Raw genomic sequence first — 136,727 nt, 5'->3', positions numbered from 1 at the left:
CTCATATGTATATACATATATATATATATATATATTGTGTGTGTGTGTGTGTGTGTAAATATATATTTTATCAATAAATAATTTATAATTATGTTTTAAATATGTGATGTGTATTTTTATATTTAATTTATGTTTTTTAATTCAGTTTAAATTTTTTATTTATAAAAATATTAAAAATTGAAATTTAAGGCAAAAAAAGGGGTTTTTGTGAAAATAACGGGACAAGGTGCCTACGGCTCCTTGGGACACATAGGTCTCGAGAAATTACCCACAATAAAAAATTAAAAAAAAAATATCACTCCAATCGAACATCGAAGTGCAAAGTTATGACCTCTGAAAATTTACATGCATTGAATGTGCAACTCGCAACCCAATAACCTAGTTCCTTCAAAAATCTAATACTAGTAAAGTCAGCTAGCGCCAATGTTATCTTCTGATCCTCACCTAGTGGCAAGAGTCCTACCCTTAAAATGTCCCTTTTTTTCCTGCTTACTTTTTTGTTATGCAGAATCCTTCAGAATTTGTTCTTGTCCCACCACCTCATGTATTTTTCTTTTCCCACCATTTCATTAGATTTTCCAACCCAGCCAACCTCTGTAATCTATGGTTACTGTATCATACTGCAATGCAGCAATTAATTTGTTTTGATATTTTGTTTTCAAATATTCAATTCTGAAAATGAGAGTAGTGGAAACACAAATGTCGAGATGGATAAATGAGAAAATTAGAAAGAATAGGACAAAAAATGAAAACACAGGAGTGGCTCTAACAAGTGATACAACGAGGAAAGTAGATTAAAATGGTTTGGGCACATGCAGAAAAGACTATCTATAAAACCACTAAAAGGTGATTTATTACAAGAGAGTTAGAAGAGGTGATTTATAAAACCACTAAAGGACATGGGTTGAAGTAATGAAAAAAGATTTAAGGGTCACCGATTTATCAATGGATATAGTACTGAACAAGGAGGGAATGGCAGAACAGAATTTATGTAGCCAACCTCGTATAGTTGGCACAAGGCTTAGATAACGATGATCTAAATACAACCTCTTAAGTCCAAGCACATAAAGTTCAAGCAAGCTAGCTGCCTCCATAGTCCATACTATGTAATGTAGCATGTAAAATATTATTGTCCCTTTGTACTTGTGATCAAATCTTTGACAGGCTCAGACAAGATAAATTCCTACTGAAGAAGTTACCAAAAATGCACTTGTTAGCCTTTCAAGGAAAACGTTTTAAGTATTGCATGGATGGATCATTTTTTGTTGTGGTCCCACTTGGTAACATGACAGGGCGCTTGAAAAAATAGTAATTCCAAACTTTAGTTATGTAAGTTAATAGAAGACAAACTTGTAATGCACTTCACTTGGTAACATGAGAGGGCACTTGAAACAATAATAATTCCAAAACTGTAGTTACATAAGTTAATGGAAGACAATACACAGACAGTAAAGGTCAAAATGTTCATCGAACATCCTTTTTCTGTTGTTTTAAATACTGTATTGCAATTAAAAATTCATATAACACAAAATTGTAATGTATTTCTCATTGTTAAAAGATATACAAAAGGAAGTATTAAAAAACACTCCATCGTTTTACACTGCAGAAACAAGTTAGGTGTCAGAGGCACCATCCCTTTTTACTCCAGCAGTAGGAACATAAATATGAGAAATATTAACCAATCACTGTGTGTGAGTTTGTTGAGGTAAGAATGTTCATTTCTATCAGAACAAATGCATGTAGAATCACGATCATGGCAATCTGGGAGCATTAACAACACATAGTGGAGAAATTTCAGAAAGCAATGTAAGGTAACAGACCACGTGACTATTTGCTAAAACGTTGGCAAGAAAGATGAACTTCAATTGAAGCATGTAAACCTCCATCCAGAAAAGACGTTCCTGTAATTGGAGCCATAAGACTTGCTTTAACAGGAGAATATTAAAAATTAAAATAAAAGAAAGAGAAGAAAATGCTACAAAATGACATATATCAAGTACCTTTTAGGTAGCTTATCTATAATACACATATATAACCAGATATATGCATAGGTCTACATATGCATGCATACGTAGATTTATATGTGTGAATGTAAGATACAGTAAGACAACATCAGAATATAAACTTTGGTTTAATGGACGAATTAAGGGTTAATGATTAGTAAAAATCAACTTGGGCAATTCAGATATTTTCCTCAATTATTTTTACACTTAAATAAATGAAAACTATGTAAGAATTACAACAAAATGAGAACAATGAGTGATGGAGCCCCATCCCAAGGCCCACATCACCGTAGGGGCGGCAGCTCATAGGATAAGGATAAGGGCTAGAGATAATTCAAGAATTCAAGAATTCAAGAATTCAGGATAATCAAGACTCCCAAGATTCATGGATTAGATCCAAGAAGATCTGACGGTGAAAATCAAGCCAAGAAGAGTTCGATCCTATCAGATTAGTTATCTAGATCTATCCTAGTTGTTCTTTCCTAGTTCTTTTACAATTTCCATATGTATTATAAATATTGATAGTTTTCAGTTAATTCATACTTCATATTTTCAGATTTTCTTAAGTTATCTTCTCTTTGGGTTTTGCCACATTTTCTCTCTCCTAGAGAAATCGGTGTTATTCGCCCGGTGCTAGCGACGCCCGGTGCTTGCATAGCTAGATCTGACTTCCATTACTTCCACGCTGCATCAGGTGGTATCAGAGCAGGGAGTTCGCCCAGTCAAATGGCCAACCAAGACAGTAGTAGTCGCAACCCACCCTATGACGGAGATCAGGGGTTTCCAGCTGTTTGGATGGCAATTGAAGAACAGCGTACAGCCACACGTAACATCGAGCAGCAGTTGGCAGAGATGGCTGAACAACTGCAAACCTTGTTACGGAAGGCTGCTCCAAGGAACCGGGATAACCCGTACCCAACCGGAGGAGACAACCACGGTAGACCACTCATCGCTCCTATACCTTGGAATCATGTTCTTGATGATGATAGCGACAACGAAGTAGAACTCGGTGTTGCTCCATTTATTCCCGGTAACAGTCTGTACCACGCTCCTCTTGATAGTGCAACATCGATTTCTGGGTTCAAGTTGTGGTTACGTCAGGCATCCACTGCAAGGATTCTACCTTCTATTCCTGGCAATTCGTCGGCTTCGACCCGGTTGGCCTTTGAGCCTATTTCCGATCGAACAGAGCATCATTCTATTCGGCCCTCAAATGGGAAACAACCCTCGAAGAAAGCTCATCCTTCATCGGCTTTTTCAGAAGATGCACGGGGAAAAGAGAATCAGTCCTGCACTAATTCGTCAAAAAACAACAAGCAATCCCCAAAAGATAGAGACACAAAAATCATAACCCCAGTGAAGAGTCCCCCCATTGAGAATGGATCAGTAGAGAAGTGCTTGGATCCTCTGAAATTACAGCTAGAATGTGGAGCCATAGAACAAGACACAGAAGAACAAAGTGCATCAGTTGTTCCTGAAGAAACAACACCAGAAGGAGAGAGTAACAGTCCTAACAAAATCTCAGAAGAAATTTTGAAGTGCCTGTCAAGCATTTTCCTGAGGATGAGCAGGATGAAGAACAGGGGAACGGAACCTGATATGTTGTCTTCCTAAACATCTAATGAAACATATGAAGAACCAGAGTTCAGAGATCCTTATGGTATTTGTTCAGAATTTGGAAAGAGGGATATTGGTCCATACAAACACCTATTTGTAATCGAAGCTAGTTCAATTGATCCAAATCGAAGAACAAACTCTTTGTTTCTGATCCGGAGACTGAAGCCGCTTCTTGGGAAGCTTGCATCTGTCAACCTAGATGGTCTTACTCATCAGTAGAAGCTTGCATTCTGGATCAACATCTATAATTCACGCATGATGAATGCATTCCTAGAGGATGGGATACCGGAGAGCCCCCATATGATCGTTTCAATGATGCGGAAGGCAACAATAAATGTAGGTGGCCACTTGTTGAATGCAATGACAATTGAGCATTTCATCCTAAAGCTACCTTATCACTCAAAATATACCTATGCAAAAGGTCCAAAAAATGATGAGATTCACCAGTGTATTCAGCAACAGAATAAGACCGCTGCTACCTACTCTTACGCTGAGTCGGAACCGATCGGTCCGACTCAAGTGAAGATTGGGGAAGAGTATGAGATTATCGTCACCAACTTTGCAGGTCTATACCGATATAGGCTAGGGGACGTGATTGAAGTGATGGGATTCCATAACTCCACCCCGGAGCTTCCATTTGTATGCCGGAGGAATTTGCTACTAGGCATCAACATGGACAAGAACACAGAGAAAGATTTGCAGCTAGCAGTTGAAGCAGGTGGGAAGCTGTTAATGAAGAAGACAAAGGTTGAGGTGATCGACTTCACCAGCCATGTGGATGTGTCCACGGACCCTGGACACTACGTCATCTTCTGGGAGCTGAGCAGTGAGGCCAGCGATGAAGTGCTGAATGAGTGTTGCGATTGTTTGGATCGATCTTTCGTTGATGCAGGATATGTTAGTTCCCGAAAGGTGAATGCGATTGGAGCGCTTGAGCTCCGTGTGGTAAGGAGGGGAACCTTCTTGAAAATTTTGGATCATTACTTGGGCCGACGTCAAAAACACCCATGTGTGGTCTAAGGCCGTATAAAAAACAAGCCCTTTATTGGATGACAGAACCGGGGAAGGGAATTCAGGTTGAGCAAGTGGCCAATACACTTCATCCATGTTGGTCTGCCTACCGTATATGTGATAAGAGAACGTCTGCAATCTATGTTAACAATTTCTCAGGGGAAGCTATTAAACAATTTCTCAGTGCTTTAGTACTTGCTGACCTCCATCGCTATCTACCAGAGACAACCCTTGAATATCCTAGCCACGACTCGGGGTCGAGTCTTTCCCAAGTGGGGGAGAATGATGGAGGCCCATCCCAAGGCCCACATCACCGTAGGGGCGGCAGCTCATAGGATAAGAATAAGGGCTAGAGATAATTCAAGAATTCAAGAATTCAAGATAATCAAGAATTCAAGAATTCAATAGCCATCAAGAATTCAAGAATTCAAGATAATCAAGACTTCCAAGACTCCCAAGATTCATGGATTAGATCCAAGAAGATCCGACGGTGAAGATCAAGCCAAGAAGAGTTCGATCCTATCAGATTAGTTGTCTGGTTCTGTCCTAGTTGTTCTTTCCTAGTTCTTTTACAATTTCCAGATGTATTATAAATATTGATAGTTTTCAGTTAATTCATACTTCATATTTTCAGATTTTCTTAAGTTCTCTTCTCTTTGGGTTTCGCCACCTTTTTCTCTCTCCTAGAGAAATCAGTGTTATTCGCTAGGTGCTAGCGATGCCCGGTGCTTGCATAGCTAGCTCCGGCTTCCATTGCTTCCACGCTGCATCAAGGAGACACATTTCTTGGGAGATTATTTTGCTCAAATAACAACTGATGAATCCCCACCAAAAGACAAAGTACAAAATTTATTAGATGAAGGTAGTGAGTGAACAAAAAAGTTCTTTGCCAGGTAGGGGATTCTATCTTCTGTTGTTAACTACCAAATCAAGGTTGAAATAGAGTTTATTATCTCTCTTATTCAACATTTACTTATCCATTTTGGTTTTACAATCCAGAAAGGAGAGTTGCCTAACTGTTGCTAACACAATGTTGCCAATATGAACATAAATTTTTTTTTAACCTTATGTTCCTCTTGGTTCTTCTTCCAAGACTAAAACTAATCCCACAAGTCAGGCTTATGTCGCATAGGATATGCTGCATAAACTGTGGATGTGGATAGATGTCTTGTAGATCAAGCCTAGGGCCTATTTTCCACATCTTATTTGCAATAAACAATTTGCTGCACAAGGTGGAAGCAATGTGATGATTAAACAAACAATTTTCAAAAGCACTATTTTCCCATTAACTTTTACAGGAAACTACTTCAAATGGTGTACTAGTGTGCTCAACTGAATGGTAGGAACATTGAGCTTAATAACAGGATAAAGGCATTAATTATGTGTATCACTCATTCATACAAGAAAGCCTTTTGCGATAATAGCATTTATCACAAACATGCCTAATTTTCAGTTAGAGACTTTCCAATTTAATCTGATTCCTATAGGGGTTTCAGGGATGCATTGCACGACAGCAAGAAGAGCATACCAGTTGGATTCACAAGGGTGGTTTGGGAATGTTTTAATATGTTGAATGGAGTGGTGACATAGGTCATAGTGTAGCCTGTTTCTCTTGTATCCAGTGGGAGAGGTGCCAAGAAGGGGATTAGATCACCTTGAGCCATGAATAGAAACATAACCACGCTTTCCCTTTGATCCAGGGTTGATTGGAGAGAGAGAGAGAGATCTCTCCTCTTGACTACAATTCCAGGCCTATAAAGATGTTCCCATTATCTCTGTAAGGGAAAAATGTTTTATAAAAGTGAAAAACAGAAGTAGGGGAAGGTCTGTTGGATCTTCCTTTGATAACCGCATGACACCAGCCAGAGTCCAACATTGCACCTGGTTAACAGCTTGAATTTTCTCAGGATATATACTCTGAGGTATCTACTGATGTATGTTATAGGTCAGTAAAGTAATATGTTTGAATCATATTTGGAACTTGTAAATCCTTACTAAGAACAACTAAAAGTGACTTCATGACCGTTCAGCCTTCTAGTTAAACATATTATGCTTGAGGCAACTTTAAATGCACATGAGATATTCTATAGAGATTGCATGAAATATGTGAAACATTACCTCTAAAAAAGCAAACTTTCTAGAGGTTTTAAGAAAATCAATATACTTACAAAAGTGAACATCCTTGTTGTAGTTTTCTTTTCTTCTCCTTCTGTTTTTGCGGTGGCTTAATAACTACCTTGATTGCAGCATCAAAAACTGCTTTTACATTCTGCACATCAGAATATTGTATAGAAATATCAGCCTACAGATGCAGATAGAATATCTCTCTGCAACTTTATCCATTGAAGAAACTTAAAACGCATTTCTGATGAAACTACACACACACACACACACACACACACACACACACACACACACACACATATATATATATATATATATATATATCAAAATGCCAACAAAATGCCCACCTATTAAACAAAAAAAACTACCAAATTGGACATTCTTAACCATCCTAAATAACTATTCTTTTTTACTTACATGAGAAGTATGGTAAACATTCCAAGGAGAAAAAGTCCAAATAATGGGGGCATCATCTCAAACTCAAGAGCCCTTTTCAAGATTATTCATAAGAATCAAAATTGGACATCTTAGGAAAAAGCCTATGGGTATTGAGCCTTAACTCTGATGGATCTACTTGTAATCATGATCTGCAACCAAAGTAGTCAATTTTGGTTTGGACATAGGTTTTGGCCTCCTTGAAAATGATTTTTTTAAGAAAAAGAAACTGTAGGAATTTCAAAATTTCAGACAAGATGCAAGGAAAAAAAATCTGTTATATAAGAAAAGATTTTATATTCTTTCCTATTTTATCTATTTTTGTCCACATTTTTTCTCTCAATCAATTACTTCCTATTTCTTCCTTTCTAATCTAAATTTCTAAAACTTTTCCCATTTCTCTTAGATCTCTGTATATATTGAGTTGTATATCTCATTTCAATGGCGATCAAAACCAGAATGAAATGTCAAAAGTTTGAAAGATTTCTATGAAACTGAAAACCTCTTTGTGCAACCAAAAAATGAAAGTATGCCCCCTTTTATATCTCATCTTCTGAAAAGCTCCAATTTAGCTTCTGGAACTTAGGAGGATAAAAAAGATCCAAGGATTTTCTAGACCACAGTGTGGAGTGTAATATCATTGAATTTGACTTGTGATGCATAACTAAAGTTTTTTGAGCTCTCAGATTCCCTGTACTGAGACACCAAAAATCTCCAGGAAAACTACAAAGAAAAAGAAATGGGGATTCTCATTTCAGGGATCTTAGATAACAAAAAGCTGTTATATACTTTGGAATACCTTAGCCTTCCATTATGCTACAAATAATAAATATTTACCTTCATGTTTTGATTCATTTCTTAATGCACTACTTTTCCAGTAAATTCCATCTCGTCCAGACAAAAGAATAATGTTAAAGATTAGACAGTTACAAATATCTGATGTGGCTACATAGGGGTTCTGTCATGCTAGATCTGTCTGTTGGTCCCCCCCATGGGAATTAATACTATGTTGCAATTCCATGATGTAGCTTGTCTTTATAATAACAGCAATATAAAATTAAGGAACAGATTAGCCTGCAAAAGTAAGAACTTGTTTTATCAGTACCTGCTGAGTTTTTGAGCTGCACTCAATGTAATAAGCAGCACCTATCTGTTTCCGGAGTTCCTCTCCCTGAGAATAACAACAATAAACTACAATTACCAAGAAAACATATTTCAATCTTCCAGAGCAAAGGACTAATATATAACAAGATGGCCATACTCTACATGGAAAGAAATTATACCTGTGCAGTGGTTATAGGCACCAATCCAGGATGATCAGCCAAATAGTGCCTGTCTTCACGAAGATCTGAGAATCCATTGTATACTGTAAGTCCATAGAAGACATAGGACAACAACATAAGTTTATCCTACACAGCACAGTGAGAAACAAGGGAAACATATCCAACACAGTACTTAACATATAAACATCATATAAGCTTCAGGATCTTATGTTCTACTACTATTATTTTCCAGCATGATATACCATAGCTTCACCACTAGTGGTTTCTTATACCATCCACCCAAAGATGCTATACACTGGATCTATCAGTTGCCTTGTTCAGTTACACAAAAGAACGGCATACTGCATACATTGGACAACCTCTATATTGCTCCTGCAGATATAGCCTAAAAGGAATTTACAATGCCAAAACTGTTTTTTGATGTTGACTGGTGTTGCAAATTTGTTCAGATCAGGCTAAATGAGTCTGAGAGTCAATTTTCAGACAACAACGATCTAGAGGATTTTAATTTGTATCAAATTCCAAACTGTGGGTATGATGATTATTGGAAGTTCTTATATTCTTGATCAAGGACTTACACAAGCATGTATGTATAGCAACAGAGATACAAAGGTGCATTATCGTTTTATTGGATGCAACCTTTATTACTCTTTAGTATCATCATCTAATCCTTGTCCTAACTGGGAGAGCAAGTCAGGCGGGCTGAGCCGGATTTGAGCTCAACCCAAGCCCAACCCTAAGAATTGGACGTAAGGCCCAAGACCGAGCTCACACCAAAACTGTCCAACCCAAGCCCAGCCTGTACTAAAATTTCATGCACTCAGGTTGGGCTCGGGCCTGGGTTGGGATTGGGTTGATCAATCAGCCCACACTAAAAATTAACATAAATCTATGTGTATATGCATGCATGTATGCATATATGTTTGGTTTACCAAAAAAAGCATGTAAATACGCATGCATGAAGTCAGGTCAAGCCGGGCTCAGGAGGGGTTTGGGTTGCCTAAAGGTTAGGCCCGAACCTAGCACAAAAAATATAAGAGCCTGAACTTTTGGGGCCAGGCCCAGCCCAAGGACCGAAAATCCAAGCCCAACCCATGTAAAATTATGGGTTGGGTCGGTCCTGTCCAAATTGCACACCCCTAGTCCTAACTATATGGGGTTGGCTACATGAATTCTATTTCACCAATTCATTCGTCTTGGCGGCATGGATGTATTATTGTTTTATTGGATGCAACCTTTGTTGCTCTTTATATAGTTGCAAATGGTCATCATAAATATGTTAGACAAGATGCAACCTAGTAGATAGTATCATGGCATATATAAATGTAATTTCAGAAACAGTTATAGAAAACCAAGGGAGATAATGCACCCAATGTCATCCTATGCATAAAGGAAATTGAAGATGCCTGAGTGGCCCATCCTGCCCCCTTTGTGGTGGGCATAGGTAAGTCGTTAGCTTTTGGGATGATTCTAATCCTCCACCTTACCGAAGGCTATGCTAGTTAATATGAGGTAGACTTTTGATAACATGGCAACCCAGCTGTAAGCAATAGGATGGCAGTGAAAAGGGTATACTGCCATTAGCTTCAGATGTATGGCTGCAATGATTAGTAGATCTTGAGTCTAATACAGATGGTTGTAGAATACAAAAATCTGAAAAAAAAAATATGGGTAAGTATTCTCTTCAATAGTGATTCTTTCCATTAATCCCTAGATCAAAGAAAAGAGGTTTGATCCAACAAAACCTCTAGAACCTGGGTAATTTTTTCAAGAGACTGAACTAAAATTGGAACAATTATATCTATTAGAAAGGAAAAGGGAAAAAAGAACTGATGCGTCACTAAATTGCTCTAATGATCAATGTACCAAAAATACTTCTATACTAAGGTTCCCTGATTATAAACATTCTGGCATGGAATCATTTTTTCTTTGAATCCTAATATTGATCATATTTGAATTCCTACAAAGCTGGAATGTTCTAATATGTATAAAAATGAAAAGAAGAATAATGCCCATTTCTATGTCCTAGCCATTCTGATTCCTAATGGAAAATTTCTATTCAACCTCATTTTTGCAAAGTTTATTAGGTGGTCATTGCATTTATTTAACAGTAAAGAATGATATGGATCATGGTGTTAATAATAATGAATAATAATAGCTGACATCTAGCCAATTTGTGAAGATTTCAAATGACAACTCAACAATGTTAAGTTCCAGTTCATTGTAGCAAACTCAATCCTTGCCAATGCTGATCAAGAAATAACAAGAAACTGCAGAAGGCACAAAGAGCAATCAAGTATAGCAGATAACCATGAAGTTAATCAGAAACCAGAGATGAAAAATATATAGACTTATATAAGAGCGTGGTAAGAAACATTTGTAGTCCGCATATTTAAGTCCTATCTTACCCAATTTAGTGCCGGCAAGAACAACTGGAACTCCAGGAGCAAAATGTTGCAGTTCTGGGATCCACTGGCCAAGGAATCATCTCTCAGAAGAAGCTATATATATGAGAAAAGCTCATCTAATGATCTAAGTATCAAGGGATAGAAACATAGTTCTCGGGAATGTGCACCTTTTTGAGTACATTCTCATAGCTTGCACGGCTAACCAGAGAGAATGCTAAGACAAACACATCCGCTCCTCTGTAGCTCAAGGGCCTTAATCTATTATAATCCTCTTGCCCTGGCAACAGAAGTGATATTTTCTTCATGAGCGCAAACCAAAAGCATTAAAATACATATGCATAACAATATAGAGATTAGATATACCCAATTAAGCAAGGCTTCAGGAAGTAAATCAAATTTGAAGCTTAAGAATAAATTGAAAATAAAAAACTTTGAAGCCAAAATTGTTCAAAATGTTGCCAGAATTTACCAGCAGTATCCCAGAGGCCCAAATTGACAGTAGTTCCTTCGATGACCACATTGGCGCTGAAATTATCGAAAACCGTTGGTATATAGTCCTATAGAAACCATCATTGTCAGAGAAATAGAACAAAACTGAGAAAAACACCTAGAAGAATTAATCACTTGGGAGAAAAGGAAAAAAAAAATGTACAAGCATGATATACACAGCATAAAACAACAAAATACATAAATAATTGCAGTATGTGTCAGCCTAAATTAGTTAAAAGAATACATAACGGATCCAGAAAAACAAAAGCCTGTATAACCCAGATGGATTCTTGAGATAAAGAAGAGACTTACGGTAGGGAATTTGTTACTTGTGTAGCAGATAAGCATGCAGGTTTTCCCGACAGCCCCATCTCCAACTGTAACACATTTGATGAATCTTGATGCGCTTGATGCCATTGAAGAAAGGGAATTGCATGAAGAAAAGGAAAATATAGACAACAAAAGCAAACGGTGGGTGGGTTAGTTGGTTTCTTGCTTTTCAAGAAGGGAGGAAACAGACGTAGATCACGTCACATGACTCACACCCTCAATCTATGTCTGTAGTAGTACAATACATCTTCTTTTCTTTACAGTATGGGACATACATATTTAAGGTTTTACTTGTTTGAATTGAAGGGTGGACCTGCATTTAATAAAACCTGCTGAGAGTATCAGAGAGAGTGATGGGAGTTTTCTTTGGAGCAGTGGATATCAAAGCCCAATTGAGACTTGGAGAGTAGATAAATCAAATATAATTTTTTCTTTTTTCTTTTGGGTATTAGAGAGGGGGGAGAGAGAGAGAGAGCAGATAAAATGTATCTAGACAACTATAATTGACCAGAACACTACTACAAATTTAAAAATTACAATCCATTCGACGACTTTTTTATCTGCGAGTAAACGTTGCTGGCGATTACCAAAAAAAAAAACGTTGCTGGTTACCCAATATGGACATGACACCTGTACCTAGTTCGTGTAACAATATTCACACGTGTAAGAGAAGACCGACTGGGAAGTTAGGAATAGGATTCTGTCCCATGTTGCGGCTTACCCATTTCTTTGTGCGTTGTGCATCATCATCCTCCTTCATTGTAGCTCTGCAACTTCACCACCGAAGGGTTCCCTCCTTTGGAATGGCGATACCGTGGCCTAATATAAATAGAGAAATACAGGAAGGTTGGAGAAGAGGGATTCATCTTGCACCGCAACATGTCTTTTGTTAAGGCTCCTGGATGAAACCTGATCGATCTGTAAGAGAAAATGACCAAAATCAATACCAAATTTCAAGCAATCCACTGAATGAAATGCACAAACTTATTGAAGATCAAACGAATTAAATGGAGAAAATGTCAAGAACCAAATGCTGTTCAAGCAAAACACCCTGAGATTTATTATAGTTTCTCCGAAAAACAGTTTAATTCCACACGAATCTACTGTCTACAGCAAAGAAGAATCCTCCTCCCAGCCAGTGTCCAAATCCACTGAAAAGCAAATACTGTGAATCTTGAAGACTCGCATCGTTCCTAACGTATTCACCGGAAGATAATGAAAGAGAGGCAGACAAAGAAAGACGGTTTTTTCTTGCAAGAAAGGAAGAAGGGATGAGAGGGCAGTTGTGTCCTGAGACGAAAAGGGAATACATGAATTCGGTACAGATGGCATGTCCGTATTGGGTATACAGCAATGGACACACGCACACCCTAAGTCCCTAATGCCATTAGCAGATCCAGACTTGTGAAAAATAAAATAATAAAACAATACAAATCATATCATAGTTGAACCCAAATCAATAATCCATTGAAACAATCAAATGGTTCAAACAGTTCAATCATGTGGGAGACAGGTTGTTGATAAGAGGCCGTTTAGAAAGTCTTTTTGGGATGATGTTATGTTAGCTCTGACAGTTAAAAGATTCATTGAATAGTCTGAACCTAGTCGGGCTATCGCTCATCTTTCCATTCATCTTTATGTACCTTTTCGCGAGAATAAACATGGAGTTTGGAAGCGTGGATGTTTTTTTGAGGTCGATTTTCAATAAAAAATGTTTATGCTTTCAAAATTCATTTTTCAAAAAAAAAAGAATACTTCTACTATATAGGCAGTGAAGAATACATTCTATTTGGTAAGGAGATTTTCAGCACTGTTTTTTATGTCTATATTGACATGTAAGCATCAGATAGGATATATATCAGTTAACCGTTCACCCATGCATTGGTAGACTCTCGATTTTTAAGACATGTCCAATTTTTCAATAATAGACTGAAACAAACAATGAAATACATTAAAACGTCTATATAAATCTAGCATGACACTGTTTTTTTTTTTTTTTTTTTTCTATAAAAACAACCACAGTTCCAAAAATCCCCAAAGTGAGAAAGACGTGAAAATTGTTAATTGGAGCCATCGAAATCAGTCTAAAATGGGTATGTAGCATTTTTTTCGGTGCACCAACTTTTGACAACTAGTATTAAAAGACCACAGATTAGTTTACCGACTTGTAAATAATTAAATGAATACCACGATACCATGTACCTGGAACATTCTGCGTGGGAGGGATTTATTTTAGGTGCACAGAACCCCGTTTTTTAACCCATTTTGAATGATACGTTGATTTTAGATGTTTGGTGTATGATGTATTTATACGACACGATATAAAAACGATATTATTATAGTAGTAGTAGTATTCACATGCACATACCTCACGAGTCACGAGTAGTAATCATGAGTACAATCTGTGTGAAATTATTAGATGGCTTCAGTGGGCCAACTGTTACGGAAAGTAATATAATGAGAGAGAGAGAGAAAGAACGACAGGCATTAAGGATATGTTTGGTTTGAAGAAAAAGGTAGGGAAAATGATGGAAAAGTGGAGAAACTTATACAAGATTTAAAGGTTTTCCTATTTTTCCCTTCTTTTCCTTATTTTTTCCTTCAAACCAAACACAGTAATAGATATTTCTAAGGATGATCATATAACCAATTAATTATGGTATCCTCAGCCTATCAAGTTATTCATTTAAAATTGAATATTTTTTGTTATTCTTTTCTTTATTTTCTTGTTTTTTTATGTTGGTAGAAACACATTTGAATTGTTTGGTGAAATTCATAACTTGCATCTAATTTTTGGTTTTTATGTGTTCGGTATTATTGCCATTTGTTCATGTCAGTGTCATACAGGCGTTTTATCCTTTAATCTATTTTTTATTTGATTTAATGTTTTTTAAGTATTTCCATACCATTTCAAGCAACACTCATACTTTGAGTTATGTAAAGGGTATATGGTTATAAACCGATCAAATCAAATTAGATATAAGTAGATCAAAATTTGATTTATTTATATTTAAATTCAAATAGAATCACAAAATAGTATAAATAAATTAGACTAAAATGACCAAAAGAACTCCAGGAGAAAATGTTTTGCAATGGACAAAATGTTTCCACTTTCCACCTTTTCGCTCATGTGGCGCCTAATGAAATTTAACTAAATAATATTAAAAAAGTATGCATAGAATCCAAAGTACTTTATTGAATTCTGAGGTGCGGCAAACAAGACCTTTGTTGTAGCACAAAAGGCCCACGCATTTCCGTGTGATGAGTAATAAGCTATATATATATCGAATTACTGAATGGATTGGAGGCACTAACACTCTAACAGGGATATGGCAGTAGTAGACCTCAACGCTCAATAGTTTCATTGCCCCTGAGTATCCAATGTCTTTGGGCAATTAAAACATGCATTAATTCGGGGTCGAGACTCGAGATTAATAATGGGAGAATAATTCCCTATAGACCGATGAGACTAATCTGTAATCTTTATTCTATGATCACCCTCTAACCAACCTACTTTTAGATAATTAAGACGACCCATAAGGATAGATGAATGAAGTAGGAGGAGGAGTTATGTTTGTGTTGATCCAAGTGTAAACTGGTTAGGATTAAGGGCTCTGCTCTTACATGCAAAAATACAGTCCTTGTTCATATATAAGAATGATGATGATGATTGGAAATGACAATAAGATGATAAATCCATAATCCCCCAAACCTAGGTGCAGGAAAATTTGATTCTAAGTCTCGACTTACCAACCAACTGCTAATTTTAATTATATGGGATCGGCTAAAAACTATGCATGGATGGTCAAATTAGAACCGGTTAAGGATGGATTGACCCAAACTGAGTTGATAGCTAGTAAATAATTGGGAGCCACCTGAATGTTGTGAGTCACTGTGTCGACCACTTCGTTTAGTTCAACTTGCTTGGGGAAGAGGAGAAAACATAGTTAATTGTACACCCACCAAGCATTGTATTAGATGCTGCAGCTTGTTATAAACTAAATGAAATGATGCTCATGCTTTTAAGGGAAAGAGTTTTCATAAAGGCTAGGTTGGCTCCTCACTTTATGTTGTAGAACTTGAGCAAAAGGTAGCTATAAAGCAAGCAGTGGTGAGGAAAGTGAAATGATTGGAGACTGTGAGATGGTCCAAAGGCACAAGTAAAGACCAAGCAACATGAGAGCAACGTTACAGTTTCAGGCGAAAAAATAGCGAGGTCTGTGTGCTGGATTTCTAGAAAAAACTTGGAGAATTTCCGTTTTATGCTACAGATTCAACAAATTAAACTTAGTTTTCATATTTTTAGAGATCGGAAAGGGCTCACTTGGCTAGATTCTTTAGGCAACGTCTGGTTTGATATAAAATAGATAAATAGAAAATTGAGAGAGAAAGTCCTTTAACAATTTTTCTGAATTTCCTTTAACTTCTTATATCTATTTTATTCTCTATCAAACCAAACCCAACTTTCTTTTTCATTTTGTGTGTTCTTTTTTAATTTTCCAATGTTACTTGGTTCATAATGAATATAGCACTAAACAAAATGAAATGGTAAAGAATTTATGTAACTGATCCCATATAATTGAGACGAAGCTTGGATGATCGATGATATATATAATTTTGGATTGCTGTAACAATGGCAAAATAACTGCAGTAGTTAGTGCTATGGTAGTAGCTATTGGGACTGGGGCCGTGGGGCGGGGCTAAACTTGGATTGGACCTGGATTGTGGGTCTTGGATTAGGTTGGACTAGACCCATTGGGCGGAATGTGCAAGTGAAGTCCAAATATATCCTCCCAAATCCCTATTAATTTCTAGGGGGTTAGTTACTTAAAGTACCCCTCAATTATTTGACAATTAATTAGAGTACCCCTAAACTTTGAAACCCTACTTAAATACCCATTAACATCTGAAAATCCATTACGTGCCATATTAAATTAGGCAAAATACTATTTTGTCTCTTCAAAATTTCAAAATATCACTTACCACCCAACGGAAGCTCCTCCCAAGCCAAAACCATGAACTCTCAATTTTGAGGTGGTGGGTACAAGCTTTAGGAGAAAAGACAAAAAGATGGTGGTTTTAGAGGAATCCACCTCATTGCCCAATGAGATACCAGTAGGTTCATATGCTTTCGTAGATAGAAGTTGTTTTCGTTTTTTATACCGGGCGGTTACTTCATGGAAAAATTTCAGAGTTCAGACCAAGAAATCTCATTTTCCTGCAACAAATTCATCATCCTATTTATCTGATATTTGCATGGAACCATTTCATTGTGACTTTTGAAATGGGTCTCTTGGGAAATTTTAGGGATAAACCTCTGGTATGGGTAAAATCTGTGGTAAGGGCCAAATTGGGTTTTCAAACAAATTAAAAATGTCATGTAATATAACATGTAAATGGAATGTGACGGACAATTAACAGAATATTGGTAAAAGTAGAATATGCCATATTTTGAAAAGTGTAAGGGTAATTTAAATAGGATTTCAAATTTTAGAGATATCTTAAGGGAAAATCTATGATGCATAAAGGATAGGGTATGGAAAGAGTTTTGATCAATCAAAACCCATCCATGAATTTTGATAAATAACACCTCATTTGTTATCACATTTATGATTCCAGTTGATTGGTTAAATGTTTTTGGATATCATTTCAGCAAAGTCTCCCTTCAAGTTTGTGACCATTGTTGAAATCCCCCTAATGTTTAGTAATTGTAATCACCTCCCTGAACTTTTTAATATAGTTGCAAGTAGACCTCATGTGATAGAGTATTCAAAAAGAACAGGCAAGAAAATGTCTAAAATACCCATACATTTACTATTGAGACTAGTATCTATTAAAAAAAAATATATAAACCTTATGAACAATAGAAAACAAGTTGCAGCTTTACCTTTGAGTGATTGATATGAAAGGCAACTTTGAAAAATAAATCAATAAAAGAGGGTGGAAGGGTTGAGGTAGTGATTCATATGAAGAGAAAAATTGGAAAATGAACATTCTTTGTCAAAAGTAATTGCATGGGTATTTTGGACATTTTATGTTTTTTAAAAAAATTATACCATAAGGGGTCTACTTGAAACTATGATAGAAAGTTCAGGAGAAGTGATTTCAGTTTAACTCAATGTTTTTAAAACCAACCTGGAATCGAATTGAATCCGTTTTAGCCACCGGTTTTCAAATTAGCAGTTCAATCGTTCAGTTCGAACGGATGGTCTATTTGAGCAGACAATTCAACGTTTTTGGCTAGGGACCTGATTTGGGGTAAAACAAAATCGGTTGCGTGGACAATTCCCAAGATAAAACGGTCCAACCATTTGAGTAAATGGCAGTTCGAAAACATTAATTTAACTTCATAGGAAGTTTCAACAACTAAATACTGGAGAGAATTCAACAATTTACCCTTAAGGCTTAGTTTGAAAGGAGTACAAATACAAATATGTAGAGTGCAAAATTATGTATTTTGTATATATTTGTTTAATTGCCAAACAATTTAACAATACAAATAAAATAAAAGAGATAATGATGGTTCAGTCTAGGGCCAGAAATTTTAGACCCAAAGTACAGTTGGGGTAAGTGCTAGCTTGGAATTGATATCAATTCACACGGGCATTAATGTACAGAGTAGGGGTTTTTGACATTTTAAATGTTTATAGGTTTACAATGGAATTCAATAACATAGGCTATTGAGACAGTTTCTAGGCTGGGCACCTTCTGGGTAGTTCACCTATTCACACCTATGTTTTGGTTTTTAGTCAAAATAAATTAAGATGTAATTACTAATTTACCCATTCTCATGGTAATGTGGAAATTCCAGAAATTCTCTCAACAGCATAGGCTATTGGCCCCCAACAACTATAGTTTTTCAAAAGATAGATCTTCCGATCTTGCCCCCAAAGGAATACTATCGTATGGTTCTCCCTTCTAGATCTAATTATTAGCGGCTTCTATTAATCCAATTGCCATGGTAGTGTAATTTGACAACCGTGGATGGAAGATCATCGAATTTTATGATGTTACGAGTTATAACAAGTCTCCTTTGAATCTATTATATGGCAAAGAAAAAAAGAAACATGTGGTTAGCATAATTTGGCTGTTGGCCATAGGAAGTTTTGAGAGCGTTTTAATGGTGGATAAGTTAATTGATTCATGCGTATGTTTATGTTTATGGTTAAAAAGAAATAGGGAGTAATTACTATTTTAGCCTACTATATGGTAAGGTGACATTTGCAAAAATGTTCTCAATAATAGAGACGGTTGGCCTCCAACGTCAAAGATTTTCTATGGTAATGTGATATTTCCAAAAATGTTCTCAATAATAGAGATTGTTCGTTTTTGCCTATGTTCATTCTCACTGTTATTTTGTCGCCTTTTTCATTTTGATCATTCCTTTGTTATTTTTTCGCCTTTCACTATTCTTTATCATCATTCCTTTGTTTTCTCATTGTTCTTTTTCTTTTTCTCTGTTTTCATTGTTCTCTCTTCTCCCTGTTCTTTTTTGCCTCTTTTTTGTGTTTTGTTTTTTTCTTTCTACAGGTGTTTTGACATGGGGTTACTTTTCTTAGATCTTTTATTGAATAATCGCCCCTGGTGGATGTTGCCATTCATGATTGAGTCAGTTCACGATTCTTTGGCAGATCCAGTTCGTGGCCAGTTCTATTTGCAGTTCTCTGGCGAAGGCATTTATAGTCTTGGGTAGCGGTTGTAATGTGTGGGGCTTTGTTGTCTTTTGCGGATTTGAGACCTCACTTGTCAGTTACAATCTCTTTTGGAAACCTTTTTTATTAGTTTTACTCACCATTTGTGGTGTATTGGAGATGTGCTTGTCTACTTCTGTTGGTGATTTTAATTCACGTTTGTTTGGTCATAGAAATTCTTTTAGTTCACCTTTATCCATTTTTATATTTTGTTCTTCATGAGAAATTGAATATGGATTTTTTGATTGGCTTTGTTGGGAATTCTACGTATCAATTTCTTGAATGAATGAAATATGCTTGAAGCATTCAAAAAATGTTTTTCTACAGTATAGGCTGTCAAGAGCGTTTTTAGGCTAAGCACGGTTAACCAAACCGAACCGAACCGAGAAAACCAAACTGCAAAATGCGATTAACCAAATTTGTAATTTTTGAAAAACCGAAGGATTGGTTCGGCTTTCGGTTAACCTACAAAAAAACCAGCAATTAACCAAAGCAGTCGGTATATATATTTATATGTATATTTTATATATATTTTTAATATATATCACATATTTTCTATATATTATAATAACTATATATTCATTATATATAAATATATACATATATTAAATTTATAATAATCTATTTATAAATATATTATATATTATTTATAATATAATATTATACATATATTTATAATAGCAGTTTGGTTTCAGTTTGGAAAAATAGAAAAACTGATACCACAAAAACACGTCTACGTTCACCTATTGAGGGATTCACATCTACCCCCACAGAATGCGCCCCAAAAACACCCCCATACACATCTCAATTTATTTGTTTTGGGAGAGAATGGAGATTATCAAGCTTTCTTCTTTTTAATGTCGATGATACATTTTGTCGTAATGATTGAACCAGTTGAAACTCCAAAATGACACATATCGTCTTAAGAAGGTGTTCCCAATTCAAGATTGAAATGTGCTGTGGGAGTGGAACGTTTTTGGGGCGCATTCTATTCTGGTTGGATGTGATGTGTACTCCGACGCACACCATTGGCTATCACCATTTTGGTTTCCGTCCTCACTCCCCAGTCGTTGTTCCATCAAATTCAAGATTCCCCATGGCAACTTGGAATTCACATATGCGCCTCACACAGCGCGCCCCACATCCACATCTCTCATATTTGTCGGTAAATGCTCCCATTGCACGGTATGGATGTATGTGGGTCGCGCTCAGTGAGGCGCAGATGCGAATTCAGAACTTGACAACTGAATACGGATGATGTGACGAAAAGGTGCACCATTCGCGGCGTTGCCGCTGGATTAAATGGACACGTGGCAAATCAAGTGAGTCCCCAACCTTGAATCCTCACCGAGTGGCGGAGGTCCTGATCGATCTTAGGCTATACGATTTTTCCACGTGGCAAATCGAGTGGGTCCCCTGCCTTTTGCACCAACGCACGGGACATCAAACAGACATATATATTCGATCTGTGTCGACATGAGGGCGGGGCGTCGTGACCCCTTCCCTTCCCCCCTTGCTCTGTCTATTCTCTCCCTACTTTCTATTGTCTCGTCAAAACCACAGAAAAGAATCGAGAGAAAATTGTAAGCTTCGTATGTTCGAGCGATCTTTTTAATAAATGAACTCGACTCGCTTTTAAATTGTAAGTATGTTGATCAGACATGACTTCCCATTTAGAGTTGGTTTTATGATCATTTCTTATTTAATTTCTTCTATTTGCCGGCTTCATTTTTCAATAATCTAACGCATCTCAATACATCTCCCCCAATCTCTCTCTCTACAAAACGTCCTCTCTGGCTTTCTTCATTTGAATTTCACTTTTTCTGTTATAGAAAAAAACGTCGAAAGGGAAAAAGAGAAGAGAGACTCTGAGAGTTCTCTGTTGCAGAAGAACAAAAGAAAAAGCCCTAATGTCAGATAGGAGACCAGAAGAGGAGACGGGGTCGAAAACCCAAGAACCCAGTGGCCGATACTATGGATTTCCAAATGAACAATACCGAGACCACTTCCTCGCCCGCCATTGACGACGTTTTCTCCGTCAGCAATGTTGAAATTGCTGAGGACGATTCCCCCGTTGCCTCTACGGGGCGTGGTCGACCTTGCAAGGTTGCAAAGCATGCCGATAAAGCCGATACCAGTGCCGTCGCTTCTCCGGTGCGAAACATTTCTCGGGTAGTCGAAAGCAATGGAGAGTGTGTGCTTGCTGTATCCGTCGCCGGCGATATTGCGAGGCATAGTTCGGTTGTTGAGCCACCTCCAAGGTGGGAAAATGTAGTGAAGGTTGTGCCTTCCATGGATGCGGTTGTTAAGGTGTTTTGTGTTCACACGGAGCCCAATTTCTCATTGCCGTGGCAGCGGAAGAGACAGTATAGTTCGAGTAGTAGTGGGTTCATAATTGGTGGACGGAGGGTATTGACAAATGCACACTCTGTAGAGCATCATACCCAGGTGAAGCTTAAGAAACGTGGTTCTGATACCAAGTATTTGGCGACAGTGCTTGCTATCGGGACTGAGTGTGATATCGGTAATCATCATCGCTCATTCACGGTTTTACATGTTTTCCCTACTTAGGTTTTTTACAACTTCGTAAACATTATTTCTGGATTGAAGTCGAATAAAAATGAAAATATTCTGGGAACAGTGGTTTTTTTGATCAATGACAGAGAAATTTTATTAAATAAGAAACCGTTACGAGTTCGTTTCAGATTTAGGAAGGTAATTCCTAACTACTCTTTTAGTTACAGATTTATGCCAATTACAATTCAGCCCAAAACGTTTGTTGCCTATGATCCCCTTGCTTAGCCAAATAATCTGCCATCCCATTTGTAGTCTTCTTAATCCATTTAAAGGTAGCTTCCAATTGCTTATTTAAATAATCAATTCCCCTTAGAGCTCGCCCATATGCCCATATCAATTGAATTCTTACTTTTTGTCCAGGAAATGACTAACTTTGACACTCCCCCTCCCCCTCCACCTGTTGTAACCCTCGCTGCTTAGATATCCTTAGACCTTGTAGCAGTGCTCGTATTTCATCTTTGAAAGAAACTCCAACACCAATTGGGCCTGAATACATTGCCACGGCCTTACCATCTGCATTCCTGAGGACATCCTCAATTCCTGCCGGGCCTCAATTACGTAGAGAGTTCCCAACAAATTTCAGCTTCACGCTATTGTTAACTGGAGGCTTCCACTCCATCATTATACTTTCCACTATTTCCCATACTCTTAAGAACAGTATTTTTCATATCATATAATTACTAAATGTCCAAGCTCTTATCATGTCATCCACCAAAAACACTTGAAAGGCTTCTATTGTTTTTACCCAATGTGCAATTTCAACTCCCATGCTTTCCACTATTTCCTACACTCTAAGAACAATATTATTATCATATAATTACTAATTGTCCAGTTGGCATTACTGATGCAAAGAGGGATGCCTTTTGATTTGATTTGATTTGATTTTTTTTTTTTATGATGAACTTCCTTAAGCTTGTTACAGCTATCAAAAAATAAGAAATGTTCTGTAGAACTTTTTGAGTAACCGATTTTACTTCTTTTGAATAAAGTGTTTTAATTAAGTGTTTGCTTTTCCATGAAGACCTCCTTCATTACTTTATTGTTCTGCAATGCTGCAGCGATGCTAACTGTTAATGATGATGAGTTCTGGGAGGGAGTTTCACCGGTAGAATTTGGTTCCTTGCCTGCACTCCAAGATGCTGTAACTGTTGTGGGCTACCCAATTGGCGGAGACACAATTTCTGTGACAAGTGGCGTGGTGTCACGCATGGAAATCCTGTCATATGTCCATGGGTCCACTGAGCTTCTGGGTTTACAGGTTATGAGTTGACCTTCTTCCTTTTCATTGTTAAAACCTAATTCCGCCTATTGGTACTTGGCTAGATGTCCTGATGCATCTCATCTCTGACTTTTGCAGATAGATGCAGCTATTAACTCGGGAAATTCTGGTGGTCCTGCTTTTAATGATAAAGGGAATTGTGTAGGAATTGCATTTCAGTCCCTTAAGCATGAAGATGTGGAGAATATAGGTTATGTCATACCTACACCTGTCATTATGCATTTCATTATAGACTATGAGAGGAACAAAGAATACACAGGTATTTTTTTTTCAACATCCATATTATTTATCTTTGTCTGATTTATGTAAAGATTTTTATATACCTCAAGATTATCTTGTTCTATTTCTACCCATTTGTTACAATCTTAAGGTGACAATGGACAAACACATTCTTTTGTTCCCTCTTCTTCTTAAAACATTAGATTGTGTTCTACTTTCCAGGGTTCCCTACTCTTGGTGTTGAGTGGCAAAAGATGGAAAATCCAGATTTGCGCATGGCGATGGGCATGACATCTGATCAGAAGGGTGTTCGCATTAGAAGAGTTGAGCCCACTGCTCCAGAATCTCAAGTTCTGAAGCCATCTGACATTCTTCTCAGCTTTGATGGAATTGATATTGCTAATGATGGAACAGGTGGCTATTCCTATGACTGTGTAAGGTTCATTTGTATTATTTATTGATAAAAAGGTTCATTTGTATTATTTATCTTCCAGTTTATTATCATTTTGCCATATACTGTTTCTTGTGTGTTGATTTGTGGTTTCATTACAGGTCCTCCCCCCACCCCACCCCACCCACATTTCTCTTTCTTGCATAATGTGTACCAGCTTAGGTCATTATAATATTATCTATTTAATGTTTTAGTTGTCAATAGTAGAAGTTTAGAACTAAGCTTTTTTTGATAGCCATATGCCTTAGTTATATAGTTGTTCCTTTTTGTCAATTGAATGCCATAAATCTGATTCTGGAAAGTGTGCCTTGAAAATTATAGGGTCTTGTGAACATATTGAAGTTCTGTCATGCTTCTTTGTTGAGCTATATTTCCTTATGCATTATGCAGTGTTACCTTGGTACTTGGGAGTATATAGTTGTTCCTTTTTGTCAATTGAATGGCATAAATCTGATTCTGGAAAGTGTACCTTGAAAATTATAGGGTCTTGTGAACATATTGAAGTTCTGTCATGCTTCTTTGTGGAGCTATATTTTCTTGTGCATTATGCAGTGTTACCTTGGTACTTGGGAGTTGGAATCGGTGTGAAGTGTTCAGGTTTTCACAGGTTTCTAGCATGTCAACATCCAAAAATATGGCATGCAGACATGGTGGTAAACAATCATAAAAGTAAATAAATAATTAAAAACATAACAAAAATAAGAAAATCGTAGTGTGGAGTGAATGAATAATTTAAAAGCAAAGTAAAAATAAGAAAAATCATAGTATGGAGTCCTTGTTTCTTGTTCTCTTTCTCATGGCATCTGGTTTTGAGTACTAAGTGCCATGGATTTTTGCTGACTGCAGCTTGGAGTGTTATTGGGATGCTCCAAGATCTAGAAACTGGGAATTACAAGATTTTAGTTGATCTTTATTGTTTTTAATCAGATTTCATAGTCTTGCATTGGTTGAAAATTGCACTCCATATAGAGTTGCACAAAAATTCAGTTCTAACTTTATTGCTCGTGTAGAATTTCTTTTCTTAATTTTTGTGCATAAAATTTGTGAAATCCACCCTCTATCTTAAGGACTATTAGTTGGATTTATTGGCTTTGAGTTGAAAAGGACAATTCCTTTGGCTTTCTTTCATAACATTCTTGAAGGGTGACATGTCTTGAGGATTCAAGGTTTTTCTGTACCATCTATTGGGAGATACGAAATACATATGATATGAAGGAACTCAGTTAATGTGCTGTGTTGAAAGCTTATTGGCCATTGTGGACATTGACTCATTGCAAGGGATGTTGTTGAGATTTGTTTGCATTGAAGGGAGAGATGAAGCATTTATCATAAAAAGGAGGGTTGAAGCTTTCAAAGAGGACAATTTGTATCAGATTAAGAGGAACAACCAGTGGGAAGGCATGGATGATTCAGAGGAAAGGAGAGTTGAAGACAGGAAGTGACAAATCAAAATTAGATTATGGTTCAGCGAGTATAATCATCAAGAATGGAATGGATAGCACTCAATCTTCTGCCCCTTTCACCCCATCTCCCGTTTCATTTTTATGCACCTTTTCTTTTTTGCATTTCTAAAGACTCTAAAGTCAAAAGAACCATCCTGAGTGACATATTGACATACTAGGTTGCAATAGCCTGGTTTTCTCACTTTCGCAAAGTATGAAGCTTAGTTCCCCCAAGAAGAGGAAAAGATGTAATTAACGTTTACTTAGTTTTCTCTTCGCGAGCATTGACTCCCCATTTTCATTTTATACACATTTTATGAATTTCTTTTTCCCCCCAGAGAACTATGGTTTATAAATGTAGTTTTCCTTTTATTGTTGCACTTAAACAAAAACAGATGGCACCCATGAGATTGCTTTTAGTAAACAACTGACTTTCTTTCATGGTGATTTTCAGTTCCATTCAGGCATGGAGAGCGTATTGGATTTAGTTACCTGGTTTCTCAAAAATATACCGGAGAGAATACTGTAGTTAAAGTACTCCGCAATTCGGAGATTTTTGAATTCAACATAAAGCTAGCAACTTACAAACGGCTCATTCCGGCACATATCAAGGGCAGACCTCCATCATATTACATAATTGCTGGATTTGTCTTTACAACTGTATCTGTTCCATATCTTCGCTCTGAGGTGTGATTCTAGACTTTTTTTAATTGTGTTATTTTGAGTTCTATATTGCAATAATAGGTTGCTTCAGTACATGAAATGAGCTTTTCCCCATTTTATAAGCTGTTATATTTTATATCCCAAAACTTTCTGCTGGGGTTGAACTACTAAAATCAGCAGAAGTATGATATAGTGCCTTTTATTAGCAGAACTTATTTTTTTATCCAATTTTGTCTTTTTTTGTTTTTGTAAAAGTGTCTCAATCTGACAGGTGTAACAATGTGGGTTAAAGTCTGAGTGGTCACTTTGTGCAATGTAGAAAAGAGAGAAAAGTTTGTTTTTGTACTGTTTGTGGGATGTTTATTCTTTTCCCTCATTGTTTATTATTTAGCTATGGGATTTCCTTTAATTGCCTTAATGGGCTGGCCTGTTTTTTATTTGTTTTTTCGTTATTATAACTACTGCCGCTTTATGAGGGGCAAATATAATATTGTCTTTATATCTTAATGTATAAAAGAAGTTACTGAATCTATTAAGTGCTACGATCTGTTCTTCCAATTCTTTTCTCTTCTCCCTTCTTTCTACTCTTTCCTCTTTTTTTATTCTGAAATGTCTCTCTTTATTCAAAATGATTAAAAACACCTAGTTTGAACATTCCTGTGATTTTTAACTTGCAAAAAGGAGGCCAAAGGTTAGGTCTTTTCCAGTCCACCCCTCTCAAGGCCCTAGATAGTTGGAACCAACATTGGGTAATGGCCCTTGTTGTCCCTTGTCCTTTTTTGTAAAAGTAATAGAGGAGGCCGAGGTGGGACCCTCGAGGGGTTTTCTGATGAGGAAGAATCATTTTTTCAAGATCTTGAAGATCTTTGACCCTTTTCAATAGAAGACATAAAAATTGGCAATGGGTGATTTCTTCCTCATTAGAAAACTCAAAAGATTCATAAACACTAGGGGTGGATTCGAGTCGAGCTGAGCCGAATAGCATTGGGCTTGAGCTCGGCTCGAGTCAAATACTCATAAGCTCAAGCTCGATTTCAGAAAAAAATGTTTTATAAAAATAAAAAAATTATACCTAAAGATTATTTTTTATTTGATATTTAAAAAAATTAAGAATTACAATATTATATATATATATATATTCGAGCTCGAGCAACTCATGACTAGCTCGGCTCGTGGCCACCCCTAATAGACACTTAGATATGTGATTTAAAAGGCACGCCCTAGGCATACAGGCAAGGCGCATTGCCCAGGTCCTAGGCGAAGAACTTTCAGAAGGTGCATGCTTAATGCGCCTAGGCATGCGCTTGATGCACCTTGCACCTTGCGTCTTGGCCCGAGCATGCACCTTTTGAAAATTGTATGCTTTTTTGCTTTTTTTGAACCTAGCAATTAGGCTAGGTCAAGAACCCTCTGTTTGCTAATGTTGTTTATTCATTCATCTTAATAAAATATCTTCTTAAAAGGCAATTAAACTTTTAAAATCATTATTTTTTGTGTGAGTTGAGAATTTAAGACCCTAACATGGACTTGTTTGGGATTGCCTCGAGGGGCGTGGCACAAAGGTGATTCATAGAATCAGGAATGTAATATGTTTTACATCGCATTGGCTACTTGAAGTAATGTAATTGAGGAAAAAAAGAGATTGTGGGCTTTACATGCTTGAAAATGTTTTATATGTTTGGTTTTATTTTTAAATTTTCATTTAAATATGCTTTACATGTTATGTTTATGTATTTTAATTTTAGATTATAGGTTTTTAAACCATTAATTTAAAATTTTAAGTTTATATTTCTTATTAATAATATGTTTAGTATTTTTAATATTTTTACTTTTTCTTTTGAATTTTTTGTCTTTTTATTGAATTTTCTGACATCTCTTAGCTTTTTTTTTTTGGTATTTTGTATTTTGCGCCTTGCTTCAGAAAGGCGCGCACCTCGCCTTGTGCCTTGTGCATCGGGTGTAAATTGGCCCTTGCGCCTTTTTTGTGCATTGCTCTTTTAAAACACTGACTTAGTCAGAGGAAGCTCCATAAGGGCAGAACTGATGGCAGTAGTTCAGGGATTGTGTTTGGCAAGGACTCTTAGTTTAAGGGGATTCAGGAATTATAGTGGGTTGGCTCAAAGAGAATGACGGGTTGGTGGCTTTAGTTGAACACATTTAAGGAGATAAGGGCTCTAAGGGGATGAGAATTGAATATACTTGGACATACAGATCAGCAAACTCGATGGGTGCACTATCCAAATAAAGAGTAAATAGGGGTGAGTGATTTTGGGAAGGGATTGGGGTTTGGACTTTGGTTTTTGGTTTGGTGGTGGTAACTACCCACTTATGGGACTGCTTGGAAGCTTGTAAATAATTCATTATTTTTCACAATCAATAAAGTTACTGGTTAATTATTAAAAAATAAAAAGTTAAAGCTCTTTTAGGATATGACATATAGGAAACCCTTGACTTGCTTAGGATATGACATATAGGAAACCCTTGACTTGCTTAGGATATGGCATGACTGCCCCCTTTAGAGCTTTGGGAAATATTATGGCAGCCTCATGGCCCTCTACTTGTTGCTATTTTATGGGAATCTTGGGAGGAAAGAAATGGTTAGATATTCCTAATAAAAGTCACTACGAAGACTACTAGAGCTGATTAGTGTTAGGCATAATGCTAGATGCAATGGTTAGATGGTGGATTTTCATGATAAGATCTGCCTATTTTGGAGTTGAGATGGATAAGAAGTGAATATTTTCCACTCTTATTACCGCGATACTTAATTTGATGAGTGTTCAATGGGGAAACCTTGTTCCCATTAGGAACTGGGCTGCATTTAGAAATGGTGATGGATGGTTATCCTTATGTATTTTAGACCTGTAAGGTTGAAGGATTCATTGAGACTCATTGGTGAGGGACTCCAACTGTCAGTAAGTCCTCTTACAAAAAAAAATGTCAATAAGTCCAGGATTTGACGTGCTCATTGGTGAGGGAGATTTCGATTGCCATCGATAGAATGGGGGCAAGATTCAAAGGACCCTGGAGATTTGGCTATCAGGTTAGACATCTGTCAAGATTTCTTAGTTGAATAGACAGTCACTGACAGCCTAGGGTCGAATGATTAGAAATGTGTTTTTTTTTAGGCCTAAAATGCCCAGCTTCTCTGTCTGTCTTCTTAGATGATTTACAGGGCTGCCCTCTGGTACATGTTTGATACTTTGAGGGCTTGTTCCAAGTGTCTTTTTACCTGTAAATTTTTGTTGTCATAAAAAAATAAAGAAATAAAGAAAAGAAATAGACATGATTTGATGACAGATCTCCTTTTGACAACCATGGGGCCCACCACAAACTTTCAAACTTGTCCTTGATATGGTTGCTTGAAATCTAGTCATTTTTTATTAATTTTCTGGTATAAATCTAGTCATTGGTTATAAAGGGCTAATATGGTGCCAATTCTGTAGGCTGCAAAAATGGGCTGGGCAAACCTATTACTGGCTGTGTTTGATGGGATTAAGCCACCTGAAGAGCAGCTGGTTGAAGGCCATTCACTCTACTTTTTTTATCCTTGCACAGTTACCAAGGATTAAAATATTGATATAATACTCCCAGTATCAGGCGTTATCATATCCATTTCGGTGCATCCAGATATGCATAGATACACTGGTACATGCACATTTTAAAAGGTTTAAAACTTTGGGATGATAGATCCCATCCCCATAAATCTTATAAAATGAAAAAGTAAAAAAAAAAAAAAAACAAAAAGAAAAAAATGCAGTATCAGTCATATTGATACACACCAATACCCCCACCTTTGCTTATCAGGCATATTGATATTTTAATACTTGATAGTATATTTGAGTTGCAACTGGGATATTGTAGTTTATTTGAGTTGTAATTCTGTACCTAGGCCCCTGATCTGGGTCTGTTGCTCCTGAAAAAGGCACTTTGTAATCTGTTTCTTAATAAAATTACATTACCTTTTTCAAAACAAAAAATATTTTAGTACTTGATAGTTACTTCATGCCTCATAACATTTTCTTAACGGTTAAACAGCAATCATTTTTTTAACGTGTACGCATGATGAATTACTGAAGATTATTTTGTATCCTGGCTCATATTTCATATGGGAAAATGTTGCTGCACTATTATTGGTTTTTCCTGAATGTATTTAAAGTCCCAACTCTTTTTTTTTTTTTTTTTTCTTTGAATACTCCTATCACCAGTATGGAAAGGATTATGAATATGATGCACCAGTCAAACTATTGGACAAGCATTTGCATGCAATGGCACAATCAGAAGATGAACAGCTTGTGGTGGTTTCTCAGGTTTGTCTGTTTTTGTGTATTATTTATTGATTTATTTATTTATCTGTTTTTTTGCAGTTGTTAATTGTTTTTTGTCCGTGACATGTAGTTGTGGAAGTAATTTGCTGATCCTGGACCACATGAAATGATTTTCCTTGACAAATATGTCGCAGGTGCTTGTAGCTGATATCAATATTGGTTACGAGGACATTGTCAATACTCAGGTCAGAATAGACATGTAGAAAATAGAGGTAATTTTGTGTAGCTTGTTACGTTTAATCCATCAGTTACCGAAGTCCCTGTTTTTTCTGCTCTCTAGGTTCTTGCTTTTAATGGCAAACCTGTCAAGAATCTGAAGAGCTTAGCAAGCATGGTTGAAAACTGTGATGATGAGTTTTTGAAGTTTGAACTGGAGTACCAACAGGTTGCTTCCTAGCCCCTACACATGTTTTTCATAATTAAGAGTTGTTGATGTCTGAATGTAGTTTACTTAAAATCTGTCGTGTCTGGCTGTAGCTAGTGGTTCTACAGACAAAGATTGCCAAGGCAGCAACACTAGATATTGTGACGACCCACTGCATACCTTCAGCAATGTCTGAAGATCTTAAGTGAGGAGGCAGAAATAAGGTGGAGATACATGGAGTTACCATCTTGCTTACGGAGTATTGACAATCGAAGTACCTATTATCCTTTTTGGTCAGAATCCCCAATGAGTGTAATTGTCTGCAGGTTTTTGTTGGTTAAATTGATCCCAAAAACAAACAAAAGGCAAGAGCCGCATATGGTATTTCTTTGTAGCTGTTATAGCAAGAAACCAATCTATACAGAGGGTGCTGTGGTATAGAATTTGTCTCCGCATCTGTTGGATGCAGGAGCGGAGTAAAGCATGAGGGGTGTGAAAGTGAAATTGGTAGTGATGCATGACATAGATGATAGATATATGCTTTTTGAGAAGTTAAAATTCTGCCGCATTGATGCTTCTGATATAAAGAAGATTGAAATGAAAAAGAGTTGGGGTTTTTCTTTTGTATTTTCTGTTCGCTTACTATTCGGATGTATATTTAATGCTAGAAGGAAAAGAAAATGATCTGAAATTGTTCGTGGATGGTCGATGGTGAGAAATCATGGGAAGAGGAGAAAGGCCGTAATATGAGGTTGGGTCGTCAGGTGGCAGGAAGGAGGAAGCTCTGCCTCTGTTGTATTTCTCTCCAGGTATTTTCCTGTTTTTAAAATGAAGTCCAGTCCAGGCTCCAGGGTTACTCTATTGCCGCCATTTTTCCTGAATACTTGACTTTTTGGTCGGTACTCGGTAGTAGCATTCGTCTATCAATTCAATTTTGTTTAAAAGCCGTAGAACGGGCCCTTGTTAGTTAGTTGTTACGGGGTTTACTCCATTTCGACACAGGCTCTCAACTCTCTCCACATACAGCCATGCCTTTCAGGCTTCAGCACTATAATGATTGATGAAGTTTATATGGACTAACGTGGACAGCGCAGGACAAAGTAGAATAATAAATTGAATGTAGTCACAAAGTACAAAAAAGTTAGTGGTTGGAGTTGGAGACAATCATCTCTGGGTTGTGACTTGTGAATTGCGTAGGGCGTAGGGTGGGGGAGAATTTGATGATGGTTGGTTGTTACCCGTTCCCTTTGGTTTGTGCCTACTGCCTAGTGGTGGACTGGTGGGTGGGGGATGAGTTGAGAGGTGAATGTCATGGAAATGTATTATCTATTATGTGATCCTTTTCCAAAATTCCAATTCATACATGAGATGGGATGAGCTGTACTTGACGAGTCGCCGCTGTTTCTCCGCCACAGGCTCAATCAAGAACCAACTTCGTGGTGACTCTGTGTCACCGCCTACCGCCTTAACCAACTGCCTCTATTCGTTTGTTCATCCAGTGTAGGTGGTTATGTATTTCTGAACATTTTTATTTAGCATCCATTTTTTATTATTTAATTTAAGAGATTTAATTAAGTTTTATTTCTATAGAGATGAATAACAATTATTTATTTAACTATTCACACTTTTGAAATAGTGGTTTGACACGTGGTTAAGCTTCAAGACTTCTAATCGAAAGTAGAGTTAAATCATTTTCAACATTTTTAGAGTGATTTGAATTGTATTTAAAAATGAGAACAAATCACTTTTGAAATACTCTTTCCTAAAAAATTAAACAGGAAGCCACTTGTCACCTTTTTACTCATGAATGCTGATCATTTTTGTTTAACACCATTTTTATTATTTAATTTAAGAGATTAAATTGAGTTTTATTGTTATAGAAATGAGAAACAGTTACTTAGTTGTTTTTTATTTAACTACCCTCACTTTTGAAAGAGTGGTTTGACACGAGTCCACGTTGTGTGCATTGGACGAGTGCACCCACCAATCACGTTTGACCATGTCGATTGCCAGTTCAATCGGACACAAAAAGACAATTTTTCATTTTCATTTCACACGAATTTGAACTCCCCCTCTCTATACTCATATCGAACCCTAGCACCCTCAGCTCACTGGTGCCTTCACTGCATACTGGTGCCCCCATGAACGACGAAACCACCGGTGGCGAGAGACAAATCGTCCGACCTCTAGTTTGTACGTCTTCTTCTTCTGCCCACAAACCAATGTTCTTTTTTTCCTTTCTATTTTTAATAGGTCAGAGCAGCTCACAGCGGCAGTCAAAGGTAACTCTTGAAAACTTGTGTTAGATGGAAGATTTGAACACACCCTTAAAATCCAAAAGAAGAGAAAGACACAATCAAAGCTCTGAACTTGAACTTGTTTCTTCTCTTCCTCTTTCTTTCAACGCAATTATATTTTCTTTCTCCAGAAGCTTTCATCACCTTCCATGGCTTCTCAGAAACATTTCTCTCTTCTCCTTCTAGTAAGCCTGTTCTTTGTTTCTCATCTACCCATCCTTTCTCCATCTCTTTCTACTATATCAATCTCTGAAAACTGTAACTTCATCTTAATTTGTGTATTAGTGCCATGACAAAACAAAACAGCATTACCATTCCTTAATTGTACTAGTTTTCCTAGTGGAATTCTGATTACCCCAGCAAATCCCAGTTTTCCGATTTCTGATACCGCCACCGGAATTGTCTCTCGCTGCCAATGGCTTCATCGTTCACAGGGGTGCCGGTGAGCTACTACTGTTGGAGGTGTTAGGGTTCAAAATGAATACAGGGAGGGGGAGTTTAAACTCTTGTGAAATGAAAATAAAAAATTTTGTCATTTTGGCTCAATTTGAAAAGAATACCAATACAAATACATAAAAAATAATACAAAATACAAGATTTTATATTCTACATATTTGCATTTGTATTCCTTCCAAACTGAGCCTTTATCGTTTTGGGCCGCCCATCGGGCTACCCGGCCATGAATAGGTCTAAACATACCTAATACAAAGATGAATACATGATATAATAAAAGCTTGGTTGTGTGTAACAAACAGCCTGCGCTGTTTTTGAAGCTTCTCTTACATGACACGTTAGCCCAATTAGTTTATTATTAATCTTTTTTAGTTAAAAAAATATTGATTATAATTTACACAATTACCCCACACCCATACTAACGTGTCATGCAGATAAAGCTTCAAAACAGCCCACTCCAAATAGTTAAGCCTTTCCCTACGTGATATTATTACTTAAATAAAACAAAAAACAACCATCCAACCAAAATAACAACAAATGAGAAGAAAAAGAAGAAAGGAGGTGATACAAAGATGGGTGTTGTGGGATGATCTGCTTATAATATTAATGTATGATTGAATTGAGATCCGAATCAACCAATATTACTATACACCATAAAGTCTGTTTATAATAACATATGCTTATTATCGAAAGTTCGGTTTAACTACTGAATTTGTACAATAAGTTTGAAGCTTTGAATATATATGATAAAATTATTTTATTAATAAAGTATAATATTCAGGAATTTTAATTTAATTTATTAGTGGCGAATGGCGATTAATGGGATCAAACTCGGATGGGATGCCACTATGCTGTAAAATGGTTTAGTAGGCCCCCTCTCACAAGGCACGGAGAAACTCTTATTCCACGTGGAAAGTTTATTATTATTATTATTAGAGGTTTAGATACAAAAATGAAGGCACGGACGCTGAGTCAATTAATCTTTTATAGTTTTATATAGTAGGACAAGACAAGCGACCGAAAGATGTTTCTTCGATACGACAATTCACTCCTCGTCATCTCCCATGCGGCGAGGTTTCCTCTCAGTGCCCCCCACTTGCCACATGACAAAAACTCAAACCAAGATTCTGTGGATCCCTCGTCCTTTCCAGTCTAGCATTAGCATAGTAGGAGTCAGGAGAGGAATTGGAAAATGACTCAAAACCCGAAATTGCAGCCAAGCAGATCAGATGGACTCGTGAGTCATGCTGTGCCGTGCAATACAAGAGTCAAGAGCGCCCTGCCGCGGTTGTTCCTGACCGGGCCCAACCAGCAACCAGGGTATGGCCTAAGGGTCCAGCGGTCTAGTCAACCCAGTCCCATTCGGGCCCCATCTGGCGTGGAAGGTGGAACTGTAACCTTATCATTGGTTCCACTTCCACACCCCCGCTGAACGAACAGTAAAGCATTCAGCTAAACCTTGCTCTTGTGATTGTGTTTCGCCTTCGGCCTGCCGTCGACATCAGCAACAGCAAGCATTTCTCACTCACTCATTTTCTCCCTTCCGTCAAGTTTCTGACCCTTTTTTTTCCACCCGCTGACGTTAGAAAAGGTATTTGGAGGGAGGTGCGATCGGCGTAGAAAATTGTGGAGGTTTTGTCCATTTCCGAGTTCCAGGAAGCACCCTCCCCTGGTTCAATTGAAGCAGTAGTTTCCCCAGTAAAAAAAAAATTGTCTTTTTTCTTTTTCCTTTTTTCTCTGGTTATATATATATATATACATTTGCTGGTTCTTATGGACCAGACGGAGAGATGCGAGAGGAAACAGGGTCGAACACCATTAATACCATGGACTCCCAAGCTACCGAACCTGCAACAACCTTCTCGGCCACCGTGAACGACTTTTCCAATATCAAGATGATCAACGCCGATTTGCTTGCTGAAGAAGCATGCGTCGGGACGCACCCCGATAAGGCCGATAAGGCTGTTGTCGCCTCTCCGGTGGGAAAGACTTCTCGGACGGTCCAAAACAACGGAGAGTATGCTGTTGTCGCGTCTCTCGCCGTTGATGCTGCTGCCAGGAATACTTTGGCAGCTGAGTCAACGCCTAGAGGCAGAGGAGAGGTGGATGGGGTCAAGGCCGTTTTGTCGATGGATGCCGTTGTAAGGGTGTTTTGCGTTCATACGAAACCCAATTTCTCTCTCCCTTGGCAGAGGAAGCGACAATTTAGTTCCAGTAGCTCTGGGTTCGTTATTGCCGGGCGGAGAATATTGACAAATGCCCATTCCGTGGATTACCATACCCAGGTTAAGCTCAAGAAGCGTGGTTCTGATACCAAGTACTTGGCCACTGTCTTAGCGATTGGCACGGAATGCGATATCGGTATGTCGGATATCTTTTTATTTAGTTTTTTATTAGAATTGCATTGTACTAGTGAAAAGCCTTATCAACAGTTGATTTTTTACTAAAATTCTGCTCATGAACTTCTTTTGTTGTTCTCTTATCGCCACGGTAGCGATGCTAACAGTTAAAGATGACGAGTTCTGGGAAGGCATTTCGCCAGTGGAGTTTGGGTCCTTGCCTGCACTCCAGGACGCAGTCACGGTAGTAGGATACCCAATTGGGGGAGACACAATATCAGTGACAAGTGGTATCGTCTCTCGCATAGAGATGTTGTCATATGTTCATGGGGCATCTGAGCTTCTCGGTTTGCAGGTTATGAAATTGGGTTCTCACTATTCTCCAATATTTCATCTTACCTGCCAATTTTAATGGCATATTACCTGACAGGTTTCATTTTTAAACTGAATTTACAGACGGATGCAGCTATTAACTCGGGAAATTCTGGTGGACCTGCTTTCAACGATAAGGGACATTGCGTGGGTATTGCATTTCAATCTCTTAAACATGAAATTGCGGACAATATAGGTTATGTTATACCAACTCCGGTTGTTATGCACTTCATTCAAGATTATGAGAGGAATGGAGAATATACAGGTATGATGCTCGAATATGGCTCCAGATGCTATTTTTCTTAATTCAGTATCTGTACTTAAGTTCAGTTTGGAAAGAGTACAAATACAAATATAGACAATACAAATAGATACAAAATACAAGGTTTTGCACTCTACATATTTGTATTTGTATTCCTTCCAAACTGAGCCTTAGTAGTCTCTTCTGGTTCTGATATTAGATCTCCTTCAATCTCAATGGTACATATATTAGGAGTTAAAGTAACTATTGTTTTTGGTTGAATGCTTGAAACTGGCGTTTCCTTTTTCTATCTGAAGTATTGGGACCATTCTCTACATGCCAGGGTTTCCAACTCTTGGAGTTGATTTACAGAAGATGGAAAATCCTGATTTGCGCATGGCAATGGGTATGGCATCAGACCAGAAGGGTGTTCGTGTTAGAAGGATTGAGCCTACATCTCCATTATCTCAGGTTCTGAAGCCATCTGATGTTATACTCAGCTTTGATGAAATTGATGTTGCTAATGATGAGACAGGTAGGGTATCTGTGCGGTTTATTTCCTTCATTAACTTCCTGCGCTTTACTTGATGTTAAATTGTGGTTCATGCTGGTCTTCTTTTGTTTCTTGTATTATGCTCATTCTTGGGTAGCTCTGCTATCCAATTAAACATTGAACCACCTACAGTATTGGTTTAGTGAGCATAGGACCATCAATTCCCAGATTGCTATATCATGGCCCTACTTTGTTGAACTACACTTTTCAATTCATTTTATTGTGAAAAACTATAAATTTAATCCTGTTACTTGTGAACTTCCATAAGAAATCCAATTAGCTGTAAATTATGTTACCTTGTAAGAAGAGAAAAGCATGCTACTTCTTTTAGTGTTTCTTTTATTTAGAAGCACTGGATAAGCTATGCAAGACTTCTGGGGGAAGTTTGTGGGATTTTAGATTTAGTTTAGATTTAGGTTTGGAATGCAGGTAAAATAGGATGTACAATTACAATTAGGCAGTTGTTTGCATCTGAGAATTATGGGTTTCATGACTGAGTGAAGTATTGCAAGTCTTACCCTTCTGTTAACTTGAGTATTTCAAATGCTGATTTTGTGTTGTTAAAGCAGGAAACTGACTTTCTTCATTGGTGATTTTCTAGTTCCATTCAGGCATGGAGAACGTATTGGGTTTAGTTACCTGGTGTCTCAAAAATATACCGGAGAGAATGCTGTGGTTAAAGTTCTTCGCGATTCAGAGATTCTTGAATTCAACATAAAACTTGCAACTTACAAACGGCTTATTCCAGCACATATCAAGGGCAGACCTCCATCATACTACATTATTGCTGGATTTGTCTTTACAATGGTATCTGTTCCATATCTCCGCTCTGAGGTGTGTAATAACTTCATAGCTTAAATACATTTTATTGTAAATAAATCTCATTTCCCGTGGTTTTTTGAATTCTATGTTACAATAATAAGGTATGTGAATACAGTGTTGTTAGCTGCTCTGCATTTTAAAACCATTTGTTTCTTAGTTCCAAAAAGCTTCAGCTTTATGGCTTTATGGAATTGGACTACTTATATAATCAAGAGTTTAATTTGACAATTATTTGGTATTTTTTCTATCACATTGTTAAAGTCATTTTTTTTATTCAAATAATTTGTAATAAGTGGGCTATCTAGTCTACTAGCCAAATCATTAAAATTATAAAAAAGTATCCCGTATGGGAGTTCCCCCTCTTAAGTTCTCTCTCTTTAAGTGGGGGATTTCCTCTCTTTAAGTGGGAGGGACAGGTGTCCTTCACCTAGGAGGAGGGGGTAGTTACATAATCACCCCACTCCCTATTTAAGCTCCTTAAGGGGAAGCTAGAGACACAAAGAGAGACTCTTCGGAGAAAATTTTCACAAGAGATTCTTATGAAAAGCAAAGATAAGGAGAGAAGAAAAGAGAAGTGCTCAAGGGAAGGCAAAGAAGGAAAAGTATTACTAATACAGTTAGAGAAAAGGAAAGTCCTCTCTGTGAATACTTCCTATTTATGTCTTCTGCTATGTATCCTTCTTTCTCTCCCTTTTGTTATCACTTTTGATAAAGGAAAAAGAGGGAAATAAACCATCTACAACTAGGTGCCTTTACTTGGTTGATTATGGTCCCTCTTTCAAGACAAAGTTAGGGATTAAACCATCTACAGTCTAATTCTCTTAGACTAATTATGGTTCCCTTCAAATGAAAATGAAGAGTAAGGGGGAATAAACCATCTACAACCAGGTGCCTTTACTTGGTTGATTATGGTCCCTCTTTCAAGACAAAGTTAGGGATTAAACCATCTACAATCTATCTCTAAGGCTGATTATGGTTCCCTTAAAATGAAAATGAAGAGTAGGGGGGAATAAACCATCTACAACCAGGTGCCTCTACTTGGTTGATTATGGTCCCTCTTTCAAGACAAAGTTAGGGAGTAAACTGTCTACAGTCTAAATCTCAAAGGCTGATTATGGCTCCCTTCAAATGAAAATGAAGAGCAAAGGGATGAAAATCGTCTACAATCAAATATTCAATTTGATTGACTACGGTTCCCTTTTTGTGTGCAAAATTCCAAGGATTAAGGCTATCTACAATCAGAATTTCATCTGATTGACTACAACTTATTATGAAGAAAGGAGTGAGAAGGAAATTTTCTTTTGTATTAAAGAAAGGAGAAATGTATTGGTGTATAGTTTCTCAATTGTATTTTCTTTTTCTTTCCTCTCATTCTTGTACACCTGATGTAAAAAAAAAAAGCAAATGAAAAGTTCTTTTTAAGTATCCTATTGCTCTTTTCTTTTGTTCTATGCATTCATTTCTCCAAGTCAGAATCAAAAGGTGTTCTCTACTTTCTTGTGGGGATGTAATTAAGGGGAACAATCCGTATGATTTCCTGAATGGGCCTTGGCCTTACCCAAAATAATAAAAACTCAATCACTTGATTGAGTGAATTATGTTGCATGAGAGTTTATTAAAATTTTCACACCAACACACGTGGGAATTAATTTCCCTTTTTTTCCATTCTTTTTGTTTTTATTTATTTTTCTCATGAAAGTAATTGTGTCTAAACACGGATTGATATAAACTTCCATTATTTACGATTATTAAAACATTTTTCATTGTATATCAGGGAAATTGATTCTTCAAATAGCACTGTTATTAACAACTTTTCATATGAATGGGGATAGAAAACTAGCAGTTGCTTCGTTATTAAATGTGATGTTAGTTTGTTGCAATTTTTGTTGACCTAATGTCGAGATTTATACTCATGAAAAATATTTATATTTATGTTGATATTTTATTTTCTTCTTGCTCTAAAATTCAATTAATAGTTTTCTTTGTGAATTGATAAATAGTCGGCAAATAATCAACATAAAATTATGATTAATGATCATTTTAATACTACTCCTAACATAAATGAATTAGACAGATTTTTTTTTTCAGTTTATTTTTTAAAAGATGAATGTTGAAAAATGGTAAAGGAAAGAAAAAGAATACATGCACAGAGTCCATGTAGGAATTACCTAGTTTGATGCTAAGATCCACAAATTTGTTCGTAGAAAAATTCTAACGTTATCCTATATTATCCTTGAGTCAAATTCTGTTTTGTGCACTTTCTTGATTTGTGCGTGTCATCCTTGCGCAGGGGCCATGCTAATCTTCTCTGTATTGTTCCAATTTTATCAGATGTCTCTGAAGAGACATTCTGTTTTGTGCACTTTCAAATTAGTAAACATGCTACATTTTGAGTTTTTCTGAACTAGTGTCCAGCATCTTTTGTAAACTTCTTGATGCATCCATTTGTATTGCAGTATCATATTAAATACAGGAAAAGTTAGTATACTCCAATCCAATTCAGGGTCTGTTTGGCTTGCAGGAATAGGGATCCAGAATTAGAATCGGAATTGTCCATTATGATTCCAACTGTTTGGTTGGGCGAAATTGGAATCCTATTCCCATTCCTGGTGGATTGGCATTCCTTCATTTGAGGGAAGGGCCATTCCCTCCCCCTCCCTGGGAATGAGAATCCATTCCATCCAATTCTGATTTCAATTCTGTTTCCAGCCTGAACCAAACAGGTGAGGGGAATAGACCATTTTGATTCTTATTCCAAAGGATTCCAATTCCGACTGTGAACCAAATGGACCTTCAGTCTTCTCAACCCTTTGTCTAGCCAAATTACCTTCTCTATTTTCAGATGAAAAAGGGATTGAAGGATGTAGCACCATATGTAGATACAGGAATGACTGCCTCCTTCAACATTGCTATTTCTACTTGACTTTGCAAAATGAGACTTGTAATCTGTAGTAGAATTCACTTTGTTCGTGGTCCCAAGTCAAAGTAACATCTGCAATTATAACTCTAAACAAGGGAAACAATGGTGTCTTAATGATACAATCAGTAGATGTTCAAGACTGCCATCAGTCTTGAACCCTAATAGGTTTCAGGTTCGAAAAAGGAGAAAAAGGTATAGAGGGGAGAGGAGAAAGAGTAGAGAGAGAGCAGCAGAACACAAGAATTGAAAGGAAGGACAGAATCAGAATGTTCTGTCGCCGCCACTTCTATTTATTATTTATAGGTTATGCTAGTTACATGAAAGGACAAATCTGCCCTTGGTATTTACATAACACATAGAACAATATAAAACTGAAATATAAATAGCAACTGGAATAATAGATATGACTAGGGCACATTCTACCCTACGGACAGAGTGGGACCACAGCTGTGGGGCCCACATCAGTGTTCTCTACACTCCCCCCTCAAGTTGGGAATAAATGTTTATCATTTCCAACTTGGATAGATCCGCCTCTAGCTTCTTCCTTGATACGGCTTTAGTGAGGATATCTGCTAGTTGCATACTGGATGTGATGTAAGGGAGACATACTTCTTGAGATGAGATCCTCTCTCGTACAAAATGTCGGTCAACTTCAATGTGTTTGGTTTTGTCATGCTGCACTGGATTATGTGCTATATTAATAGCTGCTTGATTATCACAATACAGCATCAAGGGCTTCTCATACTCAATACCCAACTCCTCAAGTAGAGATCTCAGCCATAGGAGCACAATATCCTGAGGTAGACCTTCTGTCATCAACACTCCCAGCCCAATCAGCATCCGTATAGACCTCCACCTTCATGTGGTTATTGTTCTTGAACAGTATACCTCTACCCGGGCATCTCTTCAAGTATGCTAATATCCTTTCTGCCACAAGAAGATGTGTAATTCTAGGAGAATGCATGTACTGGCTGACAACACTAACAACATAAGTAATATATGGCCGAGTGAGGTAGAGATATAGGAGCTTTCCTACCAATCGTTAGAATATAACATTGTCTTCAAGAGGCTCCCCACTCTCTGCACTAATCCTGTGGTTCTGTTTAATGGGTGTATCCGCAGGCTTGACACCTAACTTTCCAGTTTCTGCGAGCAGATCTAGGACATATTTCCTCTGAGAGATAAAGATCCCCGGTTTGGATCTAGCAACCTCAATACCCAAAAAATACCGAAGTACACCGAGGTCTTTCACCTCAAATTCTTGATGAAGGAGTTGTTTAAGGGACTCAACCTCATGGCTATCATTCCCTGTCACCACAATATCATCAACATATACTGCAAGTAGTGTCAAGGAGGACTCTACCCTCTTGATGAATAGAGTATGATCTGATTGGGCCTGTACATAACTGAACTTCACAAGGGTTAGTCTGAACCTATCGAACCAAGCCCTAGGTGATTGCTTCAAACCATACAAAGCCTTGTTGAGCCGGCAGACCTTCTTACCTGTTTCTGCATCATAGTATCCAGGAGACAAACGCATGTAAACCTCTTCCTGCAGGTCTTCATTCAGAAATGCATTTTTCACGTCCATTTGGTATAAAATGTGACTTGCTGCAAGGGATAATAGGACTCGAATGGTGGTCATCTTGGCTACCGGGGCGAAGGTCTCCAAGTAATCTATACCATAAGTCTGGGTGAACCCTTTTGCAACTAACCGAGCTTTATACCTCTCAATGGATCCATCTGCATTGTGCTTCACGGTAAATACCCATCTGCAACCAACTGGTTTCTTTCCTTTGGGCAGATCAACTAGCTCCTATGTGTTATTTTTCAACAGGGCATCCATCTCAACCTGCATTGCATCTTTCCATTCCGGGATGGATAGGGCTTCTTGCATTGTTCTTGGATTAGGGACATTGGCAACGGAACTAAGGTAGGACCTGTAGGTAGGAGATAGGCGATCATAGGATAAAAACTGGGAAATACAGTGGGCTGTAGATGTGGTACAATGTCGTTTCCCTTTACGGATGGCAATCGGAAGGTCAAGGTCATCTGCAGGAGGTGAAATGACAACAATAGAGGAAGTCTCTGTGGGCCCTGGGACTGTAATACCTGGATTTGGAGCTGCAGATGAGATTAGAGCTAGCCTGGACTACTGATGACCGGGATCAACCTGCCTGTATCGCCTGTGGTAGACCCTCAACTCCTGATCCCTCTGACCACCCTCACCATTGCAACTCTCATCGCCCAATGGAATAGGTAAAGGAACTGCCCCACTCTCACTGCTCTCCCCCTGAAGAAAAGGACTCAAACCCCCCCTCTCACTTCTCTCCCCCTGAGGAGAAACCCGAGGATAATAGGGTGTCTCCTCAAAGAAAGTGACATCCATGGAGACAAACTTCCTCCCTGAGACTGGATCATAGCAGCAATAACCCTTTTGAGTTTGTGCATAACCGAGGAAAATGCATTTGGAGGCCTTGGGTTCGAACTTGGAATGATGGGGTCCGAGAAGATGAACAAAGTAGGTACAACCGAATGTTTTAAGGGGAATAGAAAACAACTCCTCACTCGAGTATAGAAGGGAAAAAGGAGATCTCACATCAAGGACCCGGGAAGGAACCTGATTGGTAAGATATACCGCCGTGAGGATAGCATCACCCCAGAAGCGAATAGGGACATTGGAGGTAAACATAAGACTTCTAGCCACCTCCAAGATGTGCCTATTCTTCCTTTCTGCAACTCCATTCTGTTGAGGTGTATGAGGGCAAGAGCTCTGATGTATAACCCCATGATTAAGAAGGTAAGATGCCAATGGTTTAGCAAAGTATTCCTTTGCGTTATCGGATCTAAGAACTTTGATCTTGGCATCAAATTGGGTTAGGATCATTTGGTGAAAGTTTTGGGTCAGGGCAGGAACCTCATCTTGTGAATGCATGAGATAAACCCAAGAAAAACATGTATGGTCATCAACAAATAACAAGAAATATCTGTATCAACAAATAACAAGAAATATCTGTACCCACCCATGGAAGGGATGTGATAGGGCCCCCAAACATCAGTATGCACAATATCAAAAGAATTATTACTCATTTTATTACTCAATAAATAAGACTTTCTACAATGTTTAGCAAACTCACAACTTTCACACTGCAATTGAGACAACTCAATAGACTCAAATAAAGCAGGAAACAAACTCTTTAGAGACCGAAAGGACAAATGACCCAATCGGTTATGCCAAAGCATAACTGAACTCACACTCGGAGAAACAAAAGACATCTTCTCTACTGGCTCTTCTTGACGAGACCTCTCCTCGAGCAGATAGATCCCATTCGTCTCACGGCCAGTTCCAATCACCTTCTTCGTCTCCAAGTCCTGAAAAACACATCGGTCAGGGAAGAAGGTTACTGAGCAGTTCATATGCTTGCTAATACTACTCTGATTGAAAGAAGATTAGTATCAAGCTTAGGAACGTGCAAAACAGATGATAGGGAGATATTATTTGATAACTTAATGTCACCCTTCCCAGAAATAGGGACCAGGGAGCCATCAACAATAGATACTTTATCCCTACCCGAAGACAAATGGTAAGTAGTAAACAGTGAAGGCAAGCTAGCCATGTGGTCGGATGCACCTGAATCTATTATCCAACAAGGTTCAGTAGTACCTGAGTTGAGGCATGGTAGGCTGAGGCTTGAGTACTTGAATGTGCGAAGGTAGATGTGGCAGGAGCTGATGGTGACTGCGGTGGCTGAGTTGAACTTTCAACTTCCTTTTCTATCTGTATTAGGGCAGCTCGAACTGGAACTAAGGTCTCTAAAGGTGTTCCTCTTGTGCCAGATGAGGATGCTGAATCAGTGTTCACGGCCACATGAGCATTGCCCTTCTTGCTTCTCAACTTTGCCGGAACCAAGTGAGGATGCAGTTTCCAACATGTTTCTTTTGTATGTTTGGGTTTCTTACAATGTTCACATACCACATCATTTTTGTCTTCCTTCCTCCTGTCCTTCTCTGAATCACCCCCTGATTTGGGTTTGGCAGTTACAAAGGCTGGTGTGAGAGGCTGAGGTTGCATCATAACTTTCCTTCTGGTCTCTTCACTATGTACTAAGGAGTATGCCTGAGAGAGAGTCACACTGTGTCTAGTCAAAATCTGTTGCCGCACAATATCATACTCTGAATTTAGGCCCGCCAGAAACTCAAACACCCGGTTTGTCTCGACCTGCTTTCTATATATCTATGCATCTTTGGGACTCTCCCACTCAAGTGTCTCTAAGTGATCAATCTCACGCCACAGAGACTGCAAGGTAGAGAAGTATACTGAAATCGGTTTCTCTCCTTGTTTAAGGTTTTTCACTTCACATTTCAATTCATATGCTCTGGCAACATTAAGGGGTTGGGAATAAGTTTCTTTCATAACATCGCATATCTCCTTAGCTGTCTTTGCTCACAAGTAATTTCGGATAATATGAGGCTGCATAGAATTACACAGCCATGTCATAACCAAGTAGTTTTCTTGGATCCACTTGGTATACATAGGGTCTCCCTTGGGGGGTTCTTTCACATCTCCCAAGAGGTACCCTAATTTACCTCTTCCCCCAATAGCCATCACGGCTGATTGGGCCCATTACAAATAGTTTGATCCATCAAACTTTACGGTTGTAATCTGACCACCTATCTCAGAAACACTACCATAACTGTTGTTCCCAAAACTGTCTTCTGCCTTATTTTTAAACTCCATCTCAGTCAAGTCTCAAAAACAGCATTTGGACTACCAATCACAATTAAAACAGTGTAGGACCAATCTGTATTCACAGTGTATGTGCACAAAACAGGTAGAAATCTGATCTGAAACCAACTAGCAAACACAACAGCAGTAGTCCGTACAGTTCTCACCCCTTAAGAGAGTTCAAGAACCCCAAAAGGATCTGAAAAATCAGCTTAGAAGCAGGTCTGATATGCTTGGAAGAATTAGGGTTTTAATCAGTCCTTAAAGAAAACATTTCAGTTGCACATTCCAATCAGAACCGTATAGATAGACTTGCAGTAGGGTTAATATGAAACCCCAAAAGCTGATCAATGCTAACAAAACTTGAGGACAGCTCTAGATAAATCTCAGGGTTCAGTCTAACATTAGGGCTTGCCGCAAGCTTATTAGGGATTGCCGCAAGATCACTTTCAAACCCTAGAGTAGGAGAAAAGAACCCTAAGGCAGTTCGGCCCAACAATAGGGTTTACTGTAAAACCCTAGAGAATAGAAGGGAGAAAACCCTAGAATGGTTTGGCCGCCCTTTCCAGATAGGTCCAACCTATCCTCTCTGGTAGTACTTCTCTTAGAAAATAGATAATCTTACAAGAAAAAACTGTTTGCTGCCTTCCAATGTTACCTGAACCCTAGTCTTCTCTGGTTCTTCCTGATCACCAACACTCTGCAACCGTGACACGTCTTCAACAGCTGCTAAACCCTTTGGCGATCTCCAAGAATCAGTCCACGAACTCCACTGTCTCAGCCTCCAGCCCTAGGGGATTCTCATGTGGTCGGCTGGACTAGACTCACATGAGAAACCCTAACCTTGCTCTGATACCAAGTAGATGTTCAAGACTGCTATTTTCAGGTTCGAAAAAGGAGAAAAAGGTATAGAGGGGAGAGGAGAAAGAGTAGAGAGAGAGCAGCAGAACACAAGAATTGAAAGGAAGGACAGAATCAGAATGTTCTGTCGCCGCCACTTCTATTTATTATTTATAGGTTATGCTAGTTACATGAAAGGACAAATCTGCCCTTGGTATTTACATAACACATAGAACAATATAAAACTGAAATATAAATAGCAACTGGAATAATAGATATGACTAGGGCACATTCTACCCTACGGACAGAGTGGGACCACAGCTGTGGGGCCCACATCAGTGTTCTCTATACAATTAATCCATAGAGATGAGAAAGGGAGGGATCACTGACAGAGTCTGCCAAGCAGTGGACTGATTACTTTTTAGTGGTTTATTTCAAAGAATTTTAAGGTATAAGAACATCAAATGTATTTTCTCAGAAGTGATGGTCCTCATTTTCATTTGACCTTGAAGGAGTTTCTCTGAATAAAGAAAAGCTTTTTTATGGTTGAATTTGCATAGGTTGCTTGGTATTATTTTATGCTAACTCTTATATTTTTTCCTGTTTACTAGTATGGAAAGGATTATGAATGTGATGCACCAGTCAAACTGCTGGACAAACACTTACATGCAATGGCACAATCAGACGATGAGGAACTTGTGGTTGTTTCTCAGGTCTCTCTCTCTCTCTCTAGCTGAAACCACCCACACATATCTACCTATATTTTTGTATGTCTCAGCGCCTCTATTTATTTTTGCTGTTCTTGTCATCAACTCCTGAGGTATAATTGGAAGTAACTCTATGATTCTGGATTCCATGACAAGAGCTGTGGAAACTGTGGCAGGTTCTTGTGGCTGATATCAATATTGGGTATGAGAACATTGTCAATACTCAGGTCAGAACAAGCTCTTACAAATCAGATATGATTTTAATGGCTTACTCTTTAGTCTGTCATTTTCAACGATGTTCTCTTGTACATATTTTCTTCTAGGTTCTTGCCTTCAATGGGAAGCCTGTCAAGAATTTGAAGAGCTTGTGCAACATGGTTGAGAACTGTGATGATGAATTTTTGAAGTTTGAACTGGAGTATCAACAGGTCCTGCCCCATTCTCCCTTTCTTTCTCTCTCATTTACATCTTTCCTACAAAACCTACTCTATTTTAGCCATGTGAGAAATTATGTGGCCAATCCAGACCGTTCATCAGTTAGAGGAAACTCTGGCTTGAGTATTTGTTGAATCCTGCTGTCCAAATCAGTGCTATTCCAACCTTGGGTTGGAGCTTATTTGATTAATAACAGCCCTCTAATATTTTGATTTTAAAAAGTTGTCCACAAAGAGAGTTTATTTAGAATGTGGCAAGGTATTTTTCCAAAATTTTCCATGATTCTAGGATGTGGAGAGGCATTCAGGTAGTGAGCTTCCTTACATCATCATCGTCACCATCCAAGCCTTGTCCAAACTATATGGGGTTGGCTACATGAATCCTATTTTGCCATTATGTTTTATTTAACACCATATCCATTGTCATATTATTGGCACATAAATCATTTCTTACTACTACCCATGTTTTTATTGGTCTGCCGCTAGCTCTTCTAGCCCCTTCAATTTGCAAGAAACCACTTTTTAACGAGATCTTGCGAGCTTCCTTACATAAACCAATCTATTTCTACCATGTGGAAGGATCTCGTGGCCAGCCCAGACTGTCCATCAGATATGGTACCTACTGGATTGGCCACATGTTCAATCCCATACTCCATATCATCCACATGCCCCACATTGTATTAGTGTTTTTTTTACAACTAATGCTAGTCGTTAAATAAATCAAAAGCTTTAACATTTTGGTATGAAACCTACCTATAAAGAATGACTTATTTTGAACATGTGCCAAACTGTTTGAATCTATTTTTTTCTCGTAAAGAGAGGGTGGGGAGAGGAATTTGGAGACTCCTTTTGAGCTCCAAACTATTCTGCCACATGAAAGATTCCCAGGTTGTTTAGGAAGTTCACTCAACGCCTGACTAGCAAACCAGCTCCTATATATACATGCTTACAATTTATTTTCTCTCCAAATGCAGTTGGTGGTCCTTCAAACAAAGACTGCAAAGGCAGCAACTCCAGATATTCTCACAACGCACTGCATACCTTCGGCAATGTCTGGTGATCTCAAGACATGAGGTAAAATGGAGGTATATGGAAATTTTCTCATCCTCGCAATCACTTACAGAAGCTTCTCTACTTGCAGAACTCCCATCAACTGTGTGCAGATTTGGCAGTTCTAGTTGGTTGAATATACAAATCATTTAGAAAAGGAGAAAAAGGGGAGATGGAGTAGGATATGGTGCCACCCAACCTGTGTATGATTTATTCAGTTGGGCTTTCTCCATTCAAAATAAAAAAGTTTTGTACGATAGTTGGAAGCATCTCAACGGGATTGGGATGGGATTTTTATCAAGGAGCCGTAGGCTTGGGGGATGTAAAAATTGGTTCTATATTACTTTTTAGGGAAGTGTGTTTGCTTTTGGTTCTATAATTGAAAAAGCAAAAGTTGTGAGAAAATCCACACCCTGTTACTCATGCTATTTTATTTTTCAGGTAAGCAAGATAATGACCATTTTAGCCATATTAATCCATATTAAAAGGGGCCATTTTATCCCATTAAATTGTTGACAACTTTTCCCCCAGGTGGAAAGTTACTTGTCCACCTAGGAGATGGGCTCAGGGAAAAAAATTTGTGGATCCCACATAAATCTGAAAAAAGAACATGAGTTTCTTGATCAATTCTAATTCCAACCCTTGAGGATTTTTCTCCAACTTCCATTTTTTTTTTTTATGGTTGTATCTTCCTAATAAGCATTTGGTGGATTAATATCAACATTCAAAATTACCAAGGGTCTGCTTGGTCTATTCTAGTTTTGGTTGGGTGGAGTTAGAATTGGATTACCATTTCTAGTGTAGCATTTATCCATTTGAAGGAATGACTATTCTCTCCCCCTCCCTTGGGAATGAGTATTCATTGTAGCTTATTTCAAATTTTCAATTCTGATTCCAATTACAATTCTGACAACAAACCAAATGGGCCCTAATTTTTTGTTCTCTTTGGAAAATTCACAAGGTCAGATATCTCTTCAATGTAAACAGTACTGAGGAATTTCAATGACCTCTAGGCTAAAATATTTTCTTAAGATTTTTAACGAGCCAAGTCTTGAAGGAAATAGACTCTTCTAGTTTCATGGAGAGGAATCCCACAACTAAGGTCCTTATGCTTCAGTACGGAAATAGGCCCACCCAGGAAATGTGGAGCCCTTATTAAGGCTGTCAAATTTTCAACCGTTACTCATAACATTAAGGGCCTGTTCATTTCCTCTTAACTCTTACATTTGAGGAATCCTACAATTTTAAGAGGAAAATGATTGTTTCCTCTTATCTCTTTTCTTTTAAAGGGGAGTCTTATTGTTTTATGATACCCCCACAAAACACTTCTCCTTCCACATAATGCAAGGGCCTTATAAGCAATAATAATAATTATTAATTATAATTAAAAGTTAATTAATAACTAATTAATACCTATTATAATAATTAATTATTATTAATTATTAATTTATTATTCTTATAATAATAATAATCATAATTATTACTAATTGAATAATAATTACTAATTATTATAATCATTATTATTAAATAGTAATCATTATAACAAATTTTAATATTATTTCTTTATTCAATTACATAAAGGTAATAATTAATAATTAATAATTACTATTAATTAATTAGAATGAATTATTAATTAATAATAATTATTGGTTCATAATTATTAATTATTATACTAATTAGCATTAGTTATAAATTAAATGTTAAATATTGGTCATTAATTAATTATTAACTATCAATTAGTAATGAGCAATAATTAAAAATAATTATATCATTATTATTAAATATTAATTAATTAATAATCATTATAACAATTTTTAATATTATTTTTTATTGAACTAGGAAAAATTAATAATTATTAGTAAAAATTACTAATTACTAATTACTAATTATGATTAATTAATTATATTTAATTATTAATAATTAATAATAACTGTTATAAAGTCATAATTGTTAATATTTTATTATTAATAAATTATGATAATAATTAGTGTTATAATAATTAATTCTTAATTACTATTAATTAATTGTGATGAATTATTAATGAATAAGAGTTATTGCAATTAATTATTAACTATTATATTAATTAGTATTAATTAATAATTAATGATTATGAAATAATAATTATTATCAATTATTAAATAATAATTGTTAATTAATTATTAATCATTATAATAATTTCTACTATTTTTATTGAATTACATAGACAAACAGAAATTCTCATATATGGGCTTAAGATGGACATTTGACAATTTTTAGAATTCAGAATTCTTGGTTCAAAACAAAATTCTCTTATTAGAGTTTAGAGGAAAGAAAAATTTATCAATACCTATATATCTCTTAATGTAATTATTGCACTTTTAGATGTTAAATGTCAAAGCAAATTGATGGACCGTAAGCTTCAGTTCCTTTTTTGATTGTTCCCAAAGAATATAGACTTGCAGAGTTGGATAAATATACAAATGTAGTGAGGGGAGTTGTGAAAATAGCACAAGTCAAAAGTCAGAATGTTGGTCATTGCAAAAGTAAATAAGAAAAGATGGAACAAATATTAATGTGTTGGTGCTGCTCCTTCTCAGAAGAGTTAAAGCTTAAAATTGGGTCTTGGGTGTCTAATTGCCTAACAACTCTAAAACTAATCCACCAAAGCACATGCTACATATGACATACCATCATCATCATCATGCTCATTTTTGGTTATCGTGTATACCATCTTTGTTTGGAGTCCATCCAATGATGGAATCTGATGCCACATCGCATTGTCAGTTATGATATGACTTATGAGGGCTCATTTGTCATTTCCGGATTTCAGGGTATCTGTTTTGCAGATGCATAGGAAACGGTGAAATATTATATGATCATATGAAATAGGTAGACGGCCTGTTAGCTCAGTTGGTTAGAGCGTCGTGCTAATAACGCAAAGGTCGCAAGTTCGAGACCTGCATGGGCCAAATTGTTGACGATTTTACATTTTAATGCTTGTATCTGCAATACCTAGTTGAGAAAACCATTCATTTTTGTTGGTAAAGCATCCACAACTAAATCTGACCATCGAAAGCAAATGTTGGAGGTGAAGGTCGAGATGCAGAAGAACAATACGAGGAGTATGAGGTAGAACTCGAGCAGCCATATGGGTTGAAGTTTGCAAAAGGCCAGGACGGTGGAATTGGGATGTTCCACTGTCTGTCGGGGACAAAATACTTGCTACCAGGTTTTATTTGCTTGTGAATTGCATTTCCGACCAAAATCATGACGATTTTTCTTTTTTTATTCTTTACAAAATTTGGATAGATTCCACAATTAGCTTGTTACTTTTACGCTGTGTTTGGTTTAAAAAAAAAAAAGTAGAGAAAGGAAAGGAATGACAAAAAAGCCTCTATTATCGATGGAAATTTGCAAACACCCGATAATTTACATCGATTTAGCGATGGAAAACTACATCGGTTTTTTTGAAATAAAAAATCACGCCCTATTTCATCGAGGGAAATAGAAGAGGAATTTATGCTCTTCCAGTGGCACGGCACTCTGAGACCAGAGCAACGACTATTATTCTCAGATTTGAGATATGAGGAGTTCGAAACATCCACCAACAGCCTTGAGAGTCCGAGCGTCAGCATTTAAGTCTGCATTGAGATCTGAACAGCGTTTGAGATCTGAACAATGAATCTCTTCTCTGTTGAAGTTTGCATTGAGGTCTGCGTTTAAGCAGGTGAGAGAACAACGATCCTTTTCATTTCTCCATCCGATTTACTGAACACATATTGATCTAGTGTTATTTTGTTCTTTTATTTAGTTTTTCTCTTGTTCAAGGCTCCCGACCAACATCGTTTTTAGATCCCCTAGTTAGATTTCTCGTGTACCTGATTTTCATTTTCAAATACTGCTGCAAGATTTCTCCTGTACCTGATTTCTTTCAAACACTAATTGCATACCCTACTGACATATTACTGGCTCATGTCTCCTAGACCCAATTTTCTTAATTTCTGGTCTTTCTTTTTCCCTTTGGTTTTCAGTAATCAAATTATTTCTGCACATTACTCATTGCAATGAAGATAATATCAGTTATAATCTCACCAGCAAAAGGCAAAAGAACAAAATCACTGATGAATACTACTGGGGGCAACTCGAGTATTTGATGTATATTATAATAGTGAAATATTACTTATTTGGTAATTCTTTTTTTTTTGATAGGTATTATTTATTTGTTCGGTAGCTCTCAGCAAAATTAAATAGGATTGTTACATATAATCTGATATCATAAACCAATTTCTATCTATCCATATGGCGATTTTTAGATATTCAAAGACTAATAGTATCCCTAGTTCGGTTCAAAATCTTCCCTACAGAATATATATGCATAAGTTACAGTTAAATAAGGAAATGCATGCATTGATATGGGCCTTTTGAACTATAGACTCCTTAAAAATGAAAGGAAAAAAGCCATACCAGTTGTGCACTACCCGTCTTTGGGTTCAATTGCTTGCCAAAGTTGTTGAAGGTTTCCTCCCTGTTCATTTTACAAATGCACAAATGAGATGGTACATATAGATAGGTAGATAGATGGTACTGATTTAGAAAACCTTGAGCTCAAGTCCTTTACCAATTATCCATTTCATATCCATGGGATAGTACTATATGTTGTGCTCTCAAGACAAAGTATTTATATGCATCAAATTCATTCATCCCATGCTTGATTAACCTGCACATAAAATACTTGTTTAAAGCTTGTTTGATGAAAATTATTGATCAATAAACATCCAGGTAACCTGAAATAGAAGAAGAGAACTCGACCCTTTCAAAAGCCCAGCATAAAATGATGAAACATCCTAAACACAGCATATACATAACTGTTTAAATGGTGTATCACTACTATACCAACTTATATCAACTTCCCAGGGATAGTTTGGTGTCTTTACTTGTCATTGTGATATGAGAACAGTTTAAGCTCTGTCCCACTTCATTAAGGAAAGAATAGACCTTTTATATGTACTCTAAAACATATAAAGAAGGAAGTTGTCAACTGGTGGGAGATTATTTTATTTTCTCCCACTTGTTTCTTATCTATACAGCATTTACATGGTACCAGAGCTAGGTTCATCTCTTATAGAAGCACGCAAGTGACCTCTGACCACTCTTAGAAATTCACTAGTGACCTGCAGTTGATGCTAGAAAGTTTTGTGGACTATCACAGCAACCCATGGTCTCTTCTGGGTGTTTAGTGTAACCTGCAATCACTTTTACGTAGGTTTTAAGGTCTGTGATCCATACTAGAAGTGGCATTAAGATTGCAGAACCCTTTCTATTTGAGTTTCTTTTAGGAGATCAGTTTCTCCACTCAATGCCATCCTTAAGTGGGTCAAGTCTATTTTCATTTTTCTACTCAGTTACAGTCACCACATGTGACTGTGGAATGATGCATATGGTTCTTTAGACTCTGTAATTGATTTTACTAAAGTGGTGTGGACATGTGCAATGAGATATGATGCTATTCTTGGAGTCCAATGACTCCGAACCATTGGGCTAATGACATAGAATCTTGCTGATATGACTCTGCAATACAGTGATGACAGTGGTAGTCACATTCTAGAGGGTGCTTAGTTTTTAGAATTAATCTATACATTGAAAGCAAATAGAGTCAGTGTGGGACTTTACTAGCTTTGGCCAGAGTGCCAGATTGATGCGAGGACTCAGTCAGTAGTGGATTAATTTAATGATGTATTTCAGGAGCCAATTGAAATACCATCCCCATGTCCCCTCCCTGAACCATGCTATCACACTGATTGAAGGAGCAAAACCAATCTAAGTCCATATAGATACCCACCAACTTATATAAACCACTGCATATTAATAAAGCTTGTTGTCTTTTGCCTAAAATTTCTTTTACTTCTCTGCTTTCCCCTATAGTGGTCCTTGGCACTATAGCTTGGGGAAGGGTAGCCTCACTTTCCCAGTAATAGGTTGAGTCTCATAACAGATTTCATGTATTAGAACATCTCCATGGTCTTATATTTGGTGATCCAAGTATGGGGGTTTGGGCCCAATAGCTTTATGATTAGTAGAAAAGACATGAACTTGAAATCTCCTCCATAAATCTTCTCATACATGGTGACAACATTGTCATCCTGGAATGCCAAGAAAATGAGTGTGGCTACCACAAGATATATTGAAAAGGGATTTTGTGGGGTTGAGTCATGAATATCTTACTCCACATCTTCTTGGTTGGGAATTCAGAGGTGATAGAAGGTTGCACGAAGGCATTCCAACTCTATTTGTTTTGTTTTCATTGCCATGGTAGTTGGTTCTGTATTTTTTCTATTTTCATGCCCAATGCTATTGTATAGAAAAGCTTTATAATTTTCAATGATCATCTTCATTCCTAAAATTGGGATCTGCATCATTTTTTTTGGCATGGATTAGGTATTATTATTGACAAATTCCTTGGCCTCCATTTGGTTTCATCTGTTGTGAGAAGATTGTCTAGGAATTAAAGCATAGAAAGATAAACGGTAAACAAAAATTAGCTCGATGGATGCTTGGGATCCTGTTGGAGACCCATTCAACAAGTTTAGTGATTGGATTAGATATGGCTTGATTGCTCTGTTAATTATGGAAGTTAGTAGATGCATTTGGACAGTCAATGCATTTATAGCATAATTAGGTTTCCTTTTAAAATACTAAAACATTTGGACAGTCAATTCAGCAGTTACCAGACGACTATTTTGACAAATTCTAACACAATGTCACTTTTTTCACAATATGGCAGTGTTAGGATCCTCGTGTCTGAGTTACAAAGAAATACCCTGGCATCCTTGTAACATAGCCCAGAACCAGGAAAACACAGGCAGGTTTGCAAGGTTGTTAACTGTACCAAATCAATAATGTCCTAAACAAACACTATACCAATGAATACTTTGTAAATCTTCCCACATCTTGAGGGAGGGGAACAATGTTTGAAGTAACTACTTTCTATACAAAATATTTACTGAATCAAGTGCTTTACATTTTGGATTGTTAAGTATTTCAGAGATTTTCAATGGTGCAGTTGATATCTGTATGCTTAAACTACTGCTTTTTCTTTTCCTCCTTTTCTTTTAGTTTGCACCTTGAAAACATCCTCTGGCAGTACCTTCATGCAAAGCCAATCAGCATGGAGTTCAAATCATAGGATGGCTGCATTTAGTACACACTACTCCAATGTGAAATCTTCAAGCCATATCGGCACCTCATTTCTCTACGAAGCAAAGCATCCACAAAAAAGTCAATAACAATTTCAGGAGATAAGATGAAATGAAAGGACATAAAGCAAACCATTGCAAACATCCAACCTCGAATGACTATTCTACATAAACTATTAGTTGTGCAAAATATAAGAAAAAAATGGTAAGTTGCAGGTCAATTGCTGATTAGGAAACTGTAAAGAGAACTGGATCATGGAAATATATTGTGAGGAAGACAGGTAAAAACATAATTACAAGTCCAAATTTCAATCTCTTTATTTATTTCTTTTCTTTTGCATGGGGTGGTGTAACATTGTAATTCTACCAATGAATTCATAGAGATCATTTGCAACACTTCTAGAACAGAATACTCATTATTGGAACAGTGGAAGAAAATACCAAAATATCATACCATTATGAAACTCCATGTCTGCCCTAGATCATTGTATCTAGCAAGCAAACAACCCTCTTTTGGTTTGAAACCGTCACTAAGAAGTATAGAGCGCAATGCTTCCTCCTGAAGAACAATGTCTTCAGTTGGTTTTCCACTGAATTTCAATACTGCAACAATGCCCCCTTCCACTTTTCTCAAGATAAGTGCTTCTTTGTTTGGATCTGGCAAACTGAAAGAGAAGCATACTTATTAAATTATTTCACACATCAAACTAAAGAGGCATGAGAAAACTATTTCTCAAAGAGAGAATTTACTCCTTTAACAACTTCGGCAATTTTCTATAACATAACAACTTAAATATTTGAACCCAAATTTTTTTAGTGCTTTATTTTTGGTATTTGAATAGTTGGGTTAGTGGGTCAGAGGTTAGTAGAGACACAGGGTGGGGAAGGGATTGGGTGCACTTGAGACCTAGTGGCCATACCACAAAGAGCCTGCAGACATGTTTGTTTGATCTTGTGCCTCCACTATGGGAGGAATGGCTTGCCACCAACTCAACTGAGGGCTGGCTCCTTGGTGTGTTAGCTGGTTTTTTCCAGCATTGATGCGGAATCGAATCCTGCAACCAGCACTTTGGGGAAAAAAGGGGTCAAGGGAGAAGTTATTAATGGTGCATAGCACCGAATACCAAAAATAAAAAACTATGGAACATTTGGTTGTTGTGTTTTACTGCTTCCAGTTTTTATGTTTCTTTAATGATCCATTTACTGACTAGCCTTTATTTTTATGATATATTTATAATCTTTTTAAATTTTAGTTATGAACCAAAGCAAATAATAAAAGCATTACCTGCTCAGATCTTTCTCTAATGGCAGAACTATTTGAATAAATACTTTAGACAAATCAACATCAAATGCCTGAGTGAACACAAGAGTAGTCATTGGGATCTTCTCCATAGAGGAATTCTTTCCAAATATATACCTAGAGAAATACCAATTACTCTCATAAATTATTCCAGAGGATACCTTCTCTGCAAAACTTCAAAACAGCAAAGTAGAAACCAGGCTCGTCTTCAAATTTAGCTATCTCAAATGAATGATTGGCTGCAACCTTCTTCAAATTTAGTCTATCGGGCAAGTCAGAAATCACCACATCAGTATACTGTTGCCTATGCAAACATCATCAGCCGGTTTTTAGCTAATCAACAGGATTGCTTCATTTATTTATGGTGGTAACTCGTGTGTCAGATTCAGATTGCCATCGAAATATAGTTATCCAAACCTGTGACCAGGCTATGTATTTAAACATGCTTCATTAAAGATGGAAAGAACCCAATACAGACCAATGCAGAGTTTTCCTGTAAACATAATACATACTTCTTATGTAGATGTGGACCATGTGGTCAAATTATGGTTTATCAGATAAACTTTGTTCTTCAGAAGCTAGCAGGGGAAGCTGGGATCGTAATTCCAGTTGAGATCAAAATGAAGTTTTTGACAAGAGTCCATCTATGGATGGAGGGAGTCATTCAGAAACTGTTTTAAATCTTGCCTTTTTGTGTGTCTGCTTTCTTGTTTTCCCGTTTGTTTACTAATTGTGCAGTAAGAGGACTGGACTACAAGGATAAGCATTCAGAGACACTGCAACTAAGAAGATGTATGTTCATAATATTAAATTTAATTTACTGTTTTGGAGATCGTCTGAGTGCCATTATGAGATTTTGGAGATCATTTCAACTTGTTTCCTTGTATTTTGAATGCATAAATTCATCACGAGAACAATAAAATGCACCCATCGAGTTGGGTTCTTGAAATTCTGGGATAGTGGCTATTTGGCTTCTTGTAATCAAACATTAATTTGCATCCTTATAAAATATCCAAACAGTCACAAATTAACACTCGTTTTGCATCAGTGGTTGCCAAACAAGAAGAGTGTAAATTGAAGGTAAAATCTGGTGCACAATTGCATGCACCTGAACCGGAGGTATAATATTTTGCAGTGCGTAAATTTGCATTTATACTCTTTCCAAACGCAGCCTTACAAACATTGTATGGGTTTTCCCTTTAGTGAATTGGCCGGGTTGGTTGGTACAAAGGAATTCATTCAAATATATTAACGGATTTGTTGGCTTTGCGAGTGTAGAATAGATAAGCTAGTAGGGCGATTTATAAGCAGGTTTTCATTAACTTTGTAGTTTGTACCGAATAATGGGCCTAAACAATCTAGAATGCTTAATGATGGAGATCTGCTACTTGTTATTTGTGCATTTGCAGTTTTTTGTTTTGAAGTCATTTGCAGTTCTTCAACTCAGAATTCATGGATATGATCTTTATACACACCTTAGTACCACCAGGCCACATGCAACAGACTGGCTATTTGGAGAAAAGGTAGCTTAATAGCATGAATTTTCTAGATTGTTAGAGCATTCCACACAATTAACCTCCCATCTTGTGATGCAATGACAATTCGATTCTTTTCGGGAGTCTAACCCAATGAATAAACCTGACAGATTTCTTAGAAAAATTATTAATTTGATTTCAGACCAATTAGTAGATTAATGTTACTACAAATATCTAAGAGAGCATTTTTGGCTGTGATCAATAGTTTCCGATGCCCAGACAAAGAAAGCAAAGCAAAAGGTGTAATTGCAGCCTCTCCACCCTTGTTCACTATCGGCTGAAAACCAGCAGCGGTGAGTGAGGTGGCGATGATGCCCAATTGAAACGGGCCCTGAAGCGCAACGGTTTTTGGCTTTTCAAGGTGAGTTCTATATGGACAGGCTCTTGGTTATGGTGAAAAATCTAGAGAGCCAAAATCAAATAGGCGGTCAACCATTTTCTGGTCTATCTACAAGCCATCTGCTTCAACGGAAAGCCATCTTTTTGGCTTTCGAGTTGTCATTTTGGGCTCTCAGGGTCTCCTGTAATTTGGGGGAGATGGTGCCTCTTGTGATGTATATTTTGTGGTCTAGGTTAGTTTACCTAGAAATTAGTCTTATGAACAGTTCAAAGTATATAAAAAGTTAAATGATTTTATAAATTAAAGAAAATGTAATTTGGGTATTTCAAAACTTAAAACAGTCGGATAAATGCATTTACCTAATGGGTATTTCAAAGTTGGTTAACGGAATGCTCTTTATCTAATGGGTAAAGTTCAAGGGAGTTTTTATTGTCACTGACCCCATAGTACACGAATAAATGCATTTACCTACTTATCCGCTTAAGTGTATTTACTTAAATAAATAAATAATTTTCTAAAAAACGAACGAAATTAGAAGCAGTGGTATTAGGGTCTAACTCAAATTTCCTCGTCCTCATTATTAGCCACTAGTAATTAACGAGTACAGCGGAAATGAGTGTGTCGCTCAGGTCACTACTGTGGAATAGCTTGTATAAAACATGTCATAAGCTTTTATACATACCAAAAAAAATACATGTCACATACATGCTTCTATTATAGACCATTGCAAATCCCGTTGCTCTGCCCTGATACTAATATATCACACTGTTGATGAAAGCTTGAAAAAAATGAGTCCAGCTTCAGTCAGGGGTAAAGCCCGTTCCAACAGTCTTTAGAGTTTTGTGTTAAAAATATCTTTGTAGTTATGTGATTTATTTTATAGAAGATATTTCCAATGTAAAATTGTAAGGGGTTCGAAGGGTGTGAACAGATTTTCTTTGATAGAAGTCAAATTTGAAAAAAAATAATAATAAAAAATCGTGATCATTCACGCATGAACATACCAGTAATAAAAAGAAGAAGAGGAGCATTTTCTCTTTCTCTTAGGCATTAACATATAGGGTAGAGTCAAGACAAGAGTCAGTAGATGCATGATTTTACACTGATCAGAGAGATTGCACCCTAATTAAGACAAGTAAAAGAAAGATAACTTCTACAACTAACTAATTAAATAAGAAAAGCCACCAATCGCATTCTGATTTTTTGCTTTGACTTCTAATATTATATTATACCACCAGCTCTCTGTACGTCGACAAGAAAGGGGTTTGGTCTACTGAGTCTCCAAAGCCATCGACTTCCTTATCTTCACATTTTGTCTCTTCTTTAGATTGTCCCCATATCACATAACCACAATATAGAAATAATGAAATATCATCCCACATTAAGGATTTTGTTTGAATCTTAATAATCATAGCAACAATTAATAAACATTTTCCCAAATAATAGCCTTCTTTTTCGTGAGAAGTGAAAATAAAAGGAAAAAAAAACAAGAAAACAATAACAAATTCACGTTTCTTATCCACATATTTCTTTGAAACAATTAAAACCCACAGGCCACATGGCTAACTAACCCAACAAATTAAAGCTAGTCCCACTCACTTATTTCTTCCCCAATCCAAGTACAAGTTTGTTATTTGAGCAAGTTTGACATTACTTGTCATTATTTTAAGGAAATGCAATGCTACTCCAACCACCAATTAATCCAAATTGAAAGTAGCTTTCGCTTTACATGCATTATAAAGATATTCAATTTGTTAATTAACGTGTGTATCATTTTTAAAATTTTAGATAAAATGGGTCATAAATTACAAATTAAACTTTATCTAACCTCTTGATGAATTAAAAAGCTAGGAAATCAAACTCAGATTTATTCATGAATAGTGGATTCCAAACAAAATAGTGGGTGTGATTGCCACATATCATTAACTAGAAATTTCAGCATATAAAAACCCCTTGCCACATGGCCAAGGCCAAAATAAGCGTAGGGTTATGACTTTGAAACTCATCAGAACGACTCAGAAAAAGCTTTAGGTCCTTAAAAACAAAGGACGGAACTGTGGACAACAAGGTGGCATGGCTCGATTACTTAATTACAACTACTTCGAAACTGAAATTAGAAGCTAGGGAAATCAATCAAGATATCTACCTTCCGAGATGGAGCGTATCACTATCACCAAGGAATATGACACCCATTAATGCTGCAATAGCGATTCCTAAGGGCGAGAATTGAACATGGCTGCAAATACTGGCCCTTTCTTTTCTAAGCACCAGGTGATAACCAAAGGAGTTATTACACTTCCAAAAAGCAGCCTAAACACAGAACAACAACCAAGTTAGAAAAAGAAAATAATTTCTCCACTGCTTTTCTATATATTTTCTCTTTCTTTTTGACTTTCTTCTAATAATAGGGGCAGCAGGATTCGATCAAAAGAGTTATACAGTAGTTTTGGTGTTTGCTTATCGAGTAGACAACTGAGATGAGTTTTACACCTGGCTCTAGACTCCAACCCACTGGGATCTCTTTCTGCAATCAAACAAAGTACTGCAGTTTGGATGGTCCCAAAAAATGTATAGAAGGAGTCTATGGTCATCTCGTCTGGGTACGCTCTAACAATCACTGTCTGTAAGATACAAGAGGGACAGTTATTAGGGTATGAGTCCGAACCAAGATTTTTATTTATTTATTATTTTCATTTTTTTTCTTGTACCTGAAAAGTGTTCCAAATAGAAAATGATAAAGAAGCAACTGCGAAGAATAGTCCACCAAGGATCCAATTATTTTCAGTCAAGGATAGAGGAAGTGGTGGTGATGAAGATGGGGTGGTTCTTCCGAATCTGATGGATGGACCCTTGTACAGGGTAACTATCAGTATCAAAGCCCCTGAGATGGACACTAAAGTCCCCACGATTTTGACTTGGTCGCTTAAGCTTCTCAGATCTAGTTTTTCCAAGCTTCAGAAAAAAAAAAAAAAAAAAAAAGAAGGAAACAAGAATTTAATTATAAAGCTTATTATATGAATTTCAAACTTATTCAACAACCAAAAGGAAATTATTCATTGGTGAAAATTTTTGTCTATTCATCCAAATCTAAGGCTGTGAACAAGTAGAACTATGCTTTGCACAGTTGCAGGGGTGGAGCCTCGACCTTCCTTGGGAATGAAATGCCATTCTAACTTATTCCTATTTTCATTTTGATTCTTGTATGAATCAAACAGATTTTTGGTTTTCAACGATTCCAACTACGAACCAAAGAGAGATCTTAAAATAAAACACAATATATAAATTACAAATAAATATAAAAATATATTTGTCATATATGATAATATTAAAAGATAAAATATATTAAATATGAATTTATCTAATAATAAAATCATAATTTATTAATAAAAACTGGTATAAAAAATAATGGAAATGATCCAACGTTTTAATATACTAAATATAATATTACTTTGACATATTAAAAAGTATGGAACTTATGAAACTCGCTAATATTTATGAAAAATGAAGGAGAAATCCTTATTTAAAAAATAATAATTTATAGAAAATAAAATCAAAAGAAACAAAAATTAACTGTATGCAACATTGAACCATGCAATCATTCGAGTCCGCGTTCTGTGCACCGGATGCGTGAACCTGCGAATGAAAAAACAACACGTCGAACAGGCCAATGTTAATGTCCGTCTGAGCGTTAACGTGGTCTGGTCGGTTCAATCGGACGGTTTATGCGGACATTAACCAATTCGTGCGGACACGAATCGGTGTGGAACACGGACCGAAGGGCCTCACTTCTTCGATTTTGTTTCCCTCGGAGAGCTCCTTCCACCGAACCCTACCCTTTCTCCATCGGCGGCAACAGAGTTCCGACAGTTGATCGACGGCGACAATGAGACCTCCAGCGGTAATGTGTTCTTCTCTCTTCTTCTTCTCCTCTTCTTTTCTTCTTCTTCTCCTCTTCTTTTCATCGTCTTCTCCGATGGTAGGCGGCAATGCCCAGCCTTTTAACTCTTCTCTTCTTCTTCTTCTTCTTATCCTTAGTTTTGTTGTTCTGATGCAAGCTTATTGATAAAACTCTGTAGTAAGATCCTTTTCGTTTTTGTTGTTTGCTGTTCATATCTGTAGGAAATCTCAATTTGGAAAGATAAGAGTATAGAACATTTGGATGGATGGATGCAACCAATCATTTCAAAAAATTCAACAAATTCGACAAATCCCTAATCTCTGAATGCTCTGTTTTCTGATGCTGTTAAACCCTAAAATTTCCTACGGATAAGCAATTGCTGCATCTACCATATGCCATATGATGCTTAGATACTCAGTCTGAAAACTCTGATTCTTCTTTTCTTTTTTTTTTTTGTTGATATATAATCAGGTTTAGGACCGTATACTAGCACTGGATGTAATTCGCTCTTTCTGTTTCTGGAGTGGAATCTTCACTCACGCTCATCTATTACCGTGTTTCAGTACCAGTCCTATCTGTACCTGTTCGTCCTTCAGATCGGACCTATCACCAGAGAAGACAAAGAAGAAGAGGAGAAGAAGAAAAATGATCGCCGGCCCTACCACCGGAGTACTTGTCGAAGAAGAAGAATGGAGAGTGGAAGAAGAAGGGAGGAGGAGAAGAAGAATACGTCGCCGCCGGAGGTTTTTTTGTCGCCGTCGATGAACCGCTGGAGCTCTATTGCCGCTGATGGAGGAAGGGTTTGGTGTATGGGTAGGGTTCGGTGGAAGAAGCTCTCAGAAAACAGAATCGAAGAAATGAGGCCCTTTTGTCCCGGACCGATTCGTATCCGCGTGAAACCATCCAATTGAGTCAACCAGACCACGTTAACGCTCAAACGGACGTTAATGTTGGCCTGATCGACGTGTGATTCTCCCAAGAGATAACACTCCAACGAACGCCACTGTTATTTTTGGGGAGACTAACGATAACGAAAAGAAAACGTTTTGTTTGGTAATTGGTAGATTGTACAGTGAAAAATTTTGGCTGCTGCCGACAGTGGACAGGAATTTTGGCTGTCCACTGTTGGTGTGGACCCTGTACAGCCGTGCGCTTATGTGCGTGAAGAAGGGGAAAAGGCAACACCTGAAAAGGCAGGGACCAAGTTGCCGATGACCAAGTGTTATCCTGCATTACAATTGATTCAACTACAATTTACAGACCCGATAAGTGCGAGGAGGAAGAACTTACAGAGGAGAGACAAGGTTATAGGAAGTCTCTTCTTCCTGCAATTAAGGGAAAATAAAGATAGAGAGAGAGATATATGGTGTTAGACCGAGTATTTGATAGATTTTACATTGGTTGATGAATAATAATTAGTCAGGAGAGGAAAGATGAAGAGAAGAAAAGGAGGAAAGAGAGACCATAGACCTGCGAAAGATGAAGGAAGAAGGAAGGAGGATGAGCGTGGCCAAGGCATTGAGTAGAGGACGAAGACAAAATGACTCATCCCCTTAGACAGGGCTGCTTTGCTCAGTGTTGTCATCCCTATATTCAAGCATTGCACCGCTATCATGACTGCAAATGGAACCAATTTCGCCCCCATCTCTTTCCCTCTTCGTCTCTGAGGAGCGTTGGGGGGAAGAGTGTTTCTAATTTACATTTAGATGCAGCGTAAAATACGAAGCTATACTCATCTGAAATGAAATGGCTATTCCATTGTACGAAAGAATTAAATTCGTGGGCGCCAATCGGACTGGACTACAAGGCAACAGCAAGCATACTCTCATCACAAATGGGCGCTTCACATGCATATTCACCACCGTGCAAATGAATAATAATTAATAAGTACAAGAGATGTTCCTAATGCATGATAGTTATAAGGAGCAGATCTGGTCTCGCAAGCAACAGTGTTGTCTTCCTAATTACCTAGAACAGGGACGGATCCCCCCCAGTCCCTTCGCATCTACTACCAACAACATAAAATTGAAAAATCCCTTTCAAATGGAGTTTGGATTTTCTGCATTTGGTTACATATCTGCTGGGGGTGCACTCCCGGTCAAATTGGGACACCTAAGAATTTGCATGGCATCTCATCTCAGGTTACATTGTAAGTTATTTAACCAGATTCAGTGGACCCTTAGATTCATGGGACGCGTGAACCCTTCCAGAGGAGGCATGCAGTCGACTCCTTTCAAATCTGGCGCATTAACACAGATATTTTCTATATTTTGTCTTTTAGCGTTCGGTTCAACCGGATGGATAAAAGTTAACGCTAAAAACTAAAAATGCAAGAAAAAAATAAACAAGAAATTTGAAAACTAAAAAAACTATTTTTCCTCTAATTCACTATTCAAGGGTAATTTGGTCATGATAATTGTTATTTATGTTAATATGAACACCTCTACTAAAAAGCATTAATAGTGTATAGCAGAAGGTGAGTTTTGGAAAATAAAAACTTAGTGATATGGTGAGTTTTAAACATTTTGAAAAGTTGTGATGATTTCAATAAAAATGTTGAAAATGAGTTTTAGATAATTTCTCTTTCTTCAATATCTATTTCTTTTTTTTAATTAAAAAATAAAAAAAAAGAATAAAATAGATACTTTGACCGCCGTTAAATTCGAGAGATAGTAAAGGCTAAAGAGAAAAAATACAAAACACTGTTACAAACCAAACCCTTCCGTAGGGTGGATGCCATTAACAACGATTACAGGGAAAAATTTCTGGTGTTGAAATGTTTATACTAAATTGATAGCATAGCTCCTCCATATTAAACTTGCTTTCTCTAAGTCAAGGTTCTGTGTCTTTTATGCCGCAAATGAGAATAAAAGCAACAATATGCTATATCCAATTGATTGAGGTGAAGATTCAGAACTCATGAAGTTGAGATAAGTTCAAGAGAAAAATTTATAAACGTTAATTACTCTATAAAAAGGAAGCCATTACCGAATCCAATTCAAAATGAGCTGAAGTGTTTTGAAAAAAGCAGAGTACTCAAATGAAGAAGAAATGATGGGCACCTGAAACAATTACTTGCAAATGACTTCCACCCTTATTTGGCCTGCACTCTTTTGTTAATGCATCAGGTTAGAGGTGGCTTGGTTTGCAACAATTTTCTTTGTACTCATCAGTCAAGATTTCATATGCTTCACAAATTTCTTGAGAGTTTTCTATAACAATGTCTTCACCTGTGGAAATTGGCATTTATGAAGGTGTGAACTCCCCTCCCACCGGCATAGAAAAAAGGGAGTACATACACATGTCAACATCTCGTATGCTTGTAAATTAAAAGGTTGGTCTACCCAATTTACGATTATTCCTTGTTTGCTTAAAAAAATCATGGTGTGTTAGCCGGTTTGTTCCAGCAATGACGCTGAATCAAATTCCACAACCAACATTAAAAAAAAAAAAAATGGAAACGACAAACAATTTGCTTTTTGTGAGGTTTAAACCAAATATCATCAAACAAGTTCGGACCTCCTGCCCACGTTTATCACAGTCATACATGGAGAACATCTCATCCTCTGCATAGTATTGTGTAGGGGGAAATGTTCCCAATTCACAGGGGGTAGTGTGTTGCAAGTAGAAGTGGGCAAAATTCTCGTGGGCAAGAGATCTGGAGTCCCATCAAACAAGAGGCTCTTATTGTGCCTCACGTGCAACCCTGTTTTTATCACAACCCTAATCCCTGTTGATTTTTATTAGTAACTTAATATTTATTGATGAGGGCAAATTTGGCCCTCCAGTGAAATTGTGACATGTGGCACCTCGTGACAACTAGGAAAACACCCAGCCAACAAACTTAAGAAGTTGGTGACCCACCCGAGCACCAATCTGGCCGGCCTGGCGCGACTTGCGCGCGGCCTGACGCGTTCCTGCACGAACTGCGCAACCTAGCCGACATGGACCAACCTAGCGCATGATCCGGCCAAGGCGCCCACCGACGAACCTGGCCTAGACACTGACCCGCCGACTGACACAGGCGCCGACTTGACGACTTGGCCTAGACACTGACCTGCCGACTGACGCAGGCACCCCTCTGACAACCCGGCCCAGGCGCTGACCTGGCCGCCTGACACAAGTGCCAGCCTGATGACCTCGAGAAGTTCACCACCGTACCCCGGTTCTGACAGGATGCGACGAGTCTTACCGTTTGGAGGCTTTTCACCCACCTAACCCGCAAGGACTCCGGTATATAAAGACCTCACCCCCCAAAGGGGAGGGGGATGAAAAAAGGGAAGTAACCCCTGCTCTCTAGCTCTTTCATATTATCTTCAAAGCTCTCTACAATAAGAGTGCTAACTTAAGCATCGGAGAGCCCCCCACCGGGAAAATACCCCCGGGACCTCTAATTCAGTTCTCGCAGGTCTCTCAGTTCCCGCCACCTACAAAGAGGAGGAAAAGATGAAGTTCTCGCAGGTCCCTCATCTCCCGCAGCCTATAAAAGAAAGAAGACCACCTCATGCTGAGGGCAGTCGGATTGCGTCGCACCAGGGAGCTCCAGCATTCTCTAAGGCATCGGCCACTTAGTAGGCAGCTCGCCACCAGGCAGTTCGCCGTCAGGCAGTTCGCCACCAGGCAGTTCGCCCCCAGGTAGTTTGCCACCAGGTAGCCCGCCCCTAGGTAGTTCGCCACCAGGGAGTTCGCCACCAGGCAATTCACCCCCAGGCAGTTCGCCACCAAGCAGTTCGCCACCTGGCAGTTCGCCCCCAGGCAGTTCGCCACCAGGGAGCACCACCAGGGAGTTCGCCACCAGGTAGTCTGCCACCAGGCAGTTCGCCACCCGACAGTTTGTCACCAAGTAGCTCTCCACCAGGGGGCTCGCCACCGGGCAGTTCGCCACCAAGCAGTTCGTCACCAAGCAGTTCTCCCCCAGGGAGTTCGCCACCAAGTAGCTCATCACCAAGGCACGCCACCACCGGGTCAAATAACGAGGTACTTAGCCAAAAAATTTTACATCACAAAACATTGGTACGTGGCCGAAAATGGTTACATCATTTATTGTTTTTATTAATAAATATTATTTTAATAATTTTATTATTTTTATTAAAATTTCCTAATTTTTAATTGTATTAATATTACTATTACGTTAATCGAATCGATTTTTTATTGGCAAAAGATTCCCTATAATTTTTTGATAGTTATTAACTTTGCTTAATAATTTTCACAAAAAAAAAGAGTTGTTAATAAAGTTCTTAATAGCTTAATTATATTTTCAAAACATTGTCTAGCCAATACATCGACCTCATAAAGTTGCACTCTGTTCATTATTCCATAAAGCTATTAACAATACCGAAAAGTTAAGTTATTAGTTAATAAATTTTAATTTAGGTAATTAACTTTTTAGGATTAATTAAGCAATTAATTTATTTCTTTAACTAATAATTAATAACTTAATGAGTAAATAATAATAATATTTAAGTTGTCAGATGGGTCGGGTTGACCCTAATGTTGGTCAATAACAAGGAAGACCCCACAAAATTCATCTTCTTTGCCCATTAATGAAAAAAGGAAAAGAATAGCAGATTTTATTTTTTATTTTTGAATAAAAGAAATAAATAATGAGATTGAAATTGTAAAGATTTTCTGTGGCCCCTGTGCTGTAACCACCAACCAATCATTTGTCTGTGTGTGGGAAACCGGCAAATATCATCAAGAAAACGATAAATACCTTAAGGTTATGTTTGGTTTAAAGGAAAAGGTAAAGAAATGGAGAAAAAGATAGGAAAACCAATACAAAAATTGTAAAGATTTTCTTACTTTTCCCTTCTTTATCTATATTTTCCTTCAAACCAAACATAGCCTAAAAGTTAAGTCGTTAGATACACTTTATGAAGACGCGACGGCCAACTGCAGATTGTTTTACTGTTACGGCTAGAATAACAGGAAATTAAATTACATTTGAACATAAAAGGGAAAAATAGCAAGAGCTATGTTTTTACCTCACTGTTTGTGTTCAAACTTCAAACTCCAAGTTGTTTCAATATTGAAAAAATGCCAAAAGTGACCACTGTTTCATACTATTTGCAACAGGAATACATATCAAAAGTGAGAAAATGTAAAAATGTTGAAAATGATCTGCTAGAAGCAAAAAGGACTGGTAGGTGAAGACCAAATGGAAATTCCTAATTTATTGATCAAGATCAAAAAGGGTAAATTATAAATAGGTACTATGTACTTTGGGGATAGTGACAGATAATTATCTTGAACTTTCAATTATAACTTTTGAGTATCCTGAATTCTTAAAAATAGACACTCGGGTCCATCCCTTAGTATTCCATCAGTTAAACACTACATAAATCCACAAAATGTCCTTGTGTATTTCTTAGATAATTCTACGAAGTAAAATCATCACTAGAGAATCCTATTGTCAGAAAATTTGAATATGATATTTGCTGTCCATGTGAGAATGTCATTGTAGGGAGACGTTCTGCTACTTGATAATGTCATCGTAGGGAGACGTTCCATTAATTGATGGAACTTTAATGGATAAACCCAAGTGCCTATTTTTGAAAATTCAGGGTATTCAAGTATTGCAATTGAAAGTTCAAGTACCTATTTGTTACTACCCCCAAAGTATAGGGTACCAATGTGTAATTTACCCCAAATACAAAATCCACCAAAGAAAAATTCATGAGTGAGTTTTGATTGGTCAAAACTCTTTCCATACCATATCTTTTCCATATCATAGATTTTCCCTTAAAAAATTAGAATCTTTTGTAGGAATAAGATCTTCACGTTATGTACCTTAAAAATAAGGGAAATTGTCTAAAATTCACCATGACCTTTCAGCATTTCTCTTAAACTCACCATAACTTTTCAAAACGCTTAGGGAATCCCATGCCAATGATTTTTTTGTTTTCCAAAACTCACCATCTGTTAGAGGACCATTAATGTACATTGACTGAAGTTGTCCACATTAGCATTAATGTAATTTTTATGATCAAACTGCTCCTGAATGGCATGCTGGACTTATTAAACATACTTTTATGTCAGCCTAATTTTTATTCAATACACCTTTATTCCAACTGACATCTGATAGAAGTGGACATTGGGTCCTACAAAGCCATATGTCTACTTCTTGACCATAGATCTTTTCTTAGTCTCAGTTCCTTTTGCATGTGAAATTAAAAGGGATAAAGTGACAATTGTGTAGTGCAAGTAGATGTGGAACGTCAGATGAATTTTTTATTTGAATCAGAAGTGTTCCTTTTTTTATTTGAAGCTCCCTTTTTACTTAAATATGTAAAATGGGCAGAATTTTTTTTTAGACTGAAATATTTGAGATATATTTTTGTTGTTTTTTCACCAAATATTTTCTTTATTTTACATTTACAATAGAACAAAGGGTAAAATAAATATCTATGAGATTGGTTGAGAGTAGACCTGTCCATGGGCCAGGTAGCCCAATGGGCCCGACCTTATCTAAGACGGGCTTGGACAGGATTTCAAGCCTATGAGCTTGGGCTTAGACCTAAAACATCGGGCATGACCTTTTTTTAAGCTAGGCTCGGGCTTTCTCAAAAAATACCAAGCTTGACTTGATAATGTATTATATAATAAAAATATATTTTGTATAATAAATAAAAATATGTTTTATTATATTATATATTTTCTTTATTATTCTTCTCTTTTTTCAAGTAATAGTGAGATCATTCATTATCTTTTAGGTTTTGATGTCTTTTAATATAAATAAAGCAGTTGTTTATTGAATAAAAAAGAAAAAAAAATATTTTTCTAATTTTTTGGCCGGGCTCGGACCTCAGCTAGGGCCTGAGTATATTTTATTAATACAGAGACTAGCCCATGAACAAGTCTAGTTGAGAGGAAAAAATGAGAGAGAGAGAGAGAGAGAGAGAGAGAGAGAGTAGGAAAGGGGGAAGGGAGAAACTAAGGTGAGCAAGGGTGGCATTCTTAATCTAGCAAAATTTAAGTGAAAGTGAAATAATTTTGTTTATCCATACAAAAAAAAAGTCAAATTGAAATAGCAGTATTATGACATTCTTAATCTAGCCAAATTGGTTTGAATCCAGCTCAAGTTTTATTTAAGATTAAAAATATTATTATGAATTTTTTTAAAATGGAAATGGTGTTATATTTTACTATACAAATTGCTTGGGATAGGTTCTCTAGTTGGGTGTGTAGGAAGTTTTTAAGGCCTCTAAACATTTTAAATTTGTATAAATCCCATAGGGAGTTTTTTTGGGTGGGGGGATAGGTTCCATAGTACTAATTATCCAAAACAATTAAATGGAAGAATTTCTAATTATTTTTTCAAAAGGAAAATAAAAATTTTGACTACTCAAAATTAAATAAAACAATGTCTTTCTAAATTACAAAGAACTAATTGACATATGATTTAATATTTTTCTAACCGACTATATTTGTAACTACCAATAACTTAATTTTCTAAGTTGCTTTTATATTGTAATACATATACCAATTGTTATATTGATTTTTATATTAATTGTTATGACTTAAGTATATTTTAATAATCTAGGTTTTTATAGTAAATTGATATATTTTTTTTAATTTTTCTATGGACATCCAAAAATACTTATTTTTTCTTATTTCCTAGATACATTTTATGTTAATTAATTTCCAAAATTATACATAGGTTATTGCAGTGTTTTAAAAACCGACCCAAAGGCCGAACCGTTTTTGCCTCTTGGTCATGGGTCATCGGTTCGACTGTCCAGGTTGAACTGGTCAAACTGTGCCACATCAACTTGTGCGTGTGTATACATGTACAAATACATATTTTATCAATAAATAATGTATAATTATATTTTAGACATGATATAAGTATTATTTTATATTTAATTTATATTTTTAATTCAGTTCTAATTTTTATGTATAAAAACATTAAAAATTGCAATTTGAGGCCAAAAAAGGGTTTTTTTCATGAAAATGTGGGGCAAGGCGTCTTGGGATGCATAGATCTTGAAAAGTTACCCAAAATCAAGAAAAAATCACCTAAATTGGACATTAGAGTGCAAAGTTATGGCCTTTTGAAGTTTGCATACACAGTTAGTTTGCAACTTGCATCTCGGTGATCGGGTCAACAGTTTGATGGCTTAACCATTTGGATCAACGATTTTATTGACTTTTCAATAGTTTTTGGGGCAATGCCGGGTTTTATAAGAACTGGACCTAGAAATTCGATTGAGTGACAGTTCGAACGGTTCAACCATCCGGGTCAACGATGGGTTAAAAACAGTTATTGAATTGATATAAATTAAATTTGCAAGAGAATTAGTAGAAAATCCAGATAATATTTGTTTACTCTTTTAATTTAATATAATCTAATAAATAAAGTTTTTAATGCAATACATAGAATATTATATAATTATAAAAATAGATCAAATTGATCAAATTTTAATAATGGGTTAGGTTCGGTTTAGATATGAATAGGCCAAATTAATAAAATTAGTGATGGGTCTAGTTGGTGTTTGGTTTTAATAACAGCTCCGGTTCAAGTATATTCTATTAGATCAAATTTTAGGATCTAGGTAAATCTGCATGACCTTTCCTTCACCCGTTTTATGTTTTTGTCTCTACAAAACCCGAAATATCACCCTCAACAATAATAGGGTACTATAATATATGCCATATGTCACTTGAAGTAGATAGGTTATCATACAAAGCATTCAAATTGTTACTTTAATTATATAAAGTGCACTATAACATAATAGGGAAACTTTAACATAGGTACTAGAACATTGGTAATATGTTATAATAATAGGATACTATAACATAGGTCTTAATAACGATAGTTTAGTAAAAGCACATCCATTCAATTGCTATCTTGTGTTGTTAGGAGAAGTGAAATGCTAAGATGGAGTTAATTTCTGGAAGGTTTTCCCTTAATTTTTAAATAGGTACATTGAAATTTTATATTTTATATTTTTTATAAATTAAAAATTTGAAAATATTTTAAGATATTTTTATTTTTGATGGTGTAGAAACTTCTTTCCAATCAAAAAGTATTTAAGCTTCTCATTATGGTAAACATTAGCCCGTTAATAAAACATTTTCTATACTCTATTTTGCTAGTCACTGTTGTTCACTTTTTATGTCCTAACTTTTCTGTGCTATATGGAAAAAATGTTGTTGAAGAAGACAACGTTGTTGTTAGGAAGAGGGATTAACTAGTTACTACTCTTGTTGTAATCCTTCTTATAGTTATTTAATCCTTAACAAAGGGGGATTTAGACTATCATTGTTGCCGGAAAAGACAAGTAATTCTAGTCATTGCTGGGGAAGACAGTCAAGGTAAAATGGTCTTAAAAATATTAAAAGGGTAATTTTGGCATTTAAAAAATTAAGCTTCACCTGTAGTCATGTGATACAAATAACTAACGGAATGATAACGACGGGTACTAATCTGCAATTAACCCTTTCTATAAAAAATATTTACATTAGAAAATTGGAAATGCTTGCGAAGTTCCTCGCATCAACATCTTTTTTACATTTATAGAAGAAAAAACAAGAAACATTTACATGAGAAGTTCTAAAAAGCCATTCACCAGGAAAGAAAAGAACAAGTGAAAGGCAAATTTGACCTTAATCTTTATAAAAGTAGTAGGAAAAAGATCCTAGTTTCAAGCACTAACACCATTAAAGCTTTGTCTGTTTTTGACGATTATGGCAATGTGGACTATCCTTTGATATCCAATGAAGAAAACCCTCTAAAACAGAAGCCATCACCGATGAAAGCCTATGGGGAAGAATTATTGCCCTATTCCTTCATATTTTGTGCCATAGCAGATTACATCACACCGAATCTCTCTTCCCGGCAAGTTTTTCTTCATCAAACCTTTTGTTGACAAAGGAGTAGATCTGCCATTAGAAAAGTATGAGTCGTTTAATCCGACCAAACACTGACATCTCAGTACATCCTCTCCTAACGGCTCAAAACCCTTTGTTTTATCTCAACACTATTGAAATGCAAGTATGCAGCCCACACAGGGGGGCTCTTCATCTTGTACGTTTCGATCTTTCCACCTATTCCTTGTGCCTAAAGCTGAGTCCAGCAAAACAGATGCACAGCATCCATGAAATAAAAACACAAGTAACCCATAAATTATAAGTAAAAGCAAAGACATACATTATCAAAGTGAATAGCAGGTGAGAGTTGCCACAACCAATAACAATATTTGTAGCACACAAAGCTACTATTGCCACCATGGAGCTCCAGCGACATCTTGAGTTTAACTGAAGTTGGAGTTCATAGAAATGAGATGATCTATCCAGTGCTTCCTACCTTTTGCCAAGCGATTGAGATCTCTCCAAATAAGGGAAGAAAACCTTACTAACACTTGTCAAGAAAACAGTAAATGGAAGAAAGAAGGGAAGAATTGTGGCGGTTGGGATGTATCTCTAAGGATGACTACTCGATCTGAAAGGGAACGAAAGAATGGAAGGGAAGAAGGCTGTTTTGAGAAGGATAGTTTGGAGGTAGGGACTAGGGGAGAATGGAAGGGGAAGGATGCTTTGTCATCGCAACGGGATGCTCCAGTCATGGCAGATGGAGTTCTGATGACATCTTGAGTTATTGGGAATGTTTTGTTCCATTGGTGTTTATTGAAGAAGTGCTATCACATCAGAGCCACATGGCCATTTGTGTTATTGAGACTGTTTGCTTTCTCTGTTTATCAAATAAACACTAAAAAGCAGACGCCTGGAAACATTAAATTCTTATTTTCCCCAATGCCCAGATGTTTCTTGAAATGAAATGCTTATGTGGCATAGTTTATGGGGTGCTAATTTGAGCCGTAAAGTAAAAAATATTTAAAGTTATGCTCAACCAAATAATAAAAACAAAAAATGTTTAAAGTACTTGTTAAAATAAACACTTGAAACAATAAATGTCCACGAAACCAAACATATACATTATAAAGATCGAGAGCTCCGAAACGAGAAGATTCTGAAGACCCTCTCATACAGAAGAACTTGTCCCAGCTCTCTTCGTGTCACCAAGGTCTTGAATTGCTTCATCTCGATCTCTCCCCCTCCCCATTCTTTCTCGCCATGGAAAGTTGCACAACCAAGAGAGCTTTGGGAATTTAAAACATCACCACACAGAAGACATCCCTCATGCAATAGCACCAGATAAGGAAAGTACACTAGGCTATGTTTGGTTTGAAGGAAAATGTAGGGAAAGGAAGGAAAAGGTAGAGAAACCTTTACAAACCTTATATTGGTTTCCTTGTCTTTCCCTTCCTTTCCCTACCTTTTCCTTCAAACCAAACATAACCGAGGTAGCTTGAAAACCAGAGAGGCTTCCTAATGTGTGGTAGAAATTATGGAGAGAGATTTTAAGTAATTGAGAAATGTACCAGTAACAAAAGGGATGTAGGATTTCCCATTAGTCATAAGGGCTTACATATAGGATAGAGTAAAGAGTCAGTAGATGCATCATTCTGAATTTTGGCTTGCTTTCCATTGTTAGTATTATTATACCACCACCTCTCCCTGGCTTGACAAGAAGGGGATTTTGTCCACGGAGGCCCCAAAACCATCAACTTTATCATCTTCTCTATTTTTCTCTTCCTTGGACTGTCCCCATATCACACCATAAAACCCCGCTGCAATTATAATTGCGCCCACCACACTGCATCCACAATTAACACATATCGACATCTCACTTTATTACCTTTGGCGTAATATTTTGTTCCAGTTTAAATGTGTAATAACGGCAACAATAATATTAAAATAATAATTTGTAAGAACAGGAAAATATAAGACAATACAAGGAAGAACCAAAAAAGAAAAACATTAATCCAAATTAAAATATTTATATTAATTGGTAAAATCAGCACAAGAAAGTAGTTTTTGGCTCAAGACCAGCGGTAGGGTTTATATTCTAGGGAGAATGACAGTTCAACCTAGGGTCAGATTTTTAGGCCCAAAGTACAGTTAAGGTAGGTGCCAGCTTGGAATTGATGTTAATTTACAGGCAGACATTAATGTATAGAGTGGGATTTTTGACATTTTGAATGTTTATAGGTCTGCATAGAATTCATAAATCTGCATTAAGCCTATCCGTATTGACATCAATCCAGAAAGTGCCTTGGCTCTAGGCTTATACTGATTTAACGGCTATAAATGGGTTAAATTTGTATAGAGTGCCTTGGCTCTAGGCTCAAACTATGTATAGAGTGGGATTTTTTTTCTTTGCAAAGCTGTAAATGGGTTAAATTTGAAAAAACAAAAGAAAAAAAAAAGAAACTTGTAGCAAGCCAATAGTCCTAAACGATCCCAGAATCTTTCATCTTTCTACATAGTTTGAGGGAGTCTGGATCTGCTGGTAACAAAACAAAGCTGCGCAAATAACACATTCACAGTTTTGTGCGGCACATAACTGTGCATTGAGGCCCAGAAATCCCTAATTCTTCTATTCACTGATGAAATTGTCAGTCCAAACCCCTTGCCACATGGCCAAAATAAACCTATTTACAGGATTATCAGTTTATATCACTTTGAAACTCAGCGACTTTGTGTTTGGTATCAATTAACGCTAATCAATGCTATTTCTTCAAGGTGTTTTTTAAGTATCAGTGCTATATAAGTATTTTTTTTTCGAAACCCAGACTTACACTTTCTCTACCTGCGCCCTTTCCAAGAGCTCACAATACAAGATGGCAATTTGTGGTTGCAATTCATGGATTCATGGTGGATAGGGTGTGGGTGTGTGGCTGCAATTCATGGTGTATAGGGTGTGGGTAGAGAGTAATGGGCAGCAAATCCCGCTTGATTTTTTTTGCTCTTTACTTTTTCTTATTTGCTTGAGTGGCTTTGAAGTATTTTTCAAACAATGTCAACTTTAAAAGTACCACTCATAACTTGGGTTCTGTACAAACAATTTATTGAAAAAATGTCAATTTGATGTTTCTTGTAACAGAGAAAACATTTTCTCATTTTAAGCTTATGTGGTGACTAACTAGTAACGAATAACATTAAAAAAATGTGTATAGAGAGTGGAATACTTTATTGAATTCTAAGGTGGTGTGTTGTTGCCTGAGAAAACTAATTGATACCAAACATGGTTATATATATATATATATAGCTCCTAGAAGGCTAATTAATTAGAATCGCTTCAAATCAAAGGAACTGAAAATAGAAACTATACGTAAAGATTTCTACCTTCCGAGATGGAGCGTATCACCGAGGAATATGACACCCATTAATGCTGCAATAGCGATTCCTAAGGGCCTGAACATGGCTACAAAGACAGGCCCCTTCTTTTCTATGCACCATGTACTAACCCAAGGAGTTATCACGCTTCCGAAAACAGCCTGAGGAGAAAATAACAAGTTATTAGGAAAATAATTTCTCAATTGCTATCCTATTATTTTTCTTTCTTTCGTTTTGCTTTTCCTTTTTAAGGGGGCGAGGGTGCGATCAGAACAATTGACAGTAGTTTTGCTGTTTGCTTACTGAGTAGACAACTGAAATGAGTTTTACATCTAGCTCTAGACTCCAACCATTGGGGTCTCTCTCTGCAATCAACGAAATCACTGCAGTTTGGATGGTCCCAAACAAGCAATAGAAGGAGACTATGGTCGTCTCATCTGGGAACCCTCTAACAATCGCTGCCTGTAAGGTACAAGAAGCACAGTTATTAGAGTATGAGTATGGAGTTTGAAGTAAGATCTTAACTTATTGTTTTAATTTTTTTCTATACCTGAAGAGTGTTCCATATAGAAAGTGATAGAGAAGCAACTGCAAAGAATACTCCTCCAAGGATCCAATTATTTCCGGTCAAGGAGTTGGATGGAGAGGATGGAAATCTCTTGTCTGGAAGTTGTGATGAAGAAAGAGTGGTTCCGATGGACGGACCCTTGTACAGGGTAACTACCAAGGCCCCCGAGATGGATACTAAAGTGCCCATGATTTTGACTTGGCTGCTCCAACTTCTCAGATCTAGTTTTTCCATCCTACCGAAACCAAAGAAGAATTTATAAAGCTTGTCAGTTTTCAAACTTGTTCAACGAAAAGGAGATTATCTATTCTCAGTTTTTACCCCCTTTTCTCCCACTGGTAGTGGCAAAGTGTTCCTCTTGAAATTTTTCATACATCGGTAAACTTTTTTATTTATTATTCATCCACATGTAAGGCTGTGATCTGTGAACAATCCGAACACAACCAAGCTTTGCACAACTAGAATTGGGCTGATGATCTCTATTATAAATTTGGCCCCTAGACATGCTACTACAAAAATTTATTAGGCCGACTACTCTCTCCAAATGATTTCTCTACTTACACCTCACACCAACATGAGGCATTTTAAGCTGTGCATGCTGAACATTTCCTGTACTTGCATTCATGGGAAAATGTTCTCGATGCATGCCTTTGTATCGTGAGGTTGGTGTGAGATGCAATTTTATAAGGAACAAATCCGATTTCCCTTTAATCTACAATAAAAGCACTAAGAAAAGTTTCGTAATTTTTTTGAGTTCTTTTTCTATAAGCAAAAAACAGAAATCGAAAAAGCTGATAACTTATTAATCAATATTCATCCAATTGAAACCTATCAACTGCTATTAGACTATTCAAGCTGAGCCAAATATTAGACTATTCAAGCTCACTCAACTCAGTAATAAAACATAAGGTCTGTGTTTCAAGCTTAAACCAATTCTAAATAGAAATACTAGCTCGAATTCAATCGGCTCAAACTCGATTAGCAATCAAACCAGGCTCAAAGAGCCTGAACAGTAACGCAATTGAATAAATAGAAAATGATGTCTTAACGCCTTACGGTTTAATCAGAAGTCAGAACTGCGATATGCTCACGACAAAAAAAAAAAGTAGTATTTTTTTCAACAAGTTACACCGTGATCTATGTATCATCTTACCATGATATGAGATGTGCGGACATACAATGTGTTAAATTTGTTGTAAAAGCATTTTGTCGTGAACAGATTTACCCCCTCCACCGTAACAATCCCAAGGGCTATTAACTCGGGCCAACCCGACTTGGCACCCCTCCCCATCTCAACCGTGCATTTGGAGCATTGTACGTAAGATGTGATGTAGGGGCACGTGGTATGCACTAATGGAAGCCCATACAATCTACTCCACATGTCCTGATCTTACCATTCAATATCTGACGAGTGTTACAAAAGATGTTATGTGGGCCCATGTGCAGACGTCTTTTCGCACGTAGTACAAAGGCTATAAACCCACCAAAAAATAAGCACGCCAACGATCGAGAATGTCAATAGACACGTGTGGTGACCGGTGAAGAAGGGGAAAAGGCAAAACCTGAAAATAACAGCAAGAATGAAGGTGCAGGCAGGGACCAAGTTGCCGATGGCGGATCCAAGAGTGGGAGAACTGTAGCTTATACCCGTATATACACAGCTCTGCATCACTGTTATCCTGCATTACAATTGATTCAACTACAATTTCATCAATCTCCCTATCCCATCTTGTTTCTTCCATTCCTTTTTTCTAGTTTCTTTTGGCATTCAGAGGAAAGAATAACAAAACCTAATTCAAAATTCAACGACTACAGCTGTCCAGAAGCAATTACAGACCCAATAAGTGCGAGGAGGAAGAATTTACAGAGGAGAGGCAAGGTCAAAGGAAGTCTCTTCTTCCTGCAATTAAGGGAAAAATGAAGAGAGAGAGAGTCAGTATTTGATAGATTTACAAGTAGCCGATGAAATAAAAGTAATTAGATGAGGGGAAATGGAGAGAAGAAAATGAGGAGAAATTATAGAGCAGACCTGAGAAAGATGTAGGAAGAAAGGAGGATGAGAGTGGCCAGGGCATTTGAGTAGACGACGAAGACGAAATGACTCATCCCCTTAGACAAAGCCGCTTTGCTCAGTGTTGTCATCCCTACATCCAAGCACTCCAGCACTATCATGGCTCCAAATGGCAGCAATGCCCCCACAGACGATCTCAGCCTCATCTCTTCCTCTAACCTCTTTTCCCTCTCCCTCCGCGGTTCTTCTTCGTCTCCGAGGAGTGTCGTGTCGGGGAAGAGTGTATCTAATTTACTTTTAGACGCAGAAACTACAAATAAACAATAAAAGAAAAGTACAAATAAGCTACCCTAACGGCTTCCGTCAGTTAAATCAATTAGAAACACTATTTATCTGTCACTACCCCAAATTACAGGGTATCTATCTCTATCTGTAATTTATTAAAAAAAAAAAAAAAACTATCCAAACGAACAAACATGATTGATGATGGTCATCCGGAAGAAGCCATTATCACCGACGAATCATCACCGCAAAATTTTGGAATGATTTGGGCACATCCTATTAATCTAACAGTGATACCGTGATAGTCATTGGTCATCGAACGATCCAATTGGAATATACGGACTTGCCTTATAAATGTGTTGGCCAAACACAAACAACAAAACGTGCCCCGTAAATGGAGTAAACACGTGAACACCTAGTGCACTTACCTATAAATTAAAGGGTCTGTTTCCGCCGTTTGCACGGTTTTTTATTTTTATTTTATTTTATTTATTTATTTTTCTTTTTTGTTAAATTAGGATTGTTCGTTGCTCAAAGTGGTTGATGATTAAGTAGGTGTAGAATTATTTTTTAGAAGTATTTATTTTAATAATCACTTAATGCTATGATTTATTTGTTAAATCATTTATTACGTTTTTAAGTATTTATTTGGACGAGATATTTTGTAAACTATGATGGAGCGCGATACGGCTGGTCTTAGCTGTCCGCTGCCTTGCTTTCGAACGAGGTAGTGGTGATCCTGAAACGGGAGAGATGGGAAAGCTCCGAGGGGAACCCGGTGTAGAGGCTCCGAAGCTCAAGTTAGAATCTTTCAGAAGCAAAGTAATACCAGATAGTGCAAAGTTTTTGCATACCTCTCTTATTGGGGGGCAGGGGGCTCTTATAGTCGCTTCGCGTACTCGTCCCGAGGCCCTTGTCAGATCGGGTATGATTACTCTGGCGCTTGTCAACTCGGCTGTCGTCCCTTCTGCTGAGACAGAACCGTCACTGCCTAACCGTCTAACTGGAGATGGCGGCGTCAGTGGTGGTGGCAGGTGGCCGTTTAGAGTGCTGCTGCCAAAACGTCAGATCCCAAGTCAGTCAGACGTGGCGCCCTCGGGCACGGAATTCCCTGGTGCCAGGCATGGTATGACTTGTTTGGCTTTGGTGCCTAGAAGATGATGCGAAGTGCTGAGCGAGGCGGTCTTGAGCTCGGAGGTATCCCGAACTGTAACAAGGTGGGTCAGTTCGGCGAAGTGTGTCCCGAGCTGTTACAAGGTGGCAGTTCGGCGAAGTCTACCCCGAGCTGTTACAAGGTGGCAATTCAGCGAAGTCTACCCCGAGCTGTTACAAGGTGGTAGTTCGGCGAAGTCTATCCCGAGCTGTTACAAGGCGGTTAGTTCGGCGAAGTCTACCCCGAGCTGTTACAAGGTGGCAGTTCGGCGAAGTCTACCCCGAGCTGTTACAAGATGGTAGTTCGGCGAAGTCTATCCCGAGCTGTTACAAGGCGCAGTTGGGCGAAGTCTACCCCGAGCTGTTACAAGGTGGGTTAGTTCGGTGGAGTGTGCCCTTGTTGCCGCCTAGGCTTGACTCCTTTTGTCGAGCTGTCGTTTCTGCCACGTGTCTCATAATAAAGAGGTCGGGCCAAATTTTCCTTTATCAATTGCCCCCCACTCCTTGCGCCGAGGGCCTTGCCATGGTGAGGGGAGTTTTCACGAGGTGGTTGTAGATTTGTCCCGTCCTTCAAACCTTCACTGTACGAGACACTTTTGCTAGGGTTTTTTCGGTTTTCGAGAAGGCTGGAAACGTGCCTTACTCAAAAACGCTGGTGGTTGTGACCGTGCGTTTTAAATTTCAAACCAACTCGCGCCGCTGGGACGTGACAGCGGGTCATTTCAAAAAGGCATGCCACTGCTGTACGTACGCCGTCGACTGTCCGGGAGACGTGCGGCGCGTCAGATTCGAAGAGACGCGTGTCGAAGCGACGTCGGTTTCAAAAAGACGTGCTGACGTTTCGCTTTTTTCAGAAAGACGTGCGCCAATCACGTCTCGACTTTAAGGGTTGCGCGGTTGGTAAGAACGTAGGCTGTCGGATCGTCTTCAGTCTGCACGGTCGATTCTTGGTTACTGTAGTTATGAATAGTGGGGGACCCCGGTTGGTTTGTCACTTCTGCGATTGTCTATCGAGTTCGCGTCTAACCTTCCAACTCGCGTCTGTCTCTTCCAGCTCGCGTCAAGGCTGGTTATACAGTCTTCACGGTTCTTTAGCTTGTTCTTCAAACTTTCCGGTGAGTACTTTCTTGAATCTATCTTTTCCCCAATGTCTAGCTTTGATAGCTCAGACGATTCTTCGAGTAGGGCCGACGTAGGTTCCACCAACCGAGCCGTGTCCCCAGACTGCCTCAGTGACCCCGAGGTGGAGCTTGAAGACTATGAACTAGTGGGCCGAGTTGCTTCGGACAGTTTGGCGTCTACCTCCCGCCGAGGTCGGATGCTAGACAGGTTTGGTCCTTCGACCATGACACCTGAGGGGCTTCAATCCATACTTCTATCCTACAATCTTCCTGGGGGGTACACATATTTCATTCCTTCGGGTAGCTTTCCTTGGGAACATGGTCCCGACGAGATTGTGATTTTTCGAGAGCAGCTCGCCACAGGGTTGCGACTTCCTTTCCATCCCCTCCTCGTCGAAGTCATAAACCACTTCGGTGTCACCATTGGCCAGCTTCATCCGAACTCTATTCGGAACCTGGTGGGGACGATATCCCTTTTTTGCGAGCAGAATTTCCCCTTGGACTTAGAGATATTCTCCTCTATCTTGATGCTCAAAAGACAGGCGGGTCCTCTTCCTGGGGGGAGACGGGCGTATTACCTTTCTCCTCGCCAGGGTTTTAAGCTTCTGCACGATCTCCCTAACAAGGTCCCAGCGTGGAAGCGGGACTATTTCGGCGTGCGAAGTGCACAAGGATGTCCCTTTCAGACCGGGTGGGGTGAGGCCGCTCCCGACTCGGGCGTAACTGTTGATAAAGAGACAGTGAAGGGTCTCCGGCAGTGGGCACGACAAGGCTTAAAGTGCCACCACTACTTAACGGAGGCTAAGCTTTTTGCAGCCGACCTGAGTTCGGGTAGGTTTCTGGCTATGCGGTTTCTTGCTTGCTCTGTTCCTTCATTTTTTCTGATGTCGAACTCGTTCTGCAGGTGTGATGGATGCGGAGAAAACTCGCGGCGGGCGTTTGTTCCAAGGTATGAAGAGGAGGAAGCGGGTCACCAAGCGAACTCGTACCGAGCTGCCCCTGGATGAGGAGCCCCAAGCCCCAGATCATACGACAGAGGATCTGCCCAGGGAGCCCGAAGTGACTCCACCAGTGCACGAGACTGCCGGGGCGCCTTTCGCTGAAACCACTCATACGGGCGCTCCTGCGTACTCAATTGCTTCTCACTCCGGGTCTGCTCATACGCGGGCTGGGCCCTCAGGCTTGGGAGCTCAAGGGGAGTTTAGGAGCGTGTTGATGCCGAACTACGCTCTTCAAAAGAGTAGGGATGCTACTTTCCCCGAGGAGGTCGCGGCGTGGACCGATCTTCCCTTGAATCAGGTCGCTTGCCGTCCCGTAACACATGCCAGGGTGGTAAGTGAGATTCCGTCTTCCTTTTTTATTCTGTTGCTTCTGTTGTTATTTGCTCACTTGTTTCTTTTGGTAGGTGAATTCTTCAATTCATGCCTTGGCTGCCCAAGTGGAGAGGAGCTCGCGACAGGCGCGAGCTGCTGAGGCTGCTGCTCATGCGGCTGAAGAAGCCTTCCGTGCTGCAGAGGCAAATACCCGGGCTGCTGAGGCGGCTGGTTACGCTGCTGAAAAGGCTGCTCGCGTCGCGATGGCCAGACAGGCGAGGTCTCAGCGTGACGCCGAGGCCATGGGGGTAGTTGTCAAGCACATGGCAGACTTGAAGTTGGATTTGCAACATCAAGTCGAGTATCTTCAGGAGGACATTAGGGAGAGAACACAGATTTTCTCCCAAGGCATTGAAGACGCCAAAAAGAAGGCAGTTGAAGACTACATTGCCTCCCCGCGTTTTGACGATCTGATGGTGGACTCTTACAGGAGGGGGTTCAAGTTGAGCCGATGGATGATCCAGAATATATACCCCGACCTCGATGTAAGTGCCATAACAACTTCGCGCATAACTCAGGAGATGGCCAATGCTGTCGATGGCGAGCCGGACTCTGAGGGAGAGGCAGGGCCTTCGGGTGTTGTTGAAGTGCCTTCCGATGGTGAAGAAGTGGCTCCGGGCATGTAATTTTAATTTTTTTTTTTTGCCAATGTACTGTTTCTTGCAATGGAGTGTTTTTTTCCCTTGCTCATCTTCCCCGAGCTGTTTCTTTGTCGGGTTTTTAGAGTTCCGTGGTCTTTTATGCCGCGAACTGATTTTTTTGCCGAGCTGATAATGTGTTGAAGTTCCTCGGCTTGCCTTGTGGCACGGCCTGATTTCGTCCACTTCGCTAGGTGGTTTATAGGTAGTATCGCCTCAAGTTCACGATGTTCCACGTTCAGGGTACTCGTTTGCCTTCCAAGGTTTCGAGTTCATATGCGCCCCGAGCGTTGTTTTTACTTTATAGGGACCTTCCCAATTAGATCCAAGCTTGCCGACGCCGGGTTCGGGCACCATAATTTTTCGGAGGACCAGGTCGCCAACTCGGAAGCTTCATCGCTTTACTCTGCTATTGTAGTAGCGGGCTACCTACTGCTGGTATGCCGCTATTCGGATGTGCGCGAGGTCCCTTACCTCGTCCAGTAGGTCGACGTTGGTGTGTAACTCGTCTCCGTTCGTCCGATCGTCGTATGTTTCTAATCGCAACGTTGGTATTTCGATTTCCGTCGGGATCACCGCTTCAGTGCCGTAGGTGAGGTTGAAGGGGGTTTCTCCCGTGGCTGCTTTTTCGGTCGTTCGGTGAGCCCATAAGACACTTGGTAGCTCTTCGGCCCACAATCCCTTAGCTCGATCCAGACGTGCTTTCAGTCCGCGCAGGATGGATCTGTTCATTACTTCCGTCTGACCGTTTGCATGTGGGTGCACGACTGACGTGAAATTTTTCCGAATCCCCATGTCCTGGCACCACTCTTGGAACTTGATATCCTCGAACTGTTTGCCGTTGTCGGAAATTAGAACCTGAGGTAATCCGAAGCGACATACTATGTTCTTCCAAAAGAAGTTTTGTATGTTTCGGGCCGTAACAGTTGCCAGAGGTTCGGCTTCTATCCACTTCGTAAAATAATCTACCGCAACAACTAAGAATTTTCGCCCGCCTGCTGCTGGTGGGAATGGCTCGAGGAGGTCGATGCCCCATTGTGCAAAGGGCCACCGGCTGGCGAGGTATTTGAGGTCGAAGGCAGGTTGATGGTGGATGTTAGCGTGCTTCTGACACTTGTCACATTTTCTGACGAGCTCGACAGCTTCTTCCTTCATCGTTGGCCAGTAGTATCCTTGTCGAAGTGCCTTTTGGGCGAGTGCTCTGCCCCCCAAGTGTCCGCCGCACAGGCCTTCATGAGTGTCGCGGAGTACAAACTCGGCTTCGGTAGGTCGTAGGCACCGCAAATAGGGGAGCGTGTATGACCATCGGTATAACCGTTCGTCTATTATGACATATTTGGCCGCCTGGTGCTGCACCCTTTTGGCGGCATTGCGTTCTACATGGAGGGTTCCGTCTATCAGGAAGCTCGCGAGTGGATCGATCCAGCTCGGATCTGCTTTTAAGATGGGAGCGACCTCCTCTGTCCCCCCGAGAATACTAGGCCGAGGTAAGTTCTCTATGTACACAGTTCTCATATTGTTGTGACTCGTGCTGGCTAACCGGGACAGGGCGTCGGCCTCAGTGTTTTCGGACCTCGGGATTTGCCTGATGATGTGTGAACGGAAGTTGAGTAGGGCTTCTTTTACTTTGGCTAAATATGCGATCATGGAGAGATCGCATGCTTCGTACTCGCTGGTAACTTGGTTTACCACGAGCTGAGAATCGCTGCAGATGACCAAGTGTTTTGCCTTTAACTTTCACGCTAGGTCCAGCCTGTCGATTAGTGCTTCGTACTCTGCCTCGTTGTTGGATGCCGTGAACTCAAAGCGTAGAGCGTACTCTACTTTTGTGCCGCTCGGGCCGCACAAGACTATTCCAGCTCCGCTGCCCTGCCGGTTCGAGGAACCATCCACGTGAAGGATCCAGGGCTCCTCATCCCAATTCGCTCTTTGCCTGATCAGGAGAGATGCCACACTGGATGTGACTTCACGGGGTTCGAACTCTATGGGCTCAGGAGCTCCGGGTTCGCCGCAAATGGGGACCTCGGGCTCGACCTGTGGGGCTTCGTGGCTGAAAGTGCACTCGGCGATAAAATCTGCCAAAGCTTGGGCCTTGATAGCGGTTCTCGGTTTGTACTGGAGATCGTACTCGCTGAGTTCGTTGGCCCATTTCGTCAGTCGACCGGAGACTTCGGGTTTGAGTAAAACTTGTCTGAGAGGTTTGTCAGTTAGGACGATGACTGTATGAACCTAGAAGTACGGGCGGAGTTTCCGAGCTGCTATTACTAGGGCGTATGCTCGTTTTTCTATCTCCGGGTACCTTGCCTCTGCAAATATATGGGTCGTTGGACCCGGTCTGTTTCCTTTATTAGTACCGAACTGACCGCCTCGTCGCTCGCCGAGAGGTACAGTTGTAAGACCTCGCCCACCTCGGGTGGGGCTACGGTTGGTATACTAGCGAGGTAACCTTTTAGTTCGTCGAACGCGAACTGGCAGTCCTGGGTCCATTCGAACCCTTTGCCTTTGACTGCCTTGAAGAAGGGTAGGCAGCGGTCTACTGACTTGGATAAGAAGCGGCTTAGAGCGGCTATGCGGCCGTTTAGCCTCTGGACCTCTTTTACTTTCCGAGGTGGTTTCATATCTAGAACGACTTTTACTTTGTCCGGGTTGGCCTCAATACCGCGCCGATTGACAATGTAGCCTAGGAACTTGCCCGAGGTGACGCCGAAGACACACTTGTTGGGATTCAACTTCATGCTAAAGTGTCGCAGGATTTGAAAAACAGAATCTAAGTCTTGTATTAACTCTTGTGAAAACTGAGTTTTGACGACCATGTCGTCTACATAACACTCTATCTTCGTACCAATCAGGGGCCGAAACAGCTTATTTACAAGTCTTTGGAAAGTTGCCCCGGCGTTTTTTAGTCCGAAGGGCGTGACTTTGTAGCAATACAGGCCGAACTCAGTAATGAAGCTGGTTTTTTCCTCGTCGGATGGGTCCATCCTAACTTGGTTGTAGCCCGAGTAGGCGTCCAGGAAGCTTAGCAACTCGTTTCTCGAGGTCGCGTCCACTAGGCGGTCAATTCTGGGGAGGGGCAAGCAGTCTTTCGGGCAAGCTCGGTTCAGGTCGGTATAGTCGACGCACATGCGCCACTTGCCGTTTGCCTTTTTTACCAACACCGAGTTGGCCACCCAGCTCGGGTAGTGGACTTCCCTTATGAAGTTTGCTGCGAGGAGCTTCTCAACCTCCTAGTCGACCACTCTCCAACGTTCTAGGGCTAAGTTGCGTTTCTTCTGTCTAACGGGTCTGACTACAGGGTAAGTATTAAGCTTGTGAATTATCAGTCCGGGGCTAATGCCGGGCATGTCGGCCGTGGACCAGGCAAAAATATCTAAATTTTGGAGTAAAAAACTTACCAATTCGGCTCGTAGGGGATCTTCGATGGAAGCTCCGATGCTTATTGTGCGAGCTGGGTCCGTAGCTGAAGCCTGGATTGCGACTGTTTCCTCCGTGGGCGAAGCTCGCTCCTCACCTTGCTCCACCGGCCGCTCCAGCTCGAGGTCGTCGGCCGTCTTGGTTTTTCCCTTTAGGGCGGCAACGTAGCACTTGCGGGACTCGAGCTGGTCGCCCCGCGCTACCCCTATACCGAAGTCCGTAGGGAACTTCATGGCCAAATAGTAGGTGGAGACCGCCACCCGTAGGACATGCGTGATCGGCCGCCCTATTATGGCATTGTATGGGGAGGGGGTCGCGACTACCAGGAAATCATGGTTGAGTCTGACAGCACAAGGCCATGTGCCGACTTCCACAGGGACAATTATTTTCCCGAGGGGCCTAACTTCCTCTTCGCTGAAACCTACCAGGGGAGTGTTCGCGGGCTTCAGCTCGCTCTTCTTTAACTGCAGCTAGTCAAATGCCGATTTGAAGAGGATGTCCGTTGAGCTGCCCGAATCTACGAGCACGCGCCTGACCTCGAAATCGCTAATCCTTAGCTTAATGACAAGCGCGTCATCATGGGGGTAGTGGACTCCTCGCGCGTCGTCCTCCGTGAAAAAGATTGGCTCTTCGGTCTTTGGCCTCTTTGGGGGGTTCCTTTCTTCGAGGGCCACTTCGCGAACTGAAGTCCAGGCTGCTGCCGAGGTACACCCCGCTACTACGGATCCTCCCACTATTACATGGATGGTTCCCCGAACTGGCCTCTCTTCCGGAGGCTGCTTCTGCAACAGTTCGGCAGGTCTGTTGCTAGACTCGGGTGCATCCTTTTCTTGCTCCCCTTGCCGACCTGCTTTATTTTTATTGTTGTGCTGTACAAAATTTCTCAAGTATCCGCGACGGATGAGTCCCTCTATCTCGTCGCGGAGGTTATTACACTGTTCGGTGCTATGACCATGGTCTCTATGGAAACTACAATACAAATTCTTGTTTCTATCGTTCGGATTTCCCTTCAGGCGAGGTGGCCACCTAACGTACGGAGCATCTTTGATCGTCATTAAGATCTCTGTCCGCCTCGTGTTCAACGGCGTGTAGTCCGTCCGAACTACTAAGGGGGCCCGGAAGGACTGGTTCGGCTTTGGCTCCCGGATCGGGTTTTTTCTACTCACCGGGTTGGGGAGCTCGCCTTCTCTCTTTCTTTTCTCATTCCCGCCTTCGGTTCGTTGGTTGATCTCTTCCTCAGTCCTCATGAACTTATCCGCGAGTTTGAGGAATTCGGCCACGGTTGCGGGCTGGTTGGCCACCATGTGCCATTTGAACTCTTTGTGCGTCACCCCTCTTTTGGCCGCCGCGAGCTGCACTGCGGGTCCAACCGTGGTATTTGCAAGCATGCCTCGTTGAACCGCTTGATGTAGCCCCGAATAGACTCTCCTTCTCTTTGGACCACTCCGAAGAAGCTTTCCTCTGTTCTGGGGCACCGTCGACTGGTGACGAAGTGCGTGGTGAAGACTTGCACGAACTGGGCCCAACACTTTATCGACCCGGGGGCCAGGTTCCTGTACCAAGTGCGGGCTACCCCCCTGAGGGTGGTGGTAAAGGCCACGCACATGCATGATTCGCTAGCCCTGGCGAGGTGCATTTGCGACTGAAAGGCGTCAACATGGTCGTTGGGGTCGAAGGACCCGTCGTACTTGTCTAGAGGTGGGAGTTTGAAGTCTCTGGGTAAGGGGACCGCCAGGAGTTCCGATGCGAGGGGGGAAGGAACAGAGAGAGCCGGGGTAGCCCCTACCTCGTCCGAGCTCGTGGCTTTGCCTCTGACTTCCGACAAGGCGCGGGTGGCGGTCTGGCGGCTTCGCCGGCGCCTTCGCCGTTGAGCGGGCCTTGTGCTGGCGCTGCTGGCCTCCGTGTTACCGACCTCGATGGGCCCGGAGTGCTGGTAGTCCGCCGCCAGGGCGCTGAATCGATTTTCGGTGAGCGGGAGCTCAGGCTTGGAGCGTCGGGGTGCCGACCTCGCGGGCGAGGTTCCCGACCCACCCGCGGGTTGGGAAGCGAGGATGACATTTCTCTCTCTTCGGCCTGGGGACGAGGCCTGGCTGTTGGGGTGGTTTTGGGGCCGGGAGGCCTTCGCCTGGCGGGGGCGCCCATCCTGCGAGGAGGCCTTGACCGGCCTCGGAGCGGGGTGGCGAGGTGGAAGTAGTGGTTGGTTCAGTGGCAGTTGGGGGAACTGCTGTTGGTAGTGATACTGGGAGATGTTGTGCAGCACTTGGTGCTGGTAAAGCTGGTGTTGCTGGAACTGTTGCATTTGGGCTTGCATTGCTCGCATGCACTGCACCAGGTCCTCCAACCGGTCTTGGCTAGCTGCCAGGGGGACGGCAGTTGGTTCAGTGAAAGTTGTCTCAATGGGGAGATGAAAGGGGACATTTGTGGTAGGAGGGTTTACAGGTGCCACTGCTTGTGGCGTGTTCAGGATGGGGATCCCATCTGCCGAAAGGGGGATGGTGAACTATCCAACGCACACTACGGGGACCTGAAGTTGCTCCCCGGTGGCGTTTGTCTCCGTGTCGCGTCCGGTGTTGCTGAAGGAGGCCATGAGTATTGGGATTTTTAAAGAAGAAAGGGGGTATCGAAGTTTGGAGGGAGGCTTTTTGAAGCATTTTCCCACAGACGGCGCCAATTGATGGAGCGCGATCTGGATGGTCTTAGCTGTCCGCTGCCTTGCTTTCGAACGAGGTAGCGGGGATCCTGAAATGGGAGAGATGGGAAAGCTCCGAGGGGAACCCGGTGTAGAGGCTCCGAAGCTCAAGTTAGAATCTTTCAGAAGCAAGGTAATACCAGATAGCGCAAAGTTTTTGCATACCTCTCTTATCGGGGGGCAGGGGGCTCTTATAGTCGCTTCTCGTACTCGTCCCGAGGCCCTTGTCAGATCGGGTATGATTACTCTGGCGCTTGTCAACATCGGTTGTCGTCCCTTCTGCTGAGACAGAACCGTCACTGCCTAACCGTCTAATTGGAGATGGCGGCGAGAGTGGCGGTGGCAGGTGGTCGTTTAGAGTGCAGCTGCCAAAACGTCAAATCCCAAGTCAGTCAGGCGTGGCGCCCTCGAGCACGGAATTCTCTGGTGCCAGGCATGGTACGACTTGTTTGGCTTTGGTGCCTAGAAGATGATGCGAAGTGTTGATCGTGGCGGTCTTGAGCTCGAAGGTATCCCGAACTGTAACAAGGTGGGTCAGTTCGGCGAAGTGTGTCCCGAGCTGTTACAAGGTGGCAGTTCGGCGAAGTCTACCCCGAGCTGTTACAAGGTGGCAGTTCGGCGAAGTCTACCCCGAGCTGTTACAAGGTGGTAGTTCGGCGAAGTCTATCACGAGCTGTTACAAGGCGGTCAGTTCGGCGAAGTCTACCCCGAGCTGTTACAAGGTGGCAGTTCGGCGAAGTCTACCCCGAGCTGTTACAAGATGGTAGTTCGGCGAAGTCTATCCTGAGCTGTTACATGGCGCAGTTGGGCGAAGTCTACCCCGAGCTGTTACAAGGTGGGTTAGTTCGGCGGAGTGTGCCCTTGTTGCCGCCTAGGCTTGACTCCTTTTGCCGAGCTGTCGTTTCTACCACGTGTCTCATAATAAAGAGGTTGGGCCAAATTTTCCTTTATCAAACTACTTTTCTCATAAATACTTATATTTCCTCATTTCACTCATACATATAAACAAGTCCAAAGGAAGATGTCCATATATGTTCCCTCACAAAGAAAGTATGCCACAGGTATGTTTGACCCTGTTAAGTGAGGAAGAAGGGGATTTAAAGAGAGATGGAGGTATTCTGGGTATTTAAAAATATAAGCAAAGTCTTTTTAGTCCCAAAATTTTTACATATCTATTTATTAAAAAGTACTTAAAAAAAAAGCAACTCTCATGAACCTTCAAATTGACTTTATTGTGTTCACTGATGCAGGAAAGATCTCAGATTCGTTATATACTTTTGGCAAGCATCATCATTTTATTGAAAATTTTTTCTTATATAAAGATTTTAGGAGGTCATACTTCTGAAGTTCAGTCAGTGTTTCAAGCTGAAATAATATTTGCTGTTTTTAAGGCACTCAAAAAACTTCAAAGTTGGGCTTTTGACGAAGTATATGTTTGTGCTGACTCCCAAAATCTGAGAAGCGCGTTCAATGATCATAAGAGCTATCCGTGGGCAATCTTTTTTGTTACTTCAGAACTTGAACTCTGTTAAACTTGTGTACATAAGTAGGCGCTATAACTCTGCTGCCCATGAGGTATCCCAGCTGACTAAAAATCATCCATCTTCTTTTTTTTGTTAGTAACAATTACCTACAAGGGATACCACGGTAGATGATTGTATATCAATATCTTTCTGTTAATATATTATATTTATCTTTCAAAAAAAAGTGGTTTTTTTTTGTTGGATCGGGTGGCCATAGGCCCTCGATTTAGAATCCTCAACATGTAGGAGAATCCACTGGCCATGTGAAAAGCCACACGTTGATGGAGTAGCTTAATAATATCATCCCTGTAAACACACTACAACACAAACCAATTATAGTTTTTGTTATATGTTATTATTTATTTTCTAGTAAAATTAAATTTGTTTTCTATAAACTGTTTTTGACTTGTTCACATGGTGGTTATTGGGTCTAAGTTGGACCCATTTCAGCCTTTGACTAAGTTAGTAAGATGATGTTTGGCTTAGAATGGGCAGAGTGATCATGTGGTTTAAAACCATGATTATTGAGACACTTCTCTCAATCCAAAAGGGTAGAACAAGATTAATGTTTGTGAGTTTATCTTTGGTAACGGCTCTTATTTCCTCTTTCATAGGAGAGACATTGTGACAATCACTTATAAAAGGGAATGTGTAGAAGTTACAAGAACACCGACTGAATATCCTTTTTATTGGAAGGCTATCAAAACTTCCAAGAAGTTCTGCCCAATTCGGATTGTATTATCAGCTTTGTGAAGTTAAGGTTGTGTTCAAGTGTTACTGGATCCATCAAGAAAAGTGGAGTTACTCTTTGTTTGCAGAGTCTTATTTGCATTTTGTTTTGTCACTATTTTATTATTGTTTTTCATTTTTAATAAATATTTCTTTTTCAAATAAGTATTATTTTTACCAAACACGTACAAATGCTTATTTTCTATTTAATATGTGGTCACAAGACTCCCAACACTTTTTATTAAGTACATACAAAAAAAAAGTAATTGTTCCAAGTGAAATCAAGCGAGCACGTAATAATATAGTCATGGTTTCATAGAACGTTGGTTCAAAAGTTTTATTTCTATTGCGAATAAATTTATATATGCAGCGAGTTTGGATATGCTCCTCTCGCACCCCACACCGACTTCATAGGCACATCCCACCAGATCGGAAATATCTCTTTTATTTGGGTTAATATTTTCAATGCACGGAATATACATGTAAGGTCAGTGTGAGATGTTGTCAGTGAGGAGCATATTCCAATTCATATGTGAGAAAAAACATGATGACCAATCAGAACCCTATCCAGTCTCCACTCTGAATTTGATAATTAAGGTTTAACATGTTATATATGCAAAGTGCGTTGAAGAGGCAATTTTAAAGATGGATGAGTATACACTGTGGATATGTATGATTCGGACAAAAATTATATATTAATAATAATAATAATAATAATAATAATAGATACAGGTATCACATGACTATAAATAAGTTATTAAAACATTTATTTTAATGATGCAGCTTTTCCAAGATGGTGTAGCTTGGAAGTATTAGATGGATGCCAGAAGGGGTGAGGGAAAATACAGTTGTTAAATGGTTAACAAACTGTATTCAGCAATTGAACCTGATGAAAGATGCAGAGGTTTTAATATTGCAGTCTCAGGCTCTAGTGTTGTGGACGATTTGATTAGCCAGGAAGGGTGTTTTGTGATCAAACTGAATAATTAATAAAATAAGAAGATTTAGAATGGAGTTAATGAGCCTGCAAGCACACCCATATGATGGGTTATAGGTTCAACATGTAGAAAAAAGTGATATTAGCTTACATTTTGATGCATGGTTTTTAAAACTGATATGGCGATCGAATCAGTCAGGGGTTCGGTTACTAGGTCAAATGGTCTAACTGTTCGACTTAAACGATTGATCTGTTTTAATAAATAAATAAATAAAAAATGAAAAACGATCAAAACCATTTGAACAGTTTGAACAATTAACTAATTGGTTCAACGGTTTATTGACCAAAATCAATGATTTAAAAAATTAATAATTTTAGGAAAAAATAGAATTTATCAAGTGACCCATTTCCAGTTTTTCCCGTTGAATTCGGTTTTAAAAACTATGTTTTGATGTGATTATTTTTATGATTTGTATAAAAATGAAAGGGGAATAGCGACTTGAGTTACGGCCGATGCTGAATGTGGATTTATTATGGCCAAATCATGCTTAGTGCTGGGAGGGGATCGAAAGATGGTGAAGATGAAGGGGATGCTCTTAGCTGTGAAAGATGGCTGATCAGCTTCGATGGGGAAAAAATATGCTTATTCAGGCAGATTGTCCATCTGTTGTCCATCTTATTAAATCAAAAGACTCAATTGCTCCATGGCGATGGAGACATCTTATAGATGCAAAGAAAATAGCTTCTGGAATACACTTCGTTTCTTTTCCTCTCACGTTTAGAGAAAATTTAATGTATTAATTCATGTATTGGTTGTATGGTGTTACGTGCCAAATCTCGTAGATGAATGAATTTGACCCCACGGCTTTGTATCCAAGAAATTAAAGTCAGTTTTTGAAGAAAAAAATAAGAAATCATATTTTAATGATTTATATAAGGGAAAGTTTCCCATAAGTACCTGTACTTTGGGCCTAGTGTCACTTTGATTCTGAATTTTAAAATTCGGCAATTCTGTATTAGAACTTTCAAAACATGATAATCCAATCCTTTTAGAGGCAGTCTCTTTTGCAGATGGTTTGAATCTTTCAGACTTATGGTTTGAATCGGATTGTGAATTTCTTGTTAAAATGATCAATGATTCACAAGGTTATGAAGATCCGAATATCCTCTTTTGTTGCAAGGATATTCAAACAATCATCAATAAAAGGAAGTACAAGATTCAGTTCTGTCGGAGAGAAGCAAATCAAGCAGCTCATATGGTGGCCAAATGTGGTTATTCTGGGAATTTTAAATCAAATTATGCAGGTCCTCTTTGTCTTTCTAATATAGTAAACATGGACTTGGCCTTCTGTAATCGGCCTCAGTAGAATAGTTTGTTTTTTTCTTTCAGTTTTTCTTTTCTTTGTTTGGTTGTCTGTTAGTTCCGTAGCCTGTTTATTTGGTGTTTGTCTTTGTTGTATGTTTCCTTCTGCTTTGTTTGGAATATGATCAGTATTTTCACAAAAAGAAAAAGACAATCTAGTACATGTTATTAACTAGTTGTTAATCAACAGTTAAGTGGCAATTAAAAAGGCACAAATGCCCTTCGAGTGTCATCTAATTTTCTTTATCAACCATCCAAACATTGACAAAAAATTTGCAGCCTCAATTCATTGCCTCTTCTATTCAAGAAAGTTGGGGTCACTAGAATGCCCACTAAAACGTGACTCTAACTTTCTTGAATGTAAAAGGCAAGGATTTGGGACAACTAATTTTTTGTCAATGTTTAGATGGTTGACAAGGAAAATTAAATAACACTAGAAGGGCATTTGTGTCTTTTTCAAATGCCACTTAATGGCTGGTTAACAGCTTGTTAACTGTAGGTACTAGATTGTCACGTTTTAAAAGTTTGGGTACTAAATTATTGCATTTTAAAGTTTGGGGACCAATGTGGCACTAGGCCCAAAGTATAGGGTACTAATTGGGAATTCCCTGTTAGATATTAAGGCCCCATTTCCGTTATGGGCTGACTAGGCAGTTCAATGCTCGTGTCGTTTCCGTTATGGGTCGATAGACACGTTGTTTCGTCTTCCTGAGGTGTATGCACATGCAAAGTGTAGTAGAAGTCCTACGTCGTTGATCTGGATTGATCTTAACCATTGACTACCTTCATATAAAAGGAGATGGCGAGCCATTTCCCTTTGTCATTTTGGGTGAAAGTGATCAAAAGATCTCGATGAGTGTTAGTCCTCGATTGGTGTTTCAGGTGTTTTGTGGTGATAATCATCGGTAATATGTCTTTATCTTCCTTCTCGTCTTCTTGTTCTTCCTCTTCTTCGTCCTACTCTTGTTTGTCGAGTAGTGGGTCCAAGACGAGGTCTCACCCCGAGGCCACCATGCTCGTAGTCTGCGAGACTGACGCCCATGGGGCCGAGGTTGAGAGGATTAAGCGCGAAGGTACAACAGTGGAGGAGGTTGAAGTTGGGGAAACCTGTATTAGAGCCCTTTATTGTATCCCTAAAGAGTACGAGTTGAGGTGTCCTGACATAGGTGAAAGGGTCGACGGCTGGGGTGAACTTTGTATTTATGAGCATAGGCTAATAGTTGAGCTGAGGTTCCCTTTGAGTATGAGCATCGCGATGGTGTTGAGGTGGTACCGCATCCAGCCAATCCAACTTATGCCCAACTCCTTTAGGTACCTAGTCGGCCTTCTCTGCTACTGCACAGTTCACAATGTGGACATTACCCTGCCGATGTTCACATACTTTCTCCACTTGAAGAAGCATCAACAAGGCTACTATTATTTCTTGGCTCAGTAGAACAATAAGGTACTCGTTGGTAGGGGTGAGCAAAAAAAACCGAAAAACCAAACCAATTAAAAAAACCGACCGAAACTGAACCGAAAAATTGCTTAATCAAATCGATCGGTTTGGTGTTTTTAAAAAACTAAAGGTATTGGTTCAATTTCGGTTAACCAATATAGAAAACCGGTAGTTAACCGAACCGACCAGTATACATATATTTTTATATTATATATATATATATATATATATATATATATATATATATATATATGTATATTATATAATTTTGTATATTATAAATTAATAAATATGCACTATATATAAATATATATTTATAATATATGATATATTATTTATTATTTAAAATATAATACTATATGCTTTTATAATATATATTCCAAAAATTAAAAAACCGAAAAACCAATAAACTGAATTGGTCAACCGGTTAACCGATAGGTTTCGCTTACCGGTTTTCCAAAAACAAGTATTACTAGTTCGGTTAGAAAAAATGCCCCACGGTTCGGTTAATCGAACCGCAAACACCCCTACTCATTGGAGCCCCCTCCTCGATGAAACACTAGAAGGAGGGGTTCTTCTTTGTGCACTACTCGGGGGGTTGGTCATTCCCTGCCAAGCTATCAATCTTGAAGACTAAGGTGAGGGTGCCAACCAAGGCCAAGCTATCTAGGGAGTTGGCGGCCATAAGGCAGATAGTGAGGGTGGATGTATAGGAGTACACCACATATGCAATGTTGATTCGTGCTGGGCTAATGGAGCCCCCCGATTGTTCTATCCTTGCTTTGTACTTCTTTTTTACCTCATCTCTTCAGCCTTGACTAACTATTATTTCTTTGGCAGATATTGTTGTGGTCGACAAGAAAGAGAGGACGAGGTGCATGCAAGCCCTGCGTAGAGGAGGGTGGCAGCCCAAGCAGGGAACGGCTCTGCAGTAGTGCCGCTCCGATGTCACAACTCCTCAGCTACATAAGAGGCGCCGATTGAGGATAATGTGGTTGACGTTGGCTCTGGTTGGTCCCGCCCTCTTTGAATCTAAAGGAAGGAGGGGCTAGGGTGTATAGAATTCGATGGAGGGGTCAAGGGGCCAAGGTGTCATGGTGTTTTGACTGTCGGTCATCCGGGTGCACGGAGTTCGATGGTCGTCCTCTTGCCATTGTGGCGGGGATGTCATTCCTATAATGCCCATTGAGGGCTTGTTCTAGTCTTGACTGTTTACGGTCAGTCGTGTCTCTCGTGTGGTGATTGCCAAGCCTTGGTTGTTTGAGGTCAATCAGATATTTGACAAGTTGTATGCGGTGCCATATTCGATCAACAGCCTCGGCCGAGCTAGCGCACGTGTGTAGTGGATTAGTGTTCCCTGGACCATTTAGAACTTATGCTCTTTGATGTCAATCAATTCATGGAGGCATCTGCCCCAGACGAGGTCTTTCAGGTGGTGGCAGAGGTCGTGGTAGCTTTTGGTTTCGTGGGTGTGGTCCTAGTGGAATTCATAGTACTTGTCCCAATCTCTCTTGTTGCCCTGGGTTTCATCCTTTCAAGGCACCTAACGAAGCTACGGTCATGGATTTGCGTCAATATCTTGGCCCGTAGTGCATTGAGTAGAATTTGTATCGAGTTGGATTCAACTATTGAGAGCAAGGACGGGTGCATGCACTGGCCAAGCCATTCTTTTCGCCAGGACCTTGCTGCTGAAGTGGTGGGATCTGTTGTGGGCGTTGTGGGTGCAGGACCAGGCTTGGGAATTAGGCTTCCGCAATGATGACTGAGCTCTCTTTCGGTCCGCACGGTGCCTTTTGGGGTCCTTGGTTCAAGGATCAACCGTTGTAGGCACTTGCACGATGGGGCAAGGAGTCAGGGGAGCCTGAGTTGATTGTCCTAGTGTCTCCATCATGGCTAGGATACAATCAACCTTCAGCTGCATGGCCTGGTACTAGGCGAGATTGACCGTGGCCTGAGGCTGAGGTTCTCGAGGTGGAGATGTATGGAATGAGTGGGATCCCCGAGATGAGGAGCGGGTTGCAAAGTTGTCATATGCGTACTTTTGCATGATTGCATTTGGTGCACGACTAGGAGGTTAGGGAAACAACTTTTTGTATAGATCCCACATACAACACCAATCTGATGTTGCGCGACCCAAGGTGTTTTGAACTGAGGCTACAGTTAGATAGTCTTGCCAACTAGATGAAGCTGAGGTGGAAGGATGAAGCCACACACTGAAGTCTACAATCACAAGAAGAGTTATAAGCCCAAGGAGTTATTCCCCGTGTAGGCACTCCAATGCTCAAGTTAGTGAGTGGTAAAGAGGTCGGTTAAGACTAAGCAAGGTATGTGGGTTGGTCAAGACCGAGGTGAATGTAAGAAGGATGCTTGATTGAGTTTTGAATCCCAAAGTCCCTTACCTTGAGCGTGTTGTACCAATTTATAGTTGAAGGTCTGTGTTCTGATCGGATTGGCCATTCAGGGTTGTTGGGATGAAGTTGTCTACTGAGGTCTTTAGGAGGCTTCCTCTTCCCTGGTGGAGTCTAATTCCTTGTCCATGTGGGATACTCCTTCCTAGTCGTGCTCTCCCATTATGTGACTGATGCTAACGCGGCTCGTAGAGAGCGGCCATGGAGTCTGTCACGTAGCACCCTTAGGCTAGCTCGGCAATCACCCAAACAAGTTAACTCAAAAGAAGTTGAAGGATTTGTAAGTAGGAGATGGGGGCTCGTTTACTATATAGGGGTTTCTCCTTAAATGGGAGGATCCCAAGATAGACAGAGTAAGAGGAGGGGCTCGTGTGATTGCATAGACGTTTCTCCTTTATTGTGTTGAATTATGAACATTAAGGATGTAGATTTGTATTTGTTAATGGCCATACAAGGAGAAGGAGGAGAAGAACAAGAAGAAGAAAGGAAAAAAAAAGAATGGAAGTATGGTAGTTTCACTATCCACTGTATTGCCTGGTGAGTGCTAGACTAGCGTGGTGTTCGGAACCTGGTCATCTCATGGATAGTCCATTTTAGTTTACACCATGGGATGGCTACAAAGTTCGGTTGGCTATTGACAAGATTGGTCCATAATATATCGTGGACCATTCCGGTTCACAACCCAAAATCTTGTCAACACATATATCTCGTGGATGTGGTTGGTCCACAACATTTCTACTCTATTTTCATACAATACTCTACATACTTATCTTTATTTTTAAATTTTAAATCTTAAAACAATAATTTTTAATGTTAATATTTTAATATTTTTATCAATAAAATAATATTTTTATGTTAATTCTAGCACAAGCCTAGCGTTGCTCCTCCACTCTTTTTTCATTCATTTAAATAATTTTTATTTTTAATTATTTTACTATGTTTTTTCATTGAAATTAATATTTATTAGCTAATAATAATTTATCGATGCCTTTTCAGTTTATTTATCATATAAAATGCAAAAATTAAACATTAATGTTCGACTGTATATATCACTTCATAAACTGTATATGAGATACATAGAATAACGCCACCCTGAGTGTGGACTGGTCCAATCTACACAATTTGTCCACAATTCAGAACAACGGTAGAATATGATGTCTAGTGTGATATAGATTGGTCCCTGCCACAATGGTTCTCATCCATACTAAAGAACACCCCCTAAGGTGACACTTTTCAAAATTTTGGGTACTAAATTGAGATCACCCCCAAATATAGGGTACTAGAATACAATTTTGAGAAAAATATAGTTGCTTGTTGTTTTAGTGTAAAGAAAGGCACAATGATTCTTTACTTCTAATCGTTAGCATTTTCAAATGAAGGGGTATGGGGATAGGTGTTGTAGCGTTACCACAACTTTGATTGATTCTTTGGAATACAGGTGGTATCCATAGAAATCAACTATTGAGAACATATACAAGATAATTGCTTGTAGGTGTAGTTGGTGAACCCATGTCTCATATTCTCATTATGTTTCAAACTTTTCTCAATAAACCCTGATGGTCATGGTCATATTTATGATGTTGAAGCACCAGATGATACCTGACATTAAACAGTGCATACTTTCCTGTCTGCAGGGCCTTACAGACTTATCCTCTACGCTTCTTCCAGCTTGTTACCTTGCAAAATAGGGACACTGGCTCCGCTGTCTACCAATTCCTCTTCTTGGGCCTTTCCCCAGATCACAGCATAGAACCCCAGAGCTATTATAATTGATCCAATCACACTGCACGGAAAAGATCAAAATTTTTCTTATCATTTCAAACAGGGGAGGGGAGGGAGAGAGATATATGGTAAAACTTGAGCAAACATTCTTTAATTTCAGAAGGTTGAGCTGAAGTAGAATGCAAATTCAAATTATAAGTATGGCCTACAATTGAATATTTTGCGGTCTGAAGAGAGAAAAAGAAAACAAGAAACCACACAAACCTGCCAGTGTGGAGAGTTTCGCCAAGGAAGATGACACCCAACATGACTGCAATTACTATCCTCAAAGGTATAATAAACATGGAAATATAGAAAGGCCCCTTGTTGCGCACGCACCACACTAAAACAGCCCCAGCTAACGTATACCCCAAAACTGCCTACACGACACGAGACACATTGGTATGCATCACTTTCCAGTCGCCCAAAGTAGAGGAAAATTAGTAAAAGCGTTTGCGATTCACCATATTATATTCTTCATCTTTTCTTTTCGCCGATGGGTATGGGTAGGCAGATTTTTTTTGGTTCACAGTTGGAATCGGAATCGAAATAGACCATTTTCATAAGACCTAAACCAAATTATTATTATTCTTATAAAGATAGATGGAATCAAAGCTAATGACAGAGTTTGTTATTCCCTCACTGAGTATACAATAGCAATCATCTCCAAATCAGGCCGTAATCTCCATGCACTTGGGTCTCTTACTGCAATTAGACAGATTAGTGCTGATTGAATGGTTGTAATTATGGAACCCAGAAAAACCAGGCCAAGCGCATGAGGGTACTGCTTAACAATTGGTGCCTGCAAATGCAAATTTATTTCTCGAGGGCGAGGGGCCGAGGGGCGTGAGAAAAGTCTGCAGCAGTTTCGGACTCTACCTGGATGATATACCGACATGCAGTCAACAGACAATCAGCTGAAAAGAAAACACCTCCAATGACCCAGTTTGATTGTGATGAGAAAAGATGCGAGTCAGGTATGTTAGAAGGTGAAGGATTCTCAATAATTGGCGGGCCCTTGTATAGAATCACTACAAACGCCCCCCCCCCCCCCCCCAATTGACACCAAGGTTCCCATTGTCTTGAGCCAACTCCCCCACCTTCTCAAATCTAACTTTTTCCATCCCGAAATCAACCATTGAATTTACATTTACCATTCATACAATTTCACTGAGATCACCTCTCGTTGGAAAAGTTAATACATCAAGATGTCCAAATCCATCTTATGTATCTTCTAAGGTGGTGTTTGGAAATCTAAAAATTTTTGCTTTTCATGGGTGGGTCAGTTGTCATTTGATTGAAAATCATAACATTACTCTGAATTCAGAAAACCTTTCTCTTAGGGCAGATTTGGGAAGAGTACATATACAAATATGTACAGTGCACAATTTTATATATGTAAACCTTCTTCTTACATTATACATATTTGAATTTCTATTCTTGGTTGCCCTTTGAAAAATCTGCCATTGACCGAACAAGTCCTACAAAAATCTTTCTATAAATATAACTTAAATAAAAAATGCATATATTATATCTTATATGATATACTTATAATAATATAATATATATATAATAAAATTATAGACAAAATATGCTAACAATTGTATAAAATAATATAAAAATATATTAAATTGTTTCTGATTCAGACATTACAGCTATTTTCCAAGTTTTCTTCTTTTTACTTTTTCTTTTCAGAGATCAGGGTTCATATCTACCAGAAACCCACTCAGGATCCGCTACCTTCAAGTTCTTCCCACATCCCTATTCACATTGCACCACCACCTTGTATTAGGAACATTATCCCACCATGAATGACAAGAAAGATATTCCCAATACGCAGATGTAATATCTCGTGAGTAGAGAGATGTGGGAGCAGCTCGTGGGTAGCAGATCCGATCCCCCAGAAACCACCTAAAAAATCAAACCAATCAGGATTTTTTGCTGTTGGAAGCGAACAGTCTGGGCTATTGGAATCGATTTTGGGCATGACACATAAATTCATTCAGTCGAATCTAGATCTGCTCCTTCACAGCAAGTTGCAGCTGTGCATTGGAGCTTCTCCTCATGAATGGCAATAAACAAGTACAGGGGGTGTTCTTGATATGTGGCTGCAGGTGTTGTGCGGAGCAAATCCAATCTCCATTTATACCCTATTTGTTTTTATGGTTAAAAAGAATATTGAGGATAATTACTCCTTTACACTCCAACCTATGGTAAGGCGTTATGCCAAAAATGTTTTTAACTCAGCCGAAGTTTTTCCTATCATGCAACCCATGGCGGTGTTTTCAAAATCGGGCTGGACCGGACGGTCGAGCTGAAAAAACCGAGAATCGGTTCTGTTTTCCTCCAAAACTGTTTTTCTCTCAAAATCGTTGATTTTGATCAATAAACCGCTGAACTGGCCGGTTAACCATTCAAATTGTTCGAATGGTTTTGACCGTTTTCCAAAATTTTAATTTTTTTAAAATATTTTATTTTTTTTGGTCAATATATACCAGCCATTTGGATCGAACAGTCGGACCGTTTGAACCAATAACCGGACCCCTGACCAGTTCGATCATCAGTTCGTTTTTAAAAACCATGACGGATAATTAGAGACACAGACCTCCATTCAACAAAAAAGAAAAAGAATCATAAGAGATTGGCAAAAGTTTTGGTGCCGGTTCCAAACTAACACAACCCTTCTATATCCCGGTTTGGGACCGGCAGTATAAGACATGCTCACACTTTCATAGTTAGGACTTGGGAATACATATATAATATAAAAATAGAAAAGGTTCCATGTAACTTTATTTAAAAAAGAAAAATATGATAAAAATTCAGTAAAAAAAATACATGGAAAAAGGTTAAAAGTTAGACAATGGTGCGTTTGGTTATGCAGATTTTATTGAAAAAATGTTGTCGCATCAGTACCATATAGGTATTGGCATTTACTGTATATGAAACTATTATGACTTCACCGTTTATCAAATAAATACCGAAAAACTAAAAACATTTTGATTTTTGTACATGAAGCATTTGGGGAAATGTCAAATTTTTATTTTCTCCAATGCCCTAGCATTTTTTGAAACGAAATTCTTATGTAGCATACTTTTATGCATGTTAATCTGAGGTGAAAAACAAAAAATGTTTCAAGTAACGTCCAACCAAACAGCAAAAGCAAGAAGGTTTAAAGTGAAAAACATTTAAAGTAAAGTTGAACAAAAACCAAACATATACAAGGTCGGTTTTGTTTATGAACAAAAACAAAAATACTATCAGCAAAAACAATACGATTTTGTTGATGTTGGCAGTTGTCTTTAAAAATAAAAACTAACATGTTGTTGAACACCACCCTAATAGGTAAAAAGGTACAATTAAATTAAAATTTCAGTATTAATTCTTTATCCTGTAACTTTGATATCAATATTCAAAGCAGAACCTGAAAATGATGGCAAGTATGAAGGTAAAAGCTGGCAAAACATTGCTCATAGCAGAGGTAAGCATGGGAGAGTTGTAGTTGAGACCAGTATATGAGAAGATCTGCACAAGGATACTGCAAAAGATAAACTAAAAACCTCAGTTTTGCTTGGATTTCATCAGGGTTAACATCTGTTACACTAAAATTAATAAGCAAACACATCTGTATAATTCAAAGCAGTGTATGTTTGTACCCAATTAGGCCGAGAAGAAACAGTTTACAGAGAAGGGAGAAGGTGACCGGAGGAAGTGTGGCTCTGCAAAGGAGAAGATGAAAGACGTTAGACTGTGGGGTGTTGGCTTGGGAAAGCAAAATCGGAAGATGGCCTGTTTGGAGGGCCGTCGAAGTTAAATGCTTTCGAAGCGGTTTTCTTTTACAGTGTGTCAAATAACTGGAAACCAGTAAAAAAATAATCTAATTCAAGTGAAGGAAGGGAAAATAGAAGGCAAACCTGTGGAAGAAGAAAAAAAAGAGGAGGATGAGTGTGCAGAGAGCAGAGGAATACATGATGAAGATGAAATTATTCATCCCCCTTAGCATGGCTGCTTTGCAAAGCATGATTAGGATTACTGTTATGAATTCCACCACCACCATGCCTGCAAACGGCACTGCACTCCACCAGCCTGACCTCATTGCAGATTTCCAGTCAATCCTCTCTACGTCTCACTCGGTTAAGAAATTTTATTTAAGTCATCGCACACACAGAGAGAGAAAGAGAGAGAGAGAGAGAGAGAGAGGAGGGACGGGGAAAGAAGAATCATAATCATCTACAATATGTATTAAATCAGAATAATTTTAATAATGCAAACCTCAATTGTTACTGTATAGGAATAGTATTAATTTCCCCGTGTTTTCTTTGTGCTTATTTTATTTTATGGACAAGTAGGATACACACGATGCAGAATTCTGAATTCCAGCGCCCCTCTCCCCCTGTAAATCACATCCTATCCATGAATTTGACATCAATTCACCGTCAGGAGGCACTCCTCCTGTACTTTGGGACTATAAAACTCTGATCTGGGCTGATTGGTCATTTTCCCTTTATTTTATTCTAGTTAATAATCCGATTGGTAACGGGATCTATTCCTCACAAATGGACACCTCACAGCTACATCCATCGTGCATCCCGTGAATAATAACAAATAAATACAGGAGATGTTCCTAATACATTATGTGCGTGTGAAGCGCTTGTGTAAGGAGCAGATCCGGTTTAATACATCGATCATACACCAATCCTTTTTTGTTGAGTTGTCTTGTCGATGGGGATACTTTGATTTGATTGGGTGACTGGGGTCTACCATGATGCTGGGAAAAAGATGTGAAGAGAGAATATTTTTTTGGCAAACGTCAAAATATCGGGGAGATTTAAAACTAAATTAAATGAAATTTTCTGTTAGCTATTATTTGCATAAGAAGAGAATAAAAAAATAAAAACAAAAATTTTGAATATTTTAACAATTATGTTTTTTAATAGCAATTTACTGTTAATTGAAGAAAAAAAAGAAAAAATCTACTAATTTAATATCAAATTAGCAAATAAACTATAGTAAAAATTAAAATTCTGTTATTTAATTACTGTGAGGAATAAAATAACAAAAAATAGGAAAATAGGAAAAAATCTACAAAATTGATACCAAATTAACAAAAAAAACTTAAATTAAAGTTTCGTTAATTAATTATTGTTAACAATGAATTAACAAAAAACAGTACAGGAAAAGTTCTACTAAATTAACACCAAATTAATATACATATATATACTAAAAATTAATTTTCTTTTAATTAATTACTGTTAACACTAAATGAAGAAAAAAATCCTACTGAAAATAAATTTCTGTTAATTAATATTCATATTAATTGTTGTTAATTTCTGTTTGCAACTAACAGAAAATCAAAATTAAAAACTGGAATTTTGAATATTTTAATTATTATTAATTAATTTATTCTTAATGTATACCAATTTACTTTTAACTAATAAAAATCCAATACATAAACCCAATAAAAACCTGACCCCCGATTAATTAGACAACTAAAAGCTCTTCTTTTTGCAGTAATGACTATGTATAAAACTCATTTATAGAATTTGGAAGAAGTATAAATGCAAATTTGTAGAATGTAAACACATACAAAATACAAAATTTTGTGCTTTACGAATTTGCATTTATACTCCTTCCAAAATGAGCCTTAAGAAGAAAAGGATACCAAAGTCATTAGACCAAATCAATGGTCGGTAACCAGTAACCACTTACAACAAATAAATGTCAAAGACTAATGGTGGGACCTTTCTACAATACATGATTAGTATGGGTCAAAATCGGGTCGTTTAATAAGGAAATAGTACGTGTAAGGTGTTACGGGTTTTCGAAAACGGGTCTTATTTGATCCATTTTACATTATAGCGTGTTCACTCACAACCTATATATGGGTTTTTTTGCAACCCAACGATGCTTTTGAGTCAGTATTTGTCCCAACGATGATTTTGAAACATATCCTGATCATTTTTTAAAATGCAAACTAGCATGTGAATGGCAAAAAACAAGTTTATGTATTTATTATTTGCTTGTTTAAAAATAACAAAAATACTTTCACAACTTACAGATTTTGTAGCGAAAAGAGAAAGCTGAAAACGTAAATCAAAACCTATTCTTTTTAACAGTGTTTTCGTTATAAGAGAAACCGATCTAAAACAGGGGTGGAAACAAAAGGGAAACAATCCAAAATCTGGGCACATTCCTTTAGGGAACAACAATGTCTCCTTTCCCAATAATGGAATGAGTTTTGGGGAAGAATGAGGTTATTTTGGTAGTAGGTTAAAAGGAAAGGAGTGACAATTTTTCTTTAGTTGTGCATAGGTAGTCTTTAGCAAGTTTCCTTCTATATCAGGATTTTGAATCCTTGTGATAAAAGATGATGTGGTTAATTGGATGAAGAGGAGGGTGGGTGATGTTGACAACTTGCACTCCCTTTCATTAGATCTTATGTTTAAGCTATTAATTTTTATTTTCTCTCATTAAATTTTATATCTAAATTATTTTTTTCATTAATAAATTCTACTAATTAGATTTAAATTCATTACTTTTAATATTATTCATATTTTAAAACAATTGACCTTTTACCAAAAAATTGGCCAAGGAATACAACCATTCTTCCATCTAGGTGGTGCATAATAAATTCAAACGTCGAGGTCAAATGGATCAACCCATTATGTCATAGTTAAAGAACAATTTTTTAAAATAAAAATAAAACAAACAAACATTGTAAAGATAACAAATCTATAGAAAATTTTGGGCACATCTTTAATATTTTCTATTAATTGTGTTAAAGAAAAATAATTATAATGAATAAGACTTGTTTTTCTTAATGATGGAAATGAGATACGAAATTAAAACTGACCTAACAATAAAATTATTTTCTTGTTTAGTAATGAATCAACAATTTAACATTTTGGATCAAATGCATTAACAATTGATGTCATAATTAAATAATAAAAAGCAAATATATAAAAATACAAAACGAGCAGCCCATGAATTTTGATGAATAGCATATGATTAGTTGCCTCTTTTATGATGCAGGCTGATTAGCTATAAGTTTTTTATGTCTTTTTCGGTATAATACATATATACATACGTACACATTCATATATACACACATCCAACAATACTTTAACTTCGTTTAGCTCCACGTCCCTATTTCTTTTTTTCATGGCCCCAGTTGAGAATACAGCATCCATAAAAACAAGAAGAAAAAGAAGGAAAAAGAAATCTCATTTGCCTATCTCTTCTTTATTTTTCTTATTCCTCTTGTGTGTGTTGCCCAATAGTGATACAACATTCTATACTCTCATCTTGTTTTATAACAAAGGGACCCTTTCGGTGGTTGACATCAGGCTATACTCTTCAATATCCTTGGCAATTTTCCACTCTTTTGCTTTCCCCCACATCACAGCATAAAATCCAACGGAGATTATAGCTGATCCCATCACACTGCACAGAATTCCAATTATATTATAAATATCACTACTTTCTCCTAGACACAACAACAAAACAAACACTCTAAAGCTCTGTTTGGCTTATAAGATAACAGTGCAGCACAGATCCAGAAGGAAGGTGCTCCTTTCCATTGTTTCGCCCCTGAATTCTTTTTCTTTTCATTCCACTTTTCCACACCCGACTAGGGGTGATCATATGCCTGGATGGGTGGGTCTGGGCCAGGCTTTGCACTTATGGTAAGGGATATAGTTTAGGCCCGGGCCCGGCCCAGCCCACAGTTCTGTGCCTAAAACATAAGTCCTATCCCAGGTCTATATGGGCTCGGGCCGGGCCTGATTCTGGGGCAATATCTTTCATATATAAGATATTAAATATTTATAATATTTTATATTAAATAATATAATATGTATATAAACTTATTTTGTACATTATCTAATATAAAATATTACATATAATATAGATTATACATGTCATGTTATAATATTTATATAAAAAATATATAATATAATGTAAAATAACATGTATACATTATACAGAAAATATAGAAGTTTAAATATATGCAGGCAGGGCCAGGCTTTAAGTATTAACCCTAATCCCAACCCTAAAATTTACAGGCCGGATGTGACCCGGGCCCGAACAAAACCCAGGCCCAAGCACAGAATTTCAGGGCTGGGCTGAAATGATCACCCCTACATCTGACCAACTCAAACACAGGTAGAGAGAGAATATATATATATATAAATATGTACCTCCCAAGATAGAGACTGTCTCGAAGGAAGGTGCTACTCGTTACAACTACAATAACAATTCCAAAGGGCTTGAACATTGCCACATAGACGGGCCCATTCTTTCCTAAGCACCACAAGTTAACAAGGGAACAAATTGCACATTCCAAAATTGCCTGCACCAAATTCACATCACTGCACGTACTTAAGCAACCAGTTTCTATGAATTCAAAAAAAGCAGGTAGGTCTTAATGAATAATGATCCATCTACCCTGTGAAACAAAACAGGCCCACTATATGCCTAGGTTTCGTCTTCATCTAATTAAAGGCCCAACCCATAAGGATGGGCTTCAGCTCAACCATAATTCTGATGGTGTGGGTGATATTCTACAGGTTTAATGCGAAGAAACCATATATAGATTGCTTACCGCATAGATAATAGCGATCAACTCCAGATTAGGCTTTAATCTCCAAGCACTTGGATCTCTTTCTGCAACCAGAGAGATGAGTGTTGTTTGGATGGAGGCAAAGAAACAATAAAAGAAGGCTATCGGAAATTCTGCTTGGTAGTCGTTAACGATTGAGGCCTGCCAATACCCAATATAAAAAGGAAACCAGATGGATTCAGACATTATCTCCAACTATCTATATGCTGGGTTTGGGTGGAACTTAATTACCTGAATAATATGCAAAAATGCAACGACCAAAGTATGAAGTGAAAGGAGAAAACCACCGAAGACCCAGCTGGATTTTGGAAAGAGTAGAAGTTGCTGATGATGATGATGATGGGACGAGTTGGAAGTTGATGAAGTGCGGATGATTGATGGGCCTCTATAAAGAGTCACTACAAAGGCCCCTGTGACTGATACCAAGGTACCCAAGAGTTTAGCCTGACCATATGAGCTTTTCAAAGAGAGACGCTCCATCCTGAAGACAAACTATCGTCAGGTCAGGTGTCTAATCAACAATGCATCAATTGGACATTAAAGAGATCCTGGGTTTCACTTCACTTTGAAGATGAACTGGGCCAAATTTGTCTTTAAGATCTCTTTCAAATTTTATATTTTTATAACACCCTTTGGACAGTGATAAGTATTTCTATTTAAATTCACTGAAGGCTCTACACAAAACACAAATAAGTTTTTTTTCCTTTTAATCCGACCACACTGCAAGCCTTTTCTTAGATGGTAGACATATCAAGTGATGAGTTGGGGCCATTATCCTAAGTATCACAACCTATCTTTCAAAATACATTCAGTTGGTCGTCACTTGGCACCCCTCCCTTTGAGGAGGTCTAAATTGGTTCACACTTCAAATTCTGTGAATGGCAGAAAATTTTTAAGGGAGAATGACGGTTCAGCCCAGGGTCAGAATTTTTAGGCCTAAAGTATAGTTAGTATAGGTGCCAGCTTGAAATTGATATCAATTCATAGGCAAGCAAGAGCATTGGTGTATAGAATGGGGGTTTTTGACAATTTGAATTCCTGGAAACATCAAAGCTAAGGATTTCCATGTTTTTACAGTGTGTGAATAGTTTTTGCTTGGAGGGACTCGCATGGCTGTGTACTCTACCACTACTAACACAATAACCCTGTTAACTGGGTCCAGGATACAGCACCCCCACCCCTGTGGCCTGCGGAGGCATCAAATGTACCATAGAAAAGAAACAATGGGAGCATCTCTGCACATCCCCTATATATGTGTATGATCTGCAACATAATTTTTTGCAAGAAAAAACTCTACATATTCTGCAAGCATGAGAATCCATCTACACACTGGGAACATCTCTCCATAAATTTAACATACCACTGGAGATGATCCTGGAGCTGTAAAGTGCACTGTGCCACCAATGGGCTGGCACAATATAGGCTGTGCCACGGTCCAGTCCAGTCACTATAGCAATTGGGCCGTGCCACCCGCTATAATATAGATGGCCTGTAACCACAATCAATGTTTTAAACACCAACCTGGAGGTCGAACCATTTTTGCCTCTGGGTCAGATTGTGCCACACAAGCAAATCTATAAATATAAAATAATATTTGTATGCATATATTACATCTAAAAAATAAGTATACATTTTTATTGATAAAATACATGTTTATACACACCTACACAATATATATATATATCAAACCACTTGGGTTAGACGATATTTTACCAGGTCCATATTTTTTGACCAAATGGTGAATTTCAATAGAATCAGACCCAAAATCAAGACCGAATGATAATTTAACAGTTCAACCTGTTAGGTCAAGAGCGGGTTGAAAACATTGCCCACATTACACCTCTAGATGTTCCTAATGTGCAGCTCGATTCTATGTGCAGAGTTATTGTAAGAGATCAAGGTTCTATAAAATCACTATATGTGACACGATATTTGTCATAGAAATTTATATTTATATTACCTATAAAAGTGTGAATAAGGTATTGGCTTCTGGAATTTTTCTTTACTAAAATACTCATTCTCTTAAATTTGATTCACTCTATTGTAAGGGTGGAAAATGTAAATAAAATAATACTATTAAATACATTCAATTACCTCTCATTAAGTCTCACATTTAAGTCATTAAATAAATCAGATCCTCTCTCCAACACTAATACTTTTGTTTCTCATATTAAATTCTACTAATAAATCAATACACAATAATTATTAATACAATGAAATTTTGATATTTTTAAAATAAACCTAGAAATGAAATCACATTTTTCCATCTAGGTGGTGGGTAAGTAGTTCAACCATTTTGGTCAAATGGATAAATCTATGATGTCATAAATAAATAATAAAAGCTTAGAAATACAAAAAATATGAAAATATAAAAAATAAAGAAATTCTGAAAAAAAACTGGACACAATTATATTATTATACATTTGCCACATTAAAAAAATAAGTATGATAGGAAATGAAACAATTTTCCTATCTAGAGGTGGGTTAGTGGTTCAATTTTTCAGGTCAAATGGATTAACTCATGATGTATAATTAAAAATAAAATTTTTAAAATAGAATAATACAAAAAATACAAAACAATTTTGGGCACATCTATTAGGGGTGAGCATAATTCGGTTAAAACCGAACTAAAAATTTTGGTTTGTTTTTTTTAGAGTTTCGGTTAATTCGGTTTTTAGAATTAGAAATTCGTTTAACCAAATAAACTGAACTTTTGTATATCATATGCAATATATAATATATAATATATAATATATAATATATAATATAATGAAATTTGCTTTCATAATATATATTATATATTATATGTTATAATATATATAGTATAGCATATACATTATTAAAATTTGGTTTTAATCAAAATAACTAAAAGCCGAATCAAAAAAGTTTGGTTTTTCAATTATTCGGTTTCGATTTGGTTTTAAAAATTTTCAATTTATTCGGATCGGTTTTTAATTGAATAAACTGAATGCTCACCCCTACATCTATAATATTATATCTTAATCACATAAACAAAAAGTTAGTATAATGAATAATAATTATTTTATAAGTGATATAAATTAAATGAAAATTTTAAAATCAGATTGAAAATGAAACCATTTTCATATCTAGATGGTTGGTCAACAATCTAATCTTTCAGGTAAAATGGGTCAGTTTATGATGTCATAACTAAGTAATAAATATTAAAAAAATATATAGAAACTCAAAGAAAAATATAAGCTTTGTATGAAGCATTTTGCTACAGTTCTAATGCTACATATTCATAATATTAAATATGAAAATAAGAATGAATTTTATTAATGATGAAAATGGAATATAAGATTTAAGTAGAAAATGCAATTAAAATAATAATATCAAGTGTATTTAGTTATTACCTCTCATCAAGTCTCACATTTAAGTCATTAAATAAATCACATTCTCTCTCTCTCTCTCTCTCTCTCTCTCTCTCTCTCTCTCTCTCTCTCTCTCACACACACACACACACACACACACACACATTCAATCCAATATTTATACTTTTGTTTCTCAGCACTAAATTCCACTAATAAATCAATACACAATTGTTATGAATATAATGAAATTTTACATTTTTAAAATAAACCTAGAAATAAAATCATATTTTTCCATCTAGGTGGTGATTAAGTAGTTCAACCATTTGGGTCAAATGGATAATTCCATGATGTCATAAATAAATAATAAATAGAAATATAAAAATATAGAAAATAATGAATTTTTGAAAATTTTGGACACATTTCTATTATTATATATTTGTCATATTAAAAAATATGTTTGATTAAATAGACATAATTTTATTAATGATGGACACAAAATATAGAACTTAAAACCAATGGGAAATGAAACAATTTTCCTATATAGGGGGCACAAAACAATTTTGGGCACATCTATAATATTATATATTAATCATATAAATAAAAATAAGTATCATAAATAATAATTATTTTATTAGTAATATAAATTAAATGAAAAATTTTAAACCAATTTGAAAATGAAACCAATTCCATATCTAGATGGTAAGTTAACGTTCTAATCTTCTAGGTCAAATGGATCAATCTATAATATTATAACTAAGAAATAAATATTAAAAAAATATATAACAACTCAAAAATATATATAAGCTTTGTATAAAGCATTTTGATACAATTATAATGTTATATATTGCATAATATTAAACAAAAATAAATATGAAAATAAGAATTACTTTTATTAATGATAAAAATGGAATAAAAGATTTAAAATCAACCAAAAAAGCAAAATATTTTTTTCCATCCAAGTGGTGGATTAGTGGTTCAACTGTCCATATCAAATGGATCAACAAATGATGTTATAATTAAATAATAAAATACACAAAATTATAGAAAAATGTAGATAAATTTATTTAGGTACATTCTATGATATTATATATTCATCATATAAAAAAAAGTGATAAATGATAATTATTTTCATTAATGATAGAAATGGGATAAAAATTAGGGAAAAAAACATTAATGTATAACACATGACTCCACTAACTATGTCAAATGGTTCCATGATTTAGTTAGCTAGGCCACTGTAGGCAAGTGGTTTGGTGGTAAATGAACCTACAATCTTGAATTGGGTGGTGGGCTAATCAATCTAACAAATTAATTTGATCCCAATATTAAAAACCAATATCAAACAAGATATTGGAATTGCATTTCCCCTTGTTAAATAAGTAATTTTAATTATGTCATAAATTAAATAATAAAAAATATAAATATAAATTTTTTATAAATTTTATGGAAAAAATTGAGCATGTATTAATATTATATATTCTTCATCATGGTTTTTAAAAATGAAGCGGTGATCGAACCGGTCAGGGGTCCAGTTATCGGTTCGATCGTTCTGACAAAAAAAATAAAAATAATTAAAATTTTGAAAAACGGTCAAAACCGTTCAAACAATTCAAACGGTTAACTGGCTGGTTCAGCGGTTTGCTGACCAAAATCAACGGTTTGGGGGGAAAAGCGGTTTTGGAGGAAAATGGAACCGGTCAGGTGACCGGTTCCTGGTTTTTCCAGTCTGACTGTCCGGTCCGATTTTGAAAATAGTGTTCTTCATATTAAACAAAAATATATTTGAAAATGAGAATTATTGTTTGTAAAAATAGAAATAGCTAAAATACAAAAAAAAACAAATTAATGTATTAACCATAACCCATTTTCCTACTTAAATAGGTTAGTGGTTCTACCGGTAAGAACCACATTTGGTTCTTGACCAACATGGTGTTTGGAAGCGTGGGCGCATTTTGTGACCAATTTTTAAGAAAAAACGTCCAGACCCATTTTTCATATATGTGCTGATAGGTAAGCACTATCATTTTTCAATTGGCATTTCATGCATCGGTGGGGTCCTAATTTTCGAGATATGCCAGATTTTTTAATAATCGGCTGAACCGAACAATGAGATACATGGATGTTTGTTGAAACGCCTATGTGGATCCGAGGTAGCACCAACGGCCACGATTCCAAACATCCCCAAATTTTTTTTTTTTTTTTTGCAATAAATTGGTTTAAATTAAAACATACTAAAAGATATGTCCAATTGACAAATTAATAAATTCAAACTCTATAATTGTTGAAAAAATTAATGAGCATTTAAAGTTTTTTTTGTAGAATAAGAACATTTGAAGTTAATCACATCCAACGAATAGAGAGAGAGAACAAAAGGCGGAACCTAGCCTGACCTGAAGATTAAAGCAAGGATGAAGACAAAAGCTGGAAGAATGTTGTCTACTGCTAAGCTAAGAGTGGGAGAGCTGCTTCGAATACCTTCGAATTGAAGTATCTGTGCAGTGCAACTGCAAGGAACACATGCCATCTATCTATATTTAAAATAATAGAAACAGGAAAAAGATAGGATCTATCCTTGTTACTAGTTTCATTAATTAACTTCATCTACTTGAAGTTTGGTAAAAGAAGATGAAGAAGAAAAAGCTGTAAAGTGAAATGTTTCAGTACGGTAATCAAGAATACGAAACCATACCCCGCTAGCCCCAAGAGGAAAATTATACAGAGGATGGAGAAAGTGAGTGGCGCGGCTTGCGTCGCTCTGCAAAACGAGATTCTATAAAGTTTGTGTTTGTTGTGTAGCCTCAACGAGCATGCAAGCTAAGAGCAGTAGGATGAGGCTTTTAATGGAGAAAAAATGGACCTGTGGCGGCAGATGACGAAGAAAGAAGGCAGCAGCAGGAGGAGAGTGGCGAGAATATAGGAATACAAGATGAAGACAAAATTACTCATCCCTCTTCTCATGGCCGCTTTGCTCATTGTGCTCAGCCCTATCATCGCACACTCCACCGTCACCATTGCCGCAAACGGCATCGCACTCCATAAACTTGATTTCAGCCCCATCTCCGTCTTTCTCTCCTCTCTCGCATACATACACAAATAGGAGCAAGTGTTCCTGTTTGTTTATCAATTATCACTTTATTGCACACCGGAATCGCATTTCTATCGACACTGGTGGAGGGTTCCTCTACCAAATCTCATAAAGATGACCCCACCACTGTCGGTGTGTTTGGATCAAATCGTAAGGCAACAGTGGTTTTGAATGGGAAATTTCGTTTCAAACACGTGGGTCTCATACATCAACTCAGATCCAGAGTGTTCTAATCACGCTAGTGAGTAATTGGCCTTATACAAAAATCAGGGAAAATTCCATGAACTTTGGAGGTAGTAGTGTTAAGTTAGTATCCCAACTTTCAAATCTGTCATTGTAGCAATTAAACTTAAAAAAAGTATTGGCTATCAAGTTGGCTTTGTTAATCTACCGTCAATTATCTATTGAAAATGTCAAAACTACTCTTTTAAAAAATACATCTCATTGTTTTCTACCCTGAAACCAAATCGATTATTTTCAAAGAAAGAGAGAAAAAACATGAAATATGATAAAAGGAAACAATAACTGAAAACAAGTAAAATATTTAGACATAAATGTATTTCAGATTTAAAAGTGGAAGACAATAACTTTATTAATCTAGAATCTCAAACACCTCAACGGGTTCAATCTCAAGGTATAAGACAATTAATTTTGTCTTCTTTTAAAAGGTAATTTTGTCATTTTTAATAAATAACTAACAATAAGTTAATATTAGTACCAACTTCACACCTTTACGGTTTAAAAAGTTAAAGATATTAAAGTGGAATATGCTACTTGCCATATCACATCACATCACATTGCCCCAAATGATTTACACGCTTGTCATCCTCTAATCCTCCAAAATACACCATTAAAATTAATGTCTCTGATTCCGCAATTATTTGATATTACACCAATGAGTGAATTTTAAGTGGAGAGAAGTGGGGGTAGTAATTCTACTCTTGTCTCATTTTCTTATTTTCAAAAGGAAAGAATAGAAAATCAGCCAACCAAATAGTAAATTCATCAAGGAGACAGGAGTGAAATTAACTTTGAAAATAATAAATTCAAGTATCCCTTTAGTACCTAAACTTCATTAAGGAGCCAAGAGTGAACTTACTTTTAAATATAACACATGTTACTTAAAACCATGGTTTTTAAAATGACCAAATCGATCAGGGGTCCGATTACCGATTCGAACGGTCCGTCTGTTCAAATAATTAATTGGTCGGTTCAGCAGTTTGTTGATCAAAATCAACGATTTTCAAGAAAACAGAACCGGTCAAGTGATTGGTTCCCAGTTTTTCCAATCTAACCGTCCGGTCTAATCCAATTTTGAAAACAGTGCTTAAAACTTTAAAAACACCATAACTATCATTTAAATAATTTTTGATGAAACAAAAATTTTGGAAAAATTAGGGTTCTCCTTGTTTATCTCATTCAAGCTTGTTCCTTTGAATGACTAAAGAAGTTTTTGAACGATCAATTCCTGGATCAATATTCAACAAGCACTTAGTGGAAAAACCATCCATTGCTAGACACACACACACACACCATCATTTTCACCATATTTACATTCCATTTCTTGCCAAACATGCACAACACAACCTTCACCCAAGGCTTTTAAAACCGACCCGAAGAACAAACCAGTCAGGGGCCCGGTTCCTAGGTTGAATAGTCCGACCATTCAAATCGAATGATTGGTCCGTTTTGACAAAAAAATTAAAGAAAAATAAAACATAGTCAAAACCGTTTGAATGGTTAACCGCATAGGTCAGCGGTTTGTGGACCAAAATCAACGGTTTCTAGCAAAAATCCGATTTTGGGGAAAAACGGAAATGGTCACCTAACCGGTTCTCAATTTTTCTGGTCCAACCATCCGGTCCAATCTGATTTTGAAAACCATGCCTTCACCATTCATTGTGAGAAACCATCCATCAAGACAATAAAATTGGTGTGATGATTCTCATACTATTGCAAACAAACAGTTATAGTTTCATGAAAAAATCTATATATATATATATATATATATATATATAAAACAAAAGCGGTCAAGAAATTTTCTCATTTTTTCTCATTTTTGTTTATTTTTGAAACAACCAATGAGATGCACTTTCCCAATAACCTAAATAATCTCTTCTCCAAAAATTTATCTTAAACTATCTCCCTCACTTACCTAGAGTTATCTCTAATTCCTATTTATCTTCTAAATTATCTCTAATTCCTATTTATCTCCACAATTATATCTAATTTAGTAGAGAGTTTCTCTCCTAAATTATCTCTCTTTCCTATTTATCCTATCCCCTACTTTTTATCTATATCTATCTAAAGAAAGTTTGGATTAAAAAATTTAATTCAAATATTTAAATTATTATGTACTAACAATTTAAATCATGTTTTTCTAGACTATCGATTTAAGTGCTTTTCAAATATTTAATAAAATGTAATAGTTTTAAATAAATAAAATTCAAATAACAACAAGTTAAATATTTTATAGATTATTTAAAATTTTTAATAACTAAATATTTATCATAACTATATTTTAAATAGTTAAAATAACGAAATTATCTAATAAAAAATTTTATATTTTTACAAAATATATCACAAAATTATGTACAAATAATTTAAATTATGTTTTTCCAAATCATCGATTTAAATGTTTGAAATAGATTTAAATAAATAAAATTGAAATAAAATTTTAAACATTTTATAGATTTTTTAAATATTTAAATAACTAGTTATTTATCATAACTAGATTATAAATAGTTAAAATAAAAAAAAATTATGTAATAAATTTAAAAAATTTCTTTAAAGCAAAAAAAAAATTATAACATAATATTGAAATTAATAATAATATAATATATTACAAAATTAATAATGAAATTATGTAATAATAGTATAAATTATGATTTTACAGATAATTAAATTCCTTAAATAACTAATATTTTAAAATTTAAATATTTTACATATTATTTAAGTATTTAAATAACTTGGTATTTTAAACAACTGAATATTTAACATAACTAGATTTTCAATAGTTAAAATAATCAAATTATGTAACAAATTAAAAAAAAAGAAACTGAAAAGAAGAAAAATAATTATAACACAATATTGAAATTAATAATAATTTAATATTTTTACATAATATTGTAAATAACTAATTTTACTTATATCAAGTAAAAATTTGAGAAAATAACTTTCAAAAAAATAATATTTATTAATAATAATTTTAAACTCTTAATCTGTATTTATTATATAATTATATATACTAAAATTAATATTTATTATATTTCAGTAATTATTTTTTGCTTTTGTGATAAATGTATTTTCAATGATTATGTATAAATTTATTTTGTTTTGTTATTTAATAAAAAACTTTCAATAATTATCGGAGATTAAACTACTATTAGTGAAAATTTTAGATTTAATTTATTGTACTTATTGTATTTTTGTTATAACTTACTGAATAATGTTTATTAGATATTAAACTATTATTTGAGAGTATACTATTTATTGACTAAGTTAATATATTTTTAGTACTTATTATATTTTTGTAATTATTGATTTTTTTATTATCAATAATTATGTATTTTTGCTATAAATTTTCAATAATTATTGGATATTAAACTATTGTTATTTATCAAAGATGAGACTATTAATTTAGCTGAAATTACGAGTGCTCATGAGTTGGTTCAGTTCGGTTGTAGGCTATTTGGCCAACCAAATTGACTTGGTCAGGTTGGGGAGTTGGTCAAATGAAACCGACTGACCTTTTGTGAAAATAGACCCACTCAAGTTGCCTTTTGTGAAAATAGACCCACTCTTGGTTTGGGTCAATTTTTTTATTTGGTCAATCGGTTCAAATGATTTAAATTTAAAATTTTAATTTAATTTTTAAAATAATAGTGCAACTATTAAAAAATAAATTTTAAAATTATATTTATGATATAAAACATTTTAGACTAAAAAATATGGAAAATTTCCCACTTTTCCACCTTAAAAATTATATTTAAAATATAAAATATTAATATATACCCATGGTTAGGTCGTTCGATTTTGGTTGGTTTATAAATGGCCAAAGTGAAATTGATCCAACTTGGTTGAATTGGAAAATTTTTTAACCAAAGCCGACCTAAAATACTAGAAAACCAACCAACTTGGGTCGAATTGACCGGGTTGATCGGTTTCATCAATTTGATGAATAAACCTAACTGAAACTAATTATTGTTACTTTTTGTTTTATAAAAAATTAATAAAAGTAGTATACAAAATATGAATAATTATTAATTATTTAAAAAGTTGAAAATATAAAACAATTGTATACTCTCATGTAGGGTGGCCACGAGCCGAGCTTTTCACAAGTTGCTCTAGCTCAAGCCCAATTTACAAGCTTGATTAATAAACGAGCCGAGCTTGAGCCTAATAGAGCTCAGCTCATAAGGCTCGTGAGCCGAGCTCGAATATATATATCAAATAAATTTGTAGAAAACAATATATAATAAAAATATTATAATTTTGAATTATTAGAATTCTTAATTTTTTAAATATCAAATAAAAATATTTTCATAGATAATTTTTTGTTTTTATAAAACATTTCTTTCTGAAATTGAGATTCAAGCCGAACTCGAGTTCAATGTTCTAGCTCGAACCGAGCTCGAGCCTCATACTATTCGTTCGGCTTGGCTCGAATCCACCCCTACTCTCATGTGATTCTATTAGGGTCATTTACTAGAACACATCTTTTAATTTTACATATTTACTTAAACCTACCTTATAGTTTTTATTTTATGAAAACATCTCATATATTTTACAACTTATTTACTTAATCAACCTTTCATTAAGGGGTGTTTGTTTTGCCATTAAGCCCATGATTTTTTATTCCGAAAATACTCTTAACACTTTTTTTTGTATATAAAACAAAATTAACCAAATATAGCCAATAGAGTGGTTGCCCATGTCTTACAAAGGGTAAAAATGGTTATTTTTATTTTTATTTTCTTTTGATTGAATTTATTTAAATGAACATTAAGGTCAACAGTATCATTTTCCACCGTCATCTAATAGAAGATTGATTAAACCCATTGCAAATTATAAGTGGTGTTTTAGTAAAATTTTAACTATAGGGTAGATTTTAGTAAATCCATGAAACTATAAGAGGCCCACTAGTAAGGAAATTAAAATAAACAGGATTATGATATTATCCGAAAAAGTGGGTGCAAGTGTAACATGACAAGCTCAATTACCTAAACATAATTTGATAGTTCTTTAGATATTTCTTTGTTTATTTACCAATGATAGAGAGTGGTTCTATCAATCAAAGAAGCTATTGCTTTACAAGGGTAAAGCTTGGCTGTTTTTTTTTTTTAATGAAAGAAAAATAGCTTGGATTGTCTAGGAGTCTCTTGTGTTATTATTGGTGAAGGATAATAACTAGAGCATTTGCAACCAATGTTCAAAATATCAATACGTTCGATAGGTCGGTAGGGGCATATCGGGTGATATCGAGACTTTTTTTTTACTTTTTTTTTTATTTTTTAAAATCTATTCAGGGGGATCGGTTTAAGGCTCTTCCATCCCCTGAACCGGTCAGAACTCCGATACACCTATTGTAGGGATGGGACGTATCGAAAAGGCCCTAGAACAATACATATCGGCCGATATTTTTAACCTTTTTTGCAACCAATGTTCTTTTAAATTAAAAAAAAAAAAAGAAAAAAACCAAGCAAGGAGCTAAGTACGGTAATGTGTCTACATTTAACACTGATTGTCAACCAAAAAGTGGTTGTGTTCGTTTTTTAGATGATGTGACTAATATGGATTAAAAATTACTTTAGGCTGTGTTCGGTTTTCAGAAAACCACTGAAATTGGAAAGGCTAAATAAAATTTCTTGAGGCCTTTTACGAAATTCAATAACTGTTTAAATTTCACAAACTATGCCCCAAAAAAAAAACAAAGTGGGCTTATCACACACAAATGAATCATAAAAAAAAAAACAAATATGGGATGCCTGTGAAGAATTTAAAATCAAACCGTTAAACCAAATTATTTTGGTATAGAAACCAAACCAAATCAAACCGTTTTATTATGGTTTGGTGCGGTTTTTAATACGATTTTGGGACTAATGAAGTATATTAACAATTATGATCTAAACAATTTTAAAAATAGGAACATTTGAACAAAGAACAATAGAATATATTTTATATACAAATCTGTTAATAAAATTAAATCAGTTTATTGTTGAAAATTTAAATATATACAATGCATAACAAAACCAAAAAACTTAAGAACAATGTAAAATTGATAATAAATCGGAACATTAATATAAACATTTTCATATAAAACACCTACATTCTAATGTTAAAAACATGCATATATTGATAAACATATAATTAAAAATTAAATAGATCCTATTTTTTGTCCAAAATTCTAAAATTATTTGATATTTTTTCTCCCTAGCCCAAATTCGAATTTTGTTCTTGTATTTCTGGAGTTCCAATTCTAGTTATGCTCCTGGCTGTTCAAAGTTGAACATATGTCACTGCATCAGAGAAGAGATAAAGGGGGTAGGCCATTAGGGTTTTTCTTTTTCAAATAATAGAATAGACTAAAGAGGAGATGGGAAGAAGACAGAGATTGCATTAGCCAGCCAGAGTCGCCAAACTAGGGCGGATAAGGTTCGGTTGAACAGAGGAAGAGGGTTTCCTAGCCTCCTTGGTTAGGGCGTTTTGTTAGGGTTGGAAGAGAGATGACATCAAGAGAGGGAGACAAGAGCAGCGACAGTGGTGGAGTAGCCAGCGATGAGTCGGTGAAAATGGTGGGTCGGCAAGAATGGTTATGGCTTCATTGTATCAGGTAAAGAGAGAGAGAGAGAGAGAGAGAGCATTTGCCAGACGGCGAAGGTATGACTGACGACACTAACCAGCAACAGCGGCAAGCCGGCAACATTAAATCGTTGATGACTCGGTGTTGTTTGAGAAGAAAACTCCACTTCCTCCATTAGGCGTTTGGTGTTCTCTTTCTTTAAGAACAAAACCAAAAGGGAAACAAAAGGTTAGCTGGGTGGGTATCAACAAGAGGAGAGAGAAAGTTATAATTACAAATTAAAATTTAATATTTAATATTAATATATTAAATTATATTATTCAATATATATTATATTATATATTTATATTAATATGGTTTATGATTTATGGTTTACGGTTTAATGTGGTTCATAAAATTTAATAAACCAAACCATGAACCGTATTTTCTAAATTCATGAAACTGAACCAAATTGTTATAAATTTAGACTAAACCAAATAAAAAATCTGATTTGGTTCCATTCGGTTTTACAGTTTGAACCGTATAATGAACACTCCTGGATATGGTGGCTTAGTAAGTTATCTTACCGATTATAGATCAAATCCCATTGCCACAGGTTCGGGGGTCATTGGTTATAGAGAAGGGATTCCCCGAGTTGTGTAGGCCAGTACTGTAGCCCCATGCAGCAAATAGATGGTGACTCAGTGGACTTTACATTCAGCCTGCTGGGCCTGCTCTGTTTTGACCCCTGAATTCCATTTTAAATGTAAATTATATAATTACAAAAGTATCCAAGAGAATGGTTTTATTATCAAAGTCCTGCCCTATATCTATCTTATACCTTGTATGGGACACTTAATTACATATATGATCCGTGTTAGGGTTTAGTCCATGCCCTATTGTATATTGTTATTACCAATCTGTCATTCGTTCCCCAATGAGTAGGGGTGTTTTTTTTTTTTTGATTTTGAGAGAGGAGAAAGTTGGTCAATGGGATTTTGTTTTTCATTGACTAAGAATCTCATATTCTTTTTTCAGATTTATGTGTAAAGTAGGGAAAGTTTATTTTCTTGTGTATCACTTACGCTCATCTCCTATATGGATAAATAACTTTCTCCTTTGCTAACACTTGAATGGGACAAAAATTATACTTTTTAATAATAGATTTTTATGACTAAAATGGCCATTGTTACATGATAAATAAAAGAAACATGGGTAAATGTACTTATCTGCATAAGTGTTTCCAAAAAAAAAAAAAAAAACCATAACTGCATTTACCAAGTAAGTAATTTAACAAAAAACAAACATGGCCTTAGTGTGAATCACCTTACATTTATTATATTAAAAAAACTATTGAATTGATTAAAGATCCATTAATGAACGATTGACATGATCCCATTCAACGTATTGTTACTTTTAGAAATTTATTGTATTGGGGCCATTGAGGCGTTGGTAGAATGTTGTCGATTGCTGAGTTAAGAGTTGGAGAACTGCTATGCAACTCCAAAAAACCTATCTATGTTTAGTTTATTTTTTTTCTGTAACTAGAACGGCAACAAGGAAAAGTCTAGATGGAGAAGGTGAATGGGGCGTGTGTCGCTGTGCAAGATTATTAAGTTTGTGATTGTTGGTGACCTCAAGAAACCCTAAATTTGAACCAGAAGCGTCGTGTAAGAGTAGTATTTAAATTGAGAGAATGGACCTCAAGAAAAAAAGCAGTAGGAGAAAAATCCTGCTTGATCAGGGCAAAGCCCATTCCAATAGCCTTGTCTTATGTTGAAAATATCTCCCTATTTATTTGGTTTATATTTTATGAAAAATTAAAATATTCCCAATCCAAGGTTGCAAAGTGCTGCTCAAATTTGTCCTGACAGAAGTCGAACTCGTAGGAGAAGAGGAGCGACAATATAAGATGATTAGATGAAAGTGCTCATCCCTAATGCTTTGCTCAGTGTGCTCTGCTCCATTCTCGCACTCTCCACCGTCGCCATAATGGCTTGGCACTCCACAAACTTCACTTCAAAGCTCAAACCCATCTTTGTCTTTTTCTCTTTTCTTTTTCAGCGACAGAGGGACTGCACAGTGGAATTGCAATTTCTAATTCTACGCAAATCAACAATGCAGGAGCGGAGGCCGGATCGTCTTTCCCCAAGGTATAGAAAATTTTTTGTCCCACCCAATAGAATTTGAGCACGTCCCTCGTTGGCTGGAAGTCAAAGAGTTAACGGAGCCCAGCTTTTAACGTAAAAAAATAAATAAATTTCGTTTGTTGTTTTAAACTTCTAATATCTTGCCTTGCCCGCCCATATTCATTTCATCTCTCTCTTCTTTCTTTCTCCGGTCACCTCTAATTCCGCCCTTGCTATCGACGACTAGAGGCCACTGCTAGCAACCGTTGGAGGTTGTTTTTTGATGAGGACGGATTTGTCCCTCCAATGACATTATGATACTTAGCACATCATGACAACTAGGTGCAGCCTCCTGACAAACAGGCAGTTCACCACTTACAGGCAACTTACCATAGGAATCTCACCATCATGTAGCCTGACAACTTAGACAATTCGGCACTGCACAGGCAGTTCGCCACTAGGAAGCTCGCCACCAGGCAACTTGCCACTTATGGGCAGCTTGCCTCCTAGTCAGACTGACCACCGCATGACAACCCCGAGGAGCTCACCACCATACCCCACATTTTACGGGATTGTGATTTGTTACGGCTGTATTAGCTCACCCACTCCCCGATTTAGGCAAAAATTGGCAACCTCACCAGTTGATGGCATTATCCCCACCTAACACGAAAACAGGTCCCATCACAGTGGGAATCCAAGAACTGCTCTACCAAACCCACGAGGACTCCGGTATATAAAGACCTCACCCCCTAGAGGAGAAAAGGGGAGGAAAAAAAAGAAAAATGGGAGAGGAAAAAGAAGAAGAAATGGGAGAAAAAATGAAGGGTGATCCCTGCTCTCTATCTCTCTCATTCTTTAATATCATTTTCAGCTCACTATTAAGTGTTGACTTGACCATCGGAGTGTCCCTTTCGGGTAAGCCACTCCAGGTTCTTTGATTCAGTTATTGCAGGTTCCTCAGTTCTCGTTGTCTACAAAGATGAATGGATCATCTCTTGCAGGGAGTAGTCGGGTTGCGCTACACTAGGGAGCTCCATTTCAGCCCCTGAGTCATCGGCCACCTGGGAGCAGACGAGATGACGAGGTACTTAGCCAAGAAAATGATACGTGACCAAAAACCGTTAAATCAATTGGCTTCGTCTGTGGGAATCGCTACAAAAAGCTAAGTTCTCATTCTACAAAAGCTAAGTTCTCATCCTACAAAAAACTAAGTCCTCTTCTCCCAGAAAATAAAACCTCATCAGTCATCTTCGCGAGGTCCCCTCTACAAAAATGAGCTCTTCATGGCTTCCGTGGAAATTGGCGGCCAACAGAATACATGGGCGCCCTTGCTAGTCGAGTCTTCCAAGGCTCCCGTGCGAGCTGGCGACCTAAAATCAATAGTGCTACCCCCGTTAGTTGAGCTCCTAGTAGCTTCTTGTAGGAGTGGGTGATCGGAACCACGAAACTGATGCAGTGCAATCATAGCACCAATGCGCCCACCTAGTGACCTATGCGTGGCCTGGCACAAGCACGGATCTGGCAACTTGGCCTAGGCGAGACCTGGCGCAGCCTGGCACAGGTGTGACCTGGCAAGTGATTTTTAGCCAGAAATAAGTAAGCAAGTTCTAGCTCTCAGACTTTGTGATTTTTAACTCGTAGTCTACTATGAGAGTACTGACTTAAGCACCAAAGCGACCTCACTAGGTTAGCCACCCCGGGTCCTCTGACATTTGGTTCCTTGCAGGTCTCTAAAGAGCAACGAAGCTCATCAATTTAGCTCGCCACCAGGCAGCTCGGCACCTAGTCAGCCCAGCACCTCACAGGCAGCTCAACACCTGGCCAGCCCAGCACCTCACAAGCAGCTTGACACATAGTCAGCCCAGCACCTCACAGGTAGCTCAATGCCTGGTCAGCCCGGCACCTCATAGGCAGCTCGGCACCTGGTCAGCCTAGCACCTCATAGGCGGCTCGACACCTGGTCAGTCCAGCACCTCACAGGCAGCTCGGCACCTGGTCATCCCAACACCTCACAAGCAACTTGGCACTTGGTCAGCCCGACACCTCACAGGCGGCTCGGTACCTAGTCAGCCCGGCACCTCACAGGGGGTTCGGCACCTGATCGGCCCGACACTTCATTGGCAGCTCGACACATGATCAGCCCAGCACCTCACAGACAGCTCGACACCTAGTAAACCCGGCACCTCACAGACAGCTCGGCACCTAGTCAGCCCAGCACCTCACAGGCACCTCGACACCTGGTCAGCCCAGCACCTCATAGGCGGCTCGACACCTAGTCAGCCCAGCACCTCACAAACATCTCAACACCTGGCCAACCCAGCACCTCACAGGAAACTCGACACTTCATAAATCCCAGTCGTCTCTTCGGCATGGGCAAAGTTCAGGAGTGGACTATGAGTCACTCCCAAAGCCTAAGGGCCAAAATACTGCTTAAGACCTAGTCGCCTCTTCGGCATGAGCAGAATCTAGGAGTGGACTATGAGTCTCTCCCAAAGCCTAAATGCTACAATATTACTCAAGACCCAGTCGCCTCTTCGGCATGGGCAAAGTCCAGGAGTAGACTACAAGTCGCTCTTAGAGCCTAAGGGCTACAGTACCGAACTGGCAGAGACCTATGCACCTTACGGGCAGCTCCCAGAGCCTAAGAAACTGAATCAGCGCTTACGAGCTCGTCGAATTATGGGCCAAAAGGAGAAATCTACTCCCTTCGCCGAGTTACTTTTAGCTTGGGATTGGGGGGCAAATGATGTGGGCGGATTTGGCCTTCCAATGACATTATGACACTTAGCACCTCATGACAAGTAAGTGCAGCCTTCTGAAAAACAGGCAGCTCGCCACTTACAGGCATCTCGCCACAGAAATCTCACCATCATGTAGCCTGGCAACTTAGACAACTCGGCACTACACAAGCAGCTCGCCACTAGGCAACTCGCCACTTATGGGCAACTCGCCTCCTAGTCAGATCGACCACCGCATGACAACCCCGATGAGCTCACCACCGTACCCCGCATTTTACGGGATTGTGACTTGTAACGGCTGTATTAGCTCACTCACTCCCCGATTTAGGCAGAAATTGGCAACCTCACCGATTGGTGGCATTATCCCCACCTAACACGAAAACAGGTCCCATCACAACGGGAATCAAGGAACTGCTCCACCAAACCCGCGAGGACTTCAGTATATAAAGACCTCACCCCCCCAGAGGAGAAGAGGGGAGGAAAAAGAAGAAGAAATGGGAGAAAAAATGAAGGGTGATCTTTGCTCTCTAGCTATCTCATTCTCTAATATCATTTTCAGCTCACTATTAAGTGTTAACTTATCCATCGGAGTGTCCCCGTCGGGTAAGCCACCCCGGGTTCTCTGATCTAGTTCTTGCAGGTTCCTTAGTTCCCGCCGTCTACAAAGATGAGCAGATCATCTCTTGCAGGGAGCAGTCGGGTTGTGCTACACTAGGGAGCTCCACTTCAGCCCTGAGTCATCGGCCACTTGGGAGCAGACAAGATGACGAGGTACTTAGCTATGAAAAGTGATACGTGACCAAAATCCGTTACATCAATTAGCCCAAGGGTACTGACCTAAGGGTATGCTAAAGACTAAGTTATCGGGGAGACGATAGCGGGACACTAAGTACATCAATCTATCTGAAGACAGTTTAGAAGGCCCAAAGTCATCGGGGTTCTGACCTCGGGAAGAAGTTGGGGGCCCCGACCTGGAAAATGGACCCTCTTCCTAGGCTTTGGTCTCCTCGAGCCGAGATGACTCAACTTCAAGGTCAGAGGTTCCCTCTAAAGACCAGTGAGGGGAGGCACCCTGTCGTGGGCTGACTTCCCCGGTAGGAACAACAGCGCCCTCCACCTCGCTAACACTATCTACAAGCCTATCTACGCTAGAACTCGACATAACCGGAAAGCAGGAAAAAGCTAAGGAATGGGGACTCACCGGAAACAAAGAACGAAGTGGAAAATGGAAAGAAAATCGAGCTGGAAGACTTTAGCGCGACCTCGCGAGAGCTCAATCGCAGAATTTGTGACGAGAAAATGAGTCGTAGACCCTCCTTTTATAGCCGCTATGCCCGAGAACTAACGGAAAATATCGAAGCAATCCAACGACTCCTAGGAAAACCGGTTGCGCAACCCCCGAGGGTGAAATTGGTTTAGCGCATTTTTTACGTCCGCGGAGTTTATAAATCGTGTGACGTCCGCGCGTAAGAAAGACGCGACCTGGGTTTTCCTGGTTGAGCCGGGTGAGTGAACAAGTCCAACCCATGATTCATCTGACTAGCTAATCGAACCTCGGAGCAAATCTACTTGGCCCGTCATGAACTCCCCGCACCGGGTCAGGACCCCTGGCTCGGGGAGTGGGGGGCAATTGATGTAAGGTGATTTGGCCCAACCTAATAATAGGGGGACACGTGGGCATGACCTAATTGACAGGACGACAGCTCAGCCCGACGTACCCAAGTTTGCGATGGACCGAGCTCGGATAACCGAGCCACCTCGGGGCAAGTCCACTTCGGGACACGATTACATCAAGATCACCTCGGTTATAAGGCACCTCGGCATTCGTACCAGGACGGATGCAAGGGGCACTAGTCCGTGTAATATTGACCGACATCTGCATGATAACCCTGAAGATCTCGCCACCATATTCCATGTTTTACAGGATTACGCTTCATAACAACTAACCTTATCTCCTCCAACCGGTTTGGACGACAGCGATATGCTTTATCGACTAACGACGTTATCTCCTATTAATACGATAATGGGCCTCATCACGGCAAGAATCTCGGAACCACTCCAAAAAACCCGCGAGGACTCCAGTATATAAAGACCCCAACCCTTCGGGGACAAAGGTATGCGTAATCACTACTCACTAGCTCTCTTGCTTTCTAAACTACCTTTAGCTTGCAAACTACTAATTTAAGCATCGGAGCGACCTCATCGGATAAGCACCCCCAGGTTCTCTAATTCTCTCTGTACAGATCAGCCAACTCCATCATCCACTAGAAGCCAAATCATCTACAACTAGGAACAACCGGATTGCGTTGCATACCTTTCAACTACTCGACCCTCTCTCTCAAACTTCTTTCTTCTTCCCAGCTGAAACTATGGAAGAGAATAATTCATAGTATTTTCTCGTTTCTTGATATTTCTTTTCATCTTTGAATATTTTAAGGGATGGCCTTTCCCACTTGAAAATGGAAGCCCTCATAGGCCAGCCTCTCCTTTTCCCACTCTTTTTTCTTTTCATTTTTTCCCGTTATGGTCACAATCAAATGTGGTAAAAGTCACAGTCGAACTTGACACTTCGGTGATTTCTGCTACTTTCTCCGAGTGACAAAGAAAGCAAGTGTTATGCACCAACTCACTGAAGATGGTCGTGGCTGAGTGGCTTCTCCTTTTGGGTTTCAGTCTTCACATCATCATCAATCATGTATTTTCAATCTATGGATCATCTTCCTTCCTTTTTTTTAATTCCGGCCACATGTTTGGATAAATAAAATTTTCCAAATGGGTATTTTATTTGCCATGTGATGACTGATGAGCCTCATTCACCAACCGCATAGATAAAATGCTTGTCATCAAGTTTCAACTTCTAATTATTGCTTAAAACGAGTTAATTAAAGATAGTTAAGATGTTGTTGACTCCAGTGAAGAAGAAAACTGGTTAAAACTTGCCGAGTAATTGACTATTTCGAATTCATCTCTTTACTCTGATAAGTTGACTTGATTCCCACTCAACTGGATCAATTTTGCTGGTTTCTTACATCCAGCTATGTCGTTTTTCTGCAGAGAAAGGCCGCCATCCACGACTGAACTTGGGGTGGATACCACTTGTTTTGTAATTTGTTTTCACATGCATCGCCAACAGGACTCAGTTGTGCTCCGGAGTAGGTGGTTCATTGTGGGAGAGAGCTTGCACAGGGTATAAGGCTGAGTGAGAGATATAAAAAAACCAAAAAACAGAACCACCGCCAAAGACTTTGGTCGGAGTAGACAACTCATTTGTTCTGAAAATAAACTTCTAGAAAAATCTCGTGGGACCTCAAACTGCTTTGTTCAATTACGACTCAGCTCCAAGGAAGCAATCCTACGACTAAAAAGCATGTTTGAAATGCCGGGGACGAGAGATGAGAGGGAAGAATAAAGAAGCAAAGTTTCTCCAGGGAAGAATAAAGAAGCAAAGTTTCTGGAGAGAGAGAGGGGAAGGAAAAAGAGGAACAAAGAGAGGGGGGCTTGAGATGGGGAATGAACGGCAATTGAGACTTGAGAGCCGGCTATTGCGGCAGACAAATGTACCGCGGTTGGGGGGCGCGGAAGAGGAAGGAGATGTATTTTTTGAATTTCAAATTTGAGCGGATTAACAAAATTTGATAAATTTTGAGTTCCGATTGCCATTAAATACTTGGCTCCGTTAATTTTGAAGTGGTGTCGTCTCAGGGACAGACAGTTTCTGTCCCTAGGGGACAGAGGATGCGGGCTCCAGCTTGCTTTACTGAATGCCAATTATTATGCTCCCACCGTCTGTATCAAATCTTATATATAAAAAATTAAATCAAGGTTTTCGATGTATTGCAGCCATGAATATAGGCATCTTTTTAACACCAGTTCCATCACACGGTCTCTTTATAAGGAGGAAAAAAAGAACAATTGCACTTTGAAAATAGTATTTCTTCATCCTTTAGTTACAGCAAAAAACAAAAAAAAAAAAAAACATGGAAAAATCCAATTGAATGGTTATTATCAAAGCCCTAGGTCTTGTTATTATCAAAGCCCTAGGCAACATTATTGACTTGTTTAAGAAAGAATGTTTTAATATCAACAAATGCAATTTTCCATTCGATAAAATTTCAACTGAATTCAACTTACAGCTTCGGTACTATAATACATAAAATTTCAACTGAATTCAAGCAAAGGACTACAATAATTGTTTGAAATAGTTGGATTTTTTTTTTTTTGAGTTTTTCACACCAACCATTCGCTCCACTTTCCTGTTCATTCTTTTTTTTTTTATGGCCCCAGTTTCTATAGCTTTTCTAATTCTGAAGGTTTCTAATTGCTTACCTCTTCTTTATTCTTGTTTTGTTTTTTTGTTCAACACTAGTATAGGTTTCTATATTCCCATCTTGCTTTGCAACAAAGGGACCCTTTCGGTGGATGACATCAAGCCCCATTCTTCAATGTCCTTGGTAATTTTCCTTTCCTTTGCTTTCCCCCACATCACAGCATAGAATCCAAGGGAAATTATAGCTGACCCCACCACACTGCACAGAATTCCATTTCTAAATATCACTACTTTCTCCTACATACAACACACTAAAAGCTCTGTCTGGATTTGGGGAGAATTAGATAACAAGATATGATAGTTTCTTCCTGGTTGCACAACTTGGCTTCTAAGATGGAGTGCAGCAGAATCCAGAGAGTGCAAGTCTATTGTTCGGTCCCCAAATTTTTTTTTCTTTTCATTCCACATTTTTACTTCCCACCAATCCAAACACAGCCTATATATATATTAAGAGAGAAAGTATATACCTTCCAAGATAGAGACTGTCCCCAAGGAAGGCGATATATAGATATATATATATATATATATATATTAAGAGAGAAAGTATATACCTTCCAAGATAGAGACTGTCCCCAAGGAAGGCGATACCCATTACAACTGCAATAACAATCCCAAAGGGCTTGAACATTGCCACATAGACGGGCCCATTCTTTCCTAAGCACCACAAATGAACAAGGGAGCGAATTGCACATGCAAAAACTGCCTACACCAAATTCACATCACTGCATGTTAACTTCCAGTTTCTTTAAAGGAAATTCAAAAGTAGGTTTTAATGAATAATGACTCATCTACCTGTGAAACTAAACAGACCCACTACAGCGCAGATTTAGGGGAAATTTGACAAGTCTTTTCTGTGTATTATTTTGGGTTTTTTCAAGCTTGGAAGACTAAAGTTGGTCTTTCTCTGTTTAACAATGAAAGACGGGAAGATAGAAAGACCTATGCCATAGCTCATGGAAGCTTAAACTGGTCAAAATTCTGGAAGCTTCAAATAAAACTTCTTGTCTTTTGGTACTTAAAATCTTTCGTTTAATAGTTAGTAGACCATAGTAGATTAGGATACTTATCACATGGTCGATTTTTAAAAACAATACCCCAAAAGTTCATTATGTCTTATGACTATATGGGCTGTCAGAAGATCTTCCTAAAAAGACTTACCAAACAACATTTTAATCTTCATCTAAGTCTCATAAGGATTGACTTCAGTTTAATGATAGCCGAATTGGACTCACAAATTAAAAATTGCTTACCGAGTAGATAATAGCAATTAACTCCAGATTAGGCCTTAATATCCAAGCACTTGGATCTTTTTCAGCAATCACAGAGACGAATGCTGTTGGGATGGAGCCAAAGAAACAATAAAAGAAGGTTATCGAAAATTCTGCTCGGTAGTCCTTAACGATTGAGGCCTGCCAATATAAAAGAATCCAGATGGGCTCAGATATTATCTCTAATTTGCATCCACTCTAAATCCTGGATTATAAAATGGGTTTTGGGTTGAACTTACCTGAATGATAAACAAAAACGCAAGCGCCAGAATATGAAGTGAAAGGAGAAAGCCTCCGAAGACCCAGTTTGATTTTGGTGAGAGTAAGAATTGTTGGTGGGGCAAGCTGGAAGCTGATGAATTGCTGATGAATATTGATGGGCCTTTATAGAGAGTCACTACAAAAGCCCCTGTGATTGATACCAAGGTGCCTAGGAGTTTAGCCCGACCATATGAACTTTTCAAAGCCAGAGGCTCCATCCTGAACAAACCATTGTCAAATACATTCATTGAAGAGAATAAAAAAAATGCTCTTGTGTGACATCATTTTCTCATGAACTAGGTTCCCTGGGTTTCACTTTGAAGATTAACTGGACCAAAAATTTCCCTATGCTCAGTTTGGAAGAAGTATAAATACAAATATGTAGAGTGCAAATCTGTGGATTTTGTATTATTTTGCATGTATTTGCACCATACACTTTTGTATTTATATTCTTTCCAAACTGAGCCTTAAGATCTCATCCAAAATGTATAAGTTGTGTTTGGCTGCAGTATAATTTTATTTGCACTAGTACAAATGTATGGAAGTGCAAATGAAAAATGTAAATTTTGATTTAATTTTATTTTGGGTTTTACTTTATTCTACTTTTGGTCTTATTTTTAATTCATTTTTTGCAATCAAACAAAGTAAGGTAAAATTTTAAACAAAAATAAATCAAAACTTGCACCTAAATCATTTGCACTACTATAATTTTACATCAATGCAAATGAATTTACACTCCAATCAAACACAGCCATATGTTTTGAGAATTAAAGCAAATATTTGTTTTGTTAAGCAGCGACAGTGATAATGAGTTCAGCAGTTCTACTGAAATTCACTAAAATCTCTACATGAATAAGATCTCGCTACGACATCCAATCATGCTATAAGTCTTTTCTCGCATTGTACCCCACTTTATTATTTATATACTAAATTAGTCAAGCCCCACGCAATGCACGGATTTTATTAAAAAAAATTATGACAAAATGGGCTCTTATCATATACTTGATTGGGCCAAGGAAAATTGAGCTCACTCTATCTTACTAATTAATTTAAATGCATATGATTCTTGTTTTAATATGTATATAGATATTATAAAATGATACATATAATATGTTATATAAATTATATCATATATTTTATAAAATTTAATGAGTGCCTTAGGCCCAAAGCCGAAGCCTGGGCCTAGGTTATACAGCCTTTATCATAGGTGCTGAGTCCGTCCTTATCACTTGTAAATAAAACCTTTTAGGCTTTGACCTTTACCGTCCATATTAGGATGTTGGAGAAAAGTTTCTTCTCTTGAGGTGTGTTTTGTTCTCTCTTATTTACTATTAAACCAGATAAAAGTAGTGTGCTAAGTTGGGCGGGTTGGGCCAAGTTTTAGCTCAACCCAGGCTCAATCTTAAGAATCGGACTTAAAACCTGAGTCTGAAATCAAGCTAGAATTATTCAATCCGATCCTATAACACACTTAAAATTTGATGCATTCAACTTTTGGGCCCCAGCCTAGTCTAATGACAAAAAATCTAAAGCCAACCCATTGTAGGCTAAATTGATTTGCACCTCTTATGCTGAATTGGAATGATTTGTTATAATAAATAAAGAATCCAGATTTACTCCTCACATAGATATTCCTAATGCACGGCTAAGGAGTAAATCCAAACTTCCAAACTCGTATATAAATACTATGCATATGATATGAGACTACACATGTAATGAGACATGTATAACAGATTGAGTGGAAGTGCATGACAAAGACGACAGATCCAAACAAACCACGAAGATGTGTTTGTCAGATTCGAATATGGTCCAAAACACACCGTAGCTGTACATCGGGAAGATCTTCCTTGCCCTCTTAATGTACGGCTGTGATGGCTGTTGGTACCCGTGAATTGGGATGGGATCTGGACTCGTGTTTGTGCGTCACTCCAGATCTGCTACAAACTAAGCGAGTACCGTACGTAATCAACAGGAGAAACATCAGTTGTGATCCGTACAATGGGCGTATTTACTTACTTATCCCATTCTTGAGTCTTCACAAAACACATCTTTGTTTGTAGCAGATCAGGCGTAATCCAAAAAATAAAAAAAAAAATAAAAAAAAATAAAAAGGAGTACTGGGATAGAGAGAGAGAGCAGAACCTGAAGATGATAGCAAGGATGAAGATAAAAGCTGGAAGAATGTTATCTGTTGCTGAATTAAGAATTGGAGAGCTGCTTCGAATGCCTTCGTATTGAAGGATCTGAGAAATGCAACTGCAAGGGACGTATTTATGTTTTAGAAAGGAAAAAAAAAGGATCCATCCCGTAGTTGTTACTCATTTCTATCGAACGGAACAGCTTTTCTTCTTTCTTTTTATTCGTTAGGAAAAGAAGATTGAAGAGAAAGCTGTTGAATCTTAAAAGGAAGCACATTCACATTCATACAATCATACCGTTACTCAGAGAATTAATACAGAAGCATACCTCACTATGCCAAGTAAGAAAAGTCTACAGAGAATGGAGAAGGTGAGTGGGGGGTGTTCCGCTCTGCAAGTAGATTGTGTAAGTTTGGGATGATTTGCCTTGTCGGTAGCCTCAATGACCCCCAAATTAATTAATTAGTAAATACGTTTGATCTAGAACCAGAAGCATGCAAGCAAGCAAGCTAAAAGAGTAGGTTTAATTTGAATTTGAATTTGAATATATACCATACCTGCGGCAGATGAAGAGAAAAGGCAGCAGGAGCAGAGTGGCGAGAATATAGGAATACAAGATAAAGACGAAGTTGCTCATCCCTCTTCTCATGGCTGCTTTGCTCAGTGTTGTCAGCCCTATACTCCCACACTCCACCATCACCATTGCCGCAAACGGCATCGCACTCCACAAACTTGATTTCAGTCCCATCTCTCTCTAAGACAAAGAGACGCAAGTTCTAGTGTTCATGGGCACCGGAATTGCATTTTCTACGCAATCAACAATGGAGAGATGGAGGAGGGGGTTCCAGTCCTTCACTAAATGCCAAACTTATTGAGGTTTACCTCTTCCATAAGATGACTCCCGGCCCAATAGACAATTAATAGTTATCTTGTCCGCTCCGCCTGTTCCCAATTTGGCCAATTCAATTATGAGTTCCATCTATCAATTATCATTGGTCATAATATATATATATATATATATATTTCTTAGCAAAATTCACAGGGTTAAACGAATATACATTGCAATTACTTCTTTATCCCACACCAAAACAGCCAAAGCTGATTTTTTTTACCCAAACAGACAAACTTTTTCCCTGACATGACTATGCACCTTTTGATGTGAGAAGTGATACTTGCAGCCCAGGAGGCGAAGAAAAAGATACATGATGTCTAAGTCTCGGTCCTTTTCGTCATTTCGACCTTTCCCATTCTTAATCAACGATAAAGCTTCTCCACCCCCATTTCGTTTTGTTGCTTTCTTCACGTTTCTTTGCTTCTATTCCTAACTCTTTCCTCCGCTGTCCCAACCAATAAAAGCATTCCACTCAACTGTTCGCATGAGTGATTACAAATGAATCGACTGAAATCATTTTATATGCGATGCTTCTCTTGCAAAATAAAAATACAAAAAAAAGTAAAAATAAAATCATTTATCTAATATATAAATGATGGATCGAATAAATAAGGGAATACCTTTAAGTCCTCATCGCGTATAACTAGGTACTTGTGTGAATTGTGTCCATTACCTACCACGATTTTGATGAAAAATCGTGATAGCTAGACACAATAACTGTCAAGTAGGCTGTGAAATCAATAACAATACTCTACATTAATCATAAAATATACGGGACTCAACTATTTGGTAAAATATCATCTGTTGATTGTAAGCCCCTCACTATGGGGTTTCATGTGTTTTATCACTGGTGTGGGG

General features: G+C 38.1%; 6 protein-coding genes, 3 long non-coding RNA genes, 2 other non-coding genes and 1 pseudogene across 22 annotated transcripts; 6 read left to right on the top strand and 6 right to left on the bottom strand.

Moving 5' to 3' along the window:
- Window positions 1-1,449: 1,449 nt before the first annotated feature.
- LOC148862904 (rac-like GTP-binding protein 3) lies at window positions 1,450-13,302 on the bottom strand. Of its 3 annotated transcripts, none has more exons than XM_088979857.1 (9): window positions 12,751-13,052; window positions 11,683-12,618; window positions 11,351-11,438; window positions 11,049-11,158; window positions 10,882-10,945; window positions 8,474-8,556; window positions 8,296-8,361; window positions 6,800-6,900; window positions 1,450-1,901 (listed from the first exon to the last, which is right to left on the bottom strand). In XM_088979857.1, exons 2-9 carry the CDS (start codon window positions 11,785-11,787, stop codon window positions 1,862-1,864), a joined length of 657 nt encoding a protein of 218 aa, XP_088835983.1. In that variant the 5' UTR covers window positions 11,788-12,618; window positions 12,751-13,052; the 3' UTR covers window positions 1,450-1,861. The 3 variants fall into 3 exon arrangements, with proteins under 3 accessions (XP_088835983.1, XP_088835985.1, XP_088835984.1); XM_088979859.1 differs by having other exon boundaries at window positions 8,474-8,538; XM_088979858.1 differs by having other exon boundaries at window positions 8,474-8,538; window positions 11,683-13,302.
- A 7,569-nt stretch (window positions 13,303-20,871) lies between these two features.
- Window positions 20,872-32,336, top strand: LOC148862903 (protease Do-like 9). 4 transcript variants are annotated; one of them, XR_016110561.1, is made up of 10 exons: window positions 20,872-21,033; window positions 21,224-21,915; window positions 23,027-23,226; window positions 23,326-23,506; window positions 23,689-23,880; window positions 25,814-26,046; window positions 30,231-30,332; window positions 30,421-30,535; window positions 30,631-30,735; window positions 30,828-32,336. XR_016110561.1 is itself a non-coding variant. In XM_088980410.1 (10 exons), the coding sequence occupies exons 2-10, from the start codon at window positions 21,366-21,368 to the stop codon at window positions 30,868-30,870; spliced, it is 1,653 nt and encodes a 550-aa protein (XP_088836536.1). In that variant the 5' UTR covers window positions 20,872-21,033; window positions 21,224-21,365; the 3' UTR covers window positions 30,871-32,336. The 4 variants fall into 4 exon arrangements, 2 of the variants coding, with proteins under 2 accessions (XP_088836536.1, XP_088836535.1); XR_016110562.1 differs by having other exon boundaries at window positions 30,832-31,341; XM_088980410.1 differs by having other exon boundaries at window positions 30,485-30,535; window positions 30,832-32,336.
- Window positions 32,337-34,891: 2,555 nt separating this feature from the next.
- LOC148862901 (protease Do-like 9) lies at window positions 34,892-48,873 on the top strand. 2 transcript variants are annotated; one of them, XM_088976947.1, is made up of 10 exons: window positions 34,892-35,825; window positions 35,959-36,158; window positions 36,260-36,440; window positions 36,760-36,951; window positions 37,571-37,803; window positions 46,889-46,990; window positions 47,161-47,211; window positions 47,308-47,412; window positions 48,393-48,492; window positions 48,560-48,873. In XM_088976947.1, exons 1-9 carry the CDS (start codon window positions 35,255-35,257, stop codon window positions 48,489-48,491), a joined length of 1,734 nt encoding a protein of 577 aa, XP_088833073.1. In that variant the 5' UTR covers window positions 34,892-35,254; the 3' UTR covers window position 48,492; window positions 48,560-48,873. The 2 variants fall into 2 exon arrangements, with proteins under 2 accessions (XP_088833073.1, XP_088833074.1); XM_088976948.1 differs by having other exon boundaries at window positions 34,899-35,825; window positions 35,971-36,158.
- Window positions 40,036-40,138, bottom strand: LOC148862902 (U6 spliceosomal RNA). The gene has a single exon (XR_016112039.1). It is a non-coding gene; the product is annotated as a U6 spliceosomal RNA (small nuclear RNA).
- A 2,469-nt stretch (window positions 48,874-51,342) lies between the features above and the next one.
- On the top strand, window positions 51,343-51,416 carry TRNAI-AAU (transfer RNA isoleucine (anticodon AAU)). The gene has a single exon. It is a non-coding gene; the product is annotated as a tRNA-Ile (tRNA).
- Window positions 51,352-55,506, top strand: LOC148862899 (uncharacterized). Its single transcript, XR_016110391.1, has 2 exons — window positions 51,352-52,174; window positions 55,229-55,506. It is a non-coding gene; the product is annotated as an uncharacterized LOC148862899 (long non-coding RNA).
- A 2,839-nt stretch (window positions 55,507-58,345) lies between these two features.
- Window positions 58,346-59,178, top strand: LOC148862898 (uncharacterized). The gene is made up of 2 exons (XR_016110392.1): window positions 58,346-58,463; window positions 58,681-59,178. It is a non-coding gene; the product is annotated as an uncharacterized LOC148862898 (long non-coding RNA).
- Window positions 59,179-59,825: 647 nt separating this feature from the next.
- Window positions 59,826-63,284, bottom strand: LOC148862897 (WAT1-related protein At5g40230-like). 2 transcript variants are annotated; one of them, XM_088974686.1, is made up of 4 exons: window positions 62,387-63,284; window positions 61,524-61,767; window positions 61,306-61,436; window positions 59,826-61,125 (listed from the first exon to the last, which is right to left on the bottom strand). In XM_088974686.1, exons 1-4 carry the CDS (start codon window positions 62,404-62,406, stop codon window positions 61,029-61,031), a joined length of 492 nt encoding a protein of 163 aa, XP_088830812.1. In that variant the 5' UTR covers window positions 62,407-63,284; the 3' UTR covers window positions 59,826-61,028. The 2 variants fall into 2 exon arrangements, with proteins under 2 accessions (XP_088830812.1, XP_088830813.1); XM_088974687.1 differs by having other exon boundaries at window positions 62,404-63,284.
- Window positions 62,582-64,191, top strand: LOC148862896 (uncharacterized). The gene is made up of 2 exons (XR_016109029.1): window positions 62,582-62,713; window positions 63,277-64,191. It is a non-coding gene; the product is annotated as an uncharacterized LOC148862896 (long non-coding RNA).
- A 10,378-nt stretch (window positions 64,192-74,569) lies between these two features.
- LOC148862895 (WAT1-related protein At4g15540-like) lies at window positions 74,570-79,835 on the bottom strand. Its single transcript, XM_088980408.1, has 7 exons — window positions 79,492-79,835; window positions 79,300-79,362; window positions 79,025-79,141; window positions 77,445-77,697; window positions 77,198-77,356; window positions 76,904-77,055; window positions 74,570-75,371 (listed from the first exon to the last, which is right to left on the bottom strand). The coding sequence occupies exons 1-7, from the start codon at window positions 79,677-79,679 to the stop codon at window positions 75,215-75,217; spliced, it is 1,089 nt and encodes a 362-aa protein (XP_088836534.1). The 5' UTR covers window positions 79,680-79,835; the 3' UTR covers window positions 74,570-75,214.
- A 20,153-nt stretch (window positions 79,836-99,988) lies between these two features.
- Window positions 99,989-104,492, bottom strand: LOC148862894 (WAT1-related protein At4g15540-like; annotated as a pseudogene). The gene is made up of 7 exons (XR_016110560.1): window positions 104,213-104,492; window positions 103,955-104,017; window positions 103,720-103,836; window positions 101,181-101,422; window positions 100,945-101,103; window positions 100,527-100,681; window positions 99,989-100,323 (listed from the first exon to the last, which is right to left on the bottom strand). The product of XR_016110560.1 is annotated as a WAT1-related protein At4g15540-like (transcript).
- Window positions 104,493-107,398: 2,906 nt separating this feature from the next.
- On the bottom strand, window positions 107,399-135,931 carry LOC148862893 (WAT1-related protein At5g40240-like). Of its 4 annotated transcripts, none has more exons than XR_016110559.1 (10): window positions 135,535-135,917; window positions 135,306-135,368; window positions 134,982-135,095; window positions 132,818-133,058; window positions 132,561-132,719; window positions 131,862-132,013; window positions 109,150-109,399; window positions 108,901-109,059; window positions 108,497-108,667; window positions 107,399-107,741 (listed from the first exon to the last, which is right to left on the bottom strand). XR_016110559.1 is itself a non-coding variant. In XM_088980404.1 (10 exons), exons 1-10 carry the CDS (start codon window positions 135,723-135,725, stop codon window positions 107,609-107,611), a joined length of 1,614 nt encoding a protein of 537 aa, XP_088836530.1. In that variant the 5' UTR covers window positions 135,726-135,931; the 3' UTR covers window positions 107,399-107,608. The 4 variants fall into 4 exon arrangements, 3 of the variants coding, with proteins under 3 accessions (XP_088836530.1, XP_088836533.1, XP_088836532.1); XM_088980404.1 differs by having other exon boundaries at window positions 108,497-108,648; window positions 135,535-135,931; XM_088980407.1 differs by lacking the exon at window positions 108,497-108,667 and having other exon boundaries at window positions 135,535-135,918.
- Between the last annotated feature and the right edge of the window lie 796 nt (window positions 135,932-136,727).

Source organism: Nelumbo lutea, chromosome 3, assembly GCF_056320005.1.
Source record: "Nelumbo lutea isolate HS-2025 chromosome 3, American lotus-T2T, whole genome shotgun sequence".
NCBI lineage: Eukaryota > Viridiplantae > Streptophyta > Magnoliopsida > Proteales > Nelumbonaceae > Nelumbo > Nelumbo lutea.
Note: the sequence above shows the minus strand (reverse complement) of the source record. Positions and strands in the feature narration are given on the sequence as shown.

Coding starts and splice junctions, on each gene's coding strand:
- LOC148862903 (XM_088980409.1), top strand. CDS start 21,366: ATGGATTTCCAAATGAACAATACCGAGACCACTTCCTCGCCCGCCATT. Junction 21,916..23,026: donor CGGGACTGAGTGTGATATCG/GTAATCATCATC, acceptor GCAATGCTGCAG/CGATGCTAACTGTTAATGAT. Junction 30,333..30,484: donor AGCTTGTGGTGGTTTCTCAG/GTTTGTCTGTTT, acceptor AATATGTCGCAG/GTGCTTGTAGCTGATATCAA.
- LOC148862901 (XM_088976947.1), top strand. CDS start 35,255: ATGCGAGAGGAAACAGGGTCGAACACCATTAATACCATGGACTCCCAA. Junction 36,952..37,570: donor TGTTGCTAATGATGAGACAG/GTAGGGTATCTG, acceptor GTGATTTTCTAG/TTCCATTCAGGCATGGAGAA. Junction 46,991..47,160: donor AACTTGTGGTTGTTTCTCAG/GTCTCTCTCTCT, acceptor AAACTGTGGCAG/GTTCTTGTGGCTGATATCAA.
- LOC148862897 (XM_088974686.1), bottom strand. CDS start 62,406: ATGGTTCAATGTTGCATACA. Junction 61,768..62,386: donor ATGGTTCAATGTTGCATACA/GTTAATTTTTGT, acceptor TTTTTTCTGAAG/CTTGGAAAAACTAGATCTGA. Junction 61,437..61,523: donor CTATTTGGAACACTTTTCAG/GTACAAGAAAAA, acceptor TGTATCTTACAG/ACAGTGATTGTTAGAGCGTA.
- LOC148862893 (XM_088980404.1), bottom strand. CDS start 135,725: ATGGGACTGAAATCAAGTTTGTGGAGTGCGATGCCGTTTGCGGCAATG. Junction 133,059..134,981: donor ATCCTTGCTATCATCTTCAG/GTTCTGCTCTCT, acceptor TGGTTTGTTCAG/GATGGAGCCTCTGGCTTTGA. Junction 109,060..109,149: donor CATTTTTGCATATTATTCAG/GTAATTAAGTTC, acceptor GGGTATTGGCAG/GCCTCAATCGTTAACGACTA.
- LOC148862904 (XM_088979857.1), bottom strand. CDS start 11,787: ATGGCATCAAGCGCATCAAGATTCATCAAATGTGTTACAGTTGGAGAT. Junction 10,946..11,048: donor ATGAGAATGTACTCAAAAAG/GTGCACATTCCC, acceptor TTCCTTGGCCAG/TGGATCCCAGAACTGCAACA. Junction 8,557..10,881: donor TCTTGCCGGCACTAAATTGG/GTAAGATAGGAC, acceptor ATGGACTTACAG/TATACAATGGATTCTCAGAT.
- LOC148862895 (XM_088980408.1), bottom strand. CDS start 79,679: ATGAGGCTGAGATCGTCTGTGGGGGCATTGCTGCCATTTGGAGCCATG. Junction 79,363..79,491: donor TCTTCCTACATCTTTCTCAG/GTCTGCTCTATA, acceptor CCTTAATTGCAG/GAAGAAGAGACTTCCTTTGA. Junction 77,056..77,197: donor TCATTTCAGTTGTCTACTCA/GTAAGCAAACAG, acceptor TTTTCTCCTCAG/GCTGTTTTCGGAAGCGTGAT.